Source organism: Nicotiana sylvestris, chromosome 7, assembly GCF_000393655.2.
Source record: "Nicotiana sylvestris chromosome 7, ASM39365v2, whole genome shotgun sequence".
Classification (NCBI taxonomy): Eukaryota; Viridiplantae; Streptophyta; class Magnoliopsida; order Solanales; family Solanaceae; genus Nicotiana; species Nicotiana sylvestris.
Window position 1 is genome coordinate 164,701,105 of NC_091063.1, and position 144,179 is coordinate 164,845,283.

Below are 144,179 nucleotides of genomic sequence, written 5' to 3' on the forward strand. Positions count from 1 at the left end.
ATTTTGTGGGACTCAAAAATAGTTTCCCTCATTTTCGCGCAAAAGAAAACCGACCAAAGTTGGTTGGTTTAGCAAAAAAAAAAAAAATTTAAAAAAAAAAACGACCAATTTTATTCAGTTTTTTGGCCGGTTTTTTGACCGACCAAAGTTGGTCGGTCGACTTTGGTCGGTTTTTGCCGAATTTCTAGTAGTGTTTTTTTATGTATATGGGTATAAGTATTTCCACTCTCAAAGTATTTATGATGTAGCATCTACCGGGTGAAATCACTAGTTATATACCCGGTATTGCCCATAATTTACAAGAATATTTTGTAGTCTTAGTAAGATGGGGAAGGGTTAAGAATTTACCCGGGGTGAGATATTACATTGTTCAAGAAACCCTAAATGTTGTCGGAGTAAAGGATCGCCAATAGGAGAATCTTACAGAACTTCAAAATAAACCCAACTTATCAATATCTTGCCATTAATTACAGATTTATCAAAACTAGCAAAATACATACAAAATTGAAAATATAGATAAAAAAGTATTCTTTCTCTCCAATAATCATACACAAAGATATCCTTCCATATTTTTAAGCGTGATGAGTAACATTAGATAGAGGACGGAAATGAAATTTCATAGATGAGTTAGTAAACAAGGTGATGAAACACAATTTTGGATTGATTTAGTGTCAAAGTTCATCGTTAAAATGGAGCTTAAAAAATTCTTGTGTGACACATGTATCAAATATGTATCATGCATGTATATCACACACAAGTATACATAAATATATATATGCGATACATATTTGATACATATGTGATACACACATGCTACACATATCATATTTTTCCATGTTCTCTGCTTCAAATTTTCAATAAAACCTCCTTAAGGCTCCATCAAATCATCCGAAAACTGAGATTCAATCTCTTTAAGGAAGCAAAATCTATTCAAACAATACCCATTCAAAAGGAAGCAAAAATTTAACTTTTTTTAGCTGCAAATAACTAATTGACTAATATTATAATATTTGGAGGTAATATTTTATGAATTGGCTAATTTTTATGCTAATTGGCTTATAGGCAGTCATAACCGTTAGTCTCTCAAGTTGTAGCCATCCTTGACTATGAGAGTGAACATATCGTTTTCCCTTGCAATGAAGAAGCCTCTAATTATCGAGTAGAACTAGGATATGTGATTTGTTCGAGTGTTTACACCTAACTAAATAATTAATTTTAAGAATTAATAAATCAAAGTACAAAATTCATATTACTTAACTATGTGCAACTATTAAAAAGTATTAGTCCTAGGTTATGCGCTTTGCACGTGTACCCTATATAAGTGAATATACGATCTTAAAAAATTAAGTAATTATTATTATTAAATAATGTATTTGAGCTATTGAACAAAAATTAAAAGAAAATATAAGTTCCTAACATTGATAAATGTTTATCCAATTTAGCTAGTTCAATAGATAAAGAATACTGCCATGTCAAAATCCTTACATACTTTATTGTGATTTTTGATGGCTTATATAGGAATATATGATGAAATATATTATTTTTTGTTACCCAATAACGAAAATAACTAACAAACAGTACTATGATATAGCTAATTTTGCTCTATTTTTTTAATTTCTTTCACCTCTAGTGTTCTTCTTCTTTGGAGATAAATTTACGTAACTTACGAGTTTTATCAACTTAAAAATAATTTTACTTACGTGAAGATGTTGAAAAAGAATTGAATTAGATTCCTTTTCTATTTAGTTAATTCAATGGATTTATTTTTTTCGCATTGGGACTTTGTGTTGTTAAAATAACTTAAAAAATATAGATAATTTTTAACTCCATTCCTATTCGAACAATAATTTTTCTCTTAATTAATTTTTGAATAATATTTTAAAATTACATTCAATAATTAAAAAATATTTAATTAAATATATACCTCTTACATTTAATAGTTACAATCTATAGAAGTTTTCCCTTATAAGAATAAGTTCCCTACGAGAAGAATGAGTGTCTAAATTTTTTTTATATGGAAATTGTTGTGAGAAACTATAAGGAAACGAAAAAGTCTTACATAATACGTAGTTCATACACAAAAGGATAGTCGTTCAAATATAATTAAGACAATAATTTTAATTCAAAATAAGTAAAGATTTAATAAGAGATAATTTTAGGTGATTTCAAAGTCCTACATATTAGGAATAAAAACTAAATTGTCATTTTGTCTATTGCAAAAACTATTTATAAGGGTAAAAAAGATGAACGTATTTTGCTAAGGGCTTTCGTGATTTTAGTATAGTATAGATATAAATATAGATTTATTCATGCACAAGAATTTCATATGTTAATTACCCTTATAAACGGAGGATGTATGATAGTCTCATTATGCGAATTGCGTTGAATAGACAACGATACTAAAGAAAACATATGGAGCATGGAGACTGTATTTCATTAAGCTATTATATTCCTATTTTATTTTACAGTCCTTGTATTATTTTTTAAAATAAGGAAAGTTCATAATTACACAAAATTTACTTGATTTTGAATTCCTAAATATTAGGAAAAATAATTAATGTCTATTACTAAATATTAGAAAAATAATAAAATAGCTATTTTGCCTAGTGTAAAACTTATATTTAAAGGGTAAGAAAGACGACATTTCGTTAAGGACCTTTGTATTTTTAATATAGTGTATATATATATATATAAGACATATGTTTTAGATTACTAGATTGGTGTACATGTAAGTTATTTTTGTAGCAACCCCTTTGGGAGGTTACTACTTAGGAAACAAATCTAATTTTCATATGGTGATATAACCCTTCTTGATTAATCAACAGATTAAAGCAACTTCCTAACAGGTTTATACAATCATTCAAAATCACTACAAGTTTGTAGTGTACATAAATTTCAAACTATTGGGTAAAAAAAGAAACTAGTTTTCTCTTTTTCTACATATTTACAAGACAAAGTGTAAATTCAGCATATTACAAGACTTGAGTTATTAAAACACCCTAATACAATAAAATAGGCTACAAATTCAAGTTACAAGATTTTGGTCTTTAAAATCCAACAAGCCTCCAAATAACATAAGTGTGACATATATATATATATATATATATATATATATGTATATATCCTGTATATCATGTACATGTCCCAAAACTATGCAAAACAAGGTGCATATGCAAATGTGATCTCCATAAATTCTCCCAAAAAGACTACTTCACCCTGGCCATCTTCAGATTTCATCCCGAACATTTCCTACGATAGAAAACAATTATCGTTAAGCATAAAGCTTAGTGGTGTATAAACTTTAGGCTTGGAGTCATTAAATTCTCCAATTCCCCTTTTCAGTCATAGTTAGCTCAATTTAACATAATTTAAAACAAGTGAACAAATATATCAAACATATCAATATCAAACTTTGAAGTGTTTCCAAATATCAATAACAATGTTCAAGAGTCTAGAAAGTGTATACTATCAATTTAAGAGAGTATACCAAATATCCATTTTTCGCCCAATATGTACGTCATGCCATCACACTAAGCATAATCAGATATCAAGATGGACCGAAGCCCCAAATCAAGTAGGGTCAAAACCCAATAGACAAGAGAATCAAGAACCATATTAAAATGGCTTCCTAGTTCGTACTTAACACGGACAAGTTCCATAATTCAAGACGAACTACAAATCCAAAGTCAAGATGGCAAAAGATCCAAATCAAGAGGCATGCCAAGATGAGTGACAAAGTCACTGCCACAAGAAGGACAAAGTCCTAACAAGAATGCAAAATGATCAAACAATCCGTACGAATGGACGATTTAGCAAATATCTTACAATACTTGATATAGTACGAATATAAAAATATAAATTGAAACCAAGAAAAATAAAATATCAAGTTATTTTAACATATTCCAGCAAGCAAAAAGAGTATAAGTTTATACACAAACCTTGGTGTTTTACCACGAAACAGTTCAATCACAACTTTGGGACGTTCGAATCGTCTACGCCGTAAACAAACCAAATCTGTCCACTTCCTCAAACACTTTTCCTTTAATTTTTTTCCAAGGGTTTATATACCTTAAATACATAATCAAGTATCTAAATAAGTTCAGTGATTTAGCAAGTCAAACTAAATATGGTATTGGTGAAAATTACCCAAAAACGTTTGAAACAGAAATTCTGGACAGTATCACTGTTCCGAGTTGTAACTCAGTTTTGAAGATCTACACGGACAAACTAGACTTTCATGTATTCATAAAAGTTTTAGATCTATGTCTTACTGTTTCATAACATCTTGAATCACCTCCATATCAACTTTGAACAAAAAGTTATGCTAAAATTACTAACAGCAGTACATGGAGTATTTCTAAAACTGGAAATCTGGACAGCACCTGCCCTGTACTTTCTGATCCTTTTTCAGGTAAATACCAACAAAACTAGATTTTGGTTACTTCATAAGAGTTATAGATTTATGAAATACCTTTTCATAAAGTCCTGGATCACTTAAATTGAAGCTCTGTACAAAAAGATATGTAGAAAATTCTAGTAGGTGTCTAGTATAAAAACGAGTTTAGAAACTTACCAAGAGGAGCAACTTGATCTTCACCAAAAATGAAATTTGCTTGTTGATTTAGTAGAAATCCATGGTTTTTTTCATGAAACTTCAGATTTTCAAGTTTCTACGAAGGAGAGAGATAGAGAGAAGGAGGGATAGATAGAAAGAGAGATGGATAGCTACTCTTCTTTGTCTTGAAGAGTAGAAACAAAATGGTTACTCAACTACTAAATATTCTTAGATAAATACAAAAGGTTGGAAACCAAAACTTAATTATATATTATATTTAATAACAACTCGTCAAAATAATATTAAGTGTTACATAGCAACATCATGAAACTTTATTGCCAATATTAACACAACCTAAAGTAAGAAATTTTCATATATTGACCATTTCACATTTAGGAAGTGCAAAGTAAAATATTTCCTCGTTATAAAAATGCCCAATCAAGAATGCAAATATTATAAAATATTTTGAGGTGTTACAACTCTCTCCCCCTAAAAAAAAATTTCCTTTTGAAATTTACCTTGTACTAGTCCCGAAACAAATGTGGATATTGAACTCGCATATCCTCTTCTCGCTCCCAGATAGCTTCTTCGCCTGAATGATTTCTCCAAAGAACCTTCACTAATGAGATTCTCTTATTTCTAAGCTCTTTTATCTCACGCGCTAAGATTTGGATTGGTTCTTCTTCATATGTCAAATCAGGATTAACCTCAATAGACTCAATAGGAAGAACATGAGATGGATCTGAGCGGTATTTTCGAAGCATAGAAACATGAAAGACGTTGTGGATCTTACCTAATTCAGGTGGCAAAGCTAGCTTATATGCAACCGGACCAATTCTCTTAAGTGTTTCATAAGGTCCAATGAATCGAGGGCTAAGTTTATCTTTTTGGCCAAATCTTATGATCTTCTTCCATGGAGAAACCTTTAAAAATACCTTATCGCCCACCTGATGCTCAATTTCACGCCTTTTAAGATCAGCATATGACTTTTGTCTGTCTGAAGAAATTTTCAAACGATCCTTGATGATTTTTACCTTATCTTCAGTTTGTTGCACAATCTCATGACCCACAAATTTTCTTTCACCAACCTCATTCCAACAAAGAGGCGTTCTACATTTTCTCCCATATAAAGCTTCATAAGGAGGCATGCCTATACTTTATTAGTAGCTATTATTGTAAGCAAATTCTATTAGGGCTAAGTGTTTGTCCCAACTACCCTTAAACTCAATAATGCAGGCTCGAAGCATATCCTCCAAGATTTGTATTACCCTTTCAGACTGGCCGTCCGTTTGTGGATGGAAAGTGGTACTAAAATTCAACCTAGAACCCAAAGCTTCTTGCAAGCTAGACCAAAATCTAGATGTAAACCTCGGATCTCTATCAGACACAATAGAAACAGGGATTCCACGTAGCTTCACAATCTCATTAATGTACAATTCTGCTAAACGTTCAAGTGAGTAATCCATTCTGATTGCCAAGAAATGAGCACTCTTAGTTAGTCTATCTACAATGACCCAAATTGCATCATGATTTCTTTGAGTGCGTGGAAGTCCAGAAACAAAGTCCATCGTTATCCTTTCCCATTTCCATTCAGGTATTGACAAAGGTTGCAGGAGACCAGCTGGGACTTGATGTTCAGCCTTTATTTGTTGACATACCAAGCATTTAGAAATGAACTCTGCAATGTCTTTCTTCATACCACTCCACCAATAGTGCTCCTTAATGGTCCGATACATTTTAGTACCTCTAGGATGCATTGCATAAGGTGAACTATGTGCTTCAATCAAGATCTTCTTTCTCAATTCATCATCATTAGGAACACACAACCTATTTTTATAAAACAAGGTACCATCTTTCCTTAATGAAAAATTTGATTCTCTTCCATTTTGGACTTCTTCAACCCGTTTCAAAAGCTTCTCATCTAACTTCTGTGCTTCTTGGACTTGCTCAAGTAAGACTGGCTTGACTTGCAAATTAGCAATGATAGAACCATTAGAATTAAATGAAAGGCAAACATTCATGGCTCTTAATTCAAGAAGCAAAGGCAAAGGACTTAGAGTTAAACTTGCAAGGGAATTGTGACTCAATGCATCTGCAACCATATTGGCTTTACCAGGATGATAATCAATCGTGCAATCATAATCTTTGATGAGTTCAAGCCATCTACGTTGTCGCAAGTTTAACTCTTTTTGTGTACCCAAGTACTTCAAACTCTTGTGATCAGTAAGTATGTGACACTTCTCTCCGTATAAGTAATGCCTCCAAATTTTTAAGGCAAAAACAATGGCAGAAAGTTCAAGATCGTGAGTGGGATAATTCAACTCATGCGATTTCAACTTTCGAGAGGCATAAGCAATTACTTTCCCTTCTTGCATCAAAACAGAACCCAAGCCACGATGAGATGCATCACTGTATACCACATAATCTTTTCCTTCAGCTGGCAAAGAAAATATTGGAGCTTGTGTCAACAAGGATTTGAGCTTTTCAAATCTCTCTTGACATTTGTCATCCCATACAAATTTGGCGTCTTTCCCCAAAAGTTTGGTCAAGGGAGAAGCTATAATAGAGAAGCCCTTCATAAACCTCTAGTAGTGTCCTGCTAAACCCAAGAAACTTCTTATCTCAGTTGGGGTTTTAGGGAGTTTCCAATCAATAATAGCTTGAATCTTACTAGGATCAACCTTCACACCTTCAGATGATACAATGTGCCCTAAAAAAACCACTTCATTCAGCCAGAATTCACATTTGGAAAGCTTCGCGTAGAGTTGTCTCTCTTTCAGAATTTGCATGACAATTCGGATATGCTTATCATGATCTTCTCTATTTTTGGAATAGACTAAAATGTCATCAATAAACACCACCACAAATTGATCGAGATAAGGCTTGAATACACGGTTCATTAGATCCATAAATGCAGCAGGAGCATTTGTCAAACCAAATGGCATTACCAAAAATTCATAATGGCCATACCTGGTCCTAAAAGCAGTTTTAGAAACATCTTGCTCCCTCACATGCAACTGATAATATCCAGATCTCAAGTCAATTTTTGAGAATAAGCTGGCACCCTTCAGTTGGTCAAACAAGTCATCGATTCTAGGCAGTGGGTATTTGTTCTTGATTGTTACCTTGTTCAGCTGTCGGTAATCAATACAAAGCCTACGAGTGCCATCTTTCTTTTTCACAAATAAAACAGGAGCTCCCCAAGGTGAAATACTGGGACGGATAAAACCTTTCTCAAGAAATTCTTGCAATTGAGCCTTCAACTCTTTTAATTCAGCTGGAGCCATTCTATAGGGAGCGACAGAAATAGGAGTAGTTCCAGGGACAAGCTCTATAGGAAATTCAATCTCCCTTTCTGGAAGCAACCCAGGAAGATCATCAGGAAATACATCAGGAAAGTCGCACACAGTTGGTATGTCCTTAAGACTTGGACTCCCCAATCGTGTATCGACTATATGAGCAAGATAGGCATCACAACCTTGACAAATCATCTTCCTTGCCAAGACCGCAGAAATAATATTAGATGTCAATGATCTTTCTCCTTGAACTACCATGTGTGAATATGCATGAGTTCTAAACGTCACTTGCTTCAACCTACAATCAACCAATGCATGGTGCCTATGGAGCCAATCCATGCCAATAATAACATCATAGTCTCGGAAGGGCATTTCAAGCAAGTCGACAGGGAAGACCAGATTTTGAATCATGAATGGACAATCTCGGTAAATCCTGTTAACAACAGCCTGATGACCTAATGGACTCGTGACCAGCACATCAAAGTCAAGTCTCACAGATTTAACAGTATCGGAAAATGCAACTGATGAGCAAACATAAGAGTGTGAAGATCCAGGATCAAATAATGTAACAACAGATATGCCAAACAAGTGAAATTTACCAGCAACCACGTCCGGACCATCCTGGTCATTCTTCTGTCTCATAGCATAAACTCGTGCAACAGCTCTCGACCCACCAGCCTGATTAGCTACACTCGAGCCCGCTGCTTGCATATTTCGAGGTCTAGCACTACTATTAGCTTGAGAATAAGTAGTGACAGGCTTTTGAACTGATCATTCTGTATGTGTATAAGAAAGAGGATTAGGATTGGGACAATCTTTCACTTTATGATCCATACTTCCACAATTAAAACAAGCACCGGAAGCTCGTCTACATGCACCATAATGATTCTTCCCGCACTGTGCACAAGTAGGTGTATGAGTTTTGCCTTGTCCATAACTTGGAGTACTGGCAGTAGAAAAATTTGACTTATTCTGCTTATGATGTAATGATTTATGTGTACTCTCAGTCTTGGAATAATCAAACTTTCCCTTTCTGGATGAACCGCCATAATTTGAATTACCCTTCCTAAGCCTGTTTTTTCTCCTACTAGCCTCTTCCTTGTCAATTCTTTCCCAAGTAAGTGCAGCTGAAATCAGCTTGGAAAAATCCTCAAGTTGTAATATTGCCACTGATTTTCGAATGTAACCATTCAAACCTTCTTCAAATCTTCTGCACTTGTCTCTTTCACCATCAATAATACCTTTAGCATAGCGAGAAAGCCTGAGAAAGTTTTGTTGATACTCTGCAATAAACATACTCCCTTGTCTTAAATTCAAAAACTCTTTCTTTTTAGCATCACAATAGACAGGGGGAACATATTTTGCACGAAATGATTTCACAAAGTCATCACAAGTCAGCACCGGAGGTTTTGCTTTTGCATTTGGCACACTTACCCACCAATCATAGGTATCTTTTTGCAAAAGGGAGATAACATACTTAAATTTGACAGCATTAGTACTCTCCAGTTGTTCAAAGACCCTCTCCATGCGCTCGAGCCATTGTTCAGCTACCGTGGGATCTGTAGTGCCTTCAAATTCAACTCCGCCCATTTTTCTCATCTTCTCAAAATTCATTTCACTAGGTTCTGACATTGTCCCAGCTAAGTGACGAAAGAATTCAGCCATCTGCTGGAATGGGGGAGTCATAAATGGAGTATTATGACTCATTGCTCTTGGATTACTGCCCATTTCATTTTCACTAACACGAGGATGATTTAGGTCAGCAAGGGTTCCTCATTTCCTCCCTGAAGGTGAGGCATGCCATTATACTGAACCTGACTTTCATCAATGGATTCAACAACTCTATTTGAAGAAGAGGCCATATTAGAAGTCTTATAAAAGATAAGATCACACTGCATTAGGGACATGTACATGATGTATATGCACACATAATACAATAAATTAAATTAAACAAGTATGCAAAAATTTATAAACTCCAAGTCATTTTCAAGAAAGGAAATAACAACAAATACTAGGTACTATCACAACAAAACAAATCCTAGAATCACAAACCGTGGCTCTGATACCAAAACTTGTAGCAACCCCTTTGGGAGGGTACTACTTAGGAAACAAATCTAATTTTCTACTTACAAAATATTAAAAGAGATATTAATAAAAATATTCAGAATAATTTTAGTAGCGAAAGTAGGCCCATGTGAAAAGGTTCAAAGTGCAATATATTTTTTTTTTTGAGAATACACCATAATTTTATTTTAAATGAAATACAATGTCAAAATATTAGCATATGGTGATATAACCCTTCTTGATTAAACAACAGATTAAAGCAACTTCCTAACAGATTTATACAATCATTCAAAATCACTACAAGTTTGTATTGTACATAAATTTCAAACAATCGGGTAAAAAAAAGAAACTAGTTTTCTCCTTTTCTACATATTTACAAGACAAAGTGTAAATTCAGCATATTACAAGACTTGAGTTATTAAAACACCCTAATACAATAAAATAGGCTACAAATTCAAGTTACAAGATTTTGGTCTTTAAAATCCAACAAGCCTCCAAATAACATAAGTGTGACATATATATATATATATATATATATATATATATATATATATATATATATATGTATATATCCTGTATATCATGTATATATGTACATGTCCCAAAACTATACAAACCAAGGTGCATATGCAAATGTGATCTCCATAAATTCTCCCAAAGAGACTACTTCACCCTGGCCATCTTCAGATTTCATCCCGAACATTTCCTACGATAGAAAACAACTATCGCTAAGCATAAAGCTTAGTGGTGTATAAACTTTAGGCTTGGAGTCATTAAATTCTCCAATTCCCCTTTTCAGTCATAGTTAGCTCAATTTAACATAATTTAAAACAAGTGAACAAATATATCAAACATATCAATATCAAACTTTGAAGTGTTTCAAAATATCAATAACAATGTTCAAGAGTCTAGAAAGTGTATACTATCAATTTAAGAGAGTATACCAAATATCTATTTTTCGCCCAATATGTACGTCATGCCATCACACTAAGCATAATCAGATATCAAGATGGACCAAAGCCCCAAATCAAGTAGGGTCAAAACCCAATAAACAAGAGAATCAAGAACTATATTAAAAATGGCTTCCTAGTTCGTACTTAACACGGACAAGTTCCATAATTCAAGACGAACTACAAATCCAAAGTCAAGATGGCAAAAAATCCAAATCAAGAGGCATGCCAAGATGAGTGACAAAGTCACTGCCACAAGAAGGACAAAGTCCCAACAAGAATGCAAAATGATCAAACAATCTGTACGAATGGGCGATTTAGCAAATATCTTACAATACTTGATATAGTACGAATATAACAATATAAATTGAAGTCAAGAAAAATAAAATATCAAGTTATTTCAACATATTCCAGCAAGCAAAAGAGTACAAGTTTATACACAAACCTTGGTGTTTTACCACGAAACAGTTCAATCACAACTTGGGGACGTTCGAATCGTCTACGCCGTAAACAAACCAAATCTGTCCACTTCCTCAAACACTTCCCCTTTGATTTTTTTTCCAAGGGTTTATATACCTTAAATACATAATCAAGTATCTAAATAAGTTCAGTGATTTAGCAAGTCAAACTAAATATGATATTGGTGAAAATTACCCAAAAACGTTTGAAATAGAAATTCTGGACAGTATCACTGTTCCGAGTTGTGACTCAGTTTTGAAGTTCTGCACGGAAAATCTAGACTTTCGGGTCTTCACCAAAGTTGTAGATCTATGTCCTATCATTTCAGAACATCTTGAATCACCTCCATATCAATTTTGATATATTGGGTCGTCGGTAGGGGGTACACTGAGCTGCATGGCGACTTTGGTTTCGGAAAGCGGAACGGAGGGGGCATTTCGATGTTGGACTTTGTCAAGGCATTCGATATAGTGATTGCAAACTCAAGTTTTACGAAGCGGGAGGAGCATTTGGTTACTTACCAAAGTTCGGTGGCGAAGACTCAGATTGACTATCTCCTCATCAGGAGATGCGACAGAAGGTCGTGCAGAGATTGTAAGGTTATCCCAGGTGAGACCCTCACAACGCAACATAGGATTTTGGTGATGGACATTGGTATTATGATAAGGAGGAAGAAGAGGTCAGGACGAGGCCGCCCGAGGATTAAGTGGGGCGCCTTAACTCAAGATAAAGCTCAGGAGTTGGAAGGAATGTTATCGACAATGGGAGCTTGGAGAAGTAGCGGGGATGTGAACACTATGTGGTCGACGACAGCGGAATGTATAAGGAAAGCGGCGAGAGAGGTGTTAGGGATATTTACGGGACGCACCAGTGGCCGCAAAAGAGACTGGTGGTGGAATGGAGTTGTTCAAGGTAAAGTGGAAGCAAAGAAGACGGCTTACCTGCGGTTAGTAGGGAGCACTGGCGAGGAGGAGAAGGGAGTGAATAGTGAGAGGTATAAGGTAGCTAGGAAGGAGGCGAAGATGGCAGTAACGAAGGCTAAAACGATAATTTTTGCTCATATGTATGAGGAACTGAGGAACAAAGGCGGGGAGAAGAAGTTATTCCGACTCGCTAATGTAAGAGAGATGACAACTTGGGATCTGGACCAAGCGAGGTGCATAAAAGATAAAGACGACAAAGTTTTGATGTGAGATGACCAGATTAAGAGGAGGTGGCAGGCCTACTTTCATAAACTTCTAAGTGAAGAAGGGGATCAGGATACTGTACTAGGGGAATTGAGGAATGCCGACAGTCCCCATGAATTAAGTAATTGTAGGGACATCGAGGTCGATGAGGTTATGGAGGCAGTGCGTAAGATGAGAAGGGGCAGAGCCATCAGGCCAGACGAAATTCCGGTTGAACTTTGGAGGTGTGTGGGTAGAGCAGGCTTGGAATGACTTACTGGATTGTTTAATGTTATATTCAAGACTAATAGGATGCCTGAAGAGTGGAGGTGAAGTACAATGGTTTCGTTGTATAAGAACAAAGGTGATATCCAGAGCTGTAACAACTATAGGGGTATCAAATTATTGAGTCATACCATGAAAGTTTGGGAGAGAGTGGTAGAAATGAGAGTGCGAAGGACGGTGTCTATTTCAGACAACCAGTTCGGGTTCATGCCGGGGCGATCTACCACATAAGCTATCCACCTTATTAGGAGTATGGTGATACAATACAGGAATCGGAAGAAGGATCTCCACATGGTGTTTATTGATATGGAGAAAGCATACGATAGGGTTCCTAGGGAGGTCTTATGGAGCTGCCTAGGGGATAAAGGGGTCCCGGTTGCCTACATTAGGGTGATTAAAGACATGTATGCTGGAGCTAAGATTCGAGTTAGGACAGTAGGAGGCGACTCCGAGAATTTTCAAGTTGGTACGGGGTTGCACCAAGGGTCTGCGCTCAGCCCATTCCTATTTGCCCTAGTGATGGATGCACTAACTCATCATATTCAAGGGGAGGTGCCATGGTGCATGCTATTTGTTGATGACATTATTCTAATTGACGAGACACGAGGCGGCATCAACGAGAGGCTAGAGGTTTGGAGACATGCTCTTGAGTCTAAAGGTTTCAAGTTGAGCAGGACGAAGACGGAATATCTCGAGTGCAAATTTGGAGTTGAGCTGACGGAAGTGGGAGTGAAAGTGAGGATTGACTCTCAAGTCATCTCTAAGGGGTAGTTTCAAGTACCTTGGATCGGTAATTCAGGGGATCGGGGAGATCGACGAGGATGTCACACACCGTATAAGGGTGGGGTGGATGAAGTGGAGGTTAGCGTCGTGAGTCCCGTGTGACAAGAAAGTGCCACCGTTACTAAAAGGTAAGTTTTATAGAGTAGTGGTTAGGCCTGCCATGTTGTATGGGACTGAGTGTTGGCCGGTTAAGAACTCACACATCCAGAAGATGAAAGTAGTAGAGATGAGGATGTTGAGGTGGATGTGCGGGCATACAAGGATGGATAAGATTAGGAATGAAGATATTCGAGAGAAGGTGGGCGTGGCCCCCATGGAGGACAAGATGCGGGAAGCAATACTCAGATGGTTCGGGCACATTCAGAGGAGGAGCATTGATGCACCGGTGAGGATGTGTGAGCGACTGGCTATGGTGAGCACGAGGAGAGGTAGAGGGCAACCTAAGAAGTATTGGGGAGAGGTGATCAGGCAGGACATGGCGCGACTTAGGATTACTGAGGACATGACCCTTGACAGGGAATTATGGAGGTCGAGCATTAAAGTTGTTGGTTAGGGGAAAATTGTGAATATTTCTACAGCATACGAGAGTGAGACTAGCCAGTTAGGAGTTAGTCTGAGGATGCTACTGGTCGTCTACTGATGCAGGGATTTATCTGCTGGTTATTACTATACCATCCATCTATTTCGTATTTCGTATCTCTTATATTGTTGTTATTTTATTACGAGTCTATCGATGATACTAATATATCGTCTCTTGTTGCTTTCTTGAGCCGAGGGTCTCCTAGAAACAATCTCTCTGTCCCTCGGGGTAGGGGTAAGGTCTGCGTACATGTTACCTTCCCCGGACCCCACTTGTGGAATTATACTGGGCGTTGTTGTTGTTAATTAAATAGAAAACCGAGAAATAAGAAGAAAAAAAACGAAAAAGAAGAAAATAAGAATGGAAAAAAAAAATGAGAAAAGAAAACGAGAAAGAGAGCTTAAACCCTAAACCCTGGCCCTGATAAGTTCCACCATCACTTCCACACCATTGCTGAGAACACGTGAAGAGAAAAACAGGAAAAACAGCAGCAATGGTGAAGGCGTATCTCCGGTATGAGCCGGCGGCGTCGTTTGGGGTAATAGTATCGGGGGAGTCAAACATCGCCTACGACAGCTCCGGCAAACACTTGTTAACGGCGGCGTTAGAGAAAGTCGGCGTATGGCATGTGAGGCAGGGTGTTTGCACCAAAAACCTAGCTCCTCCTTCGTCTAACTCGAAAGGCCTCTCCGTTGCCGTTACTTCAATTGCTTCCTCTTCTTCATCCCTTGTAAATCTCTCTTTCCTTCCTTTTTTTGCTGCATTTCTCCGTAAGCTGTAATTTTTATATTGCTAGAGATAAGTGTTCATTATATTGTTATCTTTAATGACCTACAATTTAGCTAAAATAATGACACAATTAAAGCAAGCACTTGAGAAATATGAATTTGTCCACAGTATTCAGATTGAAAGATATATGAGAATCTTTGAGAAAGTGCATAGAAATAGTGAAACTATAGCTAGAAATATTGCTTGTGTTTGTAGTGTTAGAGCTCCTACTAGAATTAGAGATGAAGTACTTAAGTTTAGATTCTAGTAGAAATTCTATGGCTATGTAGTAGTCGGATAGAGATTTTTTTGATAGCTAACTGATTTAGTTAGCTATGGTTGTACGATTTCTTTGGTGATAAATAAAAATATTTAGCTACCCAAAAAAGAAAGCAAACACTTGACCTATAAACCTACGAGCGATCAGTGGCGGAGCCAGGAATTTTAATAAGGGGAATCAAAAAATTAGAACTTGCAACCTAAATCAGTGTTTGAACTAGCTTTGCTACTTCCATTATTTTAAGGGATCAAAAGTTTATATATATTTGGAAAAAGAGTATTTTTGCCCTATTTACTCTGTATGATTTTCCAACAGAGTTGAAACCCCTTCATTGGCTGTGACTCTGCCACTGCTAGAATGGGGGATAAAGCATCGCATGCAGCAATACAAGCTAGGTTCAGTGGTCTATGTGATCTGATGCCAATTAATTGAGAGTTATTAGTTGTTATAATTTCACTTACATTAGGGGGTGTGTTTATTGAGTAGTGGAAAGAAATGGGTCCAATTAGGCAGAATGAATAAGGAAATTCCATATATCCAATCCCAACTATGAAGGATTGAGGTGTATTTGATTGCTTGATATGATTTTTGGATAATTTCTGATAGGGGCATGATGAATGGGAAAAACTTATTTCCAGTATGATTTTTTTTTCTCAATTAAGAATTATTTCCTCTATGCTTTTGGTTCAACAGTAAGGTGGTCCAGCATATGACTTGTGGTATGGGCACATCATGAGTTCACAGCAACGTGGAGAAGAGTAGAGGGGAGATTGCATTATCCATTTAGTTTCAAAACTACAAACAGCAGATTTCTCAATTATTAAAAGAAATAATTTGAATGCTTGATTTATGGGTAGCTATACATGTACTGTAGTTATGGTACTCTTTCATCTAAGATAGAGTTGCATCTTAAAATGTAAGTTGTTGTAGCAAATTATTGTGGTGTAGGGAAGCAGGAAAGCTTAAATGACGAGACATGTTCCGAGGTCATTGTTTTTGTTTGCCCTCTTTGAGTGATCAGTCGCGATATATTTGTTTCTTATATTGTTTTGTTTCATAGGAAAAGGTTGTGAAACTTAAGATTTATTTTCATGGTTTTAGTAATGATAAGGTGGATTTAATTGCAGATAGCAAGTGGTTATGCTGATGGAAGCATTAGAATCTGGGATTTGGAGAAAGGGATATGTGAAACCACACTGAATGGGCATAAAGGGGCTGTCACTGCCCTTCGATTCAATAAGCTTGGATCATTGCTTGCATCAGGAAGCAAAGATAATGACATTATTTTATGGGATGTGGTGGGTGAGTCTGGTCTGTTTCGCCTTCGGGGACATCGCGATCAGGTTCATACTACCTTGGAATTAGCAGTGATGTACTTTTCTTTTCTGACTTCTTCACGTGTCACTTATGAAATTCTAATTTTGTTCCATTGCCATCCGTGTTACAGGTTACTGATCTTGTTTTCTTGGATTCTGGCAAAAAGCTGGTAACAGCTTCTAAGGACAAATTTTTGAGGGTATGGGATCTTGATACTCAACATTGCATGCAGATTATAAGTGGCCATCATACTGAAATTTGGTCCATAGATATTGACCCTGAGGAAAGATATCTTGTCACTGGTTCGGCTGACCTTGAGCTTCGTTTTTACACTATAAAGCATGATTCAGCTGATGGACAATTGATTGCAAACAAAAGTGAAACTGATGTAAATAAGGACTTGCCTACTGAAAACAAATGGGAAGTATTAAAGCCATTCGGTGAAATTCAACGTCAAAGCAAAGATAGAGTTGGAACAGTGAGATTTAATAAGTCCGGAAACCTGCTGGCTTGTCAAGTTGCAGGGAAGACGGTGGAAATATTCCGTGTGCTGGATGAGTCTGAATCTAAACGCAAAGCAAAAAGAAGAATCAGTAGAAAGAAGGAGAAAAAAGCTGCCAAAGAAGGCCTTGAGGCAACGGAAAAAGGAGAGACAGATATTGGAGCTGAAGAAGGCAGCAATCCTGTTGTTACAGTCATGGATATCTTCAAGCTTCTTCAGACTCTACGGGCTGGAAAGAAGATCTCCTCAATTTCTTTCTCCCCAGTCACTTCAAAGAACTCACTGGCTACATTAGCACTGTCTTTGAACAATAATTTGTTGGAATTTCATGCTATAGAAAGCAGTTCAACTACTAAATTGAGTGCTATTGAGCTTCAGGGGCATCGCTCTGATGTCAGAAGTGTTACTCTCAGCTCAGATAACACTCTTTTGATGACAACTAGTCACAGTGCAATTAAAATATGGAACCCTACTACTGGTTCTTGCCTCCGCACTATTGATTCAGGATATGGTCTTTGTGGACTGTTTGTTCCAGGTAACAAGTATGTGGTCGTCGGTACAAAAGGTGGTACTCTGGAATTTATTGACGTTAGAAGCGGTACTTGTGTGGATGTAGTGGAAGCCCATGGCGGTTCTGTTCAGTCGATTGCTTTAACTCCAGATGGTACAGGTTTTCTTACTGGCAGTGCCGATCATGACATTAAATTCTGGGAATTCCAAATGGTACAAAAGGCTGGTGAAGTGCGTAATCTAGCTTTCTCCATATTCAAACATATGCCAAATTGCTAAACATGGATGACTCATGCTAAATTACTGTGCATCTCCATCTTTCTTGACAGTGTACTGCTGTTATCTGCACTTTGGTTCTTAATGTTGGGATCTCATGTTGGATGGTTTAGGATCTTAATAGAGATCTCTGGATTCCTATGAAAACAGATTATTTACACTTTACCACATACTAATACAATTGCTCAACAGCTGTAGTGGTGCTCTTATACTTCTTAAAAGAGGGGCTATAATAATGTTTTTGTACAAAAGAAATAGTAGCATAGAATAACTGATTGCTTCTATGGAGATTCAAACAGCATACTGAGGTTCTCCGCTGAATAGGCATTTATCTAATATACATATGTCAAATCCTAGAATGCAAAATTGGCTTGGGATTCTTACAACCATGGTCTTGTTTCTTAACATTCTAGTTTCTGCTGGATAAAAGAATCTCTGTTCTTGCTGGGGAGTAATCATGTGTTTAATTTATTGACTTACAGGGGTCTAAGCATTTAACCGCATCTGCTACAAGGAGCTTAAAAATGAATGAAGATGTTCTAGTCGTTGCTGTGAGCCCTGATGGTAAATATATTGCTGTTGCCTTGTTGGATAGCACAGTAAAGGTAACGGTCTAACTTATTTGAATGGTCGGTCCACATTATAATTTCTGAAGAACAGCTTTAAAGTAGAAATTCTCATCTCTTGGGACTTGGAAGTATTCTTTATGAAGTGTTTGTGAAATTACCTGATCAAATGTCTCGGTGTAAGTGTAACATTATTTATAAAAAAACAAAAAGGTTTTGCGTAACATTATTAGTTAAGCTCTTCTTAAGTAATTTCTTTGACAGTGATAGGCATATTAGCTACAAAAGTCAACTACATTTTCATTTTCGGTTTCCTTAAGATGGTGGGTAGAAACCTTATTTGGTACATATGCTTCTAGAAACAAATGCTGCTTGTCATATCAGCTTCTTTTTCGTTGCAACTGGCTTTGTTCGCCTATTTATCTTTCTGCTTAATTCAGAGCCTAATTTTGATTACTGGAGAAGCTCAGTGCTTCTGTATGCCATATGTTTATTTTTGCTGCTTTACCAGCTACCTGTAAGCTTATGGCATAGAAGAAAAGCGGTTTTCATCATTACAGAAGGTGATTTTTCCCAATATTTTGGGCTTTCATCTTGATAGCAGATACAATGAATGTTGTATCGCAGAGCTCAATATTGCTGTGAGCCACGTTGGTTGGTCTAGCAGAAAGCAGGAAAACTATTATTCACTGAAGTAGGATCTGGAAGTAACAAAAGATCAGAACTTCTCTTTATCAATAAAACAAAAGATTAGAACTTCTCAGGCAAAATCAAAGAATGGTTTTCTCCGGTTAAAGTGCCATGCTAATAAGCTGAACAGAGAAACCTGAGGTTTAGCCCTTAAGGTCCTTAGCAAAAGTCAAACTACTTCCCAAAATATCCTGTTTCCTAACTTAGATCCATTTGAACAGCCTGGAAGCGGTTTGAGACTGAGACTAGATTCTTAAGTCAGCTCCCGAAATTCTATCTAGCTTCGTATCCAGGTTGTTTTCATTACACTGTTAAAACTTTTAATTCAGTTTGTTTTTCTGCTTCATCATTGTGTTGCAGTCCACCAAATGCATTTGCGTTTTACTTCATCTCAAGGCTCTTATTTCTTTCCGGTCTTATTTAGACCTAATACTTGTGATGTCATACGTTTTCAGGTCTTCTATATGGATTCACTCAAGTTCTTTCTTTCACTCTACGGTCATAAGCTGCCTGTATTGTGTATGGATATTTCTTCAGATGGGGATCTGCTTGTCAGTGGCTCTGGAGACAAAAATGTGAAGATTTGGGGTCTAGATTTTGGGGATTGCCATAAGTCACTTTTTGCGCATGCTGATAGGTGCTTTGATTAAAGCATTAAGTAATCTAGTATTCCACTAGGTAATGTTTCACAGCTAACCAATGCTGATAATCTGTTTCCATGGCAGCGTTATGGGAGTTAAGTTTGTGCGCAACACCCATTACTTTTTCACTGCGGGGAAAGATCGTCTGGTGAAATACTGGGATGCTGACAAGTTTGAGTTGCTTTTAACCCTCGAAGGTCACCATGCTGAAGTCTGGTGTCTTGCTGTTAGCAACCGTGGTGATTTTATTGTTACAGGATCTCATGATCGGTCCATACGCCGATGGGATCGTACTGAAGAACCATTTTTTCTTGAGGTATTCTGTTTTAATGTCTGAAATACTGCATCGCTTTTAGACAGTTTAAGCAAATAATTATAAGTTGCTACTTGGATTTGCAGGAAGAGAAAGAAAAGAGACTGGAAGAGATGTTTGAATCAGACATTGACAATGCATTTGAGAATAAGTATGGACCAAAGGAAGAACTTCCCGAGGAGGGAGCTGTGGCATTAGCGGGGAAAAAGACTCAAGAGACTCTTACTGCTACAGATTCTATCATTGATGCACTTGACATGGCCGAAGCGGAACTGAAACGAATTGCTGAACATGAGGTTTGCGGCTTACTTGGAGGCATCTTCTTACTGATCTTCCTTTACAGGGAAAAAGGGTTAATAGAATGAAATTAAAGCAGAGTGGTTTTAGAATTTATGTAATCTTTTTGTATAGACTGAAACCTACTTGGTACAACATTGCTAAAATGATTTTGAATTATCCAGAAGATTTTTGGTGTAACTAATGAACAAGATTTTAATTAAGAAAAAAACTAAACAAAGGTTGTCAAAAGAGGTGGTTATCTGAATGTTTGCGCCTTTTCTTTGCTCTCCTTTTTCTTTGAAACTGGGTGAATGGATGTGGAAGGTAATAAGTGGTTAGTTAATTATTCTTTTTATTAAAAAATGAAACTGTTATCATAACTTTTGAATTTGTAATTTCTTGAATGGCTAATACTATTTTCAATTTAGGAGGACAAATCAAAGGGCAGAGTTTCAGAATTCAGGCCCAATGTTCTCATGCTTGGTCTTTCTCCTTCTGATTATGTTCGTCGTGCATTATCGAGTGTTCATACTAATGATCTGGAGCAAACATTGCTGGTAAGTGATTATTTTGAAGTAAATGTTTTCTTTTAATTAGGAAAATCAGTCTTTTTAATATTTTTTCCTCACCTGAAATGTTATTATATAACTGTTTCAATTCAAATATCATCGCTGTGATTCCATACATTTGAGGCTATAGCTTTGGCCATGCGTAGTTTATTGAGCTTAAGTTTGCAAATTGTTACTTGGAGGCACAGTGCCTAAATGTTGGGCCCTGGGTTACTTTTGGTTTATTTTGATATTGGGAAGTTTGTAGGTCTGTCCCTTTTAACTTCAGATGGGGCGTAATAAGAGATAAAACGTCCTTTTTAGGGCAGTGAATTAATTTGAAACTAGCGGAAATGGAATTCTTAAGTTCAATGGCAAAGGGTTTTATAATTCTTTCATACTTGTGTTTCCAGCATTTTGGAATAATATCTTTTGTTATTTATAATTGGTCTCTGTTTCTTAGAGGAGGGATACACGTGATAGTTGTCACTAGAGGTAAGCAAGTATTATCAAACTGAACTAACTTTTTCCAGCTTTGAGTAAGGACACTAGTAAATGTTTCTGTTTCTGGAGCCTATCTGTGGTCGAAATGGGGTCGATTGGATGCGAAAGGCTGTGTGGCATCTTTGACATAAAACTTAACCGTGACATGGTTGTTTGGTTTACTCAAAAATTATATTGTGCCTTAAATCCATCTGGTTGGAAGGCATCCCAAATTACCGTTGCTTACATCATGTGTTACCCAGAAAAAAGACATTGGGGGTATTGTTGCGCGGTTTACTCAAAATTCATATTATGCCTTAAATCCATCCGGTTGGAAGGCACATCCCAAAATACAGTATGTGACCATTGCTTACATCATGTGTTACCCAGAAAAAAGACTTGGCATACCCAAGTTTTTCCGACATCATATCATCTAATGTATGTTAGAGTGACATCATTGAAAAACCTAGTTTTACTTTATTCTATTCGCTCTAATGGTTGAGATGCGGGTTATATATCTCACTCCAGTAATGTGTTATCCTACTCAATCCCGCTGAATCCATAATTCAGCTTTCCTAACTTTACACATATTAACATTTGGTATCTCTTAGAATTTGCCTGTTCAGACCCATGTATGGGATTTCACTGGGTTTTTTGTTGTTGTTGTTGTAATTGAGTTTAAATTGTTTGTATCCTGTCAATTTCTATTTCGTCTTGTATATAAGATTCTATTTCAAATAATCCTTGCAGGCTTTACCCTTTTCTGATGCTTTGAAGCTCTTGTCGAACCTGAAGGATTGGGCATGTATCCCAGATAAGGTTAATATTTTCTTACAAGAGAAGTAGAATTTTTACATTTATGTAAGCCCAGACTCCACTTGTGGGATTTACCGGGTTGTTGTTGTCGTTGTTGTATGTAAACACAAATATTGTTCTTGAGCTTTTGAAAACAAAATAATTGAATAGAATCTCCTCTCATATTAAGTTTAATCTCCAAAAGAGTGGAGAATGGTAATTTCAGTAGCAATCAACAAGTTCTTTTTTTTGGTGTGCGTGTATAAAGTACGGTAAGTAGCAATCGACATTTTTTTGCACATCTACATCGACAAGGTAGCTTTTTGTCTTCTTACTTGTAATTGTACAATGTATGCTTTGCTTGAATGAAGTTCCTGTCTTCTGCAGTTTACAGGCCATGTCCAATCTTGAATTTCACAGTCATTATCCTTCTATGGTTCTTGCAGGTGGAACTTGTTTGTAGGATAGCGACAGTGCTATTGCAACTTCATCATCACCAGCTGCTTTCAACTGTCTCTTCCAGACCCCTCTTGACCGTTCTAAAAGAAACTCTTCATGCAAGAGTTAAGGTAAATTTGAGTACATTTGCTATGACTTTTTGAGCAATTCTTTTTTCTTTTTAATTAAAGAAAAAATTGAAACTGTTCAACCATGTCTGTGACTTTCACTACCTGCACACCTCACCCCATTCTAATATTGTTTTAAAATTAAGCATGTAAATGGAGAACCACTGTCCTCATGGGAGATTCTATTTTTGACACGAATTCATGTCTGACTACCACAGGAATGCAAAGATGCCCTCGGTTTCAACCTTGCTGCAATGAATCATCTCAAGGTAAGACACTTGTGATTTTGATTTTGTCAGCCTCTTTTCCAAGTTCATGAGGATGTGAATTGATTATCTCTGTTGTCTCAGCAATTGATGTCTATGAGTTCGGATGCTCTATTTCGTGATGCAAAGGCTAAGTTATTGGAGATACGTGCACGCAACACAAAACGTATTGAAGCAAGGGCAGACACAAAACAAGAAAAGAAGAGAAAGAAGAAACAGAAGAAGTTGGATGGAGGACATGTTTGGTCATGATTTATAACCTCAACCTCACTTGTACCTTATTGTGGGGGTAACAATTTTGGTCAGACAGCTTCAGCAAATAGGGTTTGAGTTTTGATACAAAATTTGTATATAATTTTGTTAGAGTTATAAGAACGTTATAGCTCTAACTAGTTTATTACACCAATCATATTACTTTCTTAAATGACAAGAGCTTTGTCCTGATGCTAGTCCTTGCTGCCTGAAAGTAGAAAATTTAATTAGTCAGGTTTAGAAGAGAAGTTTGGATTCTCATTAGCAGCCTGATTTTTGAAGTTCATTACACGTTCTATCTATTTTTGGCAGGTTAATTGCTGCAACAAATTAAGGTGATTTGATATTTTTATTTCGTTGTTGGATACTATTAGTTAAATTCCTGAAAATCTATGATTTCCATTTTATGCAACTTCTTCGGTTTGTCTTCATTTCTTTTTTCTATTTTCTAGCACGTGTTTTTAACCAAATTTTAGAGTCGTCATTTTGGTCAATATAATACCATTCTTTCAATAGTTATCCCGAAGGGGATAGCCTAGTAGCCAAGAAATAGAAATTTGATAACAATATGAGGGTTTTTTGATTGGGAAACTAAGTTATCTCATAATTAATTATTTCACTCTTTTACATAAATAAAAAAAATTATAATTTGGGATAATTAATTTCGAATTAATTATACTGCAATTTTATTTAGTATTGAAATTAATTATTCTTTATTCTTCGTACAAAATGAGTCTTAGAGTTTTGCCCACCCGTAAAGTATATACCTAACAGCCTACCATTTAAATTTTGATATCAATTAAACTCTTATCGCAGATGATCACACCCTTAAAAAAATGAAAAAAGAAAACATTTGTTCACAAGCATTTCAACGCAATAATTTTTAGCAGTTGACAGCATTTATAACGTCAGCGGACAGTAAAATCAGTTCCAAAAGGGGGCATCTCGAGCTCGACACGCCAACTTTCAACAACGTAATACATTAGTCTTTGACACAACATCTGGCAATTTCCAAAATCTTTGGCACAACCTGCTTGCTTCGTTGTCGTTGTACCTTCTTTATATTCCCTTTTGGGGTCTTTCCTTTTTTCCTTCGTTCTTTTGTCGATCGCCATCCTAAATTATGGCGTCTTCCAGTTCCGGCAACTCCGTTCCTGCCGCTGGTAACCCCTTTTTCCTATATAGCAAATCAAATTTAATTTCCAATTTCATTCTTTTGGCTTTCGATTTATTGTTTTTGTTTAAATTTTAATTGGTCTTTTGTCTATAGAGGCAGTTCAAGTTCTGGTATCTTCATTGGCGGATGATTCGCCTATTGTACGTGAAGCATCAATGGCTACTCTCAAGGACATCACTTCCTTGTATGTCTCTTTCCTATATATATATATATATGTGTGTGTGTGTAGTTGGAGACAGGATTTCAATGTTATGGGTTCTAAATTTTAGAACGACGACTTAAAATGCTAATAACTGGGTTCTAAATTTAATATTTGTTCATATTTAATGAAGTTTTTAACACAAAAACACTGTTGAGCAAAAGCTAACAGGTTAGGCTGAACCTGTATTAGGCCCTGTAGCTCCCCCCTTTGTGTGTATGTGTGTGTGTTTCCCTTGCTTGATTTTTGCCTATGTATATATATTACTACCTCTGTTTCAATTTATGTATCTTAGTTTGATTAGGCAGGAAGTTCAAGAAAATAAGGAAAGCCTTTTGAAATTTGTGCACCTTAAACTAAAGATGTGTATAATGTGCCAAACTCCCCTTCGAGTTGTATGGTCTTAATCATGCAATGCAAGGTTTTAGAGTTGAAAAGTTACTAAATATAGAAAGTCGCAATCTTTTTGAAATAACTAAAAAGAAATGTAAGACACATAAGTTGAAACGGAGGGAGTAATATATCTGTGTGTGCGTGTGTGTATATTTGACTTGCTCGTAAGTTTCAAGAACTTGTTTTTTTAACTGTCTTGGGTTTACTTTTGAGTTTATTATTTTTTGTTCTTTCAGAAACCCACTTTTGGTTCTTGATTGTTGCCTAACAGTATCGAGAGGTGGACGACGGGTACTGTTCTGAAAATATGGTTTTTGTATGTTCATTAATTTGATATTTTATGAACAATTGGGTTTGAGTGTAGTGTTTTAATTGGGATTTTATGGATTTTTTAGAGGTTTGGGAATATAGCTGGTTTATTTCAAGTGATGTCAGTGGCAATTCAGGCTTTGGATAAGGGAGATGTTGATCCTAATTATCTGGCTAAGTTGGCCAAGATTGCCACTTCTGAGGTGATCTCAACCAAGGTAAACGAAACCCCATTATATTACTTCCTCCATAATGATTTATGTGATGGTGTGTGACTGGGCATGAGGTTTAAGACTTTTGAAACTGTGGTGTAAAATAAGCCATTGACATTTTTGTGGCTATAAATCATCTCATTATGGATGAAATGAAAAGTTTCAAATTAAATTGTTTCTAGATATAGAAATGTGTCATTCTTTTTCGGGTCAGGCTATAAAAAAGAGTGTCACATAAATTAGGACACAGGGAGTTCTAAGTTTGTGCTACAATTTGTTATAATAGTTCAGGCAGGAGCTATATCACCATGCTGAACCAAATGCAGATCCTTAATTTTAAACTTTTATGTGACTTGGGTGCAAAATTAGCATATATATGCACTTTCAAAAATATTCCAACTATTTATGTAGAGGAGGAGTAGAAAGTGGTGGACGAACTTGTTGTTGGACCCTTGCATCCACTTGTCTTGCACTGATTTCCTATGAATCAAAATGTAGCAATTTAGAGTTTCGACTAGAGTCTCTGGTGGAGATTGATTAGTTGTATACCCTCAAGTTATGATGTCACAATATGGGAATATCGAATGTGATATTCTGTACAGTGGATTGTTCTCTCTTGTTCGTTGGCTGGGATTGTAATGATCATAAGTACTAGTTTCCTGTTACCTTATTGTGGATTTATTGGTTTTTTCCACCATGATTCAGATTGGTGTGGAAGCCAGTACATTGACCATGTTGTTTGGTGTGGGAGTCAGCAGGGGCGAAGCCACCATTTTAGACGTATATAACATATATTGAACACCCTTGTCAGAAATAGCTTTTACTCCTTTCAAGTCTGACACCCTTAGGAAATTTTCTGGCTTCGCCACTGGGAGTCAGTACTTTGTTATTTGTATAATGGGTATCAACTTTACTTCCTCCAAGTCCAGTGGAATGCTGGTAGTATTTCATACTACTCTAACAGCATGTTCAATCTCATGATAGGAACTTAATGCTGACTGGCAAAGAGCTGCGGCTGGTGTACTTGTATCAATTGGTTCACATATGCCTGATCTGGTGAGTGTGCACTTTTCTTTTCCTTATGAAAATAGATTCTAGAAGAGGGAATGTAATCTGTGCTTTCTAATTTATATCTTCTTTTGTTTGATCAGTTTCTAATTTACATCTTCTTTCAGTTGTTTTTGTGAACGTATTTTTTTATCATTCCTGTTTCTTATTTCTGTGACTGTCAATAGTATCTCTCAAAGTTTTAGAGCCTTGTGGTAGAGTTGATTTTGTCATAGCTTGCAAGCAGTAAGCTGACCAATTTTCAGTCTAACTATTTGAAAGTGCCGTGAAACTCCTCAATTGTTCAATGCTTTTCATAGTAGCTCCGTTGAGTTGTGTGCATCAGCTCATTTAAAAGTTTAAAGTCTTCAGAGAGGGGTCACTTTTATTTAATTACTTTAGACCTGCAACTTGGCCTGTCACGTCCCAACCTGATTCCTTTTCTTGAGCTAAACATGTAAACATATTTTCTGATTGGTGGTGGTGAAACTCGAAATTATTACCTCTATGTACTTCAATACCATGGAGAGTTGTAGAACGACTTCATCTGAAAGTTTAAAAAATTAGAGATGGGACACTTCCATTTATTTATTTTAGGTTTGCAACACAATATGGTCTCACATTGGGTATAAAAGGACATAAAGGGGATATAAAAAAACAGTCCTAAGGTTTTGGGTAGAATGCTCAACTTCTTTCACAAGCTTGAGTGACATGACTGGATATAGATATATAATTAACCCCCTATAAAGAAAATGAATCACACTATTATTGTTGGATGGAAATTGGGAGGGGATGAACCATTCTAAATGGAAAAAGAGCGAAGTGCATAATTTGGATAGCGACAGGCTTTCCATGAACCTGAGTCGGTAGCAGTTGGTTTGTGCAGATAAGTAGCTAAAGGCTATTGCTGTAACGACTCCACGTAAGTGGCTTTATTTGATGGTTGAACTAGTTTGCTCTTATAGTGATATTATGGGTTGACTTTGACTAGAGGAAATAAATGGGGAGGCTGTGACCAGACTACAGATATTTTCATTTGCAAAACTCTTTTTCACTCATCTCATAATTGGAGTTTTGCATGTTTGTTCCTTTATAGTAATTAAAATATTGAATTCCTTACAATCAATGAGACCATATGAAGTTCCTTTTTAGCTGGTATAGTACATTAGGCAATCATAAAAAATCCAACTATCATTTGTTGATGCATTACCCTCTGAGTAGACTGCTTACCACAGTTATTTTCTTTAGTTGGGGAGTGTTTTATTCTTCTCATCACTAGATGATTTATACTAGGTTGTACTTTCTGTGGTAATTGAAATTTCAGAGATGAATGCTTCTTTTCCTTGATGGACATTTCTCTTGTCACTGAGAAAAGAACAAAGGATTTGGCTCGTTACCTTTTTTGTATTATGTTTACTTTTGTTGCAGTTGCACAGTTTTCTGACAAATAGCTGTGTGTCCAACACTCTTTCTTTCTTCTTGGTTTTTGATACTCTGAAGTTTCCCTATTCTTAGTTTAATTCTTCAATTGTCCGTGGCAGATGATGGAAGAAATATTCCTCCATCTTTCAGGGTCAAATTCTGCTCTGCCAGCCATGGTTCAAATTCTTGCAGTCTTTGCATCATCTGATGGTTCGTTTTCGATTTGTTTGCAAATACTTTGTGGGCCGCTTTAACATTATTACCCAAATTACTTATCTGATCTATGTCTACAATATTTGAAGCTTTGCAGTTTACTCCTCACCTTAAGGGTGTACTGGCACGAGTGGTGCCCATTCTTGGAAATGTGAGGGACATACACCGGCCTATTTTTGCAAATGGTAATAGACCTCAGAACTTTTTATGATCTAACATAATAAGAAGTGCTTTCTCTTGCTCATTATTAGCAAAATAATCCTTCTAAAAATATTAGCAAAATATGTCACTCCTAACAGAAGAAATAGGAGAATTTACTATGGGGATGCTGTAACTTTTAAATTTTCAGTTTGGGAATACATCTGGTTGAAGATTATTTTTTTATGTAAATTGTTTAAATTTGTTAGAATCATTCTGTTTCATAGAAGTTGGTAAAATTTGCTTGGCTGACAATTCCTGAAGAGAAGGAACAGTATGGGCTGGTGACGGCACCGACTGGAATGTGGTAGCCATGAGATGACACCTATGTGCTCTGAGGAGTGAAGCTGGACTTAAAGATGGCTCTTGATGAAGAAAGGGTTTGTAGCAAAAGGGGATAACAGCTATCCCTTTACTCTGTTGACACAAACAATTTGTGAGTAATTAATGGGATTGGCAGTTCTTCCGACTTCTTTGGTTTCTGTAGAGGAGACTACAAATTTAAGGGGTTTCTTTTGATTTTCTGTAGAGGAGACTACAAAATTTAGGTGGGCAGCAGCGAGGAAAATCTGTAGAAAAATTTGTGATGGCGAGAGGCTAACATTGAGGAGAGAGTTTTCTTTGGATTTCTTAACTGTGTTGACCGGCATTTTTTTTGGTTGCTTCGTTTTTTATGAGCATGAAAATATTTTTTCGTTGCCCAACACTAGAATGGATGCATGCTACAGGAATCGAACTAGTTACCTGCTCTATCACCAGCTTTTAGGTCCAAGGTGCTGACCTCTAAGCCAATAGTTTGGGCTGTTAAATACCGCTATCTTAATACTCCCTCCATTTCATTTTGGGGCAAATTTTGAATTGGTACGTATTTAAGAAAAAAAGGAAGACTTCTGAAATTTGTGGTCTGAAACAAGCCATATATTTGTGTGGCTGTAAAAGCTTCTCATTAAGGGTAAAATAGGAAGTATGAGTTAAATTGTTTTCAAATTTAGAAAGCTGCCGTTCTTTTTGGAACAGTCTAAAAAGGAAATGTTGCCACATAAATTGGAACAAAGGGAGTATATTTTTATGATTGCGAAATCAATCTATGAGGTTTGCACTACTTTTTCCTTTTTAAAAAAAGGTTTACTCATAAAGCAAGAGGAAAGTAATGGCAGTGTTGTGAAAACCGCCCCTAAATATTTTTTGAGTAAAAGCCATAAACATTTTGCTACTGTACATTTGAAATTCTAATGTGAAGCTTCTTTTCATCTCAAAGTTCATATCAGTGCACATGATTGGTAAAGAGGGATACAAATCACGAACTCAGTTATCCATGAAAAAAGTTGTTCTAGTAAAATGTTTTGCTTTACGATTAGACTTTACTGCTCAAGTGTGTCCTTTGTTTTCTTTGAAGGGTCTAAAGTTTTTATTTTTTCCAGCATTCAAATGTTGGTGCCAATCTTGCTGGCAGTGCAGTGTCGACTTCCCTTTGTCTTCCGTTCTAGATGCTGATATCATGTGAGACCAATTTTCTGCTTCTGGTTGGTTTTGATTTTCTTCAAGGCTTTTCATTTAGATGTTCATGGTGATTTAAATGTGTCAATTGTGCAGGTCTTTCTTGAATTCGGCATTTGAACTATTATTGAGAGTTTGGGCAATTTCACGGGATCTGAAGGTTTGCCTATTCAGTTCCTTTTAGAACTTTTTAAAGAATGTTTTCTCTCTCTTTTTCTTGGATAACCGAGAAATTCCCACGGCGAATGGCACACGGCTCCAAGCTCAATGGATAATGAGCCCGCCCCTCTACTCTTCTCCACTTAAATACCGGGCTATTATCTGCAGCAAGCTTTGAACATGTGACATGCACCTAACCCACTCATCATGAGCTGTGCTCTTATCACTAGACCTAAAAGAATGTAATCTTTATGCGTGGTTAGCTTCCTTCATCCATATTTTTTTTTTTACTTGTTAAAAGTATAGCTAAGTTCCTTCTAAATTTTTTTTTTGAACCTTATAAAAAAAAATCTACGTAAGTTTCATTGTGACGGCAGATCAAGTGTTATGACCAACTTCGCTTCCATTTTAGAGTACTTATAGCTGAGGTCAATTTCTTTTGTTTAAGGAAAACTACTTGCCCTTCAGGTGAATTTTCCAAGAGGTAGTTATATACCATATGTTTAGAACAAATAGCCCCTGAATTTTGCAAAAACCTTGGTGCTAACTTAATAGTAAATACCAACAGAGGGCTAATGGTATGTTCTCGTATTTTCATGGAGATGACTGTAGTCAAAGTCAACTTTCAGTGCGGTGCAACAATGTGTCACCCTCAATTTTGTTTTGAGTTGGATTGATATACATTTATGTATTTACTATTGCGTATTTTACAAGGTGTATCTCATATTGTATCAAGTAAAAGTAAATATTGTCTCTCTAAGTTTCTCCTTTCCTTCCAATTTGAAACATCGTGTCAAAGCCACTATGACATTGGTAATGTGAAGTAAGGGGAGAAAGGTAGTCTCAAAAGTCATCTCATCGAGGTATTGTGACAGTTCCAGAAGGGCAAAGTCATCTCATCAAGATATTGTGACAGTTCCGAAAGGGCGAGAATGCTTAGAAGAAGAGGGAGAGGAAGACCAAGGTGAAGATGCTTGGGGGATGAATGGGGGAAAAGAGACAGTGGAGAGTAGTCAATCTTTGGCAGTTGCACGGAGAGATGGATAATGGAATGAGTGGGAGGACAAACTCTGGGGTTCGGGTAATTGTCAGGGGTTTCCCTTGAGGGTTTTTAGGATTAAATCATAAAGTGCTTACAGATATTAAACAGGAGCTAGTAGAGCAAGTGTGATGAAATGATGGCAAGAGGGAGGGTAAGAAAGAGAGTAGTTGGAAGAAAGAAGATAACGAGTAGATTGCGGTGTATGAGATGAAATGAGAAATGAGGGAGAAGAGGGTGAAGCAGGGGAAGAATGGTGAAGGGGTTGAAGGTAACGGAATAAACATTATTCCTGGATGCTAAGATCTTTGTGTGATATGGTAATAAATTTTCTTTTGTTAAAGTGATGCAACAAGTTGAATTTGTGAGTTACCATTTTCACCTTGTGCCGCAAATGCACTGTGGACGAAGTTCAGAGGCCATGGATATTGAAAGCAGCTTGCCTGATGGTCGTCTTTAATTTTATTTTCTAGCATTCCTTGCTTTTGTACAAGTTTGATGTAAAATCACATTGAAACTAGTCGAACAGATGATAGCTAAGGGTGCTTTATCTCAGCAAGTAGTATATAGCTGCTTTCCCTTATTAATATATTCAAGAAATTTCACACTCCTTTTTTCTTTCCTTCCATTCCATACATTACATTTATTGCTCATTTTGAATTGGCAAGGGGAGAGGAAGTTTTGTTTCCTGACATACTATTTTCTCAGGTTCGCTTATCTTCTGTGGAAGCATTAGGGCAGATGGTTGGTCTTATTACTAGAACGCAGCTGAAGGCAGCTTTGCCAAGACTTGTTCCAACTATATTGGAACTGTAAGACATACGATAGACTGCTATGTTTTGAGAAAATCTATAATTGCAAATGACATGAATACCTCTGATGTCAAATGGCCAGCTCCTTGCTTGTGCTAATTCTCTATTCTAGTCAGAAATGCTAGTGACACTCTTTCTGTTGGAGCACTTGTTTCTTGTATCTTCTTGGGTATTGTGGGCTCTGTAACGGTGAAATCTTACGGTTTTTCAGGTACAAGAGGGATAACGATGTGGCCTTTGTAGCAACTTGTAGCCTCCATAATGTATTAAGCGCCTCATTACTTTCAGAAAGTGGTCCACCATTACTTGATTTTGAGGTAGGAAACACATGTCATGTTGCTGTTTAAATTGATATTCTTTCTTGCACACCTAGTAATTTGTACTTCTGCTGTCCGGCAGAATAACTTGCTATTCTGCTAATTCTTCTCCAATTACTGCTAATTCCCTGTGATTACTTGTCTTGTCATGGATTAAGGAATTGGAATCCATTACTAGAAGAATTAATCTTGGTAAAGTCATAGTGCCTGGTCATTATTAATTGTAAACAGTATGTTGTAGAGGCACCTCTTACTCTTAGTCAGTTTTTGTCTAACTTTTGCAAAGGCAATGGTTTTGTTTCTTGCAGACATACTAACCATGCTCCTCACTCTCTCAACATCACCTTTATGGTGGCCCTTTCGCTGGGTTCCTTTCCCTCAATTCTTGTTTTAGTTTCTATAAGAAATACTCTTTACTTGGTCTCCATTCTACTCATGTGAATCTTAATCGGTAGAGCTTTGCAATTTTTTTTTCTCCATTACCTTTTTTGTTTTTATCTTCGCCAAAACCCTCATCTCCTTTTCAACTAATCACCTTTTGCCATTGTTGTACTATATCAGATGAAGTTATATTGCTATCTCCTCAAATCCTTGAAGATACATTCGGACTCTGATGTTCCCCCACAACAGAAAGTCACTGTTTCTTTTTTTAATTTTCTATAGTACTACCTTAGTGCTGTACATCAATAAAATCTTACCTGTCAAAAACCCAAAAAAAAAGAAGGAAAAAGAAGGCAGTCACAATTTGGACCATATACATGATCCAGTTGTTTGCTTTCTCAGCACTTCCACTTTGAACATCATCAACTGGTGACTTGCCATTACTGCTGCTCAGATTGCCTCCTCTCAAGTCTGTTATTCCAATGGCATGTCTCACCTTCTTCTGGTCAATTTTCCCTTTTCCCTTCCTCAACAACATAGCCAGTGTATTCCCACAAGTGGGGTCTGGGGAGGGTAGTATGTACGCAGACCTTATCCCTACCTTGTGAAGGTGGAAAGACTGTTTCCGGTAGACCCTCAGCTCAAGAAAAGTATAATCACTGCATTAATGACAAAGAACTACGGAAAGAGAAGCAGCAACCAGAAAAAATAATAGAACCGGTGCTCCCTTTTACCCTTCCTCCTTGTGTATAAAAGGGTCATCCTTCAACTTCCTATGAACACAGGGGCAGGACATCTGTATTGATATTATATCTGGATATATCAAAACATACACAGCCTTATAAAAATATCAGAACATACACGTTACTTGGAAGAATAGAAATATGCTTGTCTTGTCAAACTGGGTGCCTAGTACTCTAATGAAAGCATTCGGAAGGTAGTCAGGAAGGAGGATGGACAAGCAGCATAGGTTGATCTAGAACATGTCCCCATACATTTTTGTTTGTTGCTTGGAAAAGAGAAATAACATATGTGCTGCAAAATGAAAGATGTATACAAGGTAACCACGCTACTCGAACTCCTGAACTCCTTTTTTTTTTTTTTTTTGAAATGGTAACAGATTTCATATATGATAATAAAGTAAGCCCCAGAACAAAGTTTGTGCTGAGGGTAGTAAAGGACATAGTTACAGACAACCCAAAAAACTAACAACCCAAAAAATCTATTCTTGTCCAAAATTACAATGCCCCAATTAGATCAACTAAAGACTCTACATCCTGTACTAGAGCAGCTTTACACCAAAAGTGAAACAAAAATATATAATTTATCTTTTATCTTTTGTTCATGGTTAGCAATATCTTCAAAACATCTGTTGTTCCTTTCCCTCCAAACTGTCCACCATATGCAGGCAGGGATAAGACCACCACCTCTTGTTTGTTGCACATATGCCTGTTTCTTTCCAGCAAGCTAGCAACTCTTCAGTAGTTCAGGGCATTATCCATGTCAAGCCTCTCATGCTCAAAAAAGCTGCCACAATCTATGGGTGACCCGACACCGTAAGAAGAGATGGCTGTTTGTTTCACTTTCTATCCCACACAAGAAACACTTTGAACAGAGTGGCATTCCTCTCTTCATTAGAGGAACTTTATGCCATGGTCCTACTGTTGATGATTGCTAAAATCTGACTTATCAAAAGAATATAGAAAGGCTTGATAACCAAGTTCATGTAACGTAACTTGTTAACCACCTTACTTATTTCACCCTTAGGCCTTTACAACATTGAAAAAAGTCTGAAGAAAAGGGCATAGGAATTCAGTCCAAGGGGTTTATCTTAGACCAAAGTGCAGACAAATATCCTCGTATGGTCCTTTGACCAAAAAAATTTGTTGAACCTACTCATTTTAGTAATGGTAACTTGAGGTTCTATTCTATGTTCTTCTGGATATAGTCTGCCACAAATTGTATTTATGTTGGGATGCCACTTGTAACTTATCTCGAGAGCCGTTTAGGTTTCACTCATTAGAGTGATGTATGCCTGTTGTTATATGCATTCATTTCATTTTACATGTTGCTAGATCATTTCCATTTCTAGCATCATTCTGATAAAGAGAGGTAGCTGACTATCTGTAATGTGTGCAGGATCTTACTGTCATATTATCAACACTGCTTCCTGTGGTTTGTAGGAGCAATGACAAAAAAGAGCATTCAGATTTCTCAGTTGGGCTGAAGGTCTTGTTTTATTTATTCATTTATTCATTTTTATCTTTAAGAGTGAATTCAATTGATTTACCAGCTGATGGTCTTTTCCTGCTGGAGATAGTTTAGATTTTATTAACAAAAGGGGAAAACACCCGGGATACAGCTCCATAGAACATCAGCACTACATAAATGAGTTAGATTCTAGGAAACCCATTCAATCATCTACACAGAGGGGGGTTTTCTTCGCATTTCAAAAATATTCAAGAGATAACAAAATGTCCTTAATTCATTACCACTGAACTTTCCTCCTTAAAAAGCTCTTCTGTTGCTTCTTGCCATACTGTCCAAAAAATGGCACGTGGAAGGATCTCCCTAACCTTAACTGATTGTCCTCCTTGTTCTCCTTCTCCAACTTCTAAGGTTCTCCCTCTCCAGCTTATAAAAGGAGATCACATTACTTTTTGGCATCTCCCATTTAACACACATCAGACTAGATGAAAAATTACACAATTTTGAAGAAAGATCAGTACAAGAGTAGATGTGCGACCTATATGACCTTCTCCAGACTATGCATGAGGCACCAACGCACATATTTCCTCTCTCCTATGATTTTCAGTAGTAAGAATCACATTACTAGCAGCTGGCCACTAAGAAAAGGGAACTTTTTCGGTGTGCCATTATTTTGCAGATAGCTACCTGCGTGAGGGAAGCCTTTGGATTCTCTCTTCAACAGAGCATTGTAGAAAGATCTTACATTTAAAAAGTCCGATGATACTCCTTCTACTCCCAGGTTGGATTGTGGCCTTAGTCTGTTCATCCACATGTCTGAATAGATAGTTTGGGTACTTGCGTGCTATCCTTTTGAAGAAGATTGCTGCTATTATTTCCTCAGTTTGGAGGAAAGAAGCTCTGTTGATAATAAAGTGGCTAATGTACAACCTGTAAAAAATGAAGCTTTCTGGGGGTCTTGGTAAACACATCTAAGGCTTTAGAATGTCGAGAGGCTAACAACACTGGCCACCCTAAATACCATTCTTTAAATTAGTAGCTTCTCTAAGGTTGTATAGAGTTGATTTTCCTTCTTCCGCAACTCCTTGGCCATATTAACATACCAGGGCTTTCTTATTGCCATGTAACAAAGATCTCCTTCATCTCTTAAAATTGTTCTAATATATCTTCACGATGTTATATTTGATTAATATATAGTTCTTTTGGCTTTTTATGCAAATGGCAGACTTATAATGAAGTTCAGCATTGTTTCCTAACAATTGGTTTGGTGTACCCGGAGGATCTGTTTGTCTTCCTTCTCAATGTGGGTATTTTCTCTTTCATGCATTCCAATGCGTGAACTGTTTTTGTGATATTATGCTCAGTGTATCACCTACCAAGGAGGCAATTGAAAGGAAATCAAAAGTTTGCAATAGGGGGGAAAAACCTTTTTTCATTTTCCTCCCTTTGTTTTTGAACTCTAGAATTCAACCCTTTCTTTAAAAAAAATGAAATGGCGAACTTGGTTGTGAGACAGTGAGACTTGATTATTTACTAGGTAATTCTTCCACTAAATGTTTTGTATTTGCTCTTTGCTGCTGCCAGAAATGCAAGCTGAAAGAAGAACCTCAGGCTGTTGGTGCACTTTGTGTATTAAAGCATTTGTTACCCAGGTTATTTTTTTCCACCTTAATTTGTTAATGTTAATTTTATCTTCTCTTTCCCCATGTGACGGTCATCGGCTACTTTTGTAGATTGTCCGAGGCTTGGCATAATAAGAGGCCTTTACTAATTGAAGTTGTGAAGCTGTTATTGGATGAGCTTAATTTAGGGGTCTGTAAGGCTCTTGCAGAGGTATTTAATATTTGAAAGTTTGCCTTAGTGACCAAGTTATGCAAACACTTACTCTATTCTAGATTCTATGTGATTATGTTGCTGGCTTTGTAGCTGATTGTGGTTATGGCTTCCCACTGTTACTTGGTTGGTCCTTCTGGAGAGTTGTTCATTGAATATCTTGTTCGCCACTCTGCAATGTTTGGTCTGCACAGAGATGATACTGAGAGATCCAGGGAATTGAACTCGTCAAATGATGGTTATTACCCTTTTGTGTACAAGAAAATAGAGGTATGCATCTCTTGTAAAATATTCTGGAACTTGCAGTGAGTGATCTGTTCCTTGTCTTTGTTTCGACATTGCTACCAATTTCATTTCTTATTCATGGTCATGTTTCGTTGCTTGCCCTTCTCTTCATGTGTGATCGAGAGAGGAGTGCTTCCTATGGCTTTTTTTTTTTGGGGGGGGGGGTGGTTGCGCTGGAGAGTTCAGTCATCGTCTTTGTGGTCAGATGAGGTAGTTCCTATTCCCCATCAATGGGGAATTTTCAACTTGAGATGACTCCTGCATATGTTTCAATTAGCGTGTCAGAATTTCTTTCAGAATCACAGATTTAATTTTGGATATTCTAAACTATAAGATGCTTGAGTTCTCTCAGACGAAGATGGAGGTTGGTACACTGTCAGAATTGAGGGCAATCTGTGAAACGGGTCTTCTTCTAATAACTGTTACTGTCCCTGAGATGGAGGTATGGGAGTTTCCGTCCTTTGTTGAGACATTTCAGTTTTGTACTCTTGTGTGAACAGATTTTAGTTATTTGCTTTTTGCCCCCTCTTCTTATGCTTATTATCATTTGTGGGACTAACTGAATTCAGTTTGTGCTGATTGTAGCATGTTTTATGGCCATTTTTGTTGAAGATGATCATACCACGGGTTTACACGGGTGCAGTTGCCACGGTATGGGATATTTTCTGTCTACTTTTGACCTTCCTTTTTTGACATGGTTCACTACCTGTTTTGCCTGTTGAAAATTTCTTCTCTTTAAGTCAAGCTTACATGCTCTATTTGCTATCGATAGTGGGGTTTCACACCTACTTTTTATATCATAAATTCATAATAACTCCTTCAAGTACCTTCGTTGTAGGTCTGCAAATGCATATCAGAATTGTGCAGGCGTAGATCTTCTCAAAGTGGTGCTGGGGTTTTGGAATGTAAAGCTCGTGCTGATATTCCGCATCCTGAGGTGATCAACTTTAGTTTCACTGAGCAGCGGAGAATTTTTATATGTTTTCATCATGTTTAAGAAATGTATATAGCTACCTAACCTCATTTTTGGTCTCTTAGGAGCTTTTTGCACGCCTGCTTGTTCTTCTCCATAATCCTCTGGCTAGGGAGCAGTTGGCAACCCAGATTCTAACCGTAAGTCCTGTGTCTAGCATCTTTAGACTATAATAATTAATGTAGTTTTTAAAATGTTTCTCTTGGGTGTAAAGTACAGCATATTATTGATGGTAAAAACAAAAACAAAAGCTGAATATAAGGAGTATTGAATGGGCCCCTCAGGCTTTGGTTCAATGGTAATAGCACAATGCGTGATATCTGGGTTAGGCAAACATCATCAATGTAGTCCTGTGTGTAGCATCTTTAGACTATAATAATTAATGTAGTTTTTAAAATGTTTCTCTTGGGTGTTAAGTACGGCATATTATTGATGGTAAAAAAACAAAAACAAAAGCTGAATATAAGGAGTATTCAATGGGCCCCTCAGGCTTTGGTTCAATGGTAAGAGCACAATGCGTGATATCTGGGTTAGGCAAACATCATCACGAGTTCGAATCATGTCGTGGACAAAAGTTCGGTATTTAAGCATAGAAGGGTAAAGGGGAGGACCCATTATCCAACGAGTTTTGTACTGTGTGCCAGTTGGCCTTTGAGGATTCCTCGCGTATTAAAAAACAAAAAAAAAACAAGGAGCTTACATCAATGGACTTTAGAGGCGTATATTCTTATGGCACAATCCATCCACTCATATGTGCACGTGTGAATCTTATTTGTGCTTCAAAAATACGAAAGATATGACAGAATCTGATTGAAGGTCTACTCCTTTCCGTCGAAAGCCCCAAGTTTTTTCCCTCCAAACAGTCTGCATCATGGCTTGCCGTGTAACATCCCATGGGCCATGATCTTCTCTGTTCTCTCCTTATAGTTTTTTACCGTCCAACATTAAAGAGGCTCCTTTTGGACAGCATTATTCAGCTAAATCCAGACGACTTGGTTTGGGTTATTCATCTTGGGTTGGTCTTTCTAGAAAGTTGTTTGGGGCTGTTAACTCAATGATGAAGCAATCAGTTTGAGAATACACTTGCTTCTAATTGGTTGTGTAAGGGTTTCCAAAGGGGTTTATAATGTCTGGGCCACTCCACCTATTGCCTTAAGGTTTTGGGCTGAATGCTCTGATTCTTTCACATGGTATAAGAGTCAAACTTTGGTAAGTTCGTTTCATGACCTTTTCTCTCTCTATCTATTCTATCACTTTGGGCTTGTCTCATCTATCTCTCAATTTATCATACCAAGCCACTAAATTTGCTTTAGGACACTCCATCCTGTTGAGCCTACTCTCCCTTTCTACTCTAGGCCTCCCCCCCCCTCTCTCTAAATCAAATCTACCTTCATGCTTCCTAAAAAAAGGAGGAAAAGGAAAAAAGAAGTCTTAAGTGCATGCATAAGCCCTAGAATCGGGTTACATGTGTGGAAGGGTGTTAGAGAATACACTTGTCCTTTATTGGTTGTGTTAAGGGATTTTTTAATGTCTTGGGACACTTCACCCATTGTCCTAAGATTTTGGGTTGGATGCTCAATTTTTTTTACACAATCTATTATTAAAATTAAAAGGCTAATGACGAGAAGTACTGTATAGGAACTATGTATTTACCAATTGTCGTCCTTAATAATTGAAACTGTACTTGCTGACTATTATAGGATGTGTGATTAAAGTTAGTGAATTGCCTTTGGATGTCAATTGGTTGAAGAAGAATTTTTGAATATTTATGCAATGGCATAGAAGGGATGCTTTAGATATATGTGAGTCCAACCTGTTTGGAGAGATTTTTGTCATGTTCTGAGGAGTATTCTGTTGCTGTGGTTTTCGAAATAGGCAACAAAGAGGAAGAAACACTTCTAGGACTCTGCAAATGGAGTTCTGAAACTGGCAATTCTCCAAACTGTTTTTTTTTGTGGGCAGCATTGACTCAGTTGCATGACTTTCCATCTTTGATTTTGTAGAGCTGATTTTGTACTTCGCGCAGAGACTACTATTCTTTTTGGGTAGAATGTAAATGATTTCTTATTCACTAAGTTTTTGGGGTGTTGATGCTGAAGTAAAGATTACATGGTGCCGCATAAACCTGCTATGAATGGTTACTCTATGGTTTTTAGTGTGCTTGGATTGGATGGCATTGCTCAGTTCTTTTATGACATATTCATGCTCAAAGTGTGAGGCTAAAAGAGTAGTTTTCTTGCCTTCATTCTAGAATAGAAGTTTAGCATTATTTCATGAAAATGACTTGGCCCATCAGCATGTATCCACATACTTGGTGCTAGAGGCGGCAGATTAGCCTGTTTCATTACAGCTGAGTGCTTCGTTAGCTTGATAATTATGTGTCAAGCTTATGGAAAGGCCATTGTTTGTCCTGTCTGGTATGCCCCTCAGCCAATATTTGAATAGTAGATGGCACCTGTCTTTCTTTTTCCAATGAACTTGCCACAAGTTCAGGATGAAGCACGTTCCACTTGTAGAACAAATTTATTTACATGCCGAATTCGCTTCATGCTGAGCTTTTTGACCTAATTTATGTACATGTTGAATGTGCTTCATCCTGAGCTTTTTGACCTACTCCCAAGTGATCTGTCTTGTCGACATCAAGATGAAATTTCTATGTACTTGTTTTCTTCAAATGGTAAAGGTATTATTGAAAAGGTACCAAGATGGTATCGGAAAGCTCAGAACTCTAAAAAGACCAGGATTTTTTTTATGTACCTTTGTTTTCGTCATCCACTTGCTGCCCCAAAAGAAATTCTTATGGTTAGTGGAATGAACATAGAAAGTTAGACGTAGCTTTTGTATTGGGTATTTTGGAAGTAGGACATTTAAACTTGGGTAACATTGTGATTTAGATGCCAAAGCAGTTAATCATAGGTATGATGAACTGCTTGAGAGAGTCAAAGTAGACTAATGTCATTCAGGCTCTATGTTTTTATAGTGATTTTACAGGTTCCTGAAATTCCTTTTTTTTCCACTTGACTGTCTTCTATCGTCACATAGAAGGCATTCACTCCACCAATTTGAACTGTAGAAGTATTATAGTTTTCATATATTTATAAGCATATAAAATTCCTCTAAACGCAAAGGATGTAAGGAAGGCAGGGGAGAAGAACTTCTGCATGATAATAGTCTTCAGCATCCGGAATAGTTGCTATGACTTCTTCATGGCCTTTTCATACATTCATCCCACTATTATGTCAATGATTCTTAGGCCATCTGGATGTATTCTTTTTAGTTATCTCCTTCTGCTGTTAACACCCAAGTAATAGTGATCCTCATTTTATTCTGACAAAGTGATGTTCCCCTCTTTTCTGCATCGGTTTATCAGGAAGGGTCCTCTATTTGTATATGAAGGTCAAATGATTATGAAATCTAATAATAATTTTGTGAGAATGCACGGGAGAAAAATCTATTTTTAACAATGATACAATGAGCCCTACATATAATACATATTCTACTCCTACTACATATGGGACTAGGACATATTCTACTACTCCTCCGTATGGGACTAGGACATATTCTACTCCTACTTCATATCGGACTAGGACTATTTACACATAACTATCTAACATTAATTTATGGTTTTAACACGTTTCTCTTTTGTTTTTTCAGGTCTTGTGTTATCTGGCACCGCTCTTTCCAAAGAACATCAACTTGTTTTGGCAAGATGAGGTATAAATAGATGCAATTTGTTAACAAACTGACTTTATTATTCTTTAGCAATTTTTTTACTGGTTTTATGATTGAAATTATTCGCTATATGAATAACCAGACAATTGAAGGTTGATGTTGAAGGTCTAATTATTTTCTAATTAGCTAAAATTGAATTATCACTGTAAATATTTTGATAACTATTAGCTAAATTATTAAGTTGCTTAGTATTTTTCAACCTAAATTATGGGGTTATAGTGTATGTTTTATGGTTTGATCATCTTATTTATATTGGAACTTCTAAAAGTAACACTTTTTAACTTGAACTTACTGCTATTTGGCTAAGTTTATTGGAACTTCTAAAAGTAACACTTTTTAACTTGAACTTACTGCTATTTGGCTAAGTTATCCTTTTTCTAGTTTATTTACCCTCGCAAGAGTAAACTGTTGGCATACTTTCGAGAGTTGAGACCAAATCTTTGAAGTTCCTCGACTGATGTCTTGCGACTAGGTTCATTTTGGGATTTTCCCTTTGACTTATTTTTCCAGTTAAATTAGCAGATGTTGAGAGCAGTTTACGCAATTCATTCCTTATCTGCTTTCTCTGCCTTTGCCTACTCTCCTCACTGTTGCTTGACTCTTCTTTCTAAGCCCCTATCAACCATCGCATCACACTGCCGCTTCACCTCTTGCAGCCCCCATAACCTCTTCATGGAGGTGGACGGAATAGGTTCGGGTAAAATGGGTAGTGGAGGGGTGAACGACAACAGTACATAGGCTTGCAGGGAAAGGTGCAACAAGGGTGCATGGAAGGGGGAAGGTATAGCGTAGGAGCTACGGGACGGTTAGGGCGTGAGGCAAAGGGGCAAAGAGAAGGTAAGCAAAATGCCATGAACTTATATTGCGAACATGTCCTAAAATTTATATTGGTTTTAGCAAAAGGTAAATAAAGGGATAAGAAAAACGATAGTTCAGGACGATGGGGGAAATTAAAATGCAGATCTGAACTCTAGAATTTGTAACATAAGGGGGGGCTGAAATAGGATAGAAATTCTGTGTATTCCCAAGAGATATTGGATACTTTGCTTTTGTATGTAGTACGGAGACAAGTTTCGTCTCTGTCTTAATGGGTTATCTTGTTTGCTAAGCTCTAGATTCCAAAGATGAAGGCATACGTGAGTGATACAGAAGACTTAAAGCAGGATCCTTCATATCAAGAGTCTTGGGATGACATGATTATCAATGTAAGCACTAGTAACTTTATCCACATGTTTGAAACATTGAAATTTGTCTCCTCTATCTTTACGTTCAAATTATTGTTCAAGACTACATAGATCGACGTGTAGGGGATTTGTTGATCCTTGATATGTTGCTTTGTATCATAAATAACATTGCCGCAGAGAATAAGCATGAAAAAACTACAAAAAGCAATGAGTAATTTTCACTACTTGGAACAATAAACATTTCTCAATCTCTTAAAGCATGTTGCTTCTGTAGGAAACAATGACTTATCAGCTCCCGGTTATGCGAGAAATTCTGTGATTGCATCTATGTTTTAACTTTTTTTTAGCTGTAAAAGGGTAATTTCATTAATAACCCAGCACTAAGATAGTGCTTCTCATGTTTAGCTTTCAGCAACTTGATGTAAAGTTTCACCCTGCCTCAATATGTATTGGACCTAAATTTGTCTATTGACAGTTTATTGCAGAATCTTTGGATGTAATTCAGGATGTTGACTGGGTTATATCACTTGGAAATGCATTTGAAAAGCAATATGAACTTTATAGTCCTGATGATGAGCACTCTGCATTGCTTCATCGGTAATGTCAGCTATCTTCAATTTGATAACATCACCTGGAACTGCAAATTCTTTTTATGCTACTCTTACTACTCTCACTTAATTAGCTATCCCGTTGTGCATGCCTAATAAATTAAAGTCTACAATTAAATCAATTTTTCTTAATGCCACTTGGCTAATTCAACGTATAAATTGTCATAAAAGCTGCATATCTTATCTTTATCAAAAAGCTGGATATCTTATCTTGGAAGTCTTTTAATTTATTTTATTCTCTTAAAAGAACCTGAATATTTGCATCTATACCCGCTTTTTGTGTCACGTTTTAACTTGTGCCCGCTTTGCAAAAAAAATTGCAAGCGTACTCGCTTTTTCGCATAACTTCAGGATACGGGGCTGAAGTAGCAAGGCAATCACGCAAAACTTCAGCATTCTAGTAGTCGGGCCTGAAGTTCAGCTCTAGAGCTGAAATTTTTGGTTTGTAAATGTCGAACTTCAGCTCTAGAGCTGAAGTTTTTGTTTGTAAGCTTCAGCTTTAGAGCTGAAGTTTTTGTGTTGTAACTGGGAAACTTCAGCTCTAGAGCTGAAGTCTGAGGCAATCACTACTGTTTTTGGTGTTTCGCGGTTGATCAACTAGAAAGAAAAGAGAACTAAATAACTTCAGCTCTAGAGCTGAAGATTTGTTTTGTAACTGTCGAAGAGCTGAAGTTATTTAGTTCTCTTTTCTTTCTAGTGCTTGTGTGTTCCAGTTCTTTTCTTTCTTCTTCAGCTTCTGCTTTTTTGTCTTTCGTTTTGTAATTTTAAACTCCACTTATGTCTTGCTTACTGAATTATTAATACTCTTGAATTCAAATTTTATTTTAAACAAGTTCCCTTCTAAACCTACCTGATAAAGATAAAGAACTATCAATATACAAGCGTATTCAGAATAAATGCTTATTATGAGTAGAACAACAACTTCAAAGGTATTATATTACAGAATACAGATGTACATTTAAAGTAAACATAAATTGTTTCAATGTGTGCTGAGCACCAAAAATAAATATGTACTACATAAAAGGTAAAAGTTAGAAGGAGGAGGAGAAAGGGGAAGGAGGAGGAGAAAGGGAGCTGAAGTTATTTAAAAAGTGGGTACAAGTTAAAATTTTTTAAAAAATTGAGTAAAGGTTAAATGGGGGCGACCAAATAGCGCGCCCCGTGCAATTTTTACTTGATGTATTAGAATCCTTACGAGAAGACTAAGGACTAGGAGTTTGTTTTGATTCTTGTAAATATGGGGGACTACACACCCTTTGTGTAGTTTGTTATTAATATACAAATATTACCTTCTCAAAAAAAGAAGATATTCTACTACTTGAATTTTTTTGTTCGGTCTAGGATGGGTTGTCTACGTGACTAATTGCAGGCTCATCCTAGCTTTCTTCCTCATGTTCTTCGGGAGGGCCTTTTGGATTCCCAAATCTCACCTTCTAGCAGCTCCTCTTCACTCTAAACTGAATAAAGGCTTTTAATTTTGAGGCCATAAAACTATTTGAGCCTCTTTGAAAAATATATTTCCCAGCATTGAAGACAAAAAAGAAAAAACGGAAGAATCTCTAGAAGACAAAATTATCAGCTTTATGGTTGAGGTACCGCAGATTTCTCTTCTCACAGAAGCACCATTAAAATGTGCAAGTTAAACTTCCTTGCTTCTCACCATTCAGTTACGGTTCAAGTGCAATTGTCACAATGTTTAGATAGCTTCCTGCCTCTGCAATAGTACCAAATTATGTGGTTTGATGCTTAGCCAGCAATTTCCATCTTTTGTAAGAAAGATTTTCTTGAGAGCTCGTCATTTCTTTTCAGGTGTCTTGGAATTTTACTGCAGAAGGTTCATGACAGAGCCTATGTTCGCGCTAAGATTTATCTGATGTATAAACAAGCCAATATTACGATTCCAACAAATAGACTTGGCTTAGCAAAAGCCATGGGATTGGTAATTAATTTGAAATCAGACTATTGTTTTTCCTAGTTGGCAAATTTGTTAGAAATAGAATTCTAATGGACTTTGAGTCATTGGAGTTGTCTTGCTTACAGTGTGCTGATTCAATGTTGCATAGGTGGCTGCATCACACCTAGACACAGTTCTGGATAAGTTGAAAGATATCCTCGACAATGTTGGGCAAAGTATCTTCCAAAGGTGATGTTTGAGCCATGAATTAATTGAGTTCTTTGCATCTTCTTGTCGTCTGAAATTTCTTTAGAATTGGTAATTCAGATAAAGTAATTATTTTATTAATGTGGCAGGAAAGTTCCTGTTAACAAGTAGTATGTTAGACTTGGTAACTAAGTTCATCAACTTGAAGGGCTGGAATTTCATAACCTTTATCATTTGGAACTTTCTAACTATGTACACAAGCGGAGCCAGGATTTCAAGCTTATGAGTTTGGGATTCTAATCGTTTTAAGTTACTAGGTTCTAAATTAATAATTTATACATATTCAATGGATTTTTTAAGACAAATATAGGGTTCGAACCAAAGCTAGTGGGTTCGACCGAACCCTCTCCCAGCACTCTAGCTCCGCCCCTGATTGTGGGGATACTGTGAAAATTGGACTAGATGTGATTGATCTTATGTGGCTTAATTAAGATTTCTGTCTCAATCCAATTTTCAAAGTTATCTATGATACAATTATATTAAGTAATAACTTCAACTAAAACCTAGTTGCATATGGTAATTGTTATGTAGTGATTCATCCTATACTATTATACTTATTTCATTGTTTTATATATGCTTTTATCTCATGTGCGATAAAATAAAATTTTCCGTGCAAAAGTAGGATCATAAAACACTTGTTTGCCCCCAATACTGATCTACCTATTTCCCCAGTAGAAACTGGTTCATGATGTTTGTCGGATGCTTCAAGTTTCACGTTGTAAGGTGTTACCGGTGTTGTGAAGAGCGTGAAGCGAGGAAAAGCGACAAGCCTCTTTTCGCTTGAAGCGTGAAGCGAGAAGCGAAGCGCTCACTGTTTTGAAGTGAAGCGGAATTAAAAAAAATACTAAAATAAATACTGCATAGACAACACACGTTACACATGTAACTACATACAAAAAATGTAACTGCCAATACTAAAAAATTGGCAGTGAGCCTAAGGACAAAAGATGAATTGAAGAAATTTTTTCTTTTGGAAGCATTTTGCTGCAATTTTAAGAACTGAAACAAAAATATGAAGAAGAAGAAGAGAATGAGAAAACGAAGAAAAACTTAAAGGGAAAAAAGATTGGCAGCATTTTGCGGCTATTTTAAGCACCGAAATGAAAAGGAGGAGGAGGGGGGAGGAGGAGGAGGAGGAGGAGATACCCTAGTCGCTGCTAGGCATACCTGGGCTTGAAAATTGAAACCCTAGTCGCTGCTTGCTCCGCTGCTTGCTCCGCTGCTCGCTGATTTTGTAAAAAATGACTGAGCTTTTTTATTTGTCAGTGACTTAAAAGATAGAAGCGAGCGCTTCCGTCGCTTCTTACTTTGCTAGGGCTTCTCACTTTTTTGGCAAAAGCGGACATACCTGGGCTTGAAAATTGAAACCCTAGTCGCTGCTTGCTCTGCTGCTCACTGATTTTGTAAAATATGACTGAGCTTTTTTATTTGTCAGTGACTTAAAAGACAGAAGAGACAGAAGCGAGCGCTTCCGTCGCTTCTCGCTTTTTTGGCAAAAGCGGACATACCGGGGCTTGAAAATTGAAACCCTAGTCGCTGCTTGCTCTGCTGCTCGCTGATTTTGTAAAAAATGACTGAGCTTTGTTATTTGTCAGTGACTTAAAAGACAAAAGCGAGCGCTTCCGTCGCTTCTCGCTTCGCTAGGGCTTCTCGCTTTTTTGGCAAAAGCGGACGCTTCAACCTACCTGTTACGCTTCAACCTACAGAAGCGACACAGTGGCCGCCTCGCTTCGCTTCATGCTTAAAGCGCTGAAGCGAGCGCGTTTCACAACACTGGGTGTTACCAACTACGGAAAACTAGGAAATCAAAATAAATGAACTGATATGTCCGTCTAAATTAAAAGAATAGAAAAAGAAAAAAAGTAGCAGCATGGCAGCCCTATAAAAAGTATATCCTCCTCCTTATAATTAAGAAGTTGGAACGTCTTCTGCTGTGTCATGCAATTCTCTTACAGAGTAACAACTCATTTTGTGTCAATTTGGTAATAGATAGCAATAGTCACTTTGACAGACGAGCTTGTGGCAACTGTGTACTACCATTGTTATTTTCTCGGTATTGCATCTAGAGTATTGTAAGAATTGTGAAGATTTTATTGCTGCAGAATTCTATCATTTTTCTCGGATAGAGGTAAAATGGAAGAATCTGATGATATCCATGCTGCTTTGGCGCTAATGTATGGATATGCTGCAAAATATGCTCCCTCAACTGTTATTGAAGCCAGAATAGATGCACTAGTGGTATGTAATATTGTCGTTTCCCCAGATCTGCTATTTTCATCCTTTATCAGAATATGAATTTTTTGATCTTTTGGGTTCCATGTATTATAAGCTTATTCTTGTCAATAGGTGCAAGTTTTTTCTTAAGTTCATTTTTTAGCGCATTGCATAATCAGCTCTGGAATATAATTTTTCGAACTATATGGCTGCTGTATTCCTTACAGGGGACCAATGTGCTGTCACGACTTCTTCATGTCCGCCATCCTACAGCTAAGCAGGCTGTCATCACAGCGATTGATTTATTAGGTTTGTATGGATTCCAATTTTGCTGCGGTAATGGAATATGTTTTCCATATCAACAACTTTTCAGTTTCTTATATATTCTAGCTTGCATGTAGTCCATGTGGTTGTAAAACTTAGAACAATGAATAGATACTGGTCATCTTACCCAAAAGTTTGATAACACCAGGTATTATATTAAAATAAATTAGTGTCAAAGTGTTAAGAAATAAAATATTGGAAGTATGTTTTGAGTTCTGTTCTGTTATCATAGATTTCATTTTGTTCACCTTCTAGTAATATATTTTATTTTACAGAACAAGTTGTAAAATAGTTTTAACAATTAAGAAAAGAAGTTGTATAACCTAGTTTTATTTTTCCGAGTAAGAAATGAGGAAGGCTTAAATAATTCTATCTATGCTTACAAAATTAACTTCAAATTTATTTGCTTATTCTTGATTAAATTTTTTCCTATATTCAATGTTAGTTTTCTAAAATGAAATACAAAAGTAGTTTTCTTGCATATATCACAAATTTAAAATATATGATTAACTAGTTCCTTTATTAACCAAGTCAATTAGGCAACTTCATTCTGGTAATAGAGAGTCTGTCACATCCACAAGAGTAAGTCCACCAATATTATACGGGAGGGAATATTGGGCCAATACATCCACTAGATGAGTGTTGCAAAGAAGCGAATGCTAAGATGGATGTGCGGTCATACAAGATTGGGCAAGATTAAATATGACAAATAGATGTGTGGCCTAGAGGTCAATGAAGTGGGTTGAGAACCATGAGGTCTCGGGTTCAAATTCCAGCGGAGTGGGGGCAAAAATACCATGTGACTTCTTCCCATTTGTTGAATCCTTGGTGGACAAAGTTACCTGGTACCTGTGTTGGGGGGAGGTAGCAGGTCCCTCGTGGAATTAGTCTGGGTGCACACAAGCTGGTCCAGAAAAATATATTAAGGTGTTGCTGCTTCACCATGAGGATATGCATGTCATGATTCACCATGGTTATCCAAAAAAAATATATTATTCGCTTTGGAATTAAGGTGTTGCTGCTGCTGCTGATGATGATTATCATTGCAGCAGCAATCATTTCCACATATTTGATGTAAATAAAAGTGAGCATGGTGTTGATTAAACTACAGGATTTTTTGAGTGTATCATTGTGCTTTAGGTCAGGCAGTGATAAATGCAGCTGAAAGTGGTGCTTATGTGTGTATCATTGTGCTTTAGGTCAGGCAGTGATAAATGCAGCTGAAAGTGGTATATCATTCCCCCTGAAAAGAAGAGACCAGTTACTTGATTATATATTAACATTAATGGGCAGCGATGAGGGGGATGGATTTTCTGAATCCAACACTGAGCATCTGCGCACTCAGGTTTGTGTATTGCCTATGATTTCTCTGCTCAATGCCATTTCACTTATCTTCATCAGGATAACCCACTTTTATGATATCAACAGATCGTATTGATATAATAAAACCAGACACCAAGATGGTGAATGGAATGTAAATTACTCTAATTTCCTCCTTGTTTTGGAAATTGGTTTTTGAATTGCAGTCGTTTGCTTTAAGTGCCTGCACTACTCTGGTTTCCGTAGAGCCAAAACTGACTACTGAAACAAGAAACCTTGTTATGAAGGTGATTGCGTTTAGCTTCTTCATCCGTGAGGTGGTCGTGATTTGTTTGTCCTCTTAACATCATTTTTCACTTGGCAGGCCACAGTTGGATTTTTTGGCTTGCCTAATGAGCCTGCTGATGTTATCGACCCCCTTATTGGCAACCTGATTACTCTTCTATGTACAATACTCATTACAAGGTACTTCCCTCTCTGGTTAACTTGTCTTTTTAATTATTTTTTTTGGTTAAATTAAGCTATATTCTTATGTGTAGCAGCTGCTTAATTACTTATGGAGATAATCTCTTCACTTAATTATCAAACCAATCAGACTAATTCATGTTGCATATTCAATAAATGAAACTAGCTATAGTTGAATTGCCCCAAGAAAGTAACTTTTCTTACGAAATATTGCGAAAGTTACAAAAACGACTTTGAAGTCTAATTTAATCAATGCATTAACAAATAAAGAATACGGAGTTGTTTCTAAAGAAAAAAAGTGAATCATGCACAACGTACATAAATCTATTTTCGTTGGTTGTGCAGAAGACAATGACATGCATATCCTCGATTATATACTTGGCAACAGTACATTATGAGATTAAAATTACAACTTTTGGATGGTAAATATATTTGATACTCGTGATGACCGTTCGCCAATATTTGACAAGTACAGTCTAATTGATCCAATTGATAGAATATGGTAATACCAGTCTCGTACAGTTAAGATATGTTTGTATCTACAGAGAGGCCATACTGAATCCAAGTTCTCGTCCCTGCCACTTTGTAGCCTATGTATAGGTCTCTATCTGCTTAGAGGTTACACATGCTAAATCTGTTGTATCCCGAAAGCTGAACAATTGATGGGTTCTCTCACCCTCCAGTCTTTGGGGAATGGGGAAGGTTGCCACAGCATTGTTTCTACCTACTATCTTGACATTTTTGTCAAAGGAGTACTGCAGTTTCTTTTTAAAATAGCCAAAATTGAATCCTGCAGCTTTATTGTGAAATAAAACCGATTTTCTTTGCTATGGTGCTTTGATTAGCCCTGAGATTCTGGCAATGGCAAAAATTAGTGTGAAGCTTAGGTGAGGCAAATTCTCTTGTTCCTAGTTGAATGAAGATATTTCTTATGAGCTTGATACACATAATTGAAGAAATCTACATCCTACGGTTCTTTTCATTTAAGTGTAACGTTCCTTTAAGCCCAGATCTTAAATACATCCTCTATCCCAATTTATGTAATGCACTTTTCTTTTTAGTCTGTCCCAAATAGAATGATATCTTTCTATATTTAGAAACAATTTAACTTTAAACTTCCCATTTTACGCCTAGTGAAATGATTTATAGCAACAAACTTGTTTTAGACCATAAGTTTCAAAAGTCTTTCTTTCTTGCTTAAACTCCGTTCTCAGTTAAAGTGCGTCACATAAAATGAGATAGAGGGAGTACTTTTTAGAAGATCAGAATCGTGAGTATATGTTCCCAGAATGAAAAATGAATAGCTTGAGCCTTTGGGAAAGGACAAACTTGCAGGTCGTGTCAGTCAAGTTGTCTAAACTGCCCATCAACTTTTTTAATATCTACAACTTTTCAGTTTAGATTGAAAATTGTGCTCATCAAAATGCAGAAGAAGGTTTGGAGAATTTTTAGAAAGCAGAGCTGCACGCTGTTATTCTGTAGAATGAGACGCGTATAAAGCTGTTCGGCAATAACTTCAATAGTGGAAGATTAGATAAGAAGATTTATCCATGATTATGTCTGTGTGTGTGAAACTTTCTTGCTGTGCTTGGATGGCTTCTTGGTACAGGAGGACATGAATGTATGCATTAATTGCAGTCAAGTAGACCGCAGGCCATGCATTATGATTGGTTTTTTTCTCTCAACTGATGTTTCTGTTGCTTTCTCATAATTAGTGGAGAGGATGGAAGAAGTCGAGCAGAGCAATTATTGCACATATTGAGAAAGGTCGATCTGTATGTTTCCTCTTCTTTGGACTACCAGAGGAAAAGAGGGTGTCTTGCAGCTCATGAGCTACTTTTCAAGTTTCGGATGATCTGTATCAGTGGATACTGTGCACTAGGATGTCGGGGAACTTGCACCCACAGAGAGAAAACTGACCGTGCTTTACATCACACCTTATCTAATTTGCCTTGTAAGTGCCTTTCTTTTGCATAGATTTCATATTAGATTTTTTCTACTGACCTAATTCTTTTTCCTTGATACCAGCTGCATTTGCTTTACCAAGCCGTGATGCTTTGCGCTTGGGAGAGCGTACAATGATGTATCTTCCACGATCTGTGGATACAAGTTCTGAAGTCCGAAAACTTTCTGTTCAGGCAAGCTTCGATATTTTCCAACGAATCTAAGTGGCCTATGTGATTGGCATGCATATTTTTTTTTTCTTCTGTTTTTCGTTTCTTTGCATCTAACAGATTTGATGTTTTTCTTCTGGCAGATCCTTCATCTATATTTCAGTATATCTCTATCACTTCCAAGGCCTGCAAATTCTGGTTTCAGCAATGACATTGAATCATCCTATGGTGCTTTGTCTTCCCTTGAGGATGTTATAGCTATTCTACGAAGTGTGAGTTTTCCGAATGCTTCCTTTTGTTTTTTTCTTTTTCTTCTTTGTAAATCTTTGCCTGCTGAAAGAATAATAAAATGACAGAACAGTGTGATACCTAAGTATTTAATGAGAGCGCGCTGTAATACCTTAGTATTTTACTTCACTTTGCGTCTTCAGTGTATAAAGCTCTTTGCTTCTGAACTCATTCATATTTTCAGGATGCTTCAATTGATCCATCAGAGGTGTTTAACAGGGTTGTTTCTTCTGTTTGCATATTGCTGACAAAGGATGAGGTATCATTTAGCTTGTTATAAAGTGCTGGCCAGTTACGTGTTATCTGTAGGCTCATGTTATTCCAATATGTGCAGCTTGCTGCAGCTTTGCATGGTTGCTCAGGTGCTATATGTGACAAGATCAAGCAATCTGCAGAAGGTGCAATCCAAGCAGTTAATGAGTTTGTTACAAAGAGAGGGAATGCACTGAATGAGACAGATATTGCAAGGTATTCTCAGCCAAACCAATCTTAAACTAGCATTGATACTGACTGAAGTAGTTAATTCAACTTTTCTTCCGAGGATTGACAAGGTTTCTGTTTAACTTTGGTTTATATTTTTATGCCAACAGAACAACACAATCATTGCTCTCAGCAGTAATTCATGTGACTGAGAAGTATTTACGTCAGGAAGCTCTTGGTGCTGTATCTTTGCGGCAATTTCTTTTTAACCACTGAATAGAATATGTTTACACGTTATGGCTAGATTATCAATTTTTCCGATTCCCTTATTAGCCGATGCGCTATGTTTTCGTTGCATTTTTGTAGTGTTATAGTGTGTTGGTTGCCATCAATCTTTTCTTTAACTGTGAGAAGATATGTTCCCTTGCGGAGAACACAAGCTCAAGAATTGTTTTCAACGAAGTTTTAGCTGCTGCAAGAAAGGACATAGCCACAAAAGATATATCTAGATTACGGGGTGGGTGGCCAATACAGGATGCCTTCCATGTGAGTATCCTAATCTGTTGTCTGGTGGCATGTTTTTCATTCTTCAGATCTGCCTTGATGTGTGGTAGAATTAATCTGCAACGCGCCATAGAAAATAGTTGAAGCATCAATGATCAAGGAATGGAACTGGGTAGCAAATAGGAGGAACTGTAAGTAAAGTACACAAAAAAGGGAGGAAATATTCAACAGAATGTAAGTAATAAAACTGAATATGAAGGACTAGTTACAAGATAGCCACATAGAAGTATGAAAAATATTGTCTTCTCATACATCAACTTTTATGTTCTTGAAAAATTAAAGCACATTGACATACTCTGCATGATTAAGTAAACTGCAACTCGTTGAATCAGGTACTGAGGCTGGTTTTTATGTTGGTTCTAATGAATAAATGGAGGATCATTATTTCCATCCTTTAGCATATCCCTGGAACTAGTTTGGGATTAAGGCAGTTAACTGATTATATCATTCGCGCAGGAGCTGGTAGAATTGGCATTCGGATAGTCCTTGAATTGGTTCTTCTCATTGACAAATGGGTGATCAGTTTTTGTAACATTCAGTGTAAGAACAAGAAAATAATTCAATGTTGTGCAATTTCAAAAGGTGCTAAAGATCTTCACATGGCTTGATGAAATTACATCACTCAGTGAGGCTCCAAAATTTTACTAAACCTCTACCCAAAGAACATCCAAAAGACGAGTCATTTAGATTCAGGACCTCATATTTAATCTGGCGAGACACACAGAAGTACTTTATTGAACTGTGTATGTGAGATAAAAAGTACAGCAACTTATGTTGCTACCTCATTTCATTTAGGAAAGCTTATGTGGCCGGACAATTATTAAAAGATTTTGGGTTATTTTAGCCAAATGTATGATCATAACCATTTTTAATGGTAGTTTTATGGTTAGATTATTATATGAGTATAATTACATAGCTGGTCCTTAGGAATTCTGACTGGTAAAGGTCATGAACAAGGGTCGAAATGACCACCGTCTTCAAATAAAGTATTTTCTACGGTAGCACCATGAATGGCGCATTCGAAATGAATCAATATGTTCTTATGCGTGGCCCTTTACTCTCTTTTATTTGAAGTGTTAACTGAAGTTAATTACTTTTAGAGGGAACTCCACACCTTGGAGCTTTCCCCTTTTTAGAAATGTATTGTTTTATAGTGTTTTGAGATTTACTCTTCCTAGCTTATGTTGCTTTTGATAAGAAATAAACCTTGGGCTTTACTCAACTCCAAAAGCTAGTTCAAGAGGTGAGGTTCACCCAAGACTATATACAGAGACCTTCCCATCCCTTTTTAGACAATGCGGGACATAATATGGAGGCCCGACATCGGGTAAACCAAGAGTTGGGATAGGTCGGGCTCTAGTACCATGATAAGAAATGGAACTTGGACCTAACTTAATCCCAAAAGTTAGCTCATGAGGTGAGGATTGCTCAGGCCTATATAAAGTGACCTTCCCATCCCTCCACAGTCGATGTGGGACAAACTGATCAATTTAAAAATTCTTCTCTTCCTGCTTATATGTCATTGGGGAAATCCGAGATCCTCAATGATGTCAAACCTTTTGTTCATAACACTAATGACGAGAACCTATGCCATGAAAGAAAGAAGAATGCTAGAATAGGGGACAACAAAATCATCTTGGTTTTGCCCATATATCCTAAAATCTAAATTTTACATGATCATGCTTTACAAGAAACTTTATTATATGCTCCTTATTAAAAAGAAGCTTTAGTATAGGCTATATTATCCGACTTATTTCTCTTCTTCATCGATGTTCTAGTTTCATTTATCTGAGTTGAATTGCCACTAATTGCCAATTTCTACTTGTCTTGAATAGGTGTTCTCACAACATTCAGTACTTTCATTCACGTTTCTGGACCATGTTATGTCTGTCATCAATCAGATGCCTCCTCTTGAAGGGGATCTGGGTCACGATGAAAGTTCTGGGCATGCAGTTGATAGTATTGTAGACGATAATATTGCAAGAGCAGCTATTGTTGCTCTTACTGCTTTTTTTAGGTATTATTTCCAATTGCATTGTCTTTTTCCTTTTCTTTCCTGCTGAATTTGTTGCCCTATCATTTTTTTTCTTCCAATTCATCAGGGGTGGTGGTAAAGTTGGTAAAAAAGCAGTTGAGCAAAGTTATGCTTCTGTTCTTGCGACACTAACGCTTCACCTGGGCAGCTGTCATGGCTTAGCTAGTACTGGTGAACTAGAACCACTGCGGTAGTGTTCCAGAAAACTCACTTTTTATACATGGTTATTAAAAATTTCAAAAGCATGTTATTTGATGTACCTATTACAGTTACCTCACCTGTTCCCTACTATATCTAGCGCTCTACTGGCTGCATTTCAAGCATTCTGTGAATGTGTTGGTGATCTGGAAATGGGAAAGGTGAAGATTTTTCAGACTACATTTTTGGAAATCTTCCTTAAATAATTGACCTTTTTAAAGATGGTTTTGATGATAAGGATTCTGTTGTATGATCAGATTCTTGCGCGAGATGGAGAGCAAAGTGAAAATGAGAAGTGGATCAACCTTATAAGAGATCTGTCTGGCTGCATTTCTATAAAAAGACCAAAAGAGGTAGGATATCTTGCACAAACACTGCTCTTGCTTCCTTCGTCCATTATTTGCTACTTCTATCTTCCTGTCTCCCTCTGCTCATAACTTTGTCAAGAATATGGATGCTATAATGATACTTAAGAAAAGAGAAAAAACTTGCTATGATGACAATATACCCACATTTTAATATTTGTTTACCCTTTTTTCCCTATTTTTCCTCCTGTCCCATTCCTTTTTCCTTTCACTTTTGTTTTTGTTTCTTTTGTCAAGGTGCATAGTTCTAGATAATTTTTTAAACTGAGAAAATAACTTTTTTTGAGGATCAAGTAATTTGTGGGTGTGGAAATAAATTGTTGAGTTTGGAAGGAAACTAACAATTTCTAATTCGTATACATCCTTGAAGAAGTTACCTGGTCAGGAGAGATTTCTGCCCTTATTTAACTCTTTCAAAATCATGTTTAAGTTCCAGAGATCCCCTTGTCATCTTTGCTAATTCTGTCTTCATAAATTTTGGTTGAGACTGGTGCGAAGAGATGGAAATAAACTGAAACCTAGATGGAAATATACTTGTGTAGTTTTACAGTTTACGTTCCTACAACCCAGATCAGTGAGAACTTCCTTTATAGCTGTGCATCTAGAGTTTGTCACTATTATTGATCCTTTTAATAAACTGAAAACCATGCAATGCTACTAGAAACTGTTGGCTTTGTGAAAAAAGCCAAGTGAAAAGCAGATAGGAACTTGGGAACATGGAGACTTAAGAGAAAAGATTTTCTCGAGAAGATGAATAGATGGAAGGGTGAAGCAAGTAATAATAACTGCAAAGATTCTAAATAAGCAAGAATCCTAAAATATAAAGGACCTAACATCAAAATTCTAAAGACTGTTTGAATGATGACCCCAAAGTACTATTGATTCATTTAGAGAAAAGGACAGAAGGGGCCCTTATGTTTGGGGTTAGGTTTAAAATAGTTCCTTAGATATACTCCTGAGCAGTTTTAGTCCTGTATGTTTGCCAAAAGTTTTTTCACTTTTGGTCTCCTTCAAATATTTAACACACGATGGCCGTGCGATCCGTCGAGTTATCATGAATCATCGCAGCAACGGGCAAAGCCCGCGTCGACCTTTTATCTAATAAATGCATCCCTTCCAGAAGTCGGGGTTTGTTGCACGTATTAGCTCTAGAATTACTACGGTTATCCGAGTAGTAGATACCATCAAACAAACTATAACTGATTTAATGAGCCATTCGCAGTTTCACAGTCTGAATTTGTTCATACTTACTGTTACGCGGCGCCTTCCTGAGATTCCTTGGAAGGGCGACGTAAGGCTAAGCAACTGATGTCAGTGCAGTTGCTGTCCGCCAACTGAGGTCCCCTCCGTACGCTAGACTAGATTGTCAGTGCCGTACGGGAAAACCAATGTCAAGAGAAATTGAGAGAACAGGAATGAGAATTGAGAATGAAAGAAAGCTTGATTGCATTAATGAAAGCTATTACAGAAAGGAAATGCGGTGTCGAGGGGGAGAGACACCAGTACAGAGAATTGTTTGCTTGCTAGAAAGTTTTGATTGTTTGGTCCCCCTTAATAATGCTTAAAAAAAATAATCCAAAGCTACAAGACTAGACTTGATTAAGCTAGAGAAACATAATGAAATTACATGGAATAAAACTACTCTATATTTACAATGAAAAAGACTTAGTTTGCTATAAGGCAGAAAACATGGCCGTTGTCGGCAGCATAGTCTTTGGCATCAGGATCTGCGCGCGCGGCATTGTCTGCGCGCGCGGCGCTGTTGGCATCTGCCTGCGGTTGGGCGCTGGCGAGGGATATCGGTGGGGCGACAGAGGCACATGCGCGCTTGTCACTTGGCGCGACCAAGACCACGGGGCCGTCCGTGGCGCTAGGCATTGGAAGGCTTGCTAGGACGCCACGGGGCGCGCCCAAGGGGTCATGGGGCACGGCTGGAAAGCCGCCCATGACATTCTCCCCCACCTGAGTTGGCGACGTCCTCGGCGCCTTACTTGCAAGATAATCTTCAATTAGGCTCTTGTAGGCTTTGAGGTTTATTCTCCTCTCCCAAGTGTTCTCCTCTGCATCACAGACCTGTCATTTCACTAAGAACTCTTGGTGATCTTTCCTTGAGGCATGAATCACTCTATCATCAAGGATAGCTTCAATATGCCTTTTCCCGGTTGAATTGGGCCCTCGAATACTGGGTATTGTGAGCTGGCTCCTTGAAGGATCCTCTGTATCTTCCCGAAAAGGTTTCAGGAGGCTGACATGAAAAACAGGATGAATTTTCCACCAAGCTGGGGTATCCACCCGGTATGCAACTTTCCCAATACGCCTTTCAATGGACAAGGGTCCAATATATTTTTGCAATAAGCGAGGGTCATGGACCCCTGCAAATAAGTAACGTTTTGGAATTTTGACCATCACTTTGTCTCCTACTTGGTATTCAACAAAGCGACGATTCTGATCAGCATGCCTCTTCATCCGCTTTTGAGCCTTGACAAGATAGCTCCGCACTATCTCCAAATTTTGCTTCCACTCTTTAGAGAAGCTAGCAGCTCGAGGAGATTTAGACATATTTGGTGCATTGACTGTGTGTGGGAGTAGCGGTTGCTGTCCGGTAACAATTTCAAAAGCGCTTTTGTTTGTACTAGAGCTCTTTTGTGAATTGAAACACAGTTGAGCAGCATCCAGAAGCTTCACCCAATTCTTCTGCGATCCGGTTACAAAATGACGCAAATATTCCTCCAACATACCATTGAACCGCTCCGTCTGGCCATCAGATTGCGGATGAAAACTTGAGCTGTGATTCAGCTTCGACCCAAGACACTTAAAGAGTTGGGTCCAAAAGTTACTAGTGAAGCGTGAGTCGCGATCACTAACAATGTCTTTGGGCAGGCCCCAATATTTGACGACATGAGAGAAGAAGAGTCGAGCTGTATCTTCTGCTGATATATATTGTGGGGCAGCAATAAAGGTAGCATACTTGGAAAACCGATCTACCACAACCAAGATAGTTGTTAGATCTCCGACCTTGGGCAATCTGGTGATGAAATCCAGGGAAACGCTTTCCCAAGGTCTCTTTGGGACAGCTAGTGGTTCCAAGAGTCCCGCTTGTGTTAAGCGGTCCGACTTGTCCTTCTGGCATACTAGACAAGACTTCACATATTGAGCAACGTCATCGGCCATTTGAGGCCAATAATATGCACGGCGAAGTAACGCCATGGTGCGTTCCTCACCAGGATGGCCACCCACAGAGTATCATGACATTCAGCCAGAAGAGTCCTTCGCAGATCTCCTCCTTTAGGAACATAAAGTCGGTTCCCTTTCACTTTTAGAAAACCATCTTCCATGTAGAACTGGCGAGTCTTGCCCTGTCCTACCAAATCAACCAAATACTGTGCAGCAGGATCCTTGATGAGTAAATCCTGTATCTGGTCCTTGATGGAGGTGGCTACTTCGCTCCCCCTTAGGGTGGTGAGTAGGCACACCGATGCTAGATCAGCTCTCCGACTGAGCGCATCAGCAACATGATTGGTTTTCCCACTTCGGTACTCCAGGTTGAAGTGGAATTCAGCTAAGAGTTCCTGCCACCTGGCCTGTCGATCATTCAACTTCGGCTGGGTCATGAAATGGCTAACAGCTGTGTTGTCTGTCTTGACCACAAACGGGGTCCCCAGCAGATATAGTGCCTCCAAAGGCGCAAACAGTGGACGACAGCCAATAATTCTTTCTCATGGGCGGCATAGCGCCGTTCTGCATCTTTCAGCTTCCGACTCTCGTACGCTGCAGGATGCCCTTCTTGTAGCAAGACTCCATCGAGGGCATAGTCAGATGCATCTGTTTGTACTTCGAATGGCTTGGCCAGATCAGGAAGGGCCAAGACGGGGCTACTAGACATAGCCGCTTTCAATGCGTTGAAGGCCTCCGCTCGCTTGGGTCCCATTCCCAAGGCGTGACCTTCTTGAGGAGTTCTGTCAATGGTACTACAATGAGGGAGTAGTTTTTCACAAATCGCCGATAGAAATTGCATAGACCAAGGAACGCCCTCAAGGCGTGGATATCCTTAGGCGGCGACCAATCTGTGATTGCCTGAATCTTCTGCTGGTCCATCTTGATCCGCCCTTCCTCGATGACATGTCCGAGGAAGTCAATTTGCTTTTGAGCAAATGAGCACTTAGATAGCTTCGCATATAGTTCATGCTCCCGCAATCGAGCTAGGACCTTCCGCAAGTGCATCAGGTGTTCCTCCAATGTTTGGCTATATACCACAATTTCATCCAAGTAGACGACCACGAATTCATCAATGTACTCTCGGAAGGCTTGGTTCATCAAAGTGCAAAACGTAGCTGGGGCGTTAGTCAAGCCGAATGGCATAACCAGGAAATCGTATGACCCATATCTTGTCACACAGGCCATCTTGTGCTCATCACCCTCTGCAATCCGAACTTGCCAATAACCTGTCTTCAGGTCTATTTTGGTGAACACCGTCGCACCACCCAGTCTATCGAATAAGTCTGCCATTAGCTGAATAGGGTACTTGTTCTTCACAGTAATTTTGTTTAGAGCCCGATAGTCCACACAGAGTCGTAGACTGCCATCATGTTTCTTTTGGAATATCACAGGGGACCCGTATGGGGATTTGGAGGGCACGATGATCCCTGTGTCTAGCATTTCCGTCAATTGTCTCCGAAGCTCGGTGAGTTTAGGTTGTGACCTTCTGTAAGGCGCCCGGGCGGGTGGCTTCGCGCCCGACACCAGCTCAATTTCATGGTCCACAGTGCGCCTAGGCGGTAGTCGCTTTGGCATGTCTTGTGGCATGACATCTTCAAACTCTAGTAGTAGCTCCTTCACGGGCTCAGGAATGGGACCCGAGGAGCGTTCTACATCTTCAGTGCAGAGGGTTGCCAGGAACGTAGGTTCATGTCTTTTGACCCCCTTCTTCAACTACAAGGCCGAGATGTTTTCAACGGCCATCTTCGTGGGCATGCACGGGATAATGCAGGGCTTGGTCCCGTTTGCTCCCATCATCAGTCACATGTCAGCATATGGTACATGTATGGTGTTGGTTTGCCTCAGGAATTCCAATCCAACTATCAACTCGAAGTCATCTATGATCACCACGCGCAGGTTGAATTTTCCTTCGTAAGGGCCAAGCTTCACTGGTACTTCTTTGGCTATCCCACCCACTGGCTGAGGAGGTGAGTTGATAGCTTTGACACTACATCTGCCCTTTCCTACAACTAGACCAAGGCGCTCCACCTGGGTCGAGGCTAAGTAGTTGTGGGTAGCACCCGTGTCTATCATCGCCCGAATGGGCTTGCCATTTACCTTCATCTCAACGAACATTAAAGTCCTCTCTTGTTTAGGAGGATTCTTCTTATCCGCCTTCTTTTTCCCTTTCTTGGTGCTTGGGCAAGGGTCCTTCTTCTTACGGATGCCAGCACTGGTTCCCGCTAAGGCCTCAGAAATGGAGCTAACAATTGCATTGAAGGCACCTACTGGCTCGGTCTGGTCTGCATCATCTGTGTCGTCATCTGTCCCATCATCAAAGGCTTGATGGGCGTTCATCTGTGCATGTGGACACTCATTATTCCAATGTGGTCCGCCGCAATGACGACATCCCGAAGGAGGCTTTCTCCCCCGGTCATTGTTGTTTGACGCAACACTATTACTGCCTGAGGAGGGAGCCTTAGATTTGGTTGCACTCCGATCTCCCCTACTTCTGCTAGAGCCACCATTGCTAGGTTGGCCCCCTTTGACTCCTGCTCGGACAGGCGGCTGAGGCCGATCCTTCCGAGCTTCCACTTGATAGTCCCCAAGGCATTCAGCTGCTTGGATCGCCTTGGGTAGGGTATCTACCCTTTGTCTTTGCAGTTCCATGCGGGCATAAGGTTTCAACCCTTCTAGGAAGGTGAAGAGCTTGTCTTTGTCCCCCATGTCACGTATGTTCAGCATGAGCGCGGAGAATTCCCGCACGTAATCCCGCACTGACTTGGTCTGGCGGAGCTTCCGTAGCTTCCTCCTTGCATTGTATTCCACATTTTCGGGGAAAAACTGTAGACGTATGGCTGCCTTCAGTTCTGCCCATGTCTCGAGAGCATCTTCACCGGCCTTGATGGCTTTGTACTTCACCCGCCACCAGAGTTTAGCATCACCCTGAAGATACATGGCAGCAGTTGCTACCTTTTTAGCTTCTTCTAGGCCTCCAACAACATCAAAGTACTGTTCGATGTCAAAGATGAAATTTTCCACTTCCTTGGCATTCCTAGCTCCACTGTATGGCTTTGGCTCAGGAATTTTTAGTTTTTGCGTCGCGGGAGCGGGGTTCGCAGCGCCCCCGATTTGGTTTCCACCACCTCGAAGCAGGCCCTGTAAAGCAGCGTTGACAACATTGAGTTTGTCTGTCAAGTCGTCAATAGTTTGTTGCATGGCAGTCACCTTGTCTGCTTCTTGTGCCCTGTAAGCTAAATCCTCGGCACGCTCCTGTTGGAGTCCCTCGAATTTGCCAAATATTTCGGCTGCCTCTGTGGCTGCCGTTTGCCGGTCTCCCTCGGAATCACGGCTGATGTTTTCTATGTCAACTTCGGCCTGGAGCACCCTGCGGTCCAGGTCGTCCAACCTTTGCCCTAGGCTGGTTCTTAGTTCAGGCACCGTATCCATGATGGGCAGTAATCCGTCAACCGTCTGTTCAAGGGCCGCAATGCGGTCCCCATGATTCACCATGGTCAGAAATGGTGGTAATGGCAATGCGTTCCCTCGTCCGATGTCGAGCCTAGGCTCTGATACCAACTGTTACGCGACGCCTTCCTGAGATTCCTTGTAAGGGCGACGTAAGGCTAAACAACTGATGTCAGTGCAGTTACTGTCCGCCAACTGAAGTCCCCTCCGTACGCTAGACTAGATTGTCAGTGCCGTACGGGAAAACCAATGTCAAGAGCAATTGAGAGAACAGAAATGAGGATTGAGAATGAAAGAAAACTTGATTGCATTAATGAAAGCTATTACAGAAAGGCAACGCGGTGTCGAGGGGGAGAGACACCAGTACAGAGAATTGTTTGCTTGCTAGAAAGTTTGATTGCTTGATCCCCCTAATAATACTTAAAAAAATAAACCAAAGCTACAAGACTAGACTTGATTAATCTAGAGAAACATAATGGAATTACATGGAATAAAACTACTCTATATTTACAATGAAAAAGACTTAGTTTTCTACAAGGCAGAAACAGGTCCGTTGTCAGCAGCATAGTCTTTGGCATCAGGATCTGCGCGCGCGGCGCTGTTGGCATCCGCTTGCGGTTGGGCGCCGGCGAGGGATATCGATGGGGTGACAGAGGCACATGCGCGCTTGTCACTTGGCGCGGCCAAGACCACGGGGCCGTCCGTGGCGCTAGGCATTGGGAGGCTTGCTAGGACGCCACGGGGCGCGCCCAAGGGGTCATGGGGCACGGCTGGAAAGCCGCCCATGACATTACTTTTGACAAACTTAAAGGATCAAAACTGCTCAAGGAAATATTTAGGGGACTACTTTAGACCTATCCCCAAGGATAAGGGGCCATTTCGTCATGTTCCCGATTCATTTACTAGTATTTACACCATATAAAAAACGAAAGTGGATAAGAAAGAAAGAATCCTAAAATGTAAAGGACCTTAACATCAAAGCCAGATGATGCTCTATGACAATATCCAGATTTCATCTTAAGCTGTTGTCCATCTAAGTCATGCCTCCATATCGGGCCCAAAAGCTCAAGGGGACTGCCAGATTTCTTGTTATGTCAAGTGTACTTGTAGATATTTATTTCCTTGATTAAATTTGTGTGAGAAATTTGAAAATCTCACTAGGAGTATTTTATCAGGTCCCAGACATATGTTTGATACTGAGCAATGCACTGGATCGATCTTTAAGATTTCAAAGAGAATCAGCTGCTGCAGCTTTGTCGGAGTTCTTACGCTATAGGTATGTGAAATTTCTGACTGCTCTATCAATTATTAGATGATGTTTGAAGTTGGATTCGAAATTTAACAATGTTATAAAATGTGGGGCACATCTGAGCTTACTAGTTGAGTTAGAGGCAACTTGTGTATGTCCGTTCTCCCTACTCAGTCGATGAATCATAATGAACTATGTTGAAGGCACCTAGCATGTGCTGGTAAAAACAAGTAAATAGAAAGCTTTGTAAGCTTACAGTCTTCAAGAGTGTTATGTGGTAGTTTACACTGTGATAGTAATGTTTATATTGATGTTCTCAAATCCTACTCTTCTCCTAAGCTTCCTAAGGTGTGGATGCAAATTTATGCAGTGACGGCTTTGGTCCCCTATTAGAGCAGATGGTGCAAGCACTTTGCCGGCATGTATCAGATGATTCTCCTACTGTTAGGCGCCTTTGTCTAAGAGGGCTTGTCCAGGTATTCCTGGCCATACAGTGTTCTTTTTTCTTTTTCTTTTCTCTGGGCCATGAGGAGGGATGACAAATTTTCCTGGATGATTTTTTTTTCTTTTTTGATTTAATCAGTGAGGAGTCAATCTGGTTCAGTTTGATTTCATTGGTTAAATAATATTATGGCATCACTTCGGAGATACTCCTTTAGTTCATCTTTTTCTTCCCTCTGTTTTTCCCTTTGCTTTGACTACATGCATGTTTTAATTTCTTCTCCCAAAAGAACGTGAAATTTTTAAGATGAACTAGTAAAACACCACCGTAATCATTGCGGGACGACTTCTTTCACTTTCGGGTTGAGGCTCATTTCACATGCTGGTCTTGCAGATGCCATCTATCCATGTTCTCCAGTATACTACTCAAATCCTAGGTGTGATATTAGCTTTGCTCGATGATTCAGATGAGTCAGTTCAATTAACTGCAGTCTCATGTTTGCTGATGGTAAAACTTGCTCCGTCTTTGTTATCTTTTTTGTTTTACTTTCACATGAATGTTTTTGTGCTCATATTCCACAATGTAGGTTCTTGAGTCTTCATCCAGGGATGCCGTAGAACCTGTTCTCCTGAACCTTTCCATACGGCTTCGAAATCTGCAAGTAAGTTGATTGACTCTCGGGGTTTACCTCTCTTCAACTTTGGATTTTCTGGTGCCATTCTAATAGCTTGAAATATGTTAATTACTGTATTAGTCCGATTGTGCCTCATTCTAAATTATTAATTACAGGGTGCCATTGTGTTAGAAAGAATTTTATATCATGACAGTGTCTAACACAACTCTGTTTGGACATCCCAGGGTGATATGTGTTTTGATTTAATCACAATATTTTGCATTATTTGTCAGCTTTCAAGACATCTCTCATGATACAAGTTGTACTTTTTTATATTGTACCCCTTGTTAAGTGCATGTGCAAGTTTTTAAGTCTCTGAGTGACACCAATATAATGTACTGTGCTGTTGTTGCCATTATTGTGGTCTAAGTTCTATAAGAGCTGAAATAATTTAGTTTTGCACGAACTCAATGGTAGGTTTTATAATTTGTCTCTGATTACTAGTGCATATCATTGTGTTATTATCTCTTGGGAAAGAAGCACATTGTTTCATCATTATCTTCTAAACTGTGGATTACTAGAAATATTAGCAAGTGCATGTTGAGATGGTCATAATGTACAGCTCTAATTGCTTATCTCATGAAAGGCGTGCATGAATGAGAAGATCCGAGCCAATGCATATGCTGCATTTGGAGCACTGAGCACCTATGGAACTGGGCCTCAACGAGACTCATTTCTTGAGCAGGTATCTTGTTTCTCATCAACTATTTGTCACCGCCTAAATTTGATTTAATATCTTTCTCTTTAGTACATAGTTTTAGATATTCTTCTAAATTTTATCAATTTTGATTGCATCATAAGGTCCTATATCCAACATACACAAGTCAAGAATGGTCTGAGACTTTGATGTTTTGTTTGTGTTGGCTTTATCATATTTGGATGAGCGCGTGTAAAGGAGTTAATTGTCCAAAACTATGTCTGTTCTTCTTCATCAAATGATCAATGTTTATTTTATTGACAATACAATTCATTTCTTACATGAAAAATAAGGGGCAATTAAATTTGGTAGTTATGTAGCTGAATTGGCCAAGTCAATCATGCTGCCATTTCTTTATAAAATGCATTCACTTTCCACCAATAGCAGCTGCTCCTTATGTATATTTATTGAATCATGAAATTACTAGACGTATTTCTATTTTATGCTGGATCTCTTTGATTCAATATCTTCAATCTATTGTCTTAGGCTGGGATTGCCCATTTTGTGGATATGCCTGATGTTTTGCACAATGCAAAACCATTATAAAGAAATACTGTGACTAGCAATGCTGTGATAAACTTTTTCCCTTATAGATATTCTACCACTTTACATTTTTCCTGAGCTTGAGTTAAACTTGTTTCTCTGAGGAGCATAATCCAGGCTACGCTTTGCTGTTAATAGGTCTGTTAATTTCAGTGTTATCATCATGGCATCATTTGTTTGGATGACGTCATTTTTACTTTCCCCCCTGAGGCCTCAGTCAGCAGTGAAAATATTTTGTTTTACGGTCCACATTTCTTTATCAGTTCACTGTTAATCTGAAGGATCTCATGCTTCTTTTTTCTGCCATCCATCATTAGACTTTACTTGGTTAAAAAAGAGTAATGAATGTATCCTTCTATCCGCATCCTCTTTGGTCATGTATTATTTATGAATGGGCTATGATTTAACTGAGCTTACATTTTTGTTAGAGGTATGCTGAGTAAAAGTATGTTAATTTTCACTTCACCATTTGGATAATCAATTTCTTGTCTGTTTCCTTCCTTTCATTGAACTTTATCAAGAAATGATTTTCACTTTTTTACTCGTCAGTTTCATGCTGCTTTCCCACGGATGGTTCTACATCTTCATGAGGATGATCTTAGTGTGAGACAAGCTTGCCGAGTAAGTTTAAACTGCCAATTTGTCTTTTTTACGTTGTTCAGGATGTGAAATGAGTTAACTTTTCAACATGCCAGAGCACTTTGAAATGCGTTGCTCCCTTGATGGAAATTGATGGAATAAATGCTCTTTTGAACACTCATTGGTTTAGTTCGGACCACCGGTATGTATCCATCGATTTGAGTAGTCCTTAATTTATTTATAAGAAATGGTGTTAAGTTCCCTTTATTTATAGAAGCGACTATGAAGACTTTCTCCGAGAGCTTGCAAGGCAACTAACTCAACATCTTGCTTCCCGAGTTGATACGTACATGGCATCAATAATACAGGTCCATGTTGTTCCTTTTTTAATCTTTCATTAAGAGAAGAACTATTGAATATATACTTGTCTTTGTGTTGAAAATGCCATTAAGTTTAGCTCTATGATGAGTCGGTACAAGAAAAAATTGTAATCTCCTACCGTTCAAAGGTAAATGCAGCTTCCTTTTGTTGCATGATCCATAATTATGTCTTTACTTGTAGAGAATATATACACCGTAGTCGAATCAAACCGAAACATGTAAAATTGCCAAGACCAAGTTGTGAAATTTTGGGATGAATGTTTTCTCATTGCATACTAAAATAGCTGTCAAATTTTGATGTTCATGCCGTGTGCTTGATTCGTCCATGCAGAAACATATAATGGGAAGCAAAAGATGAGGTTGTCTATGTAAAACCAAGCTAGAGAATGGCGAAGTAAGAAGATTTAGGCATTTAGCATGTATTGCAACCCATAATGTTGTTGTCATAGAGATATACCATTTTTGGCATATCTGAGTAGCAAATAAAAAATCAAAGATGAATAAATTTCCTTTAATTTGTCTCCTACAAATTTTACTAGGCAATCAATGCCTAGGGATTGATTGCAATTCTCCTTGAAGGGGTTGACTGGGGGAGAAAGGTGAACTAAGTTAATAATTCTGAAGCTTCCTTCTGTGTATTGAATACTCTAAGGCTGCCCTATCTCAGAGATGAGTGAAGCTATGCATCTGTAGAGTGTGGATGCTGCAGTTGCATCTTAATTCTAGCATGGTTAGTTCTGTTGCTGATAATATGATACTATTTAATACATTTTCTGAGGAAAAAACTTGATATATTGGTGTAAGAAAGTTTATGGGATTGCTGTAAGGACAGTCACAGATTTATTTTGGTGGAGCTTTTCTCTCTTTGTTGATGTACTTGCTAATAGGAGTCGACTTGAGTACCGTGTCACTAGAATAGTTGAAAACTGTGAGACCAAGTAAATTTTATAGCCTTTTCTAAAGGTAAACTGGAGATGAATTGCTTTCTATAGCCTCCTCTAAACTCGGAAAATAACTTGGTAAAAAATTTCTGGTATACAGGCATTTGATGCTCCTTGGCCAGTTGTCCAGGCAAATGCTGTTTATTTATGTAGCAGCGTGCTTTCTCTCTCCGACGACAAGCACATATCAGCTCTCTTCTACAATCAGGTTCATTTCATATCACCGTTTCCCTGTCTGATTTTAATAAAGGATCCTTATATGTTCTAATTTTTTTTTGGGATCTGCACTCTTTTAGGTTTTCGATATGTTAGTTGGCAAAATGAGTCGTTCAACGGATGCAATTGTTAGAGCAACTTGTTCTTCAGCCCTAGGCTTGTTGCTCAAATCATCCAATGCAAACTCTTGGAAGGACGTTCGACTTGATCGAGTTGATTCATCGCATAGGGGCCATGAACCAGAATCCGCTAGGAGATTATGATGTTGCAATTAGTGTAACCTACAGCGTCTACATGAAAGCAGGAAACTCTCACGTAAGATCTTCAAGTTCCGAGAACACTTATGGGGTTTCAAAGTGTATAGTTTTCCACAATATTTTTTCTTGTCTGTAAGCCTCTATTTTTTGTGTGTATATTAGGGTTGTATAAAAGGTTTGGCTTCTTGTTGTATCTGTGTAAAATAGTGCCCCTTGTGTTTGTACATCCTTGTAAAGTGATTCTCTCAACATCTTATGTAACATTTAATTCTATTCATGTGAAATTTTGGAACTAAGGGCAGTTTCTGAAGTAAATTGTCCGAGCAATGTTTTTCGAAGCCATCAAACTTCCAACCTGTTGGACATAAGAAATTTTTTCCTTTTTTTCAAAATTTTTTCACTTTTTTCCGAAATCAGTGTTTGTTCATAATTTTTTTTTTATTTTCATTTGAAAATGTATTTTGAAAATTTTCGAAATTTGAAAAATTTAAAAAAGCTGTTTTTTAAAATTTTCACAAAAATTACTCACAAAACTTCAAAAATCATTTTCACTTGAATTTTTTTTTTTTTTTATCTTTTTTTGGAACTTCACAATTCTTATGTCCAAACGCGCACTTCATCTGTTGTTTTTTGTGCAATTGCTTCGCCATTCTCTTTGGTTGAACATTTCTAATATTTGGATTTAATTTATATGCATTAACAACGGGAAGAATTTTTACACCATCAATATACACCAAGCATACATAAAAACCTTCGATCATTCACCAATCGGGCATTTCTAATTGGAAAAGATTAAACACAAAATCTGCGGTAAAATCTCAAGGGGAGTTCTAATGAAACATGTAGGAATAACAGGTCGTACTATTTTTGTTGTTGTTGTTGTTCAATCTCATTTCAATGAAGCTTGAGGACTCTCAGGTTTTTATTATTATCGCGTATATTTATATTTCTTCCGTGTTAATTTGTTTGAACCTATTTGATTGGGTATGAAATTTAAGGAAAAAAAAGACTTTTAGAACTTGTGGTCTAAAATAATTCATAAATATTTGTGTGGCTATAAAGGTAAAAGGAAAACTTTAAAGTTAAACTGTTTCCAAATTTAGGAAGTGTTCATTCTTTTTGAAGCTGACTAAAAAGGAAATATATTCATTCATTTTGAAACGGATGAAGAAAATCTTTTGTCCCCTTCTACGACTATTTAGATTTCATATCTGGTTCTTCAATCTTAGTTATGGTACCGTCATAAAATTTTATTATGATATTTGTTTTAATTCATATGGCATACTTTCCTTATTAATCTTTTAAAAAATGGACACATTTTTATATTTAATAACTCTGATTACATGATCAATAATTTGTCCATAACATTTATCAACATTGAATAGTAATACAACTGCTTAACTATTACACAGAACGGGACTAGAGTTGTCTAATACTGAAAAAGGGACACATACAAAAAGATTAAAAAAAGAAGAGAGAGATAACATGTATAAAAAAATACAAAAGGGATCCATAAATCAGATCTAAGACTACCCCATCTGAATGTTCACAAGCAAAGGTACAAAATATACTCATACCAATTAATTAAAGATTAAATATGCACCATGTTCTTTTCTCCCGTTGATTTGAGTGCTTCAAAATTCAAGTGTCCAAATCGCATGTGCCAACACCATAATTCATCTTGCACATTAGCCTTTAAACACTTTGCATCAATTATCTTAAGATTTAGAGAGAATAATCTATTCTTTGCCATATACACTTTAGCAATTAGAATTCCACCTGATTTAGCCAAAGATGCATATTTTTCATGTGGATATCATATCCCTTTTCAAAAAGTTGTCCCAAACTCAAAATATTACTTTTTAATTTTGGCACATAATAAACATCTTGAATTAACTTATGGCCACCATTTTTACAGGAGATCAGAATCGTACCTATCCTTCCGATTTGAATCTTTGAGGTATCTCCAAAAGACGCATTAGCTCTCACCGTTTTATTGATCTCCACAAACTTCTCTTTGCATCCACACATATGATTGCTTGCTCCATTGTCCAAATACCATGAGCTACAATCATCCTTGTCTTCTTCCTTGAGTGCCGGCAACAACGTTGACTTATCTTCTTCTTTCTTGTTGTCAACAAGGTTTACTTTCTCTTCAACATTGCTACGACATTCCCAAGAGTAATGTTCAAATTTATAACAATTATATCACTCAATTTTTGATTTGTCATACCTTTGTCCATTATTTTCTTGATAGTAGCCGCGTCCTCTTCCTCTTCTTTGTCCACGACCACGATCTCTGAAATGTTTGGTGGATTACTTAAATGCAAAACAAAATGTCTTCCTTTATTGCGATTTACAAGTCGCAGTTGTTAAATTATAAATCGCATTCATAAAATAAGATTTATAAGACTAACGCGATTAATGAAGTACCATTTGTTAATTCTGAGCCTTTTCTGTAAACTACTTAACGTCAACAACCTCAACTCCGCCGTTCTTCAAACCGCATTCTCGAGACTTACCTTTATATATATATAAAGAGATAGATAGATATAGACATAGGTCAAACGTTTTATTTTTAATATTCAATGATGCATCTAAGTAAGTTATAAGTTGATAAATCAATTTACAAACAGATATATTTGATGAATAATTATATATACTAATTAGGATCTTCACAGGGTCGGGTTCTTCCAGGCATTGATAGACTTGTGAAGATCCTAATTAGTATATATAATTTATCATCAAATATATCTGTTTGTAAATTGATTCATCGACTTATAACTTACTTAGATGCATTGTTGAATATTAAAATAAAATGTTTGACCTATATCTATTAATAATAAAAACAAAACGTCTTGACCTATATCGATTAATCTATGTCATGCATTATTAGTGATGAATGAATATAATCCGTTAACTCTTTTGTAATACGAATAATGAATACACTAACATATACTATAACATGCTATATATGTAATTAAAATAGCACAACGAAGTGTGTGTGTTATATATATACACACACTAACATATACTATAACAAGCTATATATATAGTTAAAATATTACAATGAAGTATGTGTGTGTGTGTGTATATACGTACTTACGTTGATAGCCGTATATATATATTTAAGAACACGAAGCGCTAGGAACACATGGTCGGGTTCTTTTAGAGATTGTGTCACGACCCGGATTTCTCACCCTCGGGAGTCGTGATGACGCATACTCGTGAAAGCTAGGAAAATCGAGTATTGTAGATTCACTAACTCTTTTATTTAGCCCTTTTAAACCGTTTAAATCAACATCCGATCAACAGTGAAATATTAACAATAATTAAATACATGCGGAACATAATATGATAACTTAGCCAAAAACGAGTACGACAATATCAAGTACATCTCTACTCGAAACCGGTGTCACAATATCACGGACCGTCTACGAATACTACAAACAACTGTCTGGAAAGAAAGATACAATATGTCTCTGAAGTAAATGAAAACAGAATATAAAGATAGAAGAGAATGCCGGGGCCTGCGGACGCCTGCAGGACTACCTCCGGATCTCTGACTGGACTAAAGGAAGCCACCCAAAGCTATGGTCCAAAAGATGCCGCTCCAGGATCTGCACACAGTGCAGATTGTAGTATCAGCAGAACCAACCCCATGTGCTGGTAAGTGCCTGTCCTAACCCCGGTGAAGTAGTGACGAGGCTAGGATTAGACTACCAAATAAACATGTGCAGTTATATAATATACAGCAGAAAGTAAAACAGAAATAAACAAGTAAAGATGGGAGGGGGACATGTTGCGGGGGAATATTACAAAAAAAATTGAAAAAAAAATATTTTTTTTTTGTAAAAATGAAAAAAAAAGTAGAAGACTTTACTAAATTAGTGGACTATTGGTGCATTAGATTAAAAAAACAAAAATATTTTGCAATTTTCTTTTACGTTTTAAAAAAAGAATAATAATTATTTTTAATTTAGCATTAACCTAACGGTCAAAGGGCATAAGTGAACTAAAAAAGTGGATGGAGGGGTATTTTTAGCCCAATAGGTAGATGAAGAGTATTTTTAAACCTTTTCCAAAAGTTTAGGGGCATTTTGAACCCTTTTCCGTTTATCAATAATAATTCAAGAGTAAAGCATAATGACAATTTAGAATTCACAGCAAAACGATAAGGAACTCGTAACCAGTCAATAAGCACTTCTTATTATCTATTGTTGTGGCGCGCAACCCGATCCAAATCATAATAACACTGTTGCGGCGTGCAACCCGATCCATATCATTTATCACTGTTGCGACATGCAACCCGATCCAATTATATTATTGTTGCGGCGTGCAACCCGATCCAAACATAATATTGTTGCGACATGAAACCCGATCCACATATACAGTTCAACACCAAATCACAAAGAGAGTCCCGACAAGGGATCAATAAAGAAACAATACTATCTCGGCAAGAGAAAAATCAGCTATAACCAAACTTGTTCCAACATCTAACTTCCTCAACTGGCACCAGTTCTCAATCGTAAGTAATTTTCACGAGAATAATCATAATCCTTGCGCAACACAGAGAATCAACAACATAGGCATTCGTAGAATTTAGTAAGAAAACAAGAATTTCAATTTAAGACTCACGGTCATGCTTGACACCAACGTATAGATACTCGTCACCATGCCTATACGTCGTATTCCACAGTTAACACGTAGCAAATAAGACACGACTCCTAATCCCTCAAGCTAAGGTTAGACCAAACACTTACCTCGAACTTCCACGACCAACTCAAGCTTCAAACACCGCTTTTCCTTTAGAATTTGGCTCCAAATCAATTGTATATAGACATAATCGACTTAATAACATCAATAAACGCTAACCAATTCAATTCCAATGCTTAATTATAGATTTCCTAGCATTCTTCCCAAAAAGTAAAAAATTGACTCGGGCCCGCTTCGTCAAAACATGAGGTTCGAACCAAAACCCGATCACCCATTTACTCACGAGCCCGAATATGTAATTATTTTGAAATCCGACCCCAAGACGAGGTCTAAATTCCAATTATACAAAAAGCCCTAACTCTACCCAAATCCCTAATTTTCTACCCTTAAGAACATTATTTAGGCCTAGAAATCTAATGGGTATTAATGGAAATGGAAGAAAATGAGTCTGAGATTACATACCTATGGATTTGTGGTGAAGTTCTCTTTCAAAAATCGCCCAATTTGGAGTTTGGAAGAAGAAGTTATGAATTTTGGGTTTAACCCCGTATGTGTTCTGTTACTGTTTAAATTACCGGGCAAAATTGGTCTCTGCGATCACGGACAAGGGTATGCGATCGCATAGGATAAGGGGGGATTGGGCACTGCGATCGTGGACTGGGATGTGCGATCGCATAGAAGAAAATGATTCCCTTCCCAGGGTTGGTTCAACCCATTGCGATAGCGGAAGAAACAATGCAATCACATTAAACAATTTGGTGACTTTCTATAATTTACTCTACGCGATCGCGGAAGGAGCTATGCGATCGCATAACACAAAATAGGACCCCCTGAAATTACACTATGCAATCGGGAACCTTCCTATGCGATCACATAGCACAAGGACATGGACACCAGCAAACAACAGTTTCTGCAATTTTCCTAAGTTAAAAAACCTCCCGATACCTATCCGAAACTCACCCGAGCCCTCGAGGCTCCAAACCAAACATGTACACTACCTCAAAAACACCCTACGGACTTACTCATGCGATCAAATCGCCAAAATAACATCAACAACTATGGATTTAGCATCAAAATAATGAAATCACTTAAGAACTTCATATTTTCCAATTTTCTAGAATACGGTCCGATTCACGTCATTTCAAGTCCGTTTCTTACCAAATTTCACAGACTCAACTTAAACCACATATAAGACCTGTACCAGGCTCCGGAACCAGAATACGGGCCCGATACCATCAAATTTTAAACACATTTCATTTTCAAAAACTCATAAATATTCCAGAAAATAATTTTCTTTAAAAATTCATTTCTTGGGCTCGGGACCTCAGAATTCGATTCCAGGCATACGCCCAAGTCCCATATTTTTCTACGGACCCTCCGGGACCGTCAAATCACGATTTCGAGTCCGTTTACCCAAAATATTGACCGAAGTCAACTTAAATTCATTTTAAAGTCAAAATTCATCATTTTTCACAGATTGTCACATTATGGCCTTCCGGCTACGTGCACGGACTGTGCATGCAAATCGAGGTGATACTGAAAGAGGCTTATTTTAAGGCCTAGGAACACATAATTTGTTTCTAAAATAAGTGCTGACCTTTTGGGTCATAACATTCTTTACCTCTAAAACAACCATTTATCCTCGAACGGACATAAGAAGGAAGTACCTGAGTCGGGAAAAAGATGGGGATAATGGCTACGCATGTCGGACTAGGACTCCCAAGTCGATGCCTCAGTAGGCTGAACTCTCCACTAAACACGAGCAGAAGGAAAACTCTTCGATTTCAACTGACGAACCTGCTGGTCTAGGATAGCTACCGGCTCCTCCTCATAAGACAAGTCCTTGTCCAACTGGACAGTGCTAAAATCTAACATGTGGGATGGATCGCCGTGATACTTCTGAAGCATGGACACATGAAACACTGGATGCATGGCTGATAAGCTCGGCCGCAACGCAAGTCTATAAGCCACCTCTCCCACTCGATCAAGAATCTCAAATGGGCCAATGAACCTAGGGCTAAGCTTGCCCTTCTTCCTAAATCTCATCATGCCCTTCATAGGCGACACTCGAAGCAATACTCGCTCGCCGACCATGAGAGCCAAATCACGAACCTTGTGGTCGGCATGACTCTTTTTCCTGGACTGAGCTGTACGAAGCCTATCCTGAATAATCCTGACCTTGTCCAAGGCATCCTGACTAGGTCCGTACCCAGAATTCGAGTCTCTCCCGGCTCAAACCATCCAACCGGCGACTGACACCGCCTACCATACAAAGCCTCATAAGGAGCCATCTGGGTACTCGACTAGTAGCTGTTGTTGTAGGCAAAGCTAAAGGCAAAAACTAGTCCCACGAGCCTCCAAAGTTAATGACACAAGCTCGGAGCATATCCTCCAAAATCTGAATGGTCCACTATGATTGCCCGTCCGTCTAAGGATGAAATGCTGTGCTCAACTCAACCCGTATGCCCAACTTTCACTGAACTACTCTCCAAAAATGTGAGGTAAACTGCGTACCTCGATCTGAAATGATAGATAGGGGCACATCATGAAGGCAAACAGTCTCCCGAATATAGATCTCAACTAACCTCTCGGAAGAATACGAGACTGCCACAGAAATAAAATGTGCTGATTTGGTTAGCCTATCGACAATAACCCACACTGTATCGAACTTCCTATGAGTCCGTTGGAGACCAACAACGAAGTCCATAGTGACACACTCCCACTTCCACTCAGGAATCTAATCTTCTGGAACAAACCGCCAGGCCTCTAATGCTCGTACTTAACATGCTGACAGTTCAAGCACCGAGCCACATGAGCAACAATGTCCTTCTTCATTCTCTGCTACCAATAATACTGCAGCAAATCCTGATATATCTTAGCAGCGCCTAGATGAATAGAGTACCAGGAACTATGTGCCTCCTCTAAAATCAACTCTCGAAGCCCATCCACATTAGGCACACAAACTCGACCCTGCAATCTTAGAACTCCATCATCTCCCAAGGTAACCTGCTTGGCACCTCCGTGCTGCACCGTGTCTCTAAGGACACATAAATGAGGATCATCACACTGCCGATCTCGGATACACTCTAATAAAGAAGAATGAGCGACTGTGCAAGATAACACATGGCTGGGCTCAGAAACATCCAACCTCATGAACTGATTGGCCAAAGCCTGAACATCCAAAGCAAGCGGCCTCTCACCGACCGAGATATAAGCAAGACTACCCATACTGGCTGACTTCCTACTCAAAGCATCGACCACTACATTTGTCTTTCCCGGATGATATAAGATGGTGATATCACAGCCTTTCAATAGCTCCAACCACCTCCTCTACCTCGAATTTATCTCCTTCTGCTTGAACAAGTACTGCAGACTCTTGTGATCCATGAACACCTCACATTCCATGCCATACAGATAATGCCTCCAAATCTTCAACGCGTGAACAATGGCTGCCAACTCCAAATCATGAACCAGATAGTTCTTTTCATCAATCTTCAACTGACGCGAAACATAAGCAATGACCTTACCATCCTACATCAACACCGCATCAAGTATGATACGAGATGCATCACAATAAACTGTATAAGGCCCTTAACCTGTGATCAAAACCAATACCGGTGCCGTAGTCAAAGCTGTCTTGAGCTTCTGAAAGCTCACCTCACACTCATCCGGCCACCTGAACTGGTACCCTTCTGGGTCAACCTAGTCATCAGGACTGCAATAGATGAAAACCCCTCCACAAACGGACAATAGTAGCCTGCCAAACCCAAGAAGCTTCGAATCTCTGTAGATGATGTGGGTCTAGGCCAGTTCTTGACTGCCTCAATCTTCTTCGGATCCACCTAAATACCCTCTACTGATACAACATGACCCAAGAATGTCACTAAACTCAACCAGAACTCACACTTAGAAAACTTGGCATACAATTGACTATCCCTTAGAGTCTGAAGAACCACTCTAAGATGCTGCTCGTGCTCCTCCCGGCTGCGGGAATAGATCAAAATATCATCAATGAAGACTATTACGAATGTATCCAAGTAAGGTCTGAACACTCAGTTCATCAAATCTATAAAAGCTGCAGGGGAATTTGTCAACCCGAATGACATCACTAAGAACTCATAATGCCCGTACCGAGTGCGGAAATCTATCTTAGGGACATCAGATGCCCTAATCTTCAACCGATGGTAGCCAAATCTCAAGTCAATCTTTAAAAATACCTTAGCACCTTGAAGCTGATCAAACAAATCATCAATCCTCGTAGTGGATACTTATTCTTGATTGCAACCTTGTTCAACTGCCGGTAATCTATGAACATTCTTATCGATCCGTTCTTCTTTTTAACAAACAACACCGGTGCACCCCAAGGCAAAACACTAGGTCTAATTAAACCTTTTTCAAGCAGGTCTTGCAACTGCTCCTTCAACTATTTCAACTCAAGTGGGGCCATATGATACAACGAAATAGAAATGGACTGAGTGCCCGGAGCCAAGTCAATGCAGAAGTCAATATCCCTGTCGGGTGGCATACCCAGCAGGTCTGAAGGAAATACCTCAGGGAACTCACGAACAACAGGCACAAAATTAGTAGAAGGAACCTCGACACCAAAATCACGAACATATGCCAAATAGGCCAAACACCCCTTCTCGACCATATGCCGAGCCTTCACATAAGAGATAACACTACGGGTAGAATGACCAAGAGTCCCCCTTCACTCTAGATGAGGTAAACCTGGCAAGGCTAAGGTCACAGTCTTGGCATGACGGTCCAAGATAGAGTGGTAAGGTGATAACCAGTCCATCCCCAGTATGACATCAAAATCAACCATGTCCAGAAGTAACAAATCTACACGAGTCTCAAGACCCCCAATCATAACTATACAAGAATGATGGACTCGATCTACCATAATAGAATCACCCACCGGTGTAGACACATATACAAGGGCACTCAAGGAATCACTAGGCATGACCAGATACGATGCAAAATAAGATGACATATAGGAGTATGTAGACCCTGGATCAAATAGGACTGAAGTATCTCTACTACAAACCAGAACAGTACCTGTGATAACTGCATTGAAAGCCTCAGCCTCAGACCTGGCTGGAAGAGCATAACATCGGGGCTGGACCCCACCACCCTGAACTACATCTCTGGGACGGCCTGCTACTAGCTGGCCTCCACCTCTAGCTGCCTGACCTCCACCTCTAATACCTCTACCTCCATCTTTAGCACCTCTACCCCCACCCCTAGCTAGCGGAGCGGGCGGTGGAACACCTGGTGCCTGAACCATAGCACGGGAACCTACTATTGCGATTGAGTACCCACCAATCTCGGACAAGCCCTCCGGATATGACTATACTCACCACACTCAAAGCATCCACCCGAGTGCTGTGCCTGAGGAAACTGAGACTGACCCTGGCGACCTGAATGACCACCTCGAAAACTCTGGAGCGGTGGTGCACTGATAGAAGCTGGTGGTGCACTGTAGGGCTACTGATCAGAATACTGCATATGAGAACCACAGCCACCTGAAGCACCGTGAGAAACCTAAAATGCTGACTGAAAAGGCCTAGGAGGATGGCCTCTACCATATGAAACCCTGCCTCCATATGAGGCACCACTGAATCTGCCTAAATGACGAAGCCTCTTGGCAGACCCCTGACCACCTCCCTACGACAGAACCATCTCAACTCTCCTGACCACATTAGCCACCTCCTGAAAAGAAATCTCACTCCCTGTCTCTCTAGCCATCTGAAGCTGAATCGACTGAATAAGTCCATCAACGAACCTCCTCACTCTCTCTCTCTCTGGGTGGGAAGTATGATAAGAGCATGACGAACCAAGTCGATGAATCTGGTTTCATACTGAGTCATAGAACCCTGTTGGAGACGCTCAAACTGCCTCCGATAGATCTCTCGCTGAGTGATGGGGAGAAACTTCTCTAGAAATAACTGAGGAAACTGCTCCCAAGTCAAAGCTGGTGATCCGGCTGGCCTAGCCAAACAATAATCTTTCCACCAAGTCTTAACGGATCTATACAAGCAGAAAGTAGCAAAGTCGACCCCATTGGTCTCCACTACCCCATGTTAGTGAGAACCTCATGACAACTGTCTAGATAATCCTGGGGATCCTCAGAAGATGCACCGCTGAAAGTAGTAGTGAAGAGCTTGGTGAACCTATCCAACCTCCACAAAGCATCGACATACATGCTCCATCACTGGTCTGCGCTACCACACCCGATTGAACTGCTCCAACTGGCTGAGTTGTTGGAGTCTGGAACTGGGGAGCCATCTGCTCCGGAGTGCGAGTAGTAAGAGTCTGGGCTCCTCCTCCAGCCTAAGAGACAGCTGGTGCTACAGGAAGTAAGCCTGCTCGGGTGACACTTTCCATAAGGCCCACTAGATGGACCAGAGCATCCTGGAGTACTGGGGTAGCAATAAACCCCTCTAGGACCTAAGCTGGGCCCACCAGAACTGTCTAGGCCTGAACCTCATCATCAAAGTCAACCTGAGGCTCCGCCGCTGGTGCTGCTGCTCTAGGCTGAGCTCTGCCCCTACCCCTGCCTCTAACACGGCCTCGACCTCGGCCTCACCCTCTACCCCTCATGGAGCTGCTGCTGGGGGCTCAGGCTGCTGATCGGTGGATGAAGAAGCGCGTGTTCTCGCCTCTACGAAAGAACAGAGTAGAAATTCAATTAGCATTGAGAAACCAAACCGCATGACAGGAAAGAATAAATGTGAAGTTTTTTCCTAACTCTGTAGCCTCTGGGGATAAATACAGACGTCTCCGTACCGACCCCGCAGTCTCTACTAATCTTGTCCGTGAATTCTGAGACCTATGTAACGTAGAGCTCTAATAGCAACTTGTCATGACCCGGATTTCCCACCCTCGGGAGTCGTGATGACGCCTACTCGTGAAAGCTAGATAAGCCGAGTATTATAGATTCACTAATTCTTTTAGTTAGCCCTTTTTAAACAGTTTAAATCAATATACAATCAGCAGTGAAATATTAACAATAATTAAATACATGCGAAAGACATAATCTGGTAACTTATCCAAAAACGAGTACGACAATATCAAGTACATCTCTACTCGGAACCGGTGTCGCAATAGCACGGACCGTCTACAAGTACTACAAACAACTGTCTAGAAAGAAATATACAATCTGTCTCTAAAGTAAATGAAAACAGAATATAAAGATAGAAGAGAACACTGGGGCCTGCGGATGCCTGCAGGACTACCTTGGGATCTCTGATTGGACTGAAGGCAGCCACCCAACGCTATGGTCCAAAAGCTGCCGCTCCAGGATCTGCACACAGTGCAGAGTGTAGTATCAGCAAAACCAACCCCATGTGCTGGTAAGTGCCTGGCCTAACCCTGGCAAAATAGTGACGAGGCTAGGACCAGACTACCAAATAAACCTGTGCAGTTAAATAATATATAGCGGAAAGTAAAACAGAAATAAATAAGTAAAGATGGAAGGCGGACATGCTGCGGGGAAACATCATTTATCAATAGTAATTCAAGATTAAAGCATAAGGACAATTTAGAATTCACAGCAAAATGATAAGGAACTCGTAACCAGTCAATAAGCACTTCTTATTATCTATTGTTGCGGCACGCAACCCGATCCAAATCATAATAATATTGTTGCGGCGTGCAACCCAATCCATATCATTTATCACTGTTGTAGTGTGCAACCTGATCCAATTATATTATTGTTGTAGCGTGCAATCCGATCCAATTACATTATTGTTGCGGCGTGCAACCCGATCCACATATACAGTTCAACACCAAATCACAAAGAGAGTCCCGACAAGGGATCAATAAAGAAACAACACTATCCCGACAAGGGAATCTACAGTATAAGTAAATACGTCTCGTCAAGGGAAAAATCAGCTATAACCGAACTTGTTCCAACATCTAACTTCCTCAACTAGCACCAATTCTCAATCGTAAGTAATTTCCATGAGAATAATCAAAATCCTTGCGCAACACAGAGAATCAACAACTTAGGCATTCACAGTATTTATTAAGAGCACAAAAATTTCAATTTAAGATCACGGTCATGCTTGACACCAATGTATAGATACTCGTCACCATGCCTATATGTCGTATTCCACAGTTAACACGTAGCAAATAAGACACGACTCCTAATCCCTCAAGCTAAGGTTAGACCAAACACTTACCTCGAACTTCCACGGTCAACTCAAGCCTCAAACACTGCTTTTCCTTTAGAATTTGGCTCCAAATCAATTGTATATAGACATAATCGACTTAATAAAATCAATAAACGTTAAACAATTCAATTCCAATGCTTAATTATAGATTTCCTAGCATTCTTCCCAAAAAGTCAAAAATTGACCCCGGGCCCGCTTGGTCAAAACACGAGGTTCGGACCAAAACCCGATCACCCATGAGCCCGAATATGTAATTAGTTTTGAAATTCGACCCCAAAACGTGGTCTAAATTCCAATTATACAAAAAGCCTTAACTCTACCCAAATCCCTAATTTTCTACCCCTAAAAACATGATTTAGGCCTATAAATCTAATGTGTTTTAATGGAAATTGAAGAAATGAGTCTAAGATTACATACCTATGGATTTGTGGTGAAGTTCTCTTTCAAAAATCGCCCAATTTGGAGTTTAGAAGAAGAAGTTATGAATTTTAGGTTTAATCCCGAATGTGTTCTGTTACTGTTTAAATGTCTGGGCAAAATTGGTCTCTGCGATCGCGGGCAAGGATATGCGATCGCATAGGGTAAGGGGGGATTGGGCACTGCGATCGCGGACTAGGATGTGCGACCGCATAAAAGAAAATAATTCCCTTTCCAGGCTTGGCTCAACCCATTGCGATAGCGGAAGAAATAATGCAATCACATAGAACAATTTGTTGACTTCCCAGAATTTACTCTACACGATCGCGGAAGGAGCTATGCGGATCGCATAGCACAAAATAGGACCCCCTTAAATTACACTATGCGATCGCGAACCTTCCTATGCGATCACATAGCACAAGGACCTGGACACCAACAGATAGTAGTTTCTGCAATTTTCCTAAGTACAAAAACCTCCCAGGACCTATCCGAAACTCACCTGAGCCCTCGGGGCTCCAAACCAAACATGTACACTACCTCAAAAATACCCTACGGACTTACTTGTGCTATCGAATCACCAAAATAACATCAATAACTATGGATTTAGAATCAAAATAATGAAATCACTTAAGAACTTCAAATTTTTCAATTTTCTCAAATACGATCCGATTCACGTCATTTTAAGTCCGTTTCTTACCAAATTTCACAGACTCGACTTAAACCATATATAAGACCTGTAATGGGCTCCGAAACCAGAATACGGTCCCGATATCATCAAATTTTAAACACATTTCATTTTCAAAAACTCATAAATATTCCAGAAAATAATTTTCTTTAAAAATTCATTTCTCAGGCTCGGGACCTCGGGATTCAATTCCGGACATATGCCCAAGTCCCATATTTTTTTACGTACCCTCAGGGACCGTCAAATCATGGGTCCTGGTCCGTTTACCCAAAATGTTGACCAAAGTCAACTTAAATTCATTTTAAAGTCAAAATTCATCATTTTTCACAGATTTTCACATAATGGCCTTCCGGCTACGTGCACGAACTGCGCACACAAATCGAGGTGATACTGAAAGAGGTTTTTTAGGCCTCGGGACACAGAATTTATTTCTAAAACAAGTGATGACCTTTTGGGTCATCACAGATTGATAGACTTGTAAATTGATTCATCAACTTATAACTTATTTAGATGCATCGATGAATATTAAAAACAAAATTTTTGAGCTATATTGATTAATATATATAAAAAAGTCTCGACCTAAAATAGAATAATATTATATTAGTTTATTAATTGATTAATTATTCGTACGTAGTAATATATACGATTGATTATCAATTATAATATAGTGTATGTGTGTGTGTGAAATTACTCATATACTTAAATATAAATTAGAAAATTTACTTACATAGATGCTATTATATTGTATTAAAAGTAATTACCTAGTTAATATAATTTTTTTGTAAAGATTATGCTTATAGTTTATAATTATTTATAATAGTTGTATAGTTAAATAAAATAAATATTTATAGTTAATAATAATTTTTTTATGGTTTATTATAATTTTTTCATAGCTTATAATATTTTAAGAAATAAAAGAATTTAGTTTTATTTTTTTAAAAAACTACCAAAGTTGGTCGGTATTTGGTCAAACGGTCAAAGCTTAATGTACCGACCAAAATTACCGACCAACGTTGGTTGGTAATTATTAAATACAGAATAAAATAACGGGTTTCCCCCTATTTCTCTTACTTTCTTCCCCAAATTTTCCCCAACTCCTCCCTCAATACCTTCCCCTCTCCTTCTATATTTCCCTCACACAAATCCCATTCCTCACTTCGGCACCTCCCGTCGCCTATCGTCGCGTCGCTGTCGTCGGCCACTGTCACTGCCGCCCCTCTCCTTCTCCACCTAAAAATTCTAGGTTTGAATTACAACCCATTTCTTTGTTATTTCTAGTTTTTGTTTCAATTATTTGAACATTGTATTTTATTATTTCAATTAGTGTTTCAATTATTTGAACATTATATTTTATTGAGGACTAGGGTTTAGGTCTTGTTTTAATTAGTTTTGTTAATTAGTTTTATTAACTAATTAGTTTAATTAGTCTTGAATAGTTTGGTTATAATTGAATTATTAACTTTGTATTGTCTTGAATAGTTTAGTTAGAATCTAGGGTTTAGGATTTGTTCTTGTGAATCGAATTGAACTTTTAGGATATGCATTGAACTTTTAGGATATGAATTGAACTTTTAGGATTTGAATTGGACCTTTTGGATATGAATTGAACTTTTAGTTTATGAATTGAAATTTTAGGATATGAATTGAAATTTTAGGATATGAATTGAACTTTTAGGATTTGAATTGAACTTTTAGGATATGAATTGGATCTTTTGGATATGAATTGAACTTTTAGGATATGCACTGAAATTTTAGGATATGAATTGAACTTTTAGGATTTGAATTGAACTTTTAGGATATGAATTGAACTTTTAGTTTATAAATTGAACTTTTAGTTTATAAATTGAAATTTTAGGATATGAATTGAACTTTTAGGATATGAATTGGAACTTTTAGGATATGATTAACTAAAAAAAGAGTAGGATATCAATTAACTAAATTAATTTGTTCTTGTTTTTTTTTGTATAGACGGAACATCGTACTTGGATGTACAATAGGAATTATCCTAATCAACAGGGATTGCGGGAGGATTTTGTAGAAGGGTTGATGACTTTATTAGACATGCAATGTCACTTCTACCATACCAAAGTGAAGGAGTAATTAGGTGTCCTTGTGTCAGGTATGACTATATGAAGTTTGAAAAACCGGAGGTAGTTAAGCTTCATCTTTATAGGAAGGGGTTTATAGAGAATTACTTTTTTAATCATGGAGAGATCGATGGTAGGCGTGAGATATTTCATAACATGGTTGTTGGTGAAAATAGTAGGTTGGTGGAGAATACAAATCTTGATTCTAGAATACAGGATATGGTTGTGGATGCTTTTGGGATGCACTTCGGGGGTAAGCCCAATGAAAATATTGAACAAACTCCTAATGATGACGCAAAACATTTTTATGAACAGTTAGAGGAAGCTAGTCGTCCACTATGTGAAGGAAGTTCGCACTTTGAGCTGTCTGTTACAGTTGTATTACTAAGTATCAAATCTGATTGGAATATTTCTCAAGCAGCCATGGACTCTTTCATTGACCTTATGAGTGAACTACTTGACCATAATATTAACTTACTTGGTGATTTCTATAAGGCAAAGAGATTGGTTCATAAGTTAGGACTTTCGTCAATGAGAATTGATTGTTGTGAAGATGGGTGCATGTTATATTATAAAGATAATGCTACTTTAGACAGTTGTAAATTTTGCGAAAAGCCTCATTTCAAGAGGCTTTCTAGTAGGAATATGGCTGCTATCAAGGCGATGCATTATTAACCTCTTATACCTAGGTTAAAGAGGTTATATGCGTCGATGAGTTCTGCTTCTCATATGAGATGACACTTTGAAAATAGAAGACCACCTGGTGTTATGTGTCATCCTTCAGATGGAGAAGCTTGGAAGCACTTTGATAGGACATATCCAGATTTTGCTAGTGAACCAAGGAACATTCGGTTAGGTCTGTGTGCGGACGACTTCACGCCTTTTTCTATATCTGCGACACCATATTCATGTTGTCCTGTTTTTCTTACACCTTATAATCTATCACCCGAGTTGTGTATGACTAGTCCATATATATTCTTAAATTGTATTATCCCCGGTCCACATAATCCGAGAAGTTTGATTGATGTATATTTGCAACCTTTGATTGATGAGCTAAAACAATTGTGGTATTTGTCATGACCCTAAAACTGACCCGGTCGTGATGACGCCTAACGTGAAACTAAGCCAGCCGACACAAACCCCAAAACCAACCAGAAATTCATAATAAGTCATTTTAAGCCATTAATGAACTAAAATCCCATAATATAAGTTAAAACAAGCAGTGCAGAAATAGAACACAAGCTCGACATCAGGGTGTCACTAGTCATGAGCAACTACAACTCATCTAGGAACAAGAAAGGACAACATAGTCCGAAAATAAAATACTAAGACAATCTGAATAAGATAGGAAGGAGAAGTACTGGGCTGCGAACGCCAAGCAACTACCTAGTAGAAGACGGATTAGCACTCACTATCGCATCCTGAGACTCCCGGATCAGCACACAAGGTGCAGGGAGAAATGTGAGTATGCCAACTCAGTAAGTAATAAGCTGAGTAGTAACAAAATAGGTAATTTCACATCATAGCACTACAACAAAACAGTATATGTGTAGAACAATACAGTAAGTCAATAAAATTCGTAAAAACAACTCAGTTCAGTAAAAGCTTTCTAAAACATCTTTCAATAGTTTCAAACGAGTGATGAAAACATTGAGTAAAAGGATAGAAACATAAACAGCCCCTCGGGCAAACATGTACTACAAGCACTCCTCGAAAAAAATATCAACAGATCTAGCCCCTCGGGCTACCTCACAATCACTCGTAATCAGCCCCTCGGGCAACAACATGACATAACAACAGCCCCTCGGGCAATATCATATCTTTCACACTGGGTACCCGCGCTCACTAGGGTTGTTCAGACTCCGGAGCGGCTCCTAAAGCCCAAGCTCTATCACAAGCCATCTCGTGGCATAACAAATCAGGCCCTCGGTCTCTCATATGTCACAAATCAGTACAAATGCTGCAGCGCTCCGCCTCATCCCATAGTATCCTCACAACACAACTCATTCATAAATCTCTCAAGCCCCTAGGGCAACAGTAAAACATGATGCTCAACCCAAAATATTATTTAAAATATCAAAACGGAGTAAATACAGTAGAGTTATGAAAATAGTAGAACACAACATGACTGAGTACCAATATTAAGTCAAAATAGAGAGGAATAGTAGTAAAAATCCCCCAATGGTCCAAAATGGTTGGTACGAGGCCCAAATATGGCATTCAATCCAAAACATGGTAGTATTTTCCAAAACACAATGATATCAAATAGTTTCAATCAAATACACGACTTAACAGTCGTACGGGATAGACCAAGTCACAATCCCCAACGGTGCACAATCCCACGCTCGTCATCTAGCGTGTGCGTCACCTCAAAGTAGCACCACGAAGTGAAATTCGGGGTTTCATACCCTTAGGACAACATTTACAATCATTACATACCTCAATCCTGTCCAAACTCTAGCCCGTGATGCCTTTTCCCTTCGAATCGATCTCCAATTGCTCCGAACCTAACCAAAATCAGTTTCACATCAATATTACGCGCTAAAGGAACAAAGCCCAACGAAAATAATCAAATTACATCCAAAATCCTGAAATTGACCAAACCCGACCCCCCAGACCACGTCTCGAATTTCGATAAAAATCATATCACTAGAATCATCATCCTCCCACGAGTCCATACATACCAAGAACATCAAAATTGGACCCCAAATGGACCCTCAAATCCCCAATGGAAACTCTCCAATACCAAGCTCTAATTCTCCAATTTTAACCCTTAATTTCTTCAAGCCTAATTAGTAAAATAATTCCATAGGATCGAGTATTGAGTTCAAAAATCTTACCTCCAAGCGTTATCCCTTAAATCCCTCTTCAAAACCTCTCAAAAAGCTCTTAGGCCGTCTCAAAAATGGTGGAACATAGCTGAAATTCGCGAAGGAAAGTTTATATAGTTTCTGGCCCAGGGATTTCGCACCTGCGGACTCAAACATGCACCTGCGCGACCGCATCTGCAGTCCAACAGGGCGCACCTGCGAAAGTTACTTATCCGCCCAAAATTGCATCTTCGGTCAAACACTCACACCTGCTCCATCGTAGGTGCGCTCCCTTCACCGCATCTGCGGCTCCTGCCTTTCACACCCTTGGTCGCATCTGCAGCCCTATCTTCGCTTCTGCGGGCTCACACCTTATGACAGGAACAACAGTTGAAGCTGCCCAAATTTAATTCCAATCTTTCAGACAACATTCCAAAATTATCCCGAGGCCCTCGTGACCTCAACCAAAAATACGAACAAGTCACATATCACCATTCCAATTCATACCAACCCTCAGAATACTCAAAACAACATCGAATCACCAAATCACCCTCAGATTCAAGCTTAAGGATTCCAAAACTTCCGAATTCCAAATTCGATCAAAAGGTCTATCAAACCTTGCCCGAAAGACTTGAAATTTTGCACACACGTCCCAAAAGACACAACGGACCTATTCCAATTTCTCAAATTACAATCCGACCCTGATATCCAAATTTCCACTACCAACCGAAAAATGCCAAAATTCCAATTTTGCAATTCAAGCCTAAATCTACCACGGACCTCCAAAATACATTCCGATCACGCTCCTGTTGATACCCAATTTTTACCTATGTATTTTTACATAGAAAATACTTTCAAAATAACATATATATATATATATATATATATATATATATATATATAAAAAGCATGCCCAAGTGTTTTGATATTTTTTCTAATTGTTTTTTAAAAAGATTTTAAAATCAATTTATTGTCCGCTTTAGCAGTATAAAAACCAATAATTATTCCCAAGATTATTATTTTGGTGAATACATTATCTTATTCTCATATTTATACCAAAATATAGTTAAGGTGATTTTTGTATATTTTTACAAATTATATTTGGTATTTTTAAAGCTAAATTGCATATAATTGCAATTCTAGCCTACTTTAAGATTAATAGAATTTTACAATTGTAAAATTATTTTCAGTATTTTAAAATTAATATTTATATATTATTAATTGTCTCAATACTTTTAGTTTGCTTTTAATTTTTTTTTTTTACTTTTTTTTTTTACAAAATAAAACGGAAAACTAGCTATTTAACATCTAGCCTCATTCCATTTCAAATACAACGTTAATAAAACGGAAAACTAGCTATTTAACATCTAGCCTCATTCCATTTCAAATACAACGTTTTTACCTTTCAATTTTAACCATTATTTGACCCAATCTTAACCCATTTGGACCGGCCCAATTTTTAATTTGACCATACCCACAACCCGATCCAAATGACCCTTACCCGGTTCCCACCTACCCTCCTAAATCTGGGCTGTTGATCATCCAAGATCAACGACCATAACTCACCCTTCCATAATTAAACCAAACGACCTACCTTAATCTCCCTCATTCTCACCTGACCCACCGCCTTTGAACTAAACGCTCTCAAATCCTCTCATTAGTTCTTCGAAACCCTAGCCTCCACCTACCTTATTTCACCATGTTTTTACCGGAATCCATGACTGCTCAGGCCATGGATGGTCCGTACTCACCCTCTCCATCATTATACCTTGGGTGTTCGATGTTTTGAAGGCTGACTTCGATGGTTCTTCCAGATCTTCTCAGATCTTCATTTCTATAGTTTCTCCGGCCATGCTCCGGCACATTCAGGCCTCAAGAGCCTGATTCCTCACCTCTTCGACTCAGGATCTGATTTGTCTTCCAAGCCTTTCTCATTTCGAGGGTTTCTCCGAAACCCTAAGTTGTTCGAGGCTCTTATCTATTTATTTTCTTAGATCTATGGTATGTTCGTGTCCTACTGGGCTTCTAACGTGTTTACCCCAAATTTTCTTTTCAAAAATCATTTCTGAAAAGTTTTCAAAAAAGATCTTTCTGATTCTTTCTTTATGTGTGTTTGTCTATGCTATGCTCGTATGACTTCTTTTACTACGCGTGTACTGTTCTCCTGCTCTTCATTTTCTACTATACCTGTTACTCCTGTTAATCCTTGTTATGTTTCCATTACTCTTCTACTATATGTGCTTACTGTTGAGTTTTTTTTTATTTTTGTTAGCTCTATTAGACTCTGTTTGCGTTCTTGCTGAACATGTTTCCTCTGTTTTACTTTAAGTCTGTATCACCTCTTCTTTTCTGAACTTGTTTAAGTTTCGAGTTTCTCAAATATGTTCTCTATGACCTCAAATTAGCTTTCTTTCTTTGTATCATGTCTGTTTGTTGAAAGAGGCTTCTGAGCCTGTTTCAATGACTTGCTTTCTCATCTCTTTGAAACCCTTGGATTTGGGGGTTTGTTTGCAATTTTGAATTTGCGCGAGTTAAGGTTCCGCTTTGGGACCCTGGACTCTCAGACTCATTGTGAGTCTGCAAACTGGACTTGTACCCTTTCTTGCTCATGATTCTGAACCTCTCTTTGAGTAAACTCTCTTCTATACAACTTCTTGATTCACATGTTTGTGTGATTTATATATGGGAACTCTTCTTTCAAAAGGTCTTTACCGACTAATTGATTGATTTTGAATTCCTTTTAATAAGTCCTGACTGATTGTTACTGATTCTCTCTAATTTAACCTTCTTTACCTTTCCTGACTTAGTTCATTCGAGATTAAACCTGTAACTTTGATTTCCCTGGCTGTTTGATTGATTCCCTTTCCTTATTTTTCCCAAGCCATGTACCACTGAGCTTTTCCTTAAATAGACTTCTATGTATTTACCCCTTTTGTGCTACTTTGAAAAGGTTTTAATCAAAATTTCTTTCCTTAAATTTCTTCTAACCGTTTGAAATCAAATCCCTTAACTGAAGGGAAATCCTATGTGATTGATTGCAAGTTATTTTCTTACCTTTCTTATTTGCTTCTCTGCACTATAAAAGGGACTACCCTTCCGCACTTTTAACACACTTCCAATTCAATACTTTTATACCACTACTTCGAAATGAATATCTCGAGCCTTTAGTTCAATACTTTCGACTTACTTACATACTTACAATACTGCTTTGAGTTCAATACTCTTACATCATTCTACTCTTTCTAAGATATTTTGGAACTGTTTGCTTGCAACTTGGCTTTCTCAAGACTGCTTTTACTTATTTGTTTTCCCTGAAACTGGTATATTCTAATTTAACTTTTCTGCCTCACTCCCCTATGTGTTTATTTACAGTCTCTGCAAGCTTGTTTACTTTGCCGTTCATGTTCAGTGATTAATGTTAACTATGTAAATTGTTTTTTTCCCTTGCATATGCTATTTGTTATGAATTCCCTATACCCCCACTCTCTTCTATGTGTTTGAGTTAAGGTTCCTGGCCTGACTACATCCAAGTTGCTGCTTAGGTCTAAACCTGATCCTCAATGGATCCTAACTCCCAACTTTGGCTAACAGGCTGGTCAGGGGTATACCAGCACTCCTAATTGCTAGGCATGACCACCAGCCTTTCATGGCCTTCCTCTAAATCCCCTCTATGCAATTGCACTCTCTCTTATATTCTAAGTTCTGCCCCCTCCTATGAGCCTTGCTTTGGGACCTTAAGTTCCCTCTGAACTTGGACATTTGAGGGCTGGCTCTTCCACACTACACTTGCTTAAGTCTGTAATATACTTGGGGTGTAAGCACTGCCCGGAGTCCACTTGAGGCTCTTAGGAAACTTTGACACATCCCAAATGATGGAAAGGCCTTGGAATCTGATCTTGGAAGTTGGTTCATCTAATATTGTTAGACCTTGAGTCTGAATTAGGCTCCTTGGTTATAGGTGGAGTTTCTGATGTAATATTACTTTTCTTGATTCATTCTGGTTTGTAATATTTTATAATAACTTATGGGGTTATAAGTAAGAAAGGAGAGGGTCATTTATGTATGCAAAAGGTAGACAACATGCTCATAGGTGTTACTATTCACAAGTTCTGCACTTATGCATTTCATATAGAAATCCTGCCTATAGTTTCTGCACTTTTGCATTAGAAATTCTGCCTATAAGTTTCTGCACTTCTGCATATCATATAGAAATCCTGTCTATAGGTTTTTTCCGCACTTCTGCATATAAAAATCATGATTATAGGTTTTCTGCACTTCCGCATATACCTCCACTATTAGGAAAATAGTTATAGGTTAAAAATAACAAAATGCATCCTAGATACCATGTCTATAGGACTCCTGCACTTTCATAATTGTTTTAAACCAACGACGCTTAGAAAGCATGCCTATAGGAGTAATTAACCGAATCTGAATCGTTTGCAAGTCTAAAATCAGTAGTAATGTCGTTTAATATATGCAGATCTTTTTTTATATATATAATCAGTAAGCCTTCTTTAAAATCAGAGTAAGCATCGTTAGATATCATGCCTATTGGTTTCACCTAGACAAGCTATTAGGTACTTAATTAACTGCATCAGTCTTTGATAATTACAACCAGTGGAGGCCAAATTCGGACTTCTCATCTGAGAAATATGTGATAAATCAGCCTTCCCTAACGCTTTAAATTTAATTCAGACCATAACCAGTATTTGTAAGTCATGCTAAACAATTTGTTTCTTTAAATGAGGAGGCCCGTTTGAGCCCTTTAAACTGTTTTGTGTTCTCCCATACCTGCCTTATATGTTTTGATTATCGCCCTAGAATTTTATCCTTTTAAAACTCTGAAAAGCCAAATCACCCTTCCCTTTAGGACTAGTAGTCCCAAATGCCTCCGAGACTGATAGGATTGGGGCGGGTACTAGCATGCAATAAGTAACGATACTATTCCGCGCTTAATACCTTAACGGGGTGGGAAAGGGTAGATATGGATATGATGACGGGTGCGCTAATACACGTGTAACCCCTCTTCTGAGGAGTGATTACCGGATATTACATTGATGTGATCCATATTATTTGTAAACTTAGGACCCCCTTTTCCTTTATTGGTTTATTTTATTCTCAAACTATTTCTTTAAAATTTCTACTTTCTTTACTTTCGTCAAACACTCAACTTGCTTGCAATATTATGTGAAAACCCTCTTCTACTTGAGACTTTTATTTGCTTACCTGTTATTCAAAGTCACAATTGTAGCATGGCCGGGAACCACACTAGTGGATCTTGAGGGGTGCCTAACACCTTCCCCTCAAGATAATTTCTAGCCCTTACCCGAACTCTGGTTTTCCAACTCGAACTCTTCTTTAGTGTCCTAATGCACTTTAATCATTAGGTGGCGACTCTTCAAAAAATCTAATTACCAAGAGGGAACGAGTTGTCCTCCCAAATGTCATGAACCCGATTTCGCTTTTAGAAAAAGGGGGCACGCCAGCATGACGACTCTGCTGGGGATGCTTTAGGGTTTTATCATTTCATGCTACTTATGACTTTACTGTTTCTTTATTGCCTTTATTTAATGTCTTTATCTCTTCTTCTACTACGAAACTGACTTGGCTCTTTTTTTCTTTTCTTTAATGCTTTCTTTTACTGCTTTCCTTCAATATTGTTGTAATTATGAACAATTATTGTAATCATTACTTTATGAACATGCAAATGCATGACAACTTGTTTCATTCTTGTAATTGCATATTCAACATCATATTCTACTCGTGCCAAACAAAATACCATAGCAACGCTTATAATGAGTGGTTGCGCCCTTCCAATATCATCACCCCCTAAATTTGGCAAAGGTGTATTTGCGGTAAAACCAGTCGATCAACAGTGCAGTCAACGGTTCCGTGCCTTTCCTTCTTGAGTTGTCCGCTCAAGGGTACCAGTCTAATACCCATAGAAACCTAACTTTGCTCAATTGTGCATGCATCACTGTCAAACCTAGCTGAGTCAGTTATGCTATCCGCATAATGACTCTTTAAGATAGCCTTGTCCAAAGTCCACTAGGCTCCCTTGGAACCCAAACGGACATTACCACGTCTGTGCATTTATTTGGAGAACTAAATGTTGCTTATGCTAATTATTGATATTTAAATAGTTGATTCTGGCTGGGGTAGGGGTCTAACACTTTATTTTGCAGAAAATGAGGCACGAAGTCCCCAGATTCGGCATGGTAACCAACATTCACCCAAGGTTGCTAAGTTGGTGGGAAGACCTTCACTCTAGTAATCAGACCCCCATCTGCAAATATTTGGGAAATTTGTCTTCTCTTTTGGAGATCCAACCCGATAACAAAATCATAGAGGCTACAACTCTATTCTAGGATGGCAATAGATCGGTGTTCCACTTTGGGGACCTTGAAATGACACCTCTGCTCGAGGAAATAGGAGGATTAACCGGTATTCCATGGGAGACTCCGGGTTTACTTATGCCGGAAAATTGCAAGAGTAGGGGCTTTCTCAAAATGATGGGACTAAAGAAGAACACAGACTTGACCTGCTTAAAGGATTCCTACATTCCTTTTCGACTATCTGTACAAGAGGTACAACCATAGCAAGTCCTACCGCACTTACCCAGATGAATTCGCCCTCACATCATTAGGGCATATCCACAGAAGAGTCTTCGTCTTTATGTTCTGCTTTTTGGGGATGATAGTATTTCCTATGAAGAAGGCTAGGATCCATACCAGACTGGCCATGGTCACCAAGACTTTGATGGAAGGAATTGGCGGGCAGCCTTTTAGCATAGTACCTATGATCATTATGGAGATATACTGAGCCTTGGAAAATTGTCAACGAGGGGCAAAACACTTTGAGGGTTGTAACTTACTGCTCTAACTCTGGCTCATGGAGCACCTCTAAAAGGGTGAATATCGGCAAGAGATTCTGCCCAAAGACTGGGATGATCATATCGCCTTCCATCAGCCAAGGCGAATGAACTATATGCCTAACATGTTTGCCCAACCAGAAGATGCTAAAGGGTGGGTAGAGGTTTTCAAAAATCTGAAAGAGGACCAAGTGCAATGGATGTTCGAATGGTTCCCTACTGAAGAGTTCATTGTCCGATATCGGGATGCACTATTTCTTATACTCATTGGTCTGAGAGGAACTTATCCTATGTCCCTCTCTGAGTCATGAGGTAGGAAGGAAGCAGGTTATACCAAAGGTCGACAAAATAAGTCACTTCAGGGCCGACTTTCAAGATGACGATAGTCCATACAAGTGTCAAGCTCAGCATATGTGGCACTATAAAATAATCCCGGGAAAGGATTCCATAGAACCAGACAAGTACCATGCTGGTTATACTCTATACTATCCAAGTTGGTTGGAAGGGTTAGGACAACCCGGGCTTGTTCAAGGTCATAGAATCATCGACGAAAAGGCTGAAGTACAGGTTAAGTACAACCAATTGCGCAAGAGGAGTCGGGAATGCGAAAGTGAGCACCGGGGAATTCAAGAAGCCCATAAAAAGCTGATTGAAGAATGGAAAGACATGGCTGTCAGCGCCAACAAGCGGCTGTAATATTTGGAGCGGGGTTTAGTGGAGCTATAAAGGAAGTTCATCCAGAGGATCGAAAACTGCCAGAATGCTGAGGGAACCGAAGGAGGACACCTGGCTAGAGCCTACTTGCTACTGGGACTGCGTGAGCTGGTGAAGCTGTTCAATGGAGCTAAATATACTGAGTCTGGGAAGGTCCTTCTAGGACCAAGTAGTTAGGATCTTTTCGTTTAAATGTAATAAGGCCAATGACCATTAGTGACATTTTATTTTCTGCTATTTTTAGTGTCGTTTTGGGATTGGTCTTATTTTTATCAATAAAATGAGGAATTTAGCATTATAAGTTCTCCAAATCAACTTGTCGCTAGGCCTACCTCAGTCACAACGAGGCTCCCAAATTAGGACATGAATTATATTCTCACACTATGTGTTTAAATATCGCAACTTCTTTTTCTTACAACCCGCACTAACTTGCTACCTTTGTTTTTTTTATTTTATTCCCCTCCCCAAAGGTTAGTTCATGCACTCTGGCATCATCATCTAAGGGCCCTCCACCTCCTCCTCCTCCTCCGAGTCCTATCAGAAACAAGAACAAGGGAAAATGGAAGATTTGAGCAACATTAGAAAGGAGAACTCAGTTGAAAGGGTAGAGGTTCCTCAGGGTATTCAGGTTTCCAAGGAAAGTGCCTCCCAGCTTGAGCAAAAGTTGTTGAAATTTCAGGAAGAACTGGACCAAGTTCGGAACTTGGCAAGCTTGTCGTTTTCCTTCACCACCCTAGATGTCAACTTTACCAACACTCAAAACCCCACATCTCCACAAAACATCCCGAAACCATGAAACCAACCCGCTCTCCATCACTACTGCAACATATGCCACACTTCAAACAACACCCCACTGCTCATCCCTGAACCACTAAACTCCACAAATGATCATCTCCACAACACCCCCATCTATGTGGAAACCATACCACACTATACTCAACCTTTTTCAAGCGCCCCTGAGTCTGATGACAAAGACTCTCTTATCAGAAATCTGGCCGCAAAACTCAAGAAGCTGACTAGCCGAGTTCAGGGTGTTAAAGGAAGTAAGGGGATCGAGGGATTGAATTACGAAGACCTTTTCATTCAGCCAAATGTCGAACTGTCCGAGGGTTACAAACCTCCCAAGTTCGAGATGTTTCATGAAGGGGATCCCAGAGTCCATTCGAGGACCTACTGCGACAAGCTGGTCAGAGTAGGGAAGGATGAAAAGATTCGCATAAAGCTCATTATGAGAAGCCTGAAAGGGGATGCTCTATTAGTATGGCATTCGATTTCATGGACAGATTCAGATCCAACACGGAGAATGCGCCAGATGTTTTCTACATCCAGAACTTAAAGAATAAACCTAAGGAGACATTTCGCGAGAATGCTACTCATTGGAGATCAGAAGCTGCTAAGGTCAGGATGGCTTTAGAAGAAGAACAAATGAATTGGTTTTTTGTCCGGGCTCAAGACCCACAATATTATGAGAGGTTGATGTTGATTGAAAGCCAGAAAGTTTCCGACATCATTAAGCTAGGGGAAAGGATCGAGGAAGGTATTAAAAGTGGTATGATCACAAACTTTAAAGCATTAAAGGCCACTAACAAGGCTCTACAGTCTAGTGGCACATCCAAGAAAATGGATGTGAGTGCCGTGATGGTAGCACAAAGAACAAAGTCCCCAATCAAATACCAAACCTACCCATTACCTCCACTTACATATCAGCCTACCCCAAATTACCAAGCACCCTTGCCCTCTTACCAAGCTCGACCGCCTACTTACCAATCATCTCCACCTCCCACATATCAGCCCACTTCGCCCAGATATTCTCAACCCGCACCTGTCTACCAAGCATACAACACCCAACAAGCCTACTATCAATCACCTCCCCCTCGCCAATATTTCCCTAGATCCCGACCAAACTTCGACCGCAGACCCCCCAAACAGTATACCACCATTGCTGAACCTACCGACCAGCTGTATGAAAGGCTCAAAGCTGCTGGTTACGTCATATCTATCTCTGCCATAAACCCCGAAAACCCCTCCTAATGGGTCAACCCAAACAAAACCTGTGTATACCATTCCGGCATGAAGGGGTATACCATTGATGAGTGTTGCTCTTTAAAGGATAAGATCCAAGTTTTAATTAACAACAAGATCATTATGGCAAAAGAGCCTACTCTGAATGTCCGTAACAACCCTCTACCAGACCACAAGGGTGGATGTGTTCACATGATTGAGATAGAACACGATTGGGACCCCAAAGGGTCAATTGGATTGATCGCTAAAGGTGATGAGCCAAAGAAACCAACGGTCACCCTTAACCTGATTGTGGTCCAGATGCAACCTTCTAGAGACGCCGAAGTGAACATGTCCATACCACTTGAGTTCGGAGCACATTCTTCTGCAAAGACGCCAGGGCCTATTGAGGTCGAGTTTGGGTCCCCAAAAGCACCTATCCCATTTGAGGTTGCTGTATTACCTCCCAAAGCAAGGGTGCCCATTTGGGTGGCCATGACAGCCGTAACACCGTTCCACCCAAAGGTCATACCGTAGGATTACACCGCCAAGGTGAGAAGGAAAGGGAAAACCAAATCTGGAAAAGCAATTGCAGCACAGGGTATGACAAGAACTGGCAGGGTTTATACTCCAAAACATCTAGCTGAGTCCAGTAAGCAGGCCTCTAGACGATCAACCGCACTAAAACTGGGCTGATGATCTCTGGTGAAAGATACAAGCCAAAGAGTATTTAGTCATTGATCGGTTGAACAAAATGCCAGCCCAGATCTCTATCTTGGCTCTTCTACAAAGCTCTGACGCATATAAGAATGCCTTATTGAAGGTACTGAGCGAGGCATATGTGCCCAACAATATAACTGGAGGAGAAATGGCAAACATGGTAGGGCAATTATTGGAGAGTCACAAAATCACTTTCCATGAAGATGAGCTACCACCTGAAGGGCTAAGCCACAACAAGGCATTGCATATCACTGTGCAGTGCGAAGATTATTTCATTACCAAAATCCTGATTGATGGAGGGTCCAGCCTCAATATTTGTCCATTGGTGACTCTCAGAACATTGGGAAAGAGCCTGCATGAGATAAAGGATGGATCCATCACTGTCAAAGCTTTCGATGGATTCCAAAGATCCACTATCGGGGAAATCAGTTTGTGTCTACAAATGGGACCGACTTGGTTCGATGTTGATTTTCAAGTAATAGACGTCCCATCATCTTAAAACTTGCTATTGGGACGACCTTGGATCCATGTCGCTGGGGCTGTAGCATCAACCCTACATCAAGCAGCGAAATTTGAGTGGAATCACCAAGAGGTAATTATTCACGACAACGGTAGAAATCCCATATACAGTCGCCAGACCATCCCAGCAATCGGAGGAAGAAGGAAGATAGGCAGAGAAACCTACCATCACATTGAGCGAGTCAACGCCTTGGACAAAGATAAATGATGGGATAACAAAATTGTAAGTATACTGAATTGGTGTGGATACGAACCTGGCAAGGGACTTGGCAAGAATCTCCAAGGAATCGCTAAGCCTATCAAATTGAAGAAACATGGTACCGCTTTCTGTTTGGGATATGAATACACTTGGGAGGAGTTTTACCACTAGTCTCCACTATGGCGTAGTCCCTACTACCCGCTGGAGCATCCGATACCTCACTTAGAGCAGACCTTCCAGCCAGCCGATGTCATATATGGGTCGGAAAAAGAGGAAGCACTAGCGGCAATGAGGAATTTGTTTTTGGAAGATGACAATATGGACTGTTGTGTCATTTTTGAGGAGGAGGAGGAGGAAGGCCCTTCTATACAAGCTGTAAGCCGAAGAGCATGCCTCAACAATTGGTCTATCAGAACCACAAGGGCCCAGAAAGCTTCGGGGCAGCAAGGCTGAACAAAGCACCATGCATTATCTTTATTTTTCGCTAGTTGACTTTCTTTCCGCATTTTAATAGTGAAATAAGAGCTCCAATGTTCAAAATAATTATGAAATTTATCAAAGCATTTCAGTTTCTCATAAATCTTGCTCTTATTACTTTTTATCATTTACTTTATTTACACAACATTACTATTACTTATCTTGATGAACCGATGATTGTGACATGTAACAAGACAACGCAACAAATGGATATAGACTCAGAAGAAGAAGATATACCAGAAGAGGTTGTTAAAGAGGTTGAGGATTTTGAGAACAGACCTAAGTCTAACCTGGACGAAACTGAGGTTGTCAACCTGGGAGATGTAGAAAATGTCAAAGAAACGCGCATTAGTGTTCATCTGTCACCATCAGAAAAGAAAGAGTACACGGAATTTCTAAGGGAATATGAGGACATATTCGCCTGGTCTTATGATGACATGACCGGTCTCAGTACATCTATTGTAGCTCACAAACTGCCAACCGATCTGACATGTCCACCAGTAAAATAGAAGCTCAGGAAGTTCAAACCTGACATGAGTTTGAAAATCAAGGAAGAAGTCACCAAGCAAGTCAAAGCCAAGGTTCTCAGGGTAGTAGAGTATCCAAATGGTTAGCCAATATTGTGCCAGTGCCGAAAAAAGACGGGAAGGTTAGAGTCTGTGTCGACTACCAGGATCTCAACCGGGCCAGTCCGAAAGACGACTTCCCCTTACCGAACATACACATTCTAATTGACAACTGTACCAAGCATGAACTCAGTCGTTCGTTGATTGTTTTGCTGGGTATCATCAGATATGGATGGATGAGGAAGACACAGAGAAAACGGCTTTCATTACGCCGTGGGGGATGTATTGTTACAAGATGATGCCGTTTGGATTAAAGAATGCTGGGGCCACCTACATGAGGGCCATGACTACTATTTTCCATGACATGATACTCAAAGAGATCGAGGTGTATGTAGACAACATCATCATCAAATCCAAGAGAGCCACTGACCACATGGAAGATCTGAGGAAGTTCTTCAACAGACTAAGAAGGTACAACTTGAAGCTGAATCCTGCCAAGTGTGCATTCGGGGTTCCTGCCGGAAAACTAATTGGGTTCATTGTGAATTGCTGAGGAATAGAACTGGATCCGTCAAAGGTCAAAGCCATCCAAGAATTGCCACCACCGAAGAACAAGAAAGAGGTTATGAGTTTCTTGTGAAGACTTAACTACATCAGCCGGTTCATAGCTCAATCCACTGTCATTTGTGAGCCAATCTTTAAGATGCTGAAGAAGGACGCCGCTACTAAATGGACTGATGATTGTCAGAAAGCCTTTCACAGAATCAAGGAATACCTGTCCACCGCCAGTTTTGGTCCCGCCAGAGCCGAGTAGACCTCTATTACTCTACCTTGCAGTACTGGATGGGGCTTTCAGTTGTGTCCTGGGGCAACATGATGAAATAGGAAGAAAGGAGCAGGCCATCTATTATCTTAGCAAGAAGTTCACCCCATACGAGGCCCGGTATTCTCTATTGGAACGCACCTGTTGTGCCCTGACTTGGGTAGCTCAGAAGTTGAGGCACTATTTCTGTGCCTATACTACTTATCTCATATCAAGAATGGATCCTTTAAAGTACATATTTCAGAATCCCATGCCCACGGGCAAGCAAGCCAAGTGGAAAATCCTGCTGAGTGAATTCGACATTGTTTAAGTAACTCAGAAGGCAATCAAAGGACAAGCACTGACAAATCATCTTGCTGAAAATCCCGTGAATGGAGAATACGATCCTCTAAAGGCGTATTTTCCTGATGAAGAGGTATCTTTCTTAAGGGAAGATATTGCAGAATCCTATGATGGTTGGAGAATATTTTTCGACGGAGCAGCAAACTTTAAAAGAGTTGGCATAGGAGCGGTCCTAGTATTAGAAACCGGCCAACATTATCCGGTGTCTGCCAAGCTCAGGTTCCCGTACACCAACAACATGGCCGAGTACAAAGCCTAAATCTTAGGGCTCAAGCTGGCCATTGACATGAACATTAAGGAATTACTAGTGATCAGAGATTCAAACCTGCTTATACATCAGGTCCGAGAAGAATGGGCAACCAAGAACTCCAAGATACTCCCTTATCTGCATCATGTACATGAGTTGAGGAAGAGGTTCACAAAGACAGAGTTCCAACATGTTCCTAGAGTTCAAAATGAGTTTTTCGATGCATTGGCTACCCTGTCATCCATGATACAGCACCCAGACAAGAACTTTATTGATACTATTCCGGTAAAGAGCTATGATCAACCAACTTACTATGCTCATGTAGAAGAAGAAGCAGACGGAAAACCTTGGTTTCATGATATCAAGGAATATTTGACGAAGGGAGAATATCCAGAACTCGCAAATCCTACTCAGAAGCGCACACTTCGGAGACTATATAACAACTTCTTTCATAGCAGAGGAATCATATATAGGAGGACTCCTGATTTGGGATTACTAAGGTATGTCGACGCAAAGGAAGCATCCAGATTATTGGTGAAAATTCATGTAGGGACCTGCGAACCACATATGAACGGCTTTGTCTTAGCCAAGAAAATATTTCGAGCTGATTATTTTTAGATGACTATGGAAACGTACTACATCTAGTATGTTCGAAAATGCCATCACTGTCAGATACATGCAGACATGATAAAGGTGCCTCTAAACGAGCTTACTACAACAAGCTCGCCATGGCCGTTAGCCGCTTGGGGAATGGATGTTATTGGACCTATCGAGCCTGCCGCATCAAATAGGCACAAGTTCATTCTAGTGGTAATTGATTATTTCACCAAATGGGTTGAAGCAGCATCGTACAAAGCAGTGACTAAGAAAGTGGTAGCAGATTTTGTCCGCAACCGTATTGTTTGTCAGTTCGGAATTCCGGAGTCAATCATCACTGATAATGGTTTCAATCTCAACAACGACTTGATGAAAGCCATGTGTGAAACCTTCAAGATCAAACACAATAATTATACAGCTTACAGACCTCAGATGAATAGAGCTGTAGAAGCTGCCAATAAGAATATCAATAAGATACTAAGGAAGATGATAGAGAAACATAAGCAGCGGCATAAGAAGTTATCATTTGCTTTATTGGGATACTGCACCACAGTTCGCACATCAACCGGGGCAACTCCCTATATGTTGGTTTATGGTACAGAAGCAGTCATTCCCGCTGAGGTAGAAATTTCCTCCTTGAGAATCATACAGGAAGCAGAACATGACGAGGCCGAATGGGTAAGGAGTCACTACAAGAAGTTATCTCTTATAGATGGGAAAAGAATGAATGCAGTTTGCCATGGTCAACTTTATCAGAACAGAATGTCCAGAGCCTTCAACAAAAGAGTCAAGACGAGACAGTTTACACCAGGGCAGCTGGTGTTAAAGAAGATTTTCCCGCATCACGATGAAGCCAAAGGGAAGTTCTCTCCCAACTGGCAGGGTCCATACATGGTTCACCGGGTTCTAACCGGAGGAGCCCTCATACTTGCAGAAATGGATGGTGAAGTTTGGCCGAAGCCGATCAATTCAGATGCAGTGAAGCGATACTATGTGTAACTCTTACGATTTCCTATATAATGTATTTGAACTACGCCTAACCTAATTCCTGTTTAAGAGGGGATACTTAGGCAGCCCTATGGGTTCGGTCACAATTTAATAAAATTTTTATTTCCCCCGCTATTGGAAACTGGGGCAGAATTTTGAGGAGGACCCTCAAAATTCCGAAGTTGATTTCAGCCATTTATCGCACGCAGCCGTCAGAAGCTCCAGCCCAGTAAACTGGGGCAGAATTTTAAGGAGGACCTTAAAATTCCGGAGCGAGAGAGGTTGCAATATCTTGAACCGCGTCGCATTCGTCGGTTCATCTAAAGAAAACTATTGTAAATTATGTATTTATGTTACATTTCTTCTAAATCATGCATGTCTGGTATCAAAATTGCTTTGTTTAGCAACGCTACCTCAATGATACACAACGCCAAGTAGGACAAGCGAAGCTCATGGGGAAACAAACTAACCTTCCCCCCCTTTAAAAACTCACGATTTTTCTTTGGATACAAGCACTCAAGTCGTAAACTCATCAGACATATCTATACACTCATACTTCCCGGGAATACAACTCTCGGAATCATCACCTATTTGCAGTTTCTATCCTTACATGACATCCACAGCAGCCACAATATAGCAATCGACTATCAGCTATCATCTATCAGCTAAGATATTTCATTACCATTCGCCTTTTATTTTATGCATTGCATAAAGCTACCTTTTTGCCTACCGAGACTAAGCTCTGTCTCCATCTGCATTTCTCTGCATTGCATAAGGCTACCGTTCTGCCTTCCGAGGTTAAGCTCTACCTCCATCTGCATCTTTTACATTGCATAAGGCTACCTTTCTGCCTTCCGAGACTAAGCTCTGTCTCCATCTGCATTTTCTACATTGCATAACGCTACCTTTTTGCCTTCCGAGGTTAAGCTCTACCTCCATCTGCATCTCCTACATTGTATAAGGCTACCTTTCTGCCTTCCGAGGTTAGCTCTACCTCAATCTGCATGGCTGAAATACCACCACCTTATTTCTCTTGCACGACTGAAATATCGCCACTTTATTCCTCATGTACAACTGAAATACCGCCATCTTATTTCTCTTGCATGACTGAAATACCACCACCCTTTATTTACGTTTTGCATAGGCTGAAAGATCGCAACCTTCTACATTTTCATGGGCTGAAAGATCGCCAATTTGTCCAAAGGCGTCATTGTTCGGAGGCACCATTTTCATAGCCCGAGAAAGCCATGCCATGGCCTGAGGACCCCATTTTATCTTTTGCATATCATTATTCAAAGACATCATGGTTTGGAGGCATCATCCTCATAGCCCGAGAACATCATTTCATAGAATGCGAATCCTTTATCATACGCTTCATGGCCCAGGACATCATGGTCCGAGGACTCATCCTAACCATCCAAAAACAACATTCACGGTCCAATGGGAACTTGCATCACGTTTAAATTTATGCACAATATATATATGCTAGTATTGTTCATTTGCAGGTATACCGGCTAGCAAAGACCATCTCAGCAGGAGCGATCCTACTCCAGTTCCCACAGCCTATCAGACTCTGACCATCCTTTCTCAACCTAAACATCGCGTCCGCTTTTCGAAAATCTCCATTGGCATACTCCGCCGATGGATCCCGAACTACATATGGCCTGATTCTTGTAATATCAGGGATATGTAGGCAGCTCAGAAACCAGATATCGGTCAAAACTCTTCAAAATCGTTTCATTCGGTCAAAATTGGCCATCATATCTTTACCTGACAACTCTTTCATCCTTTCCGGGTAAAGAGGGGCAGCTGTTGATACCTAATTTTTTCCTATGTATTTTTATATAAAAAATACTTTCAAATGCATATATGCATATATAAGCATGCCCAAGTGTTTTGGTATTTTTTCTAATTTTTTTTAAAAATATTTTAAAATCAATTTATTGTCCACTTTAGCAGTACAAAAACCCATAAGTATTCCCAAGATTATTATTTTGGTGAATAACTTATCTTATTCTCATATTTATACCAAAATATAGTTAAGGTGAATTTTGTATATTTTCACAAATTTTATTTGGTATTTTAAAAGCTAAATTGCATATAATTGCAATTCTAGCCTACTTTAAGATTAATAGATATTTACAATTGTAAAATTATTTTCAGTATTTTTAAATTAATATTTATATATTATATTGGCTCAGTACTTTTAGTTTGCTTTTAAAATTATTTTTTACTATTTTTTATAAAATAAAAGGAAAAACTAGCTATTTAACTTCTAGCCTCATTCCATTTCAAATACAACATTTTTACCTTTCAATTTTTACCATTATTTGACCCAATATTAACCCATTTGGACCGGCCCAATTTTTAATTTGACCAAACCCACAACCCGATCCAAATGACCCTTACCCGGTTCCCACCTACCCTCCTAAATCTAGGCCGTTGATCACACAAGATCAACGACCATAACTCACCCTTCCATAATTAAACCAAACGACCTACCCTAATCTCCCTCATTCTCACCTGACCCACCGCCTTTGAATCCCTAACGCTCTCAAATCCTCTCATCAGCTCTTTGTAACCCTAGCCTCCTCCTACCTTATTTCACCATGTTTTCATCGAAATCGATGACTTCTCAGGCCATGGACGTCTGTACTCACCCCTCTCCATCGTTATACCTTGGGTGTTTGAGGTTTTGAAGGCTGACTTTGATGGTTCTCCCAGATCTTCTCAGATCTTCATTTCTATCGTTTCTCCGGCCATGCTCCAGCACATTCAGGCCTCAGGAGCCTGATTTCTCACCTCTTCGACTCAGAATCTGATTTTTCATCCAAGCCTTTCTCATTTCTAGGGTTTCTCCGAAACCTTAAGTTGTTTGAGGCTCTTTTCTGTTTATTTTCTTAGATCTATGGTATGTTCGTGTCCTACTGGGCTTCTGACGTGTTTACCCCAAAGTTTCTTTCAAAAATCATTTCTGAAAAGTTTTCAAAAAAGATCTTTCTGATTCTTTCTTTATGTGTGTTTGTCTGTGCTATGCTCGTATGGCTTCTTTTACTATGCATGTACTATTCTCCTACTCTTCTTTTTCTATTATACCTGTTACTCCTATTAATCCTTGTTATGTTTCCCTTACTCTTCTACTATATGTGCTTACTGTTGAGTTTTTTTTTGATTTTTGTTTGCTCTATTAGACTCTGTTTGCGTTCTCACTGAACATGTTTCCTCTGTTTTAATTTAAGTCTGTGTCACCTCTTCTTTTCTGAACTTGTTTAAGTTTCGAGTTTCTCAAATATGTTCTCTGTGACCTCAAATTAGCTTTCTTTCGTTGTATCATGTCTGTTTGTTAAAAGAGGCTTCTGAGCCTGTTTCAATGACTTGATTTCTCATCTCTATGAAACCCTAGGATTTGGGGGTTTCTTGGCAATTTTGAATTTATGCGAGTTAGGGTTCCGCTTTGGGACCCTGAACTCTCAGACTCATTGTGAGTCTGCAAACTGGACTTGTACCCTTTCTTGCTCATGATTCTGAACCTCTCTTTGAGTAAACTCTCTTCTATACAACTTCTTGATTCACATATTTGTGTGCTTTATATATGGGAACTATTCTTTCAAAAAGTCTTTACCGACTAATTGATTGATTTCGAATTCCTTTTAATGAGTCCTGACTGATTGTTACTGATTCTCTCTAATTGAACCTTCTTTACCTTTCCTGACTTGGTTCATTCGAGATTAAACCTGTAACTTTGATTTCCCTGACTGTTTGATTGATTCCCTTTCCTTATTTTTCCCAAGCCGTGTACCACTAAGCTTTTCCTTAAATAAACATCTATGTATTTACCTCTTTTTGTGCTACTTTGAAAAGGTTTTAATCAAAATTTCTTTCTTTAAATGTTTTCTACCCGTTTGAAATCAATTCCCTTAACTGAAGGGAAATCCTATGTGATTGAGTGCAAGTTATTTTCTTACCTTTCTTACTTGCTTCTCTGCACTATAAAAGGGACTACCCTTCTGCACTTTTAACACACTTTCAATTCAATACTTTTACACCACTACTTCGAGTTGAATACCTCGAGCCTTTAGTTCAATACTTTTGACTTACTTACATACTTACAATACTCTTACAACATTCTACTCTTTTTGAGATCTTTTGGAACTGTTTGCTTGCAACTTGGATTTCTCAAGACTGCTTTTAATTGTTTGTTTTCCCTGAAACTGGTATGTTCTAATTTAACTTTTCTGCCTCACTCCCCTATGTGTTTATTTACAGTTTCTGCAAGCTTGTTTACTTTGTTGTTCATGTTCAGTGATTAATGTTAACTATGTAAATTATTTTTTTCTTTGCATCTGCTGTTTGTTATGAATTCCCTATACCCCCACTCCTTTCTATGTGTTTGAGTTAACGTTCATGGCTTGACAATATCCAAGTTGCTGCTTAGGTCTGAACCTGATCCTCAATGGATCCTAACTCTTAACTTTGGCTAACAGGCTGGTCTGGGGTATACCAACACTCCTAATATCTGGGTATGACCACCAGCCTGTCATGGCCTTCCCCTAAATCCCCTCTATGCACTTGCACTCTCTCTTAGATTCTATGTTCTGTCCCCCTCCTATGAGCCTTGCTTTGGGACCTTGAGTTCCCTCTGAACTTGGACATTTGAGGGCTGACTCTTCCACACTGCACTTGCTTAAGTCTGTAATATACTTGGGGTGTAAGTACTGCCCGGAGTCCACTTGAGACTCTTAGGGAACTTTGACACATCCTAAATGAGGAAAAGGCTTTGGAAATCTGATCTTGGAAGTTGGTTCATCTCATATTGTTAGACCTTGAGTCTGAATTAGGCTCCTTGGTTATAACTTAAATTTCTGATGTAATTTTACTTTTCTTGATTCATTCTGGTCTGTAGTATTTTATAATAACTTATGGGGTTCTAAGTAAGAATGGAGAGGGTCATTTATGTATGAAAAGGGTAGACAACATGCTCATAGGTGTTACTATTTACAAGTTCTGCACTTATGCATTTCATATAGAAATCCTGCCTATAGTTTCTGCACTTTTGCATTAGAAATTCTACCTATAAGTTTCTGCACTTATGCATATGATATAGAAATTCCGCCTATAAGTTTCTGCACTTCTACATATCATATAGAAATCCTGCCTATAAGTTTTTGCACTTCTGCATATCATATAGAAATCATGTATGTATGTTTTTTTGCACTTCTGCATATAGAAATCATGATTATAGGTTTTCTGCACTTTCGCATATACCTCCATCATTAGGCAAATAGTTATAGGTTAAAAATAACAAAATGAATCCTCGATACCATGTCTATAGGACTCTTGCACTTTCATAATTGTATTAAACCAACGACGCTTAGAAAGAATGCCTATAGGAGTAATTAGCCGAATCTGAATCGTTTGCAAGTCTAAAATCAGTAGTAATGTCGTTTAATATCTGCAGATCTTTTTTTGATATATATATAATCAGTAAGTCTTCTTTAAAATCAGAGTAAGCATCGTTAGATATCATGCCTATAGGTTTCACCTAGGCAAGCCATTAGGTAATTAATTAACTGCATTAGTCTTTGATAATTACAACCAGTGGAGGCCTAATTCGGACTTCTCATCTGAGAAATATGTGATAAAGCAGCCTTCCCTAATGCTCTAAATTTAATTCAGACCATAATCAGTATTTGTAAGTCATGCTAAAAAATTTGATTCTTTAAATGAGGAGGCCCGTTTGAGCCTTTTAAACTGCTATGTGTTCTCCCCTACCTGCCTTATATGTTTTGATTGTCGCCCTAGAATTTTATCCTTTTAAAGCTCTAAAAAGCCAAATCTCCCTTCCCTTTAAGACTAGTAGTCCTGAATGCCTCCGGGACTGATAAGATTGGGATAGGTACTAGCATGCAATAAGTAACGATACTATTCCGTGCTTAATACCTTAACAGAGTGGGAAAGGGTAGATATGAATATGATGACGGGTGCGCTAATACCACGTGTAACCCCTCTTCTGAGGAGTGATTACCGGGTATTGCATTGATGTGATCCATATTATTTGTAAACCTAGGACCCCTTTTTCCTTTATTTGTTTATTTTATTCTCAAACTATTTCTTTAAAATATTTGCTTTCTTTACTTTCGTCAAACTCTCAACTTGCTTGCAATATTATGTGAAAACCCCCTTATACTTGAGACTTCTATTTGCTTACCTGTTATTCAAAGTCACAATTGTAGCATTGCCGGGAACCACACTAGTGGATCTTGGGGGGTGCCTAACACCTTCCCCTTGAGATAATTTCTAGCCCTTACCCGAACTCTGGTTTTCCAACTCAAACTCTTCTTTAGTGTCCTAATGCACTTTAATCATTAGGTGGCGACTCTTCAAAAAACCCAATTCCCAAGAGGGAACGAGTTATCCTCCCAAATGTCATGACCCCGATTTCGCTTTTAGAAAAAGTGGGCGCGACAACTCCCAAGTCCCAAATCACCTAACGAAGCTATCCGAACAATCAAAATTAACATATGAGGCTTTCTACACATAAGTCAACATCCAGTTGACTTTTCCAACTTAAGCTTACTCAAAAGAGCCTAGTGTCTCATTCCTCTCCAAAACCAGTTCGAACCCGAACCAACCAACCTCCTGATCTTCTCTCGATCTGTGGTAACCAACCAGACCACATGACGAGCCAACTTAGAGAACCGCATCTCATACTATGTAATAGATCTGTCACCCTGACGAAGCTGCTCGATCTGTGATAAGTTGGTATTTTACCAACTTATCTCTTCTTAATATTTAAACTTTTGCATAATTTTGGTAAGAACTAGGACATTTTCTGAGGTTTATTGGTAATTTTCAGGTGTCATGTGATTTGGAGAAGAAATGGAAGAAATCAAGTCAAAATGTGCCAAAATGATGAAAATTGACTGATGCCTGATACTCTTCGCGATGACAAGGATTGCAACGCGATCGCAGAAGGCTGGGAAAACAATTATCGCGATCGCAAGCTGTTTACGCGATTACATAGAAGGAATTGGTCATAGCCCTGGGAATGCTCTACGTGACCGCAAATGTGGGTCTGCGATCGTAGAGGTTCTAAAGATGACTCTACGCGATCGCAATCAATTTTACATGATCGCGATGCTTAAAATCTGGGTAGAAATGGAATTTCACGATTTTGATCCCCAAACCATTTAATACACTAGGATTATTTGTAAAATATCTTTGGCTAATTTTCAGTCCCAAGAGACTAGAGAGAACAAGGTTGGAAGCTAGGGTTTTGCACACACACTTTGGTCTTGAAGATTTGAAGCTTGTGGTTAAGATTTTCTTACCCATTTATGTTTATTTCTTCATTATTGTATATCTAAGTGTGTAGTATTTTATTCAATACTTGAATCTTGCTTATGGAAATATTCATGTTTAAAGTGTGGATTAAATACCTTGTTGTGCTTATGTATTGAATGATTTTTATCCTTTTATAAAGTGAGTTATTGTTACTTTAATTATTCTTGTTCTTTAATGTTTCTAAAGGGATTATCTAACCCTAGGACTCGCCCATTAACTCCGAATTAATTTTGGAAAAGATAATTTGGGGTTGGAAAAGATTAATTAACAAGAACTTGAAGCTTTAACCCTCATTTTATAGATTCTACCTAGGAATAGGATTAAACTACTTGTAGCCATTCCGGCTGTGCTTATTCTCTTAATTGAGTTTGGAATAATTCAATTAGGAAGTCTTTTTAGTCTTCGAAAGAAGCTAATTAAGAATTATTATCCGTGGCTAATTAACATAAACTTGCTCATATTTGTAAAATTGTGAAATACATTGGATCATTACTTGAGTGTGATTCCCAATGCATCCATACTTGTAGCCATTGTTCATTTTACTTGCTTTCTAGGTTAGTTTATATTTTCACCTTTAGGTATAAATATTTTCCAAACCAAATTCTTAGTGTTTGGCATTGCGCGATAAGTGATAATTCTCTTACATTCCTAATCGCTTACACATTGTTCTCTATGGGATTCACCCCGACTTATAGTTGGGTAAATTATATTGAATGCGACCGTGTCCATTTACTTTTTAGTAGTGGATTTGGATGTCATCAAAATTGGAGCCGTTGCCGGGGAACAATTTGGCGCAATTTAGGTTGTTTGAGAAATAAACGTAAGTGCTTTGGCCCAAACTTATGAATATTTGTGTAATTAAATTTTCTTACCTTGGTCTATTTTTATTGTTTGTTTCTTGTTTATTTTCTTATTCTTGAAAAATGACACCATATAATGAAAATTGGTCGGATGGTAGTTGTTCATACTTTGATGAACCTTGTCCTTATTGTGGAGGACCACACTCGTGGCAAAATTATTTAAATTCTCCCGGGGGTGGATTGTGCGCACAATTGCAAACCCATGAGTGGAGTATTTGTGATAAGTGTGATTTTTAAAATGGTCATTGGGATGATTGTGCTTATTTGTCCTTCCCTTCCCCAAGCCCCCGCTATGATGATTCTAATTTTTGTGATGAAAATTATAGGGCTATGGAAATGGAAGAAGTTGAGCATGCCAAAGTGGAGAGTTCAAGCTTATGTTGGAGTGTTTACTTGAAGGAGGAAACAAAGAACAAAGTACCTTGGAGGAGCTTTTGGAGAATAGTCTTCAAAATTACTTGGCACTTGAAAGGTTGCACTCACAAATGGATGAAATTATCGAAACCTTAAGGGTTCAAAAAGCCTCAGAAGTGAATGATAGCCAAGAACCTTCCTTGGAGATTGAAGTTGAAAATCCTTCCTTGGCACTTGATCAAAACCAAGAAGTACTCTCAAATGCTCAAAATGAGAAAATGATGCTCATGTTGGAGGCCATTCTTGAAAATGAGGAGAAGCACAACTTTGCACTCGAGGACTTAAAACAAGGCTTGAATTACAATGATGAACACATCTGCACTTTGGAGGATCAATGCAAATATTGGTTGAGGCTCACTATGCCCACCAACTTGAGAGTGTGGAAGGAAGCCAAGAAGAGTCCAATTCCGAGGAAGAAAGAGAGCTTTACTTTGAGGATTCTAGAATTGAACATCCGCCAACCGACTCCATGAGTGTTAATGATGCCGAAAAAATATGGAATTAGAGTCAACTGGTGTAAGTGAAAATATGGTTGAGATTGACTCTAGTCAGAGGGAAGAAGAGGATGTCAAAATCCGAGAAAAATTGCAAGTTGGAGGTTTGAAGTCACATTCCAAGCATTTTTCAACATTGGAATTGTGTGGTGATATGGTAATTGAATTACACAAGACAATGAGGGATTGTGAGGAGGAAAGGAAACAACCATACATCTTACAATTTGAGGAAATAAGAAAGCAAAATGACATCCCTCACATGAGAGCCATGAAGTACAAAATGAAAAATTTAAGGCTTGGCTTGATCATCAACTTACCACCCCCATTGCTCATGCTCACAAGCTTGATTCCAAGCTAGGTGCCCAATTCATATTGTCCAAGTGGCGAGAAAAGTGGTAAAGTTGAGTTGCGTCGTGCCACGACGTTAAATGCGGCGCTTGGTGGGAGGCAACCCATCGTTTTTCAAAATTTTTGGTCATTTTTGAAATTTCCTTTTTTAGAATAGCTTAGTATATTATTTTTGACTAATCTTCCAAGTTTTAGATTTTTTGGAGTTGATTTGAGAAGGTCGGGGTGACGGGGCAACCACAAACCAGTAGCTGCAGAAAACTGCAAAAGAATGCAACACATCGCGATCGCAGAAAACAGTTCGCGATCACGGAGCATAGAGATTTCTCGTACTCTACGCGATCGCAGGAAAGCTCATGCGATCGCATCCTTCTGGCAGATTAGTTCTACGCGAACGCAGTAAGTTCCATGCGATCGCAATTAATGGTAAGTTTCTGTGGTTAAAACCACTGAAGGTTAATAACTCACTCCCATTTTCACCCAACAAGGAACAAAACCCCCCTGCTCCCAAAAAATAGTCCTAAAATCAACTTTGCTTCAATTCCATTGCATTAATCCTTCATTATCCTCCAGGTATGTCAATTCCCACCCTCATGCTGAGTTTTAATTTCAATTATTATGGTGAATTAGAGGATGGGCAGCCCTATTTTCGAATTCTAGGGCTTGAAGTTTTGGTTTACTGTGTAAAAGGTCATTGTTGGGTTCATTTGGTGTGCTTGGTTGCTGTGTGAGTTTGGTTGAGAGTTGGAGTGAATATCTATGAAATTTTGGGGTAAAAATTCATGATATAGTGGTCTGAAATGGCTGAGTAAAATGAAGCATACCACCTGTTCGATGAAGTGCCTAAGTAAACTGGTACTGGACGAGAAAGAAGACCCTCGCGATCGCGATGGCCATTTCCGCAATCACATAGGTCTATTCCTGCTGAAGGTCTAAAATGCACATCACGATCGCATATAACTTTTTGCGATTGCGTAGCGTAAGCTCACCTGAAGGCCAACTGCATTCTTCGCGATCACATGGATTGATCTGCGATCGCAGTACTTCACTGCTTTCCTTCTTCACGATTGCGAGCCCCCTTTTGCTATCGCGATTCAATGCTGCCCAGACAGAAAAATAGTAGCTTCACCAATTCTGTCCCAAAAGATTTTTAATTTGTTTCTTTGGCCTAATTACCTCTAAATGCAATGTTTTAAGTGCCCATATGGTTGTTTGACATGTATACTCTCTTTGTAGGTACTTTGAGCTCTAAAATAGATCCGACAACAAATGAAAATGTGCAACAATATGCCGAACAAGCTGCCGCAGAGGATTATTTTGATGCTGACACCTTATCATCCCTTAGATGCTCCTAGTGCTATGACAAACAACTCTCCAAAAGCATGATTAGGGAAAGAGGCATCCTCCTGACCGACCTTGAAGACCGATGGCCCGAGTTCCATGGGAGATTAATCACAAGTGGATGGGTTTGCTTTGCAGAAGAGCCTAGTCCAGCCAACCATGAAGTCGTTAGAGAATTTTATGCAAATGCTATAGAGACGGACTTCAATAAAGAAGTCCATTTTAGTCCAGAGCTGATCAATGTGCACTATAATCTCACCAATCCTAACAATCAGGTGTACATGGAGCGAGCTCAGGAGATGGGTACCCAGTGGTTCATCACTCATTTGCATGGTGGACAGGTGCCAAACTAGATAAAAAATCAATCCAGGATCGAGTCTTCAGAATTCACTGCGGAGGCCAAGACTTGGCTTTCCATTATCTGTGCTTGCATCATGCCTTCAAAAAATGAGACAGAGGTGACACTTGAGAAAGCAAGAGTGATCTGTGCTATCATGGAGGGTATGCCGGTGAACGTAGGGCAACTCATTGCCGATGAGATAGCAGAGGTGGTAGCAGAACAGACCATGAGCTTATTCTTCCCATCCATGATCACCCAATTCGCTATGATGCAGGGGTGTTGCCCAAGCCTACAGAAAAGAAAATAACCCGGAGAAGCTCATCCAGCCACTACTGAGAAAGGGAACAAGAGTTGCACCAAAGAAAAGGAAGATTGATGTAGCATCTTTCACCTTTGGCCAGTTCACAGACAACATCACTGAGATACCTGACACTCCTGCAGATGCCACTGGGACTCCCACAACTATCACACCACTTGAGCAGGGACCTCTTACTCTCTGGTATATCTCTAAGCAGGTTTATGGCATGGATACACAGGTACGCCAGCTTGTAGCTGGTCTTCCTTCTGGACCATCCGGAGAGGGCACCTCTGCAGGTCCAGCTGGCCCAGGAAAGGTTCCAACCTTATCCGACCTTGCTAAGGAGAAACATGCCATCAAGTCCAAGCTGGGGAAGATTGAAAGGAGGCAGCGGAAACAAAGGGAACATGAAAAGAAGAAAAGCAAGTTCCTCACAAAGATCATGAAGACTTTGCAAAAGTTCTATGGACCGGACGGGGCTGAGGATGATGACTTTGAGCTTGCAGCTCCCAGTACCTCCAATGACGAGAGATGCCATTCAGGGAGCACCTCTTTCATTTTGGCTTGTTTTGTATAATTGCATTGGGGACAATGCAATATTTTCGGTTAGGGGTGGCTCCTATATGATGATTATGTGTGGAATATGTAGTTGTTGTATGGAACATGAAGTTTTTTTTTGTTGGCTATGAACTTGTGTAGATTGGTAACATTGTTCTTTTATTAGTAATTCCTTGTTAGTTTCTATTTTTCTTATGTAAATTTTTGGTCAAATTATTTTTTCTCTCCTTGGTTTTTCTTTCTACCGCGGTTCTTTTTCAAGGAATTTATTTGTGTTAAACTGGGTGACTTTTCCCTATGATGGATGACGTGATACCTTTCTTAAGGGATTAGTCTTTAGTTTTTTTAGAAAGTAAATATATTTTTCTTTAGTAGTTAGTTTAGTAGCTAGTCGTGAATAAATTGTTTTTGGGGTGTAATCTTGTGCCCATAAGCCAACGTTTGACTTGTTTGGTACCAATATAATTTAAAATTCGGCATATGAAGTTTTTGATCCTAAAAAAAAGAAGAATATGATGAAAATGAAAGATTAAAGTATGGTTCCTTGTTATAACTTTTAGATTCTAATGTTGGCTCTTTGATTCACTAAATAGCTTCTTAGGCTACATGTGACTTCCTTGAGATTCATTAGTTTCAATTGGATTTTGGATTGGTATTCCATTTGAGTTTTCATGTGCCATGTGTTGTGAGCTTTAATTGTGAAAGTTCTTTTGCATCATTTATAGTCTAGAACTTGCCCGGAATGTGCTTCAAGGCGAAATCCTAGATTAACTTGGTTTGAAAAATGATATAAGGCCTTCCTTGTACCATTATTGTGCCTAAAATTCCTATCCATGCATATTTTCCCTAGTCAACCCTTTTGAGCCTTCTAACTTTTTCTTTGGGAAACATGTTACAAGCCACTCTTGTGGCACCGTACCTCCCTAAGTAATTTAAAGTATGAAAATAGGCTAAAAGCCTAAGTTTGGGGGTGGAGGTTGGAAAAGTTGTGATATGGAGGCTTCTCAAAAAGTGAAAAGTATTTAAAAAAAAAAGAGAAAGTATGAATAAATGGAAGACTAGGTGATACAAAAAAAAAAAAAGAAGAAAGGGTGAAAAAATTCTTGAAGGAAGTGGACTTTGATTGTTGAAAATAAAAAATGTAGTGCTTAGGGAGTTTTGAGTCACTCTTACCAAATTTTGCCCTACCTTAACCAAAAGCCTAAACTACAACCCTTTAAGTCCTAATTGATTTTGAACCAAGTATGTCTACATTAATGGAGAAATACATGAAGGGAAAGCCTATGGTACTACTTGTGTGCATTTAGATATCTTTGAGAGAGAGAGAGAGAGAGAGAGAGAGAGAGAGAGAGAGAGTTGTTTCTTTCCTTTTGTCATCCCATTGATGTCTTGAATTGAAATTTGTGAGTTTGGGATTCTCTCTTAAAGTGTGAGGGCACATGAAATTCGATTTGTGAATTTAATCCCATTTTTTATTGGGAGGAAGGAGTGAAGGAAAACAAAATGTGATAGGGAGGCAAATTTTGAATCTTTAGTGTCATGACTTGGTTGCTACTTTGATTAATTTAGTGCGTGAGCACTTGATTGTAAATAAAATGTGTGAAAAGTTGGTGATTCATATGCCTTAGATTAATTGTTGGTACCAACCGAAGTCAGTAGATTGTATTTAAAGTGGCCCTTTTTGACTTGGAATGATATTTTGTTTGCCATTGAGCGTAAATGATGATTTGTTTGAAGGATGTTCTTAGTTTTGAATTGCTTGAGGACAAGCAATAGTTTAAGTTTGGGGGTTTGATAAGTTGGTATTTTACCAACTTATCTCCTCTTAATATTTAAACTTTTGCATAATTTTGGTAGGACACTAGGACTTTTTCTGAGGTTTATTGGCAATTTTCAGGTGTCATGTAATTTGGAGAAGAAATGGAAGAAATCAAGTCAAAATGTGCCAAAATGATGAAAAAGACTGATGCCTGATACTCTTCACGATCGCAAGGATTGGAAGGCGATCGCAGAGGGCTGGAAAAACAATTATCGCAATCGCAAAGCTGTTTATGCGATCACATAGAAGGAATTGGTCACAAACCTGGGAGTGCTCTACGTGATCGCAAATGTGGGTCTGCGATCGCAGAGGTTCTGAAGATGACTCTACGCGATCGCAATCAATTTTACGCGATCGCGATGCTTAAAATCTGGGCGAAAATGGAATTTCACGATTTTGATCCCCAAACAATTTAATACCCGACTAGGCTCATTTGTAAAACATCTTTGGCCTATTTTCAGTCCCAAGAGACAAGAGAGAACAAAGTTGGAAGCTATGGGTTTGCACACACACTTTGGTCTTGAAGATTTGAAGCTTGTGGTTAAGATTTTCTTATCAATTTTTATTTCTTCCTTTCCTTTCTTTGTATTGTATATCTAAGTGTGTAGTATTTTATTCAATACTTGAATCTTGTTTATGAAAATATTCATGTTTAAAGTGTGAATTAAATACCTTGTTGTGCTAATGTATTGAATGATTTTTATCCTTTTATGAAGTGAGTTATTGTTACTTTAATTATTCTTGTTCTTTAATGTTTCCAAAGGGATTATCTAACCCTAGGACTCGCCCATTAACTCCGAATTAATTTTGGAAAAGATAATTTGGGGTTGGAAAAATTAATTAACAAGAACTTGATACTTTAACCCTCATTTTATAGATTCTACCTAGGAATAGAATTGAACTACTTGTAGCCATTCAGGGTGTGCTTATTCTCTTAATTGGGTTAGGAATAATTCAATTAGGAAGTCTTGTTAGTCTTCGGAAGAAGCTAATTAAGAATTATTATCCGTGGCTAATTAACATAAACTCGCTCATATTTGTAAAATCGTGAAATACATTGGATCGTTACTTGAGTGTAATTCTTGATGCATCCATACTTGTAGCCATTACTCATTTTACTTGCTTTCTAGGTTAGTTTACATTTCTGTCTTTAGGTATAAATATTTTCCAAACCAAATTCTTAGTGTTTGGCATTGCACGATAATTCTCTTACATTCCTAATCGCCTACACATTGTTCTCTGTGGGATTCGACCCTGACTCATAGTTGGGTAAATTATATTGCATGCGACCGTGTCCATTTACTTTTTAGTAGTGGATTTGGACGTCATCAAAATTGGCACCGTTACCGGGGAATACGTTTTTGAAATTACTAATTAGTGTGTGCTTTACTTTACGTCTTAGTCTATTCCATCACACTTTGCTTGTTTTGCTTGGTGTTGATAGGAGAACATGGCCGAATATGAAGAAGAAATGGAGGCGGAAATGGAAGAAAATCATTTTACGGACATAGAGGAGTATATTGAGGATACAAATGCTATTGTACCTCCGGCCGTTGGCGCTGTAACTTTCAAGGTGGAACATGGTCTAATCCTTATGCTCAAAGGGGAGGGGTTTTTTAGGAATTCCACTGAAGATGATCCCGACACAACATCTTAGAAACTTCTTGGGTCTGTGTGCGATGCATAAGCAGAACAATGTCTCAGATGATGCTCTAAGGTTGAGGTGCTTCAAGTACTCACTAGCTGGGGATGCAAGGAAATAGCTTCAGAATTTTCCACCAAACTCTATTCATTTTTGGCCCGAACTTGTCCGAACATTATTAGCTAAATGGTTCCCGTAAAGTAAGAAATCTGAGCTCCGGGATAAAATCTTCTTTTTAAAGCAAGCACCGGGGGAACATATACACGTGGCATGAGATCGATTCAAATTATATTTGATGAGGTCTCCCAAACATGGTTTTCCGGATTCTATCTTGGAAAAATTCTACATGGGCTTGGATCCGATAAACCAATCTATAGCAAGGATGCAGCTGACGGATCTTTCATGGACAAATAATTCGCAAGGGTGACACAAATACTTGACAAAATGGCAAAACATAATCAAGCATGGCATTCCGAGGAGACCACAGGTGGAATTACATATGGTTCTCCTTCCTTGAACAACATGATCAAGGAAAATTAGGAGAGAGATCAAGTGATTGCAGGGCTTGCTACAAATATCAATGTGTTGACAAAAATGTTCACCGAAAGCCAAACGAAGAAGGTAAATGTGGTTGAGGATGTGCAACCCATATCAAATGATGATTTTGAGGAAGGAAACTATGTCAACAACTCTCAAGGTGGTATCAAAGGCAACATTACCAAGGTCAAGGAACACAGAATCAATGGAGGCCTCACCCGCAAGGGCAAGGCAACCAACAGTGGAGAAATAACCAAGGCGGTTCAAATCAAGGTATTTGGAACAACAACAACTTCCCAAATAGGAGTTCAAACCCTTATGTTCCCCCAAAGGGTCAATATCCACATCAAGGTTCCTCAAGTGAGTCTAAGTTGGAAAGAATTCTTGAACGGGTGTTGCAAAATCAAGAAAAGTCCGACACTTCTATGAAGAATATGACCAAGCTTGTTGGTTCGCATACCGCATCCATTCAAAAATTGGAGATGCAAATGAGAGACCTTTCTAGGGAGCAAAATCCAAAGCAAAAAGGGACACTTCCAAGTGACACAATTGCGAACCCCAAGGGTAGTGGGAGTGGCCCTACTTCTCATGTCATGGCGATTACTACTCAGAGTGGGAAGGTACTGAAAGGAGGGTGTGAACAAGTGATTGAAGTAGAAGAGTCCGAACAAGGGGTTTAGGTTGAAGAGCCAAGTATTGTTGAAATTGAGAAGATTCCGGAAGATGTGCAAGTGCAAAAAGAGAACCGAGAAGAGGTTAAGGAAAGGGTAAAAGAGACACCAAAAACTCTTCCACCTATTCCTAGACCTCCTCCTCCATTCCCTCAAAGACTCGTTAGGAAGGTTGATGATAGCAAACTTGAAAAGTTCTACGACATTCTCAAGCAATTATCGGTGAATATTACATTTGTGGAAGCTTTTCAAGAGATGCCGGGTTTTGCTAAGTATTTGAAAGATTTGATCACCAAGAAGAGAACCACCAAAAATGAAGCGGTGAATGTGACTCACCGGGTTAGTTCCATCATTGCAACATTCACCGTTCAAAAGAAAGAAGACCCAGGAACTTCACCATTCCTTGTACCATTGGGGCACACGATTTTGCAAGAGCCCTTTGTGATAATGGAGCTAGCATCAATTTGATGCCTCTTGCCATTTACAAGAAAGTAGGATTAGGTATGCCAAGGCCAACAAGTATGAGATTGAAAATGGCCGATCATTCCATCAAACGACCGGTGGGAATTGTTGATGATGTACTTGTGAAAGTGGGAACATTTCATTTACCCGCCGACTTCATAATCCTTGATTGTGCGGTTGACAAAGAAATTCCTATCATCTTGGGGAGACCATTCCTTGCCACGAGAAGAGCACTAATGCATTCTAAATGGAATGAGATCAAATTTCGTGTGAATTATGAAGAGGTTACATTCCAAGCAAGCAAGGGTATTAAACTACCGCATGAGTATGAAAGCACCTTGGTGATCGATGCAGTTGAAATAAAAATGGAAGAACAATGCCTCGGTGAGGCATTGGCAGCTATTTTGGTGAACTTTGATGGTGAAGATATGGAGGGGTATATGGAATCGATAAATGCATTGGAGGGGCTTGGGTCCTACACTTATGCTCCGACAAAACTTTCTCTCACCTTGGAGAATAGAGTCACTCCACCCGCAAAGCCTTCTATTATCGAACCTCCACAACTAGAGCTCAAACCACTTCCACCACACTTGAGGTATAAATTTCTTGGCTCAAATGATACTTTACCGGTAATTGTTTCTTCTTTGTTGAATGATGTGCAGGTAGAACCATTGTTGGAAGTCTTGAAGGAGCATCGGCAAACCATTGGATGGACAATTGCGGACATCCGTGGGATTCTCGCAGGAATTTGTGAGCACAAAATTCAATTGGAAAGTGAAACAAAACCAAGCATGGAGCATCAACGACGATTGAACCCGTCCATGTAATAGGTGGTAAAGAAAGAAATCATCAACTGATTGGATGACGGGGTAGTCTACCTTATTGCCGATAGTTCTTGGGTGAGCCCGGTGCAATGTGTGCCAAAAAAGGTAGGCATGACTGTAATTGAAAATGAGAAAAATGAGCTCATCCCAACAAGAACGATGACCGGTTGGAGGGTGTGTATGGATTATCGGAAGCTCAACAGTGCCACATGCAAAGACCATTTCCCTATGCCTTTTATTGATCAAATGCTTGATCGGCTAGCTGGAAGGTCATTTTATTGTTTCCTTGATGGATATTCCGTCTACAACCAAATCAACATAGCATTGGAGGATCAAGAGAAGACGACATTCACTTTCCCCTATGGAACTTTTGCTTTTAGCCAGATGCCATTTGGTTTATGCAACGCTCCGACTACTTTTCAAAGATGCATGATGTCTATTTTTTCCGACATGGTAGAGGATTTTCTAGAAGTCTTCATGGACGACTTCTCGTTGGTAGGTGATTCTTTTGAGCATTGTCTTAACAATCTTAGACAAGTGCTTAAGAGATGTGAAGAGACTAACCTTGTGCTAAATTGGGAGAAATGTCACTTCATGGTGGATGAAGACATCGCGTTAGGACATAAAATTTCAAAGCGTGTCATAGAGATTGACCGGACAAAGATCAAGATTATTTCTAAGCTTCCTCCACCTACTTCCGTTAAAGGTGTTCGAAGTTTCTTAGGGCATGCAGGGTTCTATAGGCGCTTCATCAAGGACTTCTCCAAGATTGCAAATCCTATGTTCAAACTCCATGAGAAAGATGCCAAATTTGTGTTTGACGAGAAATGCCTTAAAGCCTTTGAGGAATTGAAGCAAAGGCTCACCACGACACCTATTATTGTCACACCCGATTGGTCTCTTCCTTTTGAGCTCATGTGTGACGCCAGTGGTGTAGCTATTAGAGAAATGCTTGGCCAACGTCACAACAAAGTTCTCCACCCGGTCTATTATGCAAGCAAGATGCTCAATGGGGCACAAATGAACTACATGGTAACTGAGCAAGAACTTCTTGCCATTGTCTATGCCTTTGAGAAGTTCCAGGCTTATTTGTTGGGATCTAAGGTGATAGTGTACATAGATCATGCTGCTCTCCTCTATCTCATGGCAAAGAAGGATGCAAAACCTCGGTTGATTCGATAGGTCTTGTTGTTGCATGAATTTGACTTCGAAGTCAAGGATCGCAAGGGAACTCAAAATCAAGTAGTGGATCATTTATCAAGGCTTGAGGAGGCATGGAGACCAAAGAGAGATCTTGAGATCAACGATGCATTCCCGGATGAACACATATTGGCACTATCTAGCACTTTTGCTCCTTGGTATGCCGATATTGCTAACTATTTGGTTAGTGACCTTATCCTGGATAGATTGGAAACCTATCAAAAGAAGAAGGTTTTGAGAGACTGCCGGCAATACTATTGGGAGGAGCCATTCTTGTTCCGTGTTTGTGTTGACAATATTATCAGAAGGTGTGTTACGGAAGAAGAGATTATACCAATTCTAAAGGCATGCCACGACTCACCGGTTGGGGGTCAACATGGAGGAAATTGAATGGCGGCTAAGGTTCTTAAATGTGGTTACTATTGGCCTTCAATCTATCATGATGCCAATCAAATGGTCAAGGCTTGTGACCAATGCCAAAGACAAGGTTCAATCTCCAAGAGGCATGAAATTCCAAAGCACTTTGTGATGGAGATAGAAATCTTCGACGTGTGGGGAATTGATTTCATGGGCCCCTTTGTAAGATCTTGCGGGATGAAATACATTTTGGTGGTTGTGGAATATGTGTCCAAATGGGTTGAAGCGATTGCCCTACCAAACAACGAGGCAAGGAGTGTGACCACGTTCTTGAAGAAAAACATATTCACTCGATTTGGCACTCCTAGAGCCATTCTTAGTGATGGGGGGTCTCATTTCTGTAACAAGGCTTTCACGGGTCTACTTGAGAACTATGGCGTCAAGCACAAGGTCGCCACACCTTATCATCCGCAATCAAGTGGTCAAGTTGAGGTTTCCAATCGGGAGACCAAGAGCATTCTAGCAAAGACTGTTAATGCAAACAGGACCGACTGGTCAATGAAGCTAGATGACGCATTGTGGGCATACTGCATGGTGTACAAGACTCCTATTGGAACTTCTACTTATCGGTTAGTCTTCGTAAAAGCTTGTCATCTACCCGTGGAACTGGAGCACAAGTCCATGTGGGCGTTAAAGAGGTTGAACTTAGACTGGGCTAAGGCTGCAAATTTGAGGTTAACACAACTCAATGAAATGAAGGAATTCCGTTTCCATGCTTATGAAAGTGCAGCCGTGTACAAAGAAAGAATGAAGTTCGTCCATGACAAGAAGATCTTGAAAAGATAGTTCAAGTCGGGTGACTTGGTTTTGCTCTTTAACTCAAGGCTCAAATTGTTTCCGGGCAAGCTCAAATCAAAATGGTTCGGTCCATTCAAAGTGGTCAATGTCTCTCCTTTTGGAGCTTTGGAACTAGCATCAGAAGATGGGCTACGAACATTCAAAGTAAATGGCCAACGAATCAAGCACTACTTGGGCATAGATGGAGAAAAACATTTGGTGTAGCAGCTGGCTCTCAAAGATGGTCCATGCCCGACTAATGAGTGAATCCAAAGGAACACCAACTTCGTCGTGCCGCGACGTTAAATCAAGCGCTTCATAGGAGGCAACCCATGTGTGGTAACACCTTTTTGTTATTTAAATTTTTAATTTTTGTTAGATAGATTTACTTGAGCAATTTAAAGTGTATGTTAGAGTGGAGGAAATTCAAAAGATCATAACACTGGGTAGGATTGAATAATGAAGGGAAGAAAAATCACACCGTGTGAAGTTTCCTACACATATGCGATCACATATTCTCTATGCGGACCGCATTTTGGCCGCAAACCAACACAGTGTGTTTGGCTAAAATTGAGGAGACAATGCGACAAATTAGTGCACTTTGCGGACCGCATCTTTACTATGCGATCACATAGTGCACCACATTTCTGGCCCTTCAGCATGTCACTCAACCCCACCGCATAACACTTATGCGGCCGCATAGTGTGTTATGCGGTGACTTGTCCATCACAATTCTTGTAGGTATCACCCTCGTCTCTTTCTATTCAAAACAAACAAAAGGAATTTTTTTTACTTTATCAGAAGCAAAACAAAAACGAAAAAAAAACAAAAAGCATAAATAAAGAGAAAAGGAATGGAGAAGAAACAAAAACGACTAAGGCTTGCCCTAACACTCCAATTGTACTCAGAAACATCATCACTGACATGTCTCCCAAGAAGCATGCATCCTCTGCCTAGAAAAGGGCATCCACCATTCGTCAAGCATCACAAGCAAAACGATCCAGAACGGACCCTAATGTTCTGCCTCCCTCCCAATCTGATGAGGAGGAGCTCTTACCCTCACGTGACTTACAAGCTGAGGCAAGAAGGAATCAAGGAGATGATTTCCAACTCCGATTTGGGGTTGAGGGTTCCAGGGCATTGTATAGAGAAGGGATCACCAAACAAAAAATCCTGGCCAAAAAATAATTGAGCTTGAACGGGCTACAAGAACAGTACCCCACATCTTGGAGAACATAAAAGCAAGAGAATGGAAGTGCTTCACTGAGCCACCTACAACGTATAATGAGACCCTCGTCCGAGAATTCTATGCATCATATGGGGCCTCCCAGACTGTACACCACAAACGCAGCAGGATCTTTATTGACACTATGCTTGTTCAGGGGAAGAGCGTGTTTTGCAGTAGTGAGACCATTAATGAGCTGTATTTCCCTGGCTGGAGATCGGGTGCCGCTGAATATGCTGCCAAATGGGTGAATAGGGAGAATGAATGTGGTTGGATTTCTTTGGTGATAGTAACGGGGACCCCTGCTTGGATCAACCCTGTGCATAAGATATACAAGGAGGATCTCACAAGAGAGGGTCGATTCTGGCTCAGCTTTATTACCTCTCGATTGATACCGTCCTGGAATGAGACTGACATAGGCATTGAGAAGGATCTTCTCATTGCATGTATCATGGCGGGCATCAAGATTGATGTGGGAGATCTGATCTTCTAAGAAATAGGGATCCGGGCAAAGCAGCATGCCACTTCGCTTCTGTTTCCTTGTTTGATCACAACCATCTGTAAAGCTGTGAAGGTTCCTATCATGCCACACTCTGACAAGACAGGGAAGGAGACAAGGGACATTTATATCACACGTATTAGTGATGTTGTTGCCCTACCAGAGTTTCATATTGAGGCTCAAATTGATGTAGAGCCTTCCAACTCCCAGACTCCTGTGACTCCTCAGGTTCTAGTGGCATCCACTTCTACTTTAGAGCCTGCATCTCAATCCACCACTGTTCAGCCTTTTGCTGCACTGCCAGCCGTCTCGAGGCTTGGTCTCATTTCTCAGCATGCCAATGCCAAGGTAGACCACCTTTTGAAAACCTTGCCCAACCTCATCAAACAAGCCCTGACTCCGATACAATCCTCAGCGACAACCCTCTAACAACAACAAACAATATATGGGGATCGCTTGCAACATCTTGAGTTAAGGGTTGAGAAGATCGAGCAAGGCGAGGTTGGTGACCTGCCTAAGGTCTGGGAGGATCTTGCCACTATGAAGACCGAGCTTCATAAGATGCAGACTTTGGAGTTCGACATATCAACCCTCCTGCCCAAGGAAGTTGAGCAGGGAGCAGATATAGCAACACTAGATTTAGGCCTTGACTTCTCCACGCTGATGATTGATATTGCCCCTTCGACTGCCGGGGCTTCCCAGCCTCCAGCTCCTCCTATACGTATTGATGTTCCTGATGAGAAGGTTTTCGTATGCTCTACTGAGTCCGAGGGTGAGGAGGCAGATGAGGGCAAGGATGAGGAGAGTTCACGGTCCTCAGAGGATGATGGCCCTCCATAGAAGGGCAAGCAGATTGTTGTTCCTACAGTTGAGGATTAGGAGCAAGCAGATATTCAGATGGTGATAGAACATTCACTAGCAGATTTGGCCGCCCCTGCAGATCCATCGGCCACTCAGCCATCAACGGGCAAGGCTAGCAGCTCCTAGGCCCTAGCTCTAGTTCTAGACCAGCCAGAGATCCCTCCTCCATTAGTGGAGGTCACTCCTCAGGCCGAGCTCTCATCGGTCCCAGCTTCTGCATTAGAGGGTGACCCCACCATCACTCAGCCAGCTGCCGACTCCCATAGCGCTTAGTGTGCCTCAAGAATCCCCCTAAACTCTACTCTATATTCTTATGCATTGGGGACAATGCATGCTTTTAGTTGGGGGTGGTGGTAGCATTGTATATACTTTTGTGACATTGGCAACTATTGTACATATTTATATTTTTGTGTTATAAACAAACTTATGTACTCATGTGTATTTTGTGTTCTGTATATGTTAGTGCTTTGTGATTTCCGTACATAAGTTATGTTGTGTAGTTCGTGATTGTGTATATATTAGTGTTTTGTGATTTTCGTACATAAGTTATGATATCCTTGTGCATATATATATATATATATATATATATATAAACAAAAACAAGTAGATAGTGTCCATCTTTAGTAATTAGCAATGAATTCCCCTTGGTTTTTCTTCGCCAGGTTCTTTTCCAAGGGTGTAATAACCAGGATAGTAGAATGAAGCATGTTGACCGATTTGGTGTACTTGTTTAGTTGCAAGCATGTGTGTTTTATATAGCATATACCCTTCCATATATATATATATATATATATATATATATATATATATATATATATATAAATATATATAAAGAGATATCAACTTTGTGAACTTGAGGCTCGCTCTGTGACTCTATGTCTACCTAGAGTTATACATGTATATATGATGAAAGCTTTGAGTTGCCAAGTATTAACTCGAGGGCTTCAAACTATGTGAGCTAAACAGTTCGTGTGCCACGTGTGTGAGTTCTTCGTATAAATAATTCTTGTCTTTGCTTCTGCCATCTAGAACTTGCCCGGTTAGTTTTTCGATGCTTATAAAAATTACATTTGGTTGGAGAAATGACCTTAGGCAGTCTTTGTGATTTTTGGAAAACCAGTTAGCCTTTCAAGCCACCCATTGTACAGATAGTATCACTAGTCACCCCATTTGAGCTTTTAACCTTTTCTTTGGCTACCTCATTACAAACCTTCTATTTTTTGTGAAATAATTCCTTCTTTTGAACCCGTCCCTCCTTGAGCATTGAGAATGAGGCTACAAGCCTAAGTTGGGGGGTGTGTGTCAAGCCGGAAATTGGCAAGGTGGTGCAATGATCGTAGAAAAGTGTACCTCAAAATATGGAACTACTCAAGCTCCTAAAGCAAAGTAAAAAAAAGAGTATAAGAGTGTAAATGTTTATACATAAGGAGCCTTGAAGAGAATAAAAGAGGTAATTGAGGTGGCTAAATGGTGGAAAAGTTGATACGAATAAAGGCTTTGTGGTTTAAAAAGAAGCAAAGAGCACAAGAAAGAAAAATATGATTAGTGTTCAAGGAGGGTATAGTCACTTGTACCCAAATGCTTATCCGACCCTTCCCTAAACCTACATTCCAAGCTTAAGAAGTCCTTATGAGATCTCCAACCGAGCGTTCTTAGAATAAAGCAATGAATTAAAATAAGGGCAAGCCTATGGTATGGTATGTTATAACACTTGAAACTCTTTCTGAGAGTGAGTGTATTTGTGAATTCGTCCCTTTTTGTTGTCATTGTAAATATTGTGATTTTGGGACTTTCTTTCTAGTGAGGGCACATGAACTGTGAGGTTGAACAAAAGTTGAGTTTTTGAGTCAAATGCAAGTGCACTCGGCTGAGGGTAGCATTTTGTCACATTATCTGAGGCTCAAAGTTCACAAGTTGATTAGGTTTCCTTGTATATATTGATGGTTCAGGAAGGGTAAAATACTTGAAGATACATGCTTGAAATACTAACAACAAACACCATCCATGGTCACTACTGTTTCATGTCTTATAGATGGAGTCTAGAATAGGATAGTGTTGTCTTAGTTGTTTGAGGACAAGACAGAGTTTAAGTTGGGGGTGTTGATGTGCTGGAGAATTTCGGCACATTTGATACTAATTGCTTAGATTTTAGCTTGTTTTAAATGCAATTTCCTTATGTACATATGTTATTTTAGTGTTTTTGCAGTGTGTAAGGCTTAAAGACCTAAGAGCATGAAAAGGAGTCCAAAAAGCCACAAAAAGACAAGAAACAAGCAAAAAGGCATCACAAGTGTGGATATGCTATCGCAAAACCCATATGCAAGCCGCAGATGTCACACTTAGATCGCAAATAAAATAGTCTTCTGGGCAAAGTTCAACGTCAAAAATGCGGTCCAGTCTGCAATCGCATAACATGTTTGCGAGCCGTATAATGGATCACAGATTAAACATGAAGGCTGCTGAAGGAAGCAAATGCGATGCAAAATGCGATCGCATTCCCACAATGCGGACCACAAACCATGAATGCGGTGAAGGCCTGGAAACTAGGGTTCTGAAGTGCGATGGGCTTGACGAGAATGTGGACCGCATGTCTGTTATGCGACAGAAATGCGGTCGCATATTTGACCTGAAAGGGCATTTTGTGCGTTTTCTGTCCCGAATTTGGCCCTCTATAAATAGATTTATTGGGGTTTTGTGGGCTCATCTTGTCTGACTTTGAGACTACAATACAAGGCTTTAATATTCCTCTTTTTTGGAAGTTTTTAGGTCAAGAATCTTTCACTTTGTAAGCTTTATGGCATTAAATACTCTTTTCCTTTTGTATTTTAGCATGTGTAACTAACTTTAAATACTAAGGTTGTGGACCCTAAATGGGTGTTATGTTAATGAGTGTCTAACATTGAATATATATATATAATGGTTGGTTGATATTTATTTACTTCTCATTCTTCATTTATTGTTGGTGGTTGCAAACATTAACAAATGCCATTAAATTCTTGCTTTGCTTGGGAAAGTGGGTTAGGATTTGGTAGAAGTAAATATCAAAGGCTCAAGGCTTTAAACCTTGTTTAATAGAATCGCTTAGGAATAAGTGAGTTTTATTTGGCATATATTGATCGTTCTTAATTGCAACTCTTTTATGTTTGAAAAAATCATAAAGAGGAAATACTACCCAACTATTGGAAAATATTAGGTAATCATTTAGACATCATTTTCATATTAAAAAGACTTTACATTAGAAATATATCATATTAACACCGATAGTATTATACTTCATTAAAGGGGACACAACCTTGGTTCCTTTAATCAAATTATTTACATTTTCAACATTACAGTTAGCTATTATTTCAAACCAAACTCAAATTTATACTCTTGTTACCATTAAATGGATAGGATTACGACTTTAGTCGAGCAACACACTATTCAAGTAACCTTTTCACACATATTCCCTGTGGGATACGACCCCAACCTTGTTGGGTTATTATATTTGACACCGACTGCCTTACACTATTTATTAAAATGTAATTTGAGCGTATCAAACTACCTGCACAGCTCCTCTTGGCGAGACTCAGGTACAAACTTCACCAGAAAGAGAACGGAGAACTGCTGCCAAGAAAGAGGCATTGCGTCAACCAACCTACGCCTCTCGTAAGCCTCCTATCAACTAAGTGCAGCCCCGCAAAACTGGAAAGTAGTGAATGAGACCCCACTGGTCTCTAGAATAACTGTAGTCTGAAGCATCCTCCAACACTTGTCCAAGAAACCCTGGGCATCCTCGCCCTCTGCACCACTGAAAGTTGAAGGCTGAAGTCTACCAAACCTCTCCAATCTGCGCTGCTCGTCCTCTAGCATAACAGGAGATACATAGTCCTGAGCAGCTGTAACCGTCTGGGCTGGAGGTTCCCCCGGTATTTGAAGTCCTGCACGACCTGCTTAGGTGTGCAAACTGCGGAAGTTTGAGTGCCTCCCCTGGCCTGAGAAGTAGCTGCGACTGTAGTAACGGAGACCACCTGAGCTAGGCCAGTGAACACTGATAGAATCTAAGCCAGGACCTCCTGAAGGCCTGGAATCACAATACGCACAACTGGTGCCTGAGCTGGTGCTGCTGGAGCATCCACAACTAAGATCTGATCATGAACTGGGGCGGCTGGTGGATCTGCAGGTGTTGCCCTAGCTGCTGTGCGAGCTACACCCCTGCCCCTACCATGACCTCTAGTGGACTTAGCTGGTGGTACTGGAGGTCGTCCATCCTAACCGGTTGCATGTGTCCCCACCATCTGTGAGAGAATAGAATAAGAGAAGTTTAGTTATTAGAATCAACATATTCGCACGATAGGAATTCAAGAATGTTAAGTAGTTTTCCTAAAGGTTCTACAGCCTCCCGAGGATACAAACGTGTCCGTACTGATCATCGAGACTCTACTAAACCTGCTCATGACTCGTGACACCTATGTAACCTAGGTTCTGATACCAACTTGTCACGACCCTAAAACTAACCCGGCCGTGATGGCGCCTAATGTGAAACTAGGCCAGCCGACACAAACCCCGATACCAACCAGAAATTCATAAGTCATTTAAAGCCATTAATTAAATAAAATCCCATAATATAAGTTAAAATAAGCAGTGTAAAAATATAACACAAGCCCGACATCAGGGTGTCACCAGTCATGAGCAACTATAACTTGTCTAGGAACAAGAACAGACAACATTGTCCGAAAATAAAATACTAAGACAATCTGAATAAGATAGGAAGGAGAAGCACTAGGCTGCGAACGCCAAGCAACTACCTAGTCAACTCCGAAGACCTGCTGGAAGACTGATCAACACTCACTATCGCGTCCCGAAACTCCTAGATCTGCACATAAGGTGCAGTGAGTAATGTGAGTATGCCAACTCAGTAAGTAATATAAGTAAAAGTAGTTGAGCAGTAAGAAAATAGGTAATTTCACGTCATAGCACTACAACAAAACAATATATGAGCAAAACAATACAGTAAGTCAATAAAACTCGTAAAAACAACTCAATTCAGTAAAAGCTTTTTAAAACATCTTTCAATAGTTTCAAACGAGTGATGAAAGCAGTGAGTAAAAGGATATAAACGTAAACATCCCCTCGGGCAAAACATGTACCACAACCGCCCCTCAGGCAAAATATCAATAGATCCAGCCCCTCGGGCTACCTCACAATCACTCGTAATCAGCCCCTCGGGAAACAAACATGAAATAACAATAGCCCCTCGAGCAATATCACATCTTTCACACTGGGTACCCGCGCTCACTAGGGGTGTTCAGACTCCGAAGGGGCTCTTACAGCCCAAGTGCTATCACAAGCCATCTCGTGGCATAACAAATCAAGCTCTCGGCCTCTCATATGTCACAAATCAGTACACATGCTGCGGCGCGCAGCCTGATCCCATAATATCCTCACAAAATATCATTTAAAATATCAAAACAGAGTAAATATGGTTGAGTTAAGAAAATAGTAGAATACAACATGACTAAGTACAAATATTAAGTCAAAACAGTGAGGAATAGTAGTAAAAAGCCCCAAAGGGTCCAAACGGTTGGCACGAGGCCCAAATATGACATTCAGCCCAAAACATGGTAATATTTTCCAAAACAGAATGATATCAAATAGTTTTCAATCAAATACGTGACTTAATAGTCGTACGGGACAAACCGAGTCACAATCCCTAACGGTGTACAACCCCACACTCGTCATCTAGCATGTGCGTCACCTCAAAGTTGCACCACGAAGTGAAATTCGGGGTTTCATACCCTCAGGACAACATTTACAAGCATTACTTACCTCAATCCGGTCCAAACTCTAGCCCGCGATGCCTTTGCCCCTCAAATCAGCCTCCAATTGCTCTGAATCTAACCAAAATCAGTTTCACATCATTATTACGCGCTAAAGGAACAAAACCTAAGAGAAAATAATCAAATTACATCAAAATCCCGAAATTGACCAAACACGACCCTGGGACCATGTCTCAAATTTCGATAAAAATCACATCACTAGAATCCTCATCCTCCCACGAGTCCATACATACCAAAAACATCAAAATCGGACCCAAAATATTCCCTCAAATCCCCAATGGAAACTCTCCAATATCAAGCCCTAATTGTCCAATTTTTAACCCTTAATTTCCAATAATAATTTCAACCCTAATCAGTAAAATAATGCCATAGGATCGAGTATTGGGTTCAAAATCTTACCTCTAAGCATTATCCCTTGAATCCCTCTTCAAAACCTCTGAAAAAGCTCTCAAGCTGTCTAAAAAATGGCGGAACATAGCTGAAATTCGCGAAGACAAGTTTATATAGCTTCTGGCCCAGGCATTCCGCACCTGCGGCCTCAAACACACACTTGCGCGACCGCATTTGCCGTCCAACAGGTCGCACCTGCGGATGTCACTTATCCGCCCAAAATCGCATCTACGATCAAACACTCGCACCTGTGCCATCGCAAGTGCGCTCCCTTCACCGCCTCTGCGGATCCTGCCCTTCACACCCTTGGTCGCATCTGCGGCCCTATCTTCGCTTCTGCGGGCTCACACCTGTGGTCCCTAATCCGCACGTGCGGTAATGACAGGAACAACAGCTGAAGCTTCCCAAACTCAATTCCAATCTTTCTGACAACCTTCTGAAATGATCTTGAGGACACCGGGACCTCAACAAAAAATACGAACAAGTCACATATCACCATTCCAACTCATACCAACCCTCGGAACACTCAAAACAACATCGAATCACCAAAACACCCTAGGATTCAAGCCTAAGGATTCTAAAACTTCCGGATTCTGAATTCGATCAAAAAGTCTATCAAACCTTGACCGAAAGACCTGGAATTTAGCACACACGTCCCAAATGACACAATGGACCTACTCCAATTTCTATAATTCTAATCCAACCCCGATATCCAAATTTCCACTACCAATCGAAAAATGCCAAAATTTCAATTTTGCCAATTCAAGCCTAAATCTACCACGGACCTCCAAAATAGATTCCGTTCACGCTCCCAAGTCCCAAATCACCTAACAAAGTTATTCAAACCATCAAAATTCACATCAGAGGCCTTCTACACACAAGTCAACATCTGGTTGACTTTTCCAACTTAAGCTTACTCAAAAGAGACTACGTGTCTCATTCCTCTCTAAAACCACTTCGAACCCGAACCAACCAACCCGATACCACATAATACAATTTAACAACACATAAAGAAGTTGAGATGGGGGAAACAGAGCAACAACTCATAAAATGACCGGACGAGTCATTACAATTGTGAGCACGTGAATTTTGCCCTACATGAAGATAACTCCTAAAAATAGATCAAAATAATTGTTATTGATATTTTGGGAATTTTACTCTATTTAGTCGCATTTCAAGCATTTTAATATTTTTAAATCAAAATAACAAATACAAAAATATCTTGCCTGGCATTTAGGTTTTATCGGAAGTCATTCGATTTTTATATTAATTAAAAATCACAAAAATGAGTCATTTCACACCTTTTCCTTTTATTGAATTTTCTCTTTTAAATTAGGATTAAGCAATTTTTATATTTTTCATAATTAGTATAATTTTAGATAATGTAGGTTTGTTTTTTAATTCTAGGATTTTTAGTTAGAAAAAAAAAGATTAAAAGAAAATTGAAAAAAAAAGAATTGGAAGAACCTTTCCCCATATAATACCTTCCCTCAAAATATTTTCCCAAAAAATATTTCCCCGTATAATACCTTTCCCCAAAAATATTCCCCCGCATAAAACTTTCCCCCCAAAATATTTCCCCACATAACACCATACCCTACCCACACTATAAAATCCATCCCCATTTCTTTTTCAAAGAGGACGGAAAATTTTTTCAAAAAGGGAGACACGAAAAAATTCAAAAGAAAAACGCCTAGGGAAAAGACACCAAAAAAAGGCAGAGAAACTAGACCCATCAATGCACACCATCAACAACACCACCGCAACAATCTCCATTCCTCCATGAAATTCCTCCATTCATAGCCAAAACTGACACATCCCAGCCCCTTTCCATCAGAACCCGCCAGAAAACTTTAAGTCCGGCAACGATTTGCTTCATCTCTGCCTCAAATTCAAGAAAATCAGAAATAATATAAGTTTCAATCGTCTCCATGTCGGTTTTGATTTCTGTCTCATCATGGAGCTCGTGTGTGCTTTCATTGGTTTGAGCCTGACTAAGAGCTGCCATCCGCTCAAGGTCTCGTTTGGTTTTGTTTGAGTCCGTCGCTGTTCATCGTCCGGATTTGGTTCGCTCGAGTTCCGTCCATTTCCGATTTCGGTTACAACAGTTGGTTGATCCTTCTCGTGTAATTTTGCTTGAAATTTCAGTCATGAAGCTCCAATTTTCAGATCCGGGTGGGTTCTAGAGATCGGTGAGGTCGCCGGTGAGGTCCAGCTTGAGTTCCGGCAAGTTCGAGTCTGTTGTCTTTGGCTTCCGTCCGAGGTTCTGTTTCTTTCTTCGTAAGATATTTGCTGATTTTTGTTTCCATGCCAAAGTTTATCAACTTGTGAATATTTTCAGTTGCAATAATGCTTTTGTTAGGATATGCATTAATTGTCTTTCTATAGTGGCTTGCTTATAATTCTTCAGTTTTGGACTTACTTCTCCTATAGTTGGAATCACAATGCTAAATATTTTACCATTGATAGTTGGAATCACAGTGCCTTTTTGATACCTCTCTGGAAGTCCTCATTTATATAAAAATATAATTTCTCATGCTATAATATGTTTCGTTCTCACAACGTTATGTAAGTCTTATAGATGAATTTGGTTTTATTGATTTTATAGAACGTATATTTCGCCTCTGAATTATGAGCATGTGGCATTAATCTATTGTTATTGATTTTTGTTTTTTAAGGTTGAATTAAAAATCAGTGATGTACTAGTGCCATGCCTTGTTTTTTTTTAAAATCTGAATTAATAGAAGTTGGGTTTAAGAGTGGCTTGATTTGTTAATTGGATGTGGGTACTGTTCCCGTGGTATGGTCACGATATGTGAATCTCAATTCGGGGCTACATTTCATGTAACCCGTTGAACAACTTCGAATCATAAAATCTTTAGAATTCGGAATGGGCCGTTTAGCGAATTTCACGGCCTTCCCCAAAGATAATAACGCGATAGCCTCTTTAGGCGCGTATTTTAATAACATTACCTTCCTAAACACGGGTGCACATTTATGTGACCCAAATCCAAATCTCAACGGAGTCGACATGTGTCAACAACCACAGGTGCATTGATGTGACATGGTTCGAGACGCGTTTTCACGACGTTGCAATTCTCATTAAAAATAAATATAAAAGAGGTTTACATTTAAAAAGCACATAAGCTAGAACATGTTTTGAAATCAGATAAAATCAAATATGACAGTTAAGTGACCGTGCTAGAACTACGGAACCCGGAAATGCCTAACACCTTCTCCCGGGTTAACAGAATTCCTTACTCAGAATTCTGGTTCACGGACTGTTAACAGAGTCATACGTTTCCTCGGTTCGGGATACAACCGGTGACTTGGGACACCATTAATCTCCCAAGTGGCGACTCTGAATAATAATAATAAATCCTGTTCCGATTGTCCTTTAATTGGAAAAACTCCTTTACGCCCTTGTGGGTGTAGGTAAAAAAGGAGGCGTGACAACAATATGATGGTGTTAAAACATATGACATATAAACCAAGTAGGATTCCAATTTGTGTGCTAATTTAATGTGTACTATTAACGATTTTCCTATGTATTTAATGTTGTCTATGTGGATGACTACTGGGAAGCTAGCTTGTCCTTACTGCATGGAAAATAGTAAATCGTTCACTTTGAAACATGGCTAAAACCAATCATTTCTTACCTCATGATCATGAGTTTAGAAGGATAAAAAATGCATTCAAAAAGAAAAAAATGGAATATGATTCTCCACCTCAGATTCTTTCAGGTGAGGAAATTTCGGAGAGGGTCCAGAACTTCAGTAAAGTTACTGAACCTCCACCTTATAGATTTCCCGGATATGGTGTTACTCATAATTGGATGAAACAAAGTATATTTTGGAAGTTGCCTTATTGGAAGGATAATCTTCTCTATAACAACCTTGATGTCATGTATATTGAGAAGAATTATTTTGACAATTTGTTCAACATAGTGATGGATGTTAAAGGTAAGACAAAGGATAACCCGAAGGCTAGAATGTACTTAAAAGAATATTGCAGGCGGCCTGAATTATACTTGCAGACAACAAACAATTGTAAGGTGTTCAAGCCCAAAGCAAGTTACACATTCGCTTTGGAGGAAAGACGAAAAATTTGTGATTGGGTTTCGAAATTGAAGATATCTAAGGGTTATGCGTCGAATCTTGGAAAAAAAGTAGATATGGAGGTAGGAAGTTGAGCCATTTGAAAAGTCATGACTGTCATGTTTTCATGGAGACCTTAGTGCTTATTGCATTATGTGGTTTGCCTGAAAGAATCTGGAAACCTATCACAGAGATTAGTTTGTTTTTCAAAGACTTGTGTTCTACCACATTAAGGGAAGAAAACCTACTTTGGATGGATCAGAACATTCGTGTAACTTCTAATAAGATGGAAAAAATATTTCCATGTGGTTTTTTTGATGTGATGAAACACCGTTCAATCAACCTTGTACACGAGGCACGACTTGGAGGGTCTGTTCAATGCAGATGGATGTGTCATTTTGAGAGGTAATATTATAAGTTTGATGTAATTTTCTATTTTATTTGAATGTTCTTGGCTAACATAACATTATGTAGGACAATTGGCAAATGCAAACAATTTGTTAAGCAGAGGAATATGATTGAAGGATCTATATGCGAAGCTTATCCTGCAAAGGAAAATGCTCATTTTTGTTCTTATTATTTTGAGAGTAACGTGCCATGTTCTAGGAATAGGCTCAATAGGCACAAGGTCGAATGTGTAAATGATCCATTATATCCACCAATGTCCATATTCAATCAACTAGGCTGATGTTCTAAGGATGTTAGAAAGAGAAGTTTGAGTGATATGGAGTACAAGTCAGCTACACTTCATGTGTTGCTAAATTGTCCCGAAGTTGTACCATTTCTCAAGTAAGTATTGATTTATTAGTTATCAAAATATAAAATTTACTATGATTACATCTTGATGCAACTACTAAAAATATTTGATGTGTCACAGTCACTTCGTGGGTCAATTTGTCCATGATGCTGTATATACGAGATTTGATACGTGGTTCAAACAATTTGTAAGTTTATCCCGATAATGTTCTAACACTATGTAGGTAAATAATCTAAATAATAGTGTAAATCAATTTTTGATATATATATATATATATATATATATATATATATATATATATATATATATATATATATATATATATATATCTTGGGGACCTGGGCTTCATGTTACAATAATATCTAAGTACGTAGTGAATGGTTATAAGTTCCATATAGAGGATTGATCTAAAAATAAAAATAGCAAAAATAGCGGGGTGTGAGTTCAAGGTGGTGATGACAACCAAGTTGGAGATATTGATTATTATGGTGTGCTCAAAGACATAATAGAATTAGAATATACAGGTTGGCCATATAAGAAATTGATACTCTTTATATGCAAGTGGTTTGATGTCACGACCCAAAAACCGACCCGGTCATAATGGCACCTATCGTGAAACTAGGCCAGCCAACTTATTTTCAAATACTCCATATTTCTTTTAAAACTTAAAAAATTAAAATATTTTAATAGAAATTCGATAAAAGGTAAAAGTATAAAATCAAAACAAGCGGAAAGAAAGTACAAGCCCGATCTCGGGTGTCACTAAGTCATGAGCAAAATATTACAACTGTTCGAAATAAACATGACTATATAGTCTGCGAATATCCAACAAAAGTACTACAAGGAAGATAAGGAAGAAGATGGCAGAACTACGATCGCCAAGCAACTACCTCGCAATCTCCAAGAAAAAGTCTCCAACCCATATGATCAGCAACCGCTACCGTGACCCGAAATACCTGGATCTGCACATAAGGTGCAGTGGGTAACGTGAGTACACCAACTCAGTAAGTAACAAGTCCAAATTATGGACTGATAAATCCTATTAAGAATTCGAGCTTAGAATAATTGTTGTGTTGGCTTTATCTGATCTCCGTACATGTTTCATGTTAAAAGTGCTAAATGCTTTACCGCTTTGATATTATCTGAACTGCCGAAACCCTTCTCTTCTCACCTCCGGGGATGTGTTTACTGGTTGAGACTCCCTATTCTGTTAGTGTCATACCCTGAAATAAAAAAGAGGCTCGGATAAGTTGCAAAGCCGGACGATCTCGCGGGTCCCCGGTACACTGCCCTCTCCTCGACTCGAGTTGTCCGCTCGAGTGCACTGTTTAGAACACATACCCAGGTTTTGAACCTAGAATAACTTGACTTCATGCCGGATCCCTAGTAGGAGCGCTTAATTGCATCATACTGCATTTGACTTAGGGGACTCAACACCGGGGTTGGGTCCGTCTAGGGATAACAACCTGAAATGAAAAGACCATTCTGATGCATCCTACTTGTTCTATACATATATTTGTTTCGAACTGGCATGTTGACCGGCTTTTGAATCTCGGGAATGTTGGAAAATTGAGAAAAAGAGGAAAAGATAAAAAGAGAGAAATAGCAGTTAGGGAATTAATTGATTATTTTAGAAAAACCAAATACTGTCGAAACTCTGCCGAAATTTTGAGAAAATGGGAAAAGGAAAATAGTTTACTAAAAGCAAAGGAAAAATAGAAAAAGAGTCTTTTTTGTTTGGAAAAAATAGGTTGTTTATTGTTTGTTGAAAATGAAGAAGAAAAGGAGAGTCGTTATTTTGTCTTGTTTTCAAAAATAGAAAAGGAAAAATAGTTTGTCTTGCCATGGAATATGAAAAGAAAGAGCCTTGTTTTCAAAAATATAGTTAGTTTCTTTGCCCGAACTACGCAGGTTTGATTCTCACCAGGTGTGAGATACGTAGGCGACCCCCATCGGGTCCAACCCCCCTTTGTTAAAATAGCCAAAAAATGTCTATGTTTTAAATGTTGGCATGAATAAGTCAGGTGAAACCCTTCTTGTCAGAAATAGCCGAATGTTCCCGAAAGAGACGCCGGAAGGCTACTTTTGCAAGAACAACCACCTTTGGTCATTTTGTAAAGATTTTGGCCGGTTAGCCAACGCAGCCTTAAAATCCTCGTCTCCAAGGTGCGGAAAGGCCGTGTTTGCAAACCCATGTCTTTTATTTTAATTTGAAAAACAAGAAAAAGAGTCAGTTCTCAAGTGAATACCATTTGGATTTTTGGTCAAAATAAGTCGATCCATCTTCGGCAGTGTCTTAAACCGTTCTTGCCAGGATAGCCTTAGAGTATCTTTCAGTTGTTGAAAGGTTGTTTTCATAAAAGAACGAACAAGTTTGTGAAATGTCATAAAATAACCCTCCCCGGCCTCAAAATTCATGTGAAATCGAGAAGGGGCCACGTTTGCAAAAACAACCATTTGATTAAAATTGGCATGTAGGGGAAAGAATCTATCAGTTGGTTCCTGAGTTTGTATTTTTTTTAGAATATGTGGGTTGTTAAATTTTCGAGTCTGTATTTCGTCTTTTCGTTAGATTCTGTTAGTTTTGTTTAAGTTTGTCAGTTTTTGAATCATTGTAATCAAAGTTTGTTTTACTATGAAAATTGAAAGTTCCAAAATATGTTTTATTGCTTTTTACCTTTTATCTTCACGAACTACGCCCGGTCTAATTTATGCGGGGTCAAGATACGTAGGCAATCTTCATAGGATTCGACCATAACCAAATGAAAAAGAAAAAAGAAAATAAGAAGAAAAACAAGAGAGAAGAAAAAGGAAAAAAAAGCGGCAAAACAAGAAAGAAAAGAAAAAAAATAAGAAATCGAGGAAATGGGAGAACCAAAACAAATAGAGAACAAAGGCAAGAATTGAAAAGGAAACAGAGAAAAGAGAGGAAAAGCAAGAATAGGAAAGAAAAGAAAATGAAGAAAAACAGAGAGAGAAAACAAAAAGAAAGAAAGCTGTCGTTGGAAATAAAAGCCGGGATGACGCAAGCAGCCGAGCAAATGCATAATAGAATCCGTTAAACTGATTAGGTGCATTCATTCCCCAACGTATGGTTATCAAATCTTCTCATGCCCCAACCATTAACCAAGCTGTTGTTGATGTTGAGTTCAAGCAGGTGGTTAGTTGTTTGGCATTCTGGCGACCCATTCCTACAACACCCAATCAAAAAAACAAGCTGAAAATGACAGGCCAGGAATTCGATACCAGTATTGTGGACCCGACAAAAGAGGCAGAGGTGATGGATGTTCATGCGATGAGGGAAGAAATGCATAAGTTGAGGCAACAAATGGCTGAAATACATCATGCTTGGTCTAGGGGTCAGCCGGCGCCAGTTTATCCCGCCAATCCAACCTACATCCCACCTTTAGCTCAATCTCAGGAGCCTCCTACTGTGAATTCATCTCCAGCCTTCCCGTTCTACCAACAGAGTTATGGTACCACCTCATACCCTACCCAAGCTCCACCATCCAAAAAAAACCCTCCTCCACCAATCACCCCTATCTTTGTGGCGCCTCCACCTGCCACACTGCAAAGATCTTCCAGTGAGCCACTGTTTCAAGCTCATGACAGTCAGTATTACCCTCCTAAGCCTACCTTTAAGGTTCCTAAGCCATATTCTTATACCCCTCACTTTGAGCTCCTAGTGGAAACTGAAAAGCCACATAAGAACTCGGAGCAGGAAGAGATGTTTCGAAAAATGAAAAGCCTGGAGCAGTCCTTCAGGAATATGCATAGATTGGGCAATCATGTCAGTGTGGCCTATAAAGATCTGTGTCTGTTCCCCGATGTTCAGCAACTTGCGGGGTTCAAAATGCCAATGTTTGATCTGTATGATGGTCACAACAATCCAGTGGCACACTTGCGAGGTTTCTGTACTAAGATGAGAGGGGCCGGTGGGAAAAATGAATTGTTGATGGCATACTTTGGGCAAAGTTTGAATGGGTCTGCACTAGAATGGTATACGTGCTAAAATCCTAGCAGGTGGTATACTTGGGATAATCTAGCACGTGCATTCACTAGCCATTTCCAATATGATCTTTAGATCGTCCCAGACCGCCTGTCATTGATAAAACTTGAGCAGAAGTCAGGGGAAAGTTTCAGAGAGTATGGGTTCCGCTGGAGAGAACAGGATGCGAGGGTCGATCCATCAATAAGGGAAAGTGAAATGGTGGACTACTTTTTGCAGGCTTTGGAGCCAAATTACTTTGGTCTCCTGGTGACGGCAATTGGCAAATCTTTTAACGAAGTGGTGAAGATGAGAACTATGGTCGAGGAAGGATTGAAATCTGATAAAATTATGAGTTATTCAGTGATTAAAGCAACCATCCAGGCCATCCAAAACGGCACCGGGGTGTGCTGTGAAAGAAGAAGAAATAAGAGGTTGCAACAATCGAAGCCGGAGCTTGGTCTAGATCCAGAGGCCCTTCACCCTACTACCAACCCAGACCCCACCACCCAAATTTCTCATACACCCCATATGGCCCTCCACAACACTACTACCCACAGCCTGACCCACATTGTTCCGTTCACCATGCTCAAACATATACCCAGCCTCCGGCTCATCAACAATGGTGTGCACTGGTTCCCCAAAACACATACCCACCTCCACAAAACACATATCCACCCCCAAGGGCTTACAGAAATCCTCCAGGATCCAGTTTCCGTGGGAACCAACGTTTCAAGAATGAGAGGGTGCAGAAGCAGAGAACATTCACTCCGCTGGGGGAGTCATATACTAGTCTTTTCCACAAATTGAGGCAGTTGGGCCTGTTGACCCCGATTGAGCCCAAAGTGCCAAATCCCCTTCCTAGAAATCTAGACCAGTCATTAAGTTGTGAATATTGTTCGGGAGCCCCCGGGCATGATACTAAAAAATGCTGGAAATTGAAAACGGTTGTGCAAAAGTTTATTGACACTAACTGAATTGAGGTTCAGGCCCCAGGGGCACCAAATATCAATCAAAATCCGCTGCCAGCTCACCCCGAGGCTCATGTGATTGAATTGATGCATAGGGGAGGGAAGGCTAAGAAACTTTCGCAGATGGTAATCCGTTCTAGCAAAACCAATTTGAATGAAGAGTCAACCAGTGAGAAAGCGGTGTTTAAGTTGAAAGGGGGGGATAACAAGCCGATGTCGTCAAAGGTTCTTGGGTCATTGAGTGGTACAGATGGTGACGTGGGAAAGGGGTTCAAAGGTTATTTAGTAAGGTAAACATGGTTGAAGCAGAGGGAGGGTCAAATAAGGCAAATGTGCAGTTCGTCTAACCACGGGAAAAAGTCAACGACTGGAAGTCTTGGTAGTGGGTCTTGTTTTTCTTTAAGTTGTCTGGGTTATTCCAGGGTCTGTATTCTAGATACTATGTTCCGTCCGTTTGGATGAGTTAAAACCCTGTTATCTTTTCCTTCAATGAAATGCAATTGTCTTTCTTTCTTTCATTCTTAATTCTGTTTCAGTTTGTTTTTCTTCTCTATACAGTTCTTTTTATGCTGATATCAATAACATGACATGCATGAGGAATCCCCGGCCCAGTCTTGAAAGTCGGTCTTATTCTGAAGTAGTAATACAAGAAATTGAGTGTGATAATGAATTGGAGCATGATGACAATTTCACCCGCCTTGAATATTTGAATCTGATTAATGAAAAGAGATTACTATCAGTGCGTCATGGCCAATTGTACCAACAAAAATGGCAAGAGCATACAACAAAAAAATGCGTCCGAGGAAGTTTGCAGCCAGACAGTTAGTGCTGAAACGTATCTTGCCTCATCAGGCCGAAGCAAAAGGAAAGTTTGCCCCAAACTGGCAGGGGCCATTTGTTGTGACCAGAGTGTTGTCTAGTAGTGCATTATATCTAACAAATGTGGAAGGAAAATGTGTATAAATGGTCATCAACTCCGATGTGGTCAAGAGGTACTCTGTATAATATCTTTGTTTTGATTGTACTTGATTTGTATTTGGCATATTTTGAAGATTGAAATGACGAAGGCGTTTTGTTTTGCTATCTGAAACACTTTATCCTTTGTCACCCATTTTGAGCCGTGTTTGTTTTCTTTCATAGCCCTCTTTCGGAATCAATGACACAACTAAGAAAACGCAAGTGCCGAAGATGAGTACATAAAAAGAAAAGAAGGAAGAAAAGAAAAGAAAAGAAGAAAACGAAAGAAAGAAAGAAAAGAAAAAAAGAAAAGGAAAGAAAGGAAAAAAGAAGAAGGAAAAGAAAGAAAGGAAAAAGAAAATAAAAGAAAGAAAAGGAAAACTGAAAAGAAAAAAAGAACAGAAAAGCAGAAAAAAAGAACATCACAACATCGTAGTTTCTATGACGTGAACTACGTTTGACTTGATCCCGAAAGGGTACGTAGGCAGCCTCTCTGAGGTTCAATCATACCAAAATAAAAATCCAAAAGTCCCCAAGCAAGAAACTGGGGCAAAAATTGTGGTTGTTGTGAAAGATCGGATTTCAAAAGTTGTAATTTTAACCCATTTTGAAATTGTTTTTGAGCCTTTTATACCTTCTTTATAACCTATCCAAAAGCCTACATTACGGTCCAAAGAAAGATCTTTTGATCAGTTTTTGAGGAATGTCAAGTTGAGCAGGTAAAAGTAATTCATGACAGGGGCAACACTCTGGTTCAAGCAAGGAAAAACAAAGTAAAAAAAATATGAGAGAGTCTTATTGGTGAAAACATTCACAGCACCATAAGGCGACAGGAGCTGAGAGAAAAATAAATGAGAGAGTCTTATTGGTGAAAACCCTCGCGGGCACCTTGAGGCGGAAGTGAGTTGAGTAATGGTTAATTGAGAAGGTCAGTCGGGGAAAACCGTTTCGAGGCACCGCAGGATGAACAAGGTTAAGGTTTGGGCAAAGTAACCAAGTGATGGAAATTCTGGGGCAATAAAGTATGGCAACTGGAAGCTGGTTAGTTAGACAGGTCGGGTTGATTAGTCCAAAATGCATGTCATGATCATTGGTGCCAGTTGTTCCGATCAGATAAGTTTCTTTTCTTTTTCCTTTTGACATTCATCTGGTTTTGGATTCTTCTTATCCATAACTCATTAAATCATTCCATTTCATTCTCTTTTGGGGGTTTTGTCTGTCTAAGATGTTCCAATGTCAGTTTTGTTCAACGCAAGTAGAAAGGACTTCAAAGCCCACTACCAGCTTCCGAAAATGGTAAAGCATAAAGTGGTCAGAGCATGTCGACAACAATGTGATATAAGGTGGAATAGTGGAAGTCGCCGGAAGTTTCATCAGTGGAATAATTTGGAAATGTTGGGGGAAATGTAAAGGTTCAGGCAAAAAGGATCGGAAAAGTCAAACAACAGCACGGGTACAAAAGTATTCAGGTTGTCAGAGATTGGGGAATTTGAAAGTCGGTCAGAAAGTCAAGCGGTTCAGAGGAAGTCAGTAGACACAAAGCAAGGCAGTGAAAGGATTGATCAGCAAGAATACCATCAACTAACCACCATTTTAAACTAACGGAATTTGCTGTGATTGAAACAGGGGCAGAAGAGCTGTATGTTCAGGAGGAAATCTCCATGAGGGAAAAACAAGCATTAATAAGGTTTGGCCGCAAGTGTGGTATGGTTAAAATACAAGATAATGAGGAGTAACATAGGAAAATGTAGGGTAGTCTCAAATTTTGCATGTTTAGGACAAAATTTTAAGTTTTGAAGTGGGGAGCCCGCCCCTATA

The 144,179-nt window shown here is 39.0% G+C and overlaps 5 protein-coding genes across 7 annotated transcripts; 3 read left to right on the forward strand and 2 right to left on the reverse strand.

Annotated features, from left to right (window-relative positions):
* Positions 1-7,510: 7,510 nt before the first annotated feature.
* On the reverse strand, positions 7,511-8,562 carry LOC138874075 (uncharacterized). The gene is made up of 2 exons (XM_070152579.1): positions 7,681-8,562; positions 7,511-7,531 (listed from the first exon to the last, which is right to left on the reverse strand). Exons 1-2 carry the CDS (start codon positions 8,560-8,562, stop codon positions 7,511-7,513), a joined length of 903 nt encoding a protein of 300 aa, XP_070008680.1.
* A 60-nt stretch (positions 8,563-8,622) lies between these two features.
* On the reverse strand, positions 8,623-9,579 carry LOC138874076 (uncharacterized). Its single transcript, XM_070152581.1, has one exon. The coding sequence runs from the start codon at positions 9,577-9,579 to the stop codon at positions 8,623-8,625; it is 957 nt and encodes a 318-aa protein (XP_070008682.1).
* A 2,506-nt stretch (positions 9,580-12,085) lies between these two features.
* LOC138874077 (uncharacterized) lies at positions 12,086-12,517 on the forward strand. Its single transcript, XM_070152582.1, has one exon. It carries the CDS (start codon positions 12,086-12,088, stop codon positions 12,515-12,517), a length of 432 nt encoding a protein of 143 aa, XP_070008683.1.
* Positions 12,518-14,543: 2,026 nt separating this feature from the next.
* Positions 14,544-23,382, forward strand: LOC104219775 (uncharacterized). The gene is made up of 12 exons (XM_009770505.2): positions 14,544-14,868; positions 16,314-16,529; positions 16,634-17,746; positions 18,274-18,396; positions 19,503-19,684; positions 19,773-20,004; positions 20,088-20,297; positions 20,709-20,837; positions 22,062-22,130; positions 22,553-22,675; positions 22,891-22,941; positions 23,023-23,382. Exons 1-12 carry the CDS (start codon positions 14,632-14,634, stop codon positions 23,188-23,190), a joined length of 2,853 nt encoding a protein of 950 aa, XP_009768807.1. The 5' UTR covers positions 14,544-14,631; the 3' UTR covers positions 23,191-23,382.
* A 741-nt stretch (positions 23,383-24,123) lies between these two features.
* On the forward strand, positions 24,124-68,792 carry LOC104219778 (protein SHOOT GRAVITROPISM 6). 3 transcript variants are annotated; one of them, XM_070152754.1, is made up of 51 exons: positions 24,124-24,353; positions 24,461-24,551; positions 25,196-25,250; positions 25,355-25,486; positions 26,465-26,536; positions 28,069-28,159; positions 28,252-28,347; positions 29,782-29,860; positions 29,954-30,017; positions 31,764-31,867; positions 32,079-32,184; positions 34,705-34,794; positions 35,999-36,076; positions 36,358-36,425; positions 36,507-36,606; positions 36,700-36,876; positions 37,244-37,333; positions 37,477-37,542; positions 37,730-37,828; positions 37,930-38,004; positions 41,519-41,578; positions 42,712-42,801; positions 43,256-43,377; positions 45,198-45,327; positions 45,452-45,531; positions 47,652-47,787; positions 47,991-48,072; positions 49,287-49,432; positions 49,614-49,694; positions 49,772-49,872; positions 51,588-51,826; positions 51,901-52,010; positions 52,130-52,258; positions 52,459-52,533; positions 52,609-52,742; positions 52,865-52,937; positions 53,109-53,240; positions 55,094-55,275; positions 55,361-55,483; positions 55,592-55,652; positions 55,749-55,844; positions 63,695-63,795; positions 64,139-64,244; positions 64,604-64,717; positions 64,797-64,871; positions 65,470-65,568; positions 66,673-66,744; positions 66,819-66,904; positions 66,977-67,070; positions 68,124-68,231; positions 68,320-68,792. In XM_070152754.1, exons 1-51 carry the CDS (start codon positions 24,314-24,316, stop codon positions 68,500-68,502), a joined length of 5,193 nt encoding a protein of 1,730 aa, XP_070008855.1. In that variant the 5' UTR covers positions 24,124-24,313; the 3' UTR covers positions 68,503-68,792. The 3 variants fall into 3 exon arrangements, with proteins under 3 accessions (XP_070008855.1, XP_070008857.1, XP_070008856.1); XM_070152756.1 differs by having other exon boundaries at positions 24,305-24,353; positions 28,260-28,347; XM_070152755.1 differs by lacking the exons at positions 24,124-24,353; positions 24,461-24,551 and having other exon boundaries at positions 25,209-25,275.
* The last annotated feature ends 75,387 nt before the right edge of the window (positions 68,793-144,179 follow it).

What these genes read in the sequence shown, in the direction of transcription:
- LOC104219775 (XM_009770505.2), top strand. Translation starts at nt 14,632, where the DNA reads ATGGTGAAGGCGTATCTCCGGTATGAGCCGGCGGCGTCGTTTGGGGTA. An exon ending in CTTCCTCTTCTTCATCCCTT is followed by an intron (nt 14,869 to 16,313) that starts GTAAATCTCTCT and finishes ATTTAATTGCAG; the next exon opens with ATAGCAAGTGGTTATGCTGA. An exon ending in GGGCATGTATCCCAGATAAG is followed by an intron (nt 22,131 to 22,552) that starts GTTAATATTTTC and finishes TGGTTCTTGCAG; the next exon opens with GTGGAACTTGTTTGTAGGAT.
- LOC138874076 (XM_070152581.1), bottom strand. Translation starts at nt 9,579, where the DNA reads ATGGGCAGTAATCCAAGAGCAATGAGTCATAATACTCCATTTATGACT.
- LOC138874077 (XM_070152582.1), top strand. Translation starts at nt 12,086, where the DNA reads ATGGGAGCTTGGAGAAGTAGCGGGGATGTGAACACTATGTGGTCGACG.
- LOC138874075 (XM_070152579.1), bottom strand. Translation starts at nt 8,562, where the DNA reads ATGCAAGCAGCGGGCTCGAGTGTAGCTAATCAGGCTGGTGGGTCGAGA. An exon ending in ATTACCGACAGCTGAACAAG is followed by an intron (nt 7,532 to 7,680) that starts GTAACAATCAAG and finishes AACTGCTTTTAG; the next exon opens with GACCAGGTATGGCCATTATG.
- LOC104219778 (XM_070152754.1), top strand. Translation starts at nt 24,314, where the DNA reads ATGGCGTCTTCCAGTTCCGGCAACTCCGTTCCTGCCGCTG. An exon ending in CAATTTCACGGGATCTGAAG is followed by an intron (nt 30,018 to 31,763) that starts GTTTGCCTATTC and finishes CTATTTTCTCAG; the next exon opens with GTTCGCTTATCTTCTGTGGA. An exon ending in TGTTTGTCTTCCTTCTCAAT is followed by an intron (nt 36,077 to 36,357) that starts GTGGGTATTTTC and finishes TGCTGCTGCCAG; the next exon opens with AAATGCAAGCTGAAAGAAGA.